This window comes from Zea mays, chromosome 7 (assembly GCF_902167145.1).
Source record: "Zea mays cultivar B73 chromosome 7, Zm-B73-REFERENCE-NAM-5.0, whole genome shotgun sequence".
NCBI classification, from domain to species: domain Eukaryota; kingdom Viridiplantae; phylum Streptophyta; class Magnoliopsida; order Poales; family Poaceae; genus Zea; species Zea mays.
Window position 1 is genome coordinate 158,173,705 of NC_050102.1, and position 144,179 is coordinate 158,317,883.

A 144,179-nucleotide genomic window follows, 5' to 3' on the forward strand; every position below is an offset into this window, starting at 1 on the left:
GTGTGGCCATTGATCGTCGACCAGACGCTCGTACACCTCACCCCACATAAGTTTCCTTGCCATAGATCACATTCTTGGATTTTGGTGGAGACCATTTCTTGGGCAAAAATCCGATCACATTCTTGGATTTATGGTGGAGACCATTTCTTGGTCAAAAATCCGTAGGTGCTAGACTTAAGTGTCACTGAATATGGTCGTTCATGGCAATTTTTGACAGAAATGGGGGTTGTGTGGCCATTGATCATCGACTAGAGGCTCGTACACCTCACCCCACATATGTTTCGTTGCCATAGATCACATTCTTGGATTTATGGCGGAGACCATTTCTTGGTCAAAAATTCGTAGGTGTTAGCCTTCAGTGTCATTGAAAATCGTCGTTCTTGGCTATTTTCGACAAAATGGGGGTTGTGTGGCCATTGATCATCAACCAGAGGCTCGTACACCTCACCCCACATATGTTTCCTTGCCAAAGATCACATTCTTGGATTTATGGTGGAGACCATTTCTTGGTCAAAGATCCGTAGGTGTTAGCCTTCAGTATTATTGAAAATGGTCGTTCATGGCTATTTTCGACAAAAATGGGGGTTGTGTTGCCATTGATCATCGACCAGAGGCTCGTACACCTCACCCCAAATATGTTTCCTTGTCATAGATCGTATTCTTAGATTTCTAGCGGAGACCATTTCTTGGTCAAAAATCCGTAGGTGTTAGCCTTCGCTATTATTGAAAATGGCCGTTCATGACTATTTTCGACAAAAATGGGGGTTGTGTTGCCATTGATCATCGACTAGAGGCTCGTACACCTCACCCCACATATGTTTCCTTGCCATAGATCGCATTTTGGGATTTCTAGTGGAGACCATTTCTTGGTCAAAAATTCGTAGGTGTTAGCCTTCGGTATTATTGGAAATTGTCGTTCATGGCAATTTTCGACAAAAATGGGGGTTGTGTGGCCATTGATCATCGACCAGAGGCTCGCACACCTCACCCCACATATAATTCCTTGCCATAGATCACATTCTTGGATTTCTGGTGGAGACCATTTCCTGGTCAAAAATCCGTAGGTGTTAGCCTTAAGTGTCATTGAATATGGTCGTTCATGGCAATTTTTGACAAAAATGGGGGTTGTGTGGCCATTGATCATCGACTAGAGGCTCGTACACCTCACCCCACATATGTTTCGTTGCCATAGATATTATTCTTGGATTTATGGCGGAGGCCATTTCTTGGTCAAAAATTCGTAGGTGTTAGCCTTCAGTGTCATTGAAAATCGTCGTTCTTGGCTATTTTCGACAAAAATGGGGGTTGTGTGGCCATTGATCATCAACCAGAGGCTCGTACACCTCACCCCACATATGTTTCCTTGCCAAAGATCACATTCTTGGATTTATGGTGGAGACCATTTCTTGGTCAAAGATCCGTAGGTGTTAGCCTTCGGTATTATTGAAAATGGTCGTTCATGGCTATTTTCGACAAAAATGGGGGTTGTGTTGCCATTGATCATCGACCAGAGGCTCGTACACCTCACCCCAAATATGTTTCCTTGCCATAGATCGTATTCTTAGATTTCTAGTGGAGACCATTTCTTGGTCAAAAATTTGTAGGTGTTAGCCATCGCAATTATTGAAAATGGCCGTTCATGGCTATTTTCGACAAAAATGGGGGTTGTGTTGCCATTGATCATCGACTAGAGGCTCGTACACCTCACCCCACATATGTTTCCTTGCCATAGATCGCATTTTGGGATTTCTAGTGGAGACCATTTCTTGGTAAAAAATCCGTAGGTGTTAGGCTTCGGTATTATTGGAAATTGTCGTACATGGCTATTTTCGACAAAAATGGGGGTTGTGTGGCCATTGATCATCGACCAGAGGCTCGTACACCTCACCCCACATATGTTTCCTTGCCATAGATCGCATTCTTGGATTTCTGGTGGAGACCATTTCTTGGTCAAAAATCGGTAGGTGTTAGCCCTCGGTATTATTGAAAATGGTCGTTCATGGCTATTTTCGACAAAAATGGGGGTTGTGTGGCCATTGATCATCGACTAGAGGCTCGTACACCTCATCCCACATATGTTTCCTTGCCATAGATCACATTCTTGGATTTCTTATGGAGACGATTTCTTGGTCAAAAATCCGTAGGTGTTAGCCTTCGGTATTATTGAAAATGGTCGTTCATGGCTATTTTCGACAAAAAATGGGGGTTGTGTGGCCATTGATTATCGACCAGAGGCTCGTACACCTCACCCCACATATGTTTCCTTGCCACACCTCACCACACATATGTTTCATTGCCACAGATCACATTCTTGGATTTCTGGTGGAGACGATTTCTTGGGCAAAAATCCGTACGTGTTAACCTTCGGTATTATTCAAAATGTTCATTCATGGCTATTTTTGACAAAAATCGGGGGTTGTGTGGCCATTGATCATCGACCAGAGGCTCATACACCTCACCCGACATATGTTTCGTTGCCATAGATCAGATTCTTGGATTTATGGTGGAGACCATTTATTGGTAAAAAATTCGTAGGTGTTAGCCTTCAGTGTCATTGAAAATGGTCGTTCATGGCTATTTTCGACAAAAATGGGGGTTGTGTGGCCATTGATCGTCGACCAGACGCTCGTACACCACACCCCACATTTGTTTCCTTGCCATAGATCACATTCTTAGATTTATGGTGGAGACCATTTCTTGGTCAAAAATCCATTGGTGTTAGCCTTCGGTATTTCTGAAATGGTCGTTCATGGCTATTTTCGACAAAAATGGGGGTTGTGTGGCCATTGATTATCAACCAGAGGCTCGTACACCTCACCCCACATATGTTTCCTTACCATAGATCACATTCTTGGATTTCTGGTGGAGACCATTTCTTGGGCAAAAATCCGATCACATTCTTGGATTTATGGTGGAGACCATTTCTTCGTCAAAAATCCGTAGGCGTTAGCCTTCAGTGTAATTGAATATTGTCGTTCATGGCTATTTTTGACAAAAATGGGGGTTGTGTGGCCATTGATCATAGACCAGAGGCTCGTACACCTCACCTCACATATGTTTCGTTGCCATAGATGACATTCTTGGATTTATGGTGGAGACCATTTCTTGGTGAAAAATTCATAAGTGTTAGCCTTCAGTGTCATTGAAAATGGTCGTTCTTGGCTATTTTCGACAAAAATGGGGGTTGTGAGGCCATTGATCATCGACCAGAGGCTCGTACACCTCACCCCACATATGTTTCCTTTGCCAAAGATCACATTCTTGGATTTATGGTGGAGACCATTTCTTGGTCAAAAATTCTTAGGTGTTAGCCTTCGGTATTATTGAAAATGGTCGTTCATGGCTATTATCGACAAAAATGGGGGTGGTGTGGCCTTTGATCATCGACCAGAAGCTCGTACACCTCACCCCACATATGTTTTCTTGCCATAGATCACATTCTTGGATTTATGGTGGAGACCATTTCTTGGTCAAAAATCCGTAGGTGTTAGCCTTCGGTATTATTGAAAATGGTCGTTCATGGCTATTTTCGACAAAAATGGGGGTTGTGTGGCCATTGATCATCGACCAGAAGCTCGTACACCTCACCCCACATATGTTTTCTTGCCATAGATCAAATTCTTGGATTTATGGTGGAGACCATTTCTTGGTCAAAAATCCGTAGGTGTTAGCCTTCGGTATTATTGAAAATGGTCATTCATGGCTATTTTCGACAAAAATGGGGGTTGTGTGGCCATTGATCATCGACCAGAGGCTCGTACACCTCACCCCACACATGTTTCCTTGCCATAGATCACATTCTTGGATTTTTGGTGGAGACCATTTCTTGGTCAAAAATCAGTAGGTGTTAGCCTTCTGTATTATTGAAAATGGTCGTTCATGGCTATTTTCGACAAAAAATGGGGGTTGTGTTGCCATTGATCATCGACCAGAGGCTCGTACACCTCACCCCACATATGTTTCCTTGCTATAGATCGTATTCTTGGATTTCTAGTGGAGACAATTTCTTGGTCAAATATCCGTAGGTGTTAGCCTTCGGTATTATTGAAAATTGACGTTCATGGATATTTTCGACAAAAATGGGGGTTGTGTTGCCATTGATCATCAACCAGAGGCTCGTACACCTAAACCCACATATGTTTCCTTGCCATATATCGCATTCTTTGATTTCTAGTAGAGACCATTTCTTTGTCAAAAATTAGTAGGCGTTAGCCTTCGGTATTATTGAAAATGGTCGTTCATGGCTATTTTCGACAAAAATGGGGGTTGTGTAGCCATTGATCATTGACCAAAGGCTCATACACCTCACCCCACATATGTTTCCTTGCCATAGATCATATTCTTGGATTTCTAGTGGAGACCATTTCTTGGTCAAAAATCCGTAGGTGTTAGCCTTCGGTATTATAGAAAATGGTCGTTCATGGCTATTTTCGACAAAAATGGGGATTGTGTGGCCATTGATTATCCACCAGAAGCTCGTACACCTCACCCCACATATGTTTCCTTGCCATAGATCACATTCTTGGATTTATGGTGGAGACCATTTCTGGGTCAAAAATCAGTAGGTGTTAGCCTTCGGTATTATTGAAAATGGTCGTTCATGGCTATTTTCGACAAAAATGGGGGTTGTGTGGCCATTGATCATCGACCAGAGGCTCGTACACCTCACCCCACATATGTTTCCTTTCCATATATCACATGTTTGGATTTTTGGTGGAGACCATTTCTTGGGCAAAATTCCGATCACATTCTTGGATTTATGGTGGAGACCATTTCTTGGTCAAAAATCCGTAGGTGTTACCCTTCAGTGTCATTGAATATGGTCGTTCATGGCTATTTTTGACAAAAATGGGGGTTGTGTGGCCATTGATCATCGACTAGAGCCTCGTACACCTCACCCCACATATGTTTCGTTGCCATAGATCACATTCTTGGATTTATGGTGGAGGCCATTTCTTGGTCAAAAATTCGTAGGTGTTAGCCTTCATTGTCATTGAAAATGGTCGTTCTTGGCTATTTTGACAAAAATGGGGGTTGTGTGGCCATTAATCATCGACTAGAGGCTCGTACACCTCACCCCACATATGTTTCCTTGCCAAAGATCACATTCTTGGATTTATGGTGGAGACCATTTCTTGGTCAAAAATCCGTAGGTGTTAGCCTTCGGTATTATTGAAAATGGTCGTTCATGGCTATTTTCGACAAAAATGGGGGTTGTGTGGCCATTGATCATCGACCAGAGGCTCGTACACCTCACCCCACATATGTTTCCTTGCCATAGATCACATTCTTGGATTTATGGTGGAGACCATTTCTTGGTCAAAAATCCATAGGTGTTAGCCTTCGTTATTATTGAAAATCGTCGTTCATGGCTATTTTCGACAAAAATGGGGGTTGTGTGGCCATTGATCATCGACCAGAGGCTCGTACACCTCACCCCACATATGTTTTCTTGCCATAGATCACATTCTTAGATTTCTGGTGGAGACCATTTCTTGGTCAAAAATCCGTAGGTGTTAGCCTTCGGTATTATTGAAAATGGTCGTTCATGGCTATTTTCGACAAAAATGGGGGTTGTGTGGCCATTGATCATTGACCAGAGGCTCGTACACCTCACCCCACATATGTTTCTTTGCCATAGATCACATTCTTATATTTCTGGTGGAGACCATTTTTGGTCAAAAATCTGTAGGTGTTAGCCTTCGGTATTATTGAAAATGGTCGTTCATGGCTATTTTTGACAAAAATGGGGGTTGTGTGGCCATTGATCATCGACCAGAGGCTCATACACCTCACCCCACATATGGTTCCTTGCCATAGATCACATTCTTGGATTTCTGGTGGAGACCATTTCTTGGTCAAAAATCCATAGGTGTTAGCCTTCGGTATTATTGAAAATGGTCGTTCATGGCTATTTTCATCAAAAATGGGGGTTGTGTTGCCATTGATCATCAACCAGAGGCTCGTACACCTCACCCAACATATGTTTCCTTGCCATAGATCACATTCTTGGATTTCTAGTGGAGACCATTTCTGGGTCAAAAATACGTAGGCGTTAGCCTTCGGTATTATTGAAAATGGTCGTTCATGTCTATTTTCGACAAAAATAGGGGTTGTGTGGCCATTGATCATCGACCAGAGGCTCATACACCTCACCCCACATATGTTTCCTTGCCATAGATCATATTCTTGGATTTCTAGTGGAGACCATTTCTTGGTCAAAAATCCGTAGGTGTTAGCCTTCGGTATTATTGAAAATGGTCGTTCATGGCTATTTTCAACAAAAATGGGGGTTGTGTGGCCATTGAGCATCGACCAGAGGCTCGTACACCTCACCCCACATATGTTTCCTTGCCATAGATCACATTCTTGGATTTATGATGGAGACCATTTCTTGGTTAAAAATCTGTAGGTGTTAGCCTTCGGTATTATTGAAAATGGTCGTTCATGGGTATTTTCGACAAAATTGGGGGTTGTGTGGCCATTGATCATCGACCAGAGGATCGTACACCTCACCCCACATATGTTTCCTTGCCATAGATCACATGCTTCGATTTTTGGTGAAGACCATTTCTTGGGCAAAAATCCGATCACATTCTTGGATTTATGGTGGAGACCATTTCTTGGTCAAAAATCTGTATGTGTTTGCCTTCAGTGTCATTGAATATGGTCGTTCATGGCTATTTTTGACAAAAATGGGGGTTGTGTGGCCATTGATCATCGACCAGAGGCTCGTATGCCTCACCCCACATATGTTTCGTTGCCATATAGATCACATTCACGGATTTATGGTGGAGACCATTTCTTGGTCAAAAAATCGTAGGTGTTAGCCTTCAGTGTCATTGAAAATGGTCATTCTTGGCTATTTTCGACAAAAATGGGGGTTGTGTGGCCATTAATCATCGACCAGAGGCTCATACACCTCACCCCACATATGTTTCCTTGCCAAAGATCACATTCTTGGATTTATGGTGGAGACCATTTATTGGTCAAAAATCCGTAGGTGTTAGCCTTCGGTATTATTGAAAATGATCGTTCATGGCTATTTTCGACAAAAATGGGGGTTGTGTGGCCATTGATCATCGACCAGAGGCTCGTACACCTCACCCAACATATGTTTCCTTGCCATAGATCACATTCTTGATTTATGTTGGAGACCATTTCTTGGTCAAAAATCCGTAGGTGTTAGCCTTCGGTATTATTGAAAATCGTCGTTCATGGCTATTTTTGACAAAAATGGGGGTTGTGTGGCCATTGATCATTGACCGGAGGCTCGTACACCTCACCCCACATATGTTTCCTTGCCATAGATCACATTCTTGGATTTCTGGTGGAGACCATTTATTGGTCAAAAATCCGTAGGTGTTAGCCTTCGGTATTATTGAAAATGGCCGTTTAAGGCTATTTTCGACAAAAATGGGGGTTGTGTTGCCATTGATCATCGACCAGAGGCTCGTACACCTCACCCCACATATGTTTCCTTGCCATAGATCGTATTCTTGGATTTCTAGTGGAGACAATTTCTTGGTCAAATATCCGTAGGTGTTAGCCTTCGGTATTATTGAAAATGGTCGTTCATGGCTATTTTCGACAAAAATGGGGGTTGTGTTGCCATTGATCATCAACCAGAGGCTCGTACACCTCACCCCACATATGTTTCCTTGCCATAGATTGCATTCTTGGATTTCTAGTGGAGACCATTTCTTGGTCAAAAATCCGTAGGCGTTAGCCTTCAGTATTATTGAAAATGGTCGTTCATGGCTATTTTCGACAAAAATGGGGTTTGTGTGGCCATTGATCATCGACCAGAGGCTCATACACCTCACCCCAAATATGTTTCCTTGCCATAGATCGTATTCTTGGATTTCTAGTAGAGACCATTTCTTGGTCAAAAATCCGTAGGTGTTAGCATTCGATATTATCGAAAATGGTCGTTCATGGCTATTTTCGACAAAAATGGGGGTTGTGTGGGCATTGATCATCGACCAGAGGCTCGTACACCTCACCCCACATATGTTTCCTTGCCATAGATCACATTCTTGGATTTATGGTGGAGACCATTTCTTGGTCAAAAATCCGTAGGTGTTAGCCTTCGGTATTATAGAAAATGGTCGTTCATGGCTATTTTCGACAAAAATGGGGGTTGTGTGGCCATTGATCATCGACCAGAAGCTCGTACACCTCACCCCACATATGTTTCCTTGCCATAGATCACATTCTTGGATTTATGGTGGAGACCATTTCTTGGTCAAAAATCCGTAGGTGTTAGCCTTTGGTATTATTGAAAATGGTCGTTCATGGCTATTTTCGACAAAAATGGGGGTTGTGTGGCCATTGATCATCGACTAAAGGCTCGTACACCTCACCCCACATATGTTTCCTTGCCATAGATCACATGTTTGGATTTTTGGTGGAGACCATTTCTTGGGCAAAATTCCGATCACATTCTTGGATTTATGGTGGAGACCATTTCTTGGTCAAAAATCCGTAGGTGTTACCCTTCAGTGTCATTGAATATTGTCGTTCATGGCTATTTTTGACAAAAATGGGGGTTGTGTGGCCATTGATCATCGACCAGAGCCTCGTACACCTCACCCCACATATGTTTCGTTGCCATAGATCACATCCTTGGATTTATGGTGGAGACCATTTCTTGGTCAAAAATTCGTAGGTGTTAGCCTTCACTGTCATTGAAAATGGTCGTTCTTGGCTATTTTGACAAAAATGGGGGTTGTGTGGCCATTAATCATCGACCAGAGGCTCGTACACCTCACCCCACATATGTTTCCTTGCCAAAGATCACATTCTTGGATTTATGGTGGAGGCCATTTCTTGGTCAAAAATCCGTAGGTGTTAGCCTTCGGTATTATTGAAAATGGTCATTCATGGCTATTTTCGACAAAAATGGGGGTTGTGTGGCCATTGATCATCAACCAGAGGCTCGTACACCTCACCCCACATATGTTTCCTTGCCATAGATCACATTCTTGTTATTTATGGTGGAGACCATTTCTTGGTCAAAAATCCATAGGTGTTAGCCTTCGTTATTATTGAAAATTGTCGTTCATGGCTATTTTCGACAAAAATGGGGGTTGTGTGGCCATTGATCATCGACCAGAGGCTCGTACACCTCACCCCACATATGTTTTCTTGCCATAGATCACATTCTTGGATTTCTGATGGAGACCATTTCTTGGTCAAAAATCCGTAGGTGTTAGCCTTCGGTATTATTGAAAATGGTCGTTCATGGCTATTTTCGACAAAAATGGGGGTGGTGTGGCCATTGATCATTGACCAGAGGCTCGTACACCTCACCCCACATATGTTTCCTTGCCATAGATCACATTCTTAGATTTCTGGTGGAGACCATTTTTGGTCAAAAATCTGTAGGTGTTAGCCTTCGGTATTATTGAAAATGGTCGTTCATGGCTATTTTTGACAAAAATGGGGGTTGTGTGGCCATTGATCATCGACCAAGGGCTAATACACCTCACCCCACATATGGTTCCTTGCCATAGATCACATTCTTGGATTTCTGGTGGAGACCATTTCTTGGTCAAAAATCCGTAGGTGTTAGCCTTCGGTATTATTGAAAATGGTCGTTCATGGCTATTTTCATCAAAAATGGGGGTTGTGTTGCCATTGATCATCAACCAGAGGCTCGTACACCTCACCCAACATATGTTTCCTTGCCATAGATCACATTCTTGGATTTCTAGTGGAGACCATTTCTGGGTCAAAAATACGTAGGCGTTAGCCTTCGGTATTATTGAAAATGGTCGTTCATGTCTATTTTCGACAAAAATAGGGGTTGTGTGGCCAGTGATCATCGACCAGAGGCTCATACACCTCACCCCACATATGTTTCCTTGCCATAGATCATATTCTTGGATTTCTAGTGGACACCATTTCTTCGTCAAAAATCCGTAGGTGTTAGCCTTCGGTATTATTGAAAATGGTCGTTCATGGCTATTTTCAACAAAAATGGGGGTTGTGTGGCCATTGATCATCGACCAGAGGCTCGTACACCTCACCCCACATATGTTTCCTTGCCATAGATCACATTCTTGGATTTATGGTGGAGACCATTTCTTGGTTAAAAATCTGTAGGTGTTAGCCTTCGGTATTATTGAAAATGGTCGTTCATGGGTATTTTCGACAAAATTGGTGGTTGTGTGGCCATTGATCATCGACCAGAGGATCGTACACCTCACCCCACATATGTTTCCTTGCCATAGATCACATGCTTCGAATTTTGGTGAAGTCCATTTCTTGGGCAAAAATCCGATCACATTCTTGGATTTATGGTGGAGACCATTTCTTGGTCAAAAATCCGTATGTGTTTGCCTTCAGTGTCATTGAATATGGTCGTTCATGGCTATTTTTGACAAAAATGGGGGTTGTGTGGCCATTGATCATCGACCAGAGGCTCGTATGCCTCACCCCACATAAGTTTCGTTGCCATAGATCACATTCACGGATTTATGGTGGAGACCATTTCTTGGTCAAAAATTCGTAGGTGTTAGCCTTCAGTGTCATTGAAAATGGTCGTTCTTGGCTATTTTCGACAAAAATGGGGGTTGTGTGGCCATTAATCATCGACCAGAGGCTCGTACACCTCACCCCACATATGTTTCCTTGCCAAAGATCACATTCTTGGATTTATGGTGGAGACCATTTATTGGTAAAAAATCTGTAGGTGTTAGCCTTCGGTATTATTGAAAATGGTCGTTCATGGCTATTTTCGACAAAAATGGGGGTTGTGTGGTCATTGATCATCGACCAGAGGCTCGTACACCTCACCCAACATATGTTTCCTTGCCATAGATCACATTCTTGATTTATGGTGGAGACCATTTCTTGGTCAAAAATCCGTAGGTGTTAGCCTTCGGTATTATTGAAAATCGTCGTTCATGGCTATTTTCGACAAAAATGGGGGTTGTGTGGCCATTGATCATTGACCAGAGGCTCGTACACCTCACCCCACATATGTTTCCTTGCCATAGATCACATTCTTGGATTTCTGGTGGAGACCATTTCTTGGTCAAAAATCCGTAGGTGTTAGCCTTCGGTATTATTGAAAATGGCCGTTCAAGGCTATTTTCGACAAAAATGGGGGTAGTGTTGCCATTGATCATCGACCAGAGGCTTGTACACCTCACCCCATATATGTTTCCTTGCCATAGATCGTATTCTTGGATTTCTAGTGGATACAATTTCTTGGTCAAATATCCGTAGGTGTTAGCCTTTGGTATTATTGAAAATGGCCGTTCATGGCTATTTTCGACAAAAATGGGGGTTGTGTTGCCATTGATCATCAACCAGAGGCTCGTACACTTCACCCCACATATGTTTCCTTGCCATAGATTGCATTCTTGGATTTCTAGTGGAGACCATTTCTTGGTCAAAAATCCGTAGGCGTTAGCCTTCGGTATTATTGAAAATGGTCGTTCATGGCTATTTTCGACAAAAATGGGGTTTGTGTGGCCATTGATCATCGACCAGTGGCTCGTACACCTCACCCCACATATGTTTCCTTGTCATAGATCACGTTCTTGGATTTATGGTGGAGACCATTTCTTGGTCAAAAATCCATAGGTGTTAGCCTTCGTTATTATTGAAAATCGTCGTTCATGGCTATTTTCGACAAAAATGGGGGTTGTGTGGCCATTGATCATCGACCAGAGGCTCGTACACATCACCCCACATATGTTTCCTTGCCATAGATCACATTCTTGGATTAATGGTGGAGACCATTTCTTGGTCAAAAATCCATAGGTGTTAGCCTTCGTTATTATTGAAAATGGTCGTTCATGGCTATTTTCATCAAAAATGGGGGTTGTGTTGCCATTGATCATCAACTAGAGGCTCGTACACCTCACCCAACATATGTTTCCTTGCCATAGATCACATTCTTGATTTATGGTGGAGACCATTTCTTGGTCAAAAATCCGTAGGTGTTAGCCTTCGGTATTATTGAAAATCGTCGTTCATGGCTGTTTTCGACAAAAATGGGGGTTGTGTGGCCATTGATCATTGACCAGAGGCTCGTACACCTCACCCCACATATGTTTCCTTGCCATAGATCACATTCTTGGATTTCTGGTGGAGACCATTTCTTGGTCAAAAATCCGTAGGTGTTAGCCTTCGGTATTATTGAAAATGGCCGTTCAAGGCTATTTTCGACAAAAATGGGGGTTGTGTTGCCATTGATCATCGACCAGAGGCTCGTACACATCACCCCATATATGTTTCCTTGCCATAGATCGTATTCTTGGATTTCTAGTGGATACAATTTCTTGGTCAAATATCCGTAGGTGTTAGCCTTTGGTATTATTGAAAATGGCCGTTCATGGCTATTTTCGACAAAAATGGGGGTTGTGTTGCCATTGATCATCAACCAGAGGCTCGTACACTTCACCCCACATATGTTTCCTTGCCATAGATTGCATTCTTGGATTTCTAGTGGAGACCATTTCTTGGTCAAAAATCCGTAGGCGTTAGCCTTCGGTATTATTGAAAATGGTCGTTCATGGCTATTTTCGACAAAAATGGGGTTTGTGTGGCCATTGATCATCGACCAGTGGCTCGTACACCTCACCCCACATATGTTTCCTTGCCATAGATCACATTCTTGGATTTATGGTGGAGACCATTTCTTGGTCAAAAATCCATAGGTGTTAGCCTTCGTTATTATTGAAAATCGTCGTTCATGGCTATTTTCGACAAAAATGGGGGTTGTGTGGCCATTGATCATCGACCAGAGGCTCGTACACATCACCCCACATATGTTTCCTTGCCATAGATCACATTCTTGGATTAATGGTGGAGACCATTTCTTGGTCAAAAATCCATAGGTGTTAGCCTTCGTTATTATTGAAAATCGTCGTTCATGGCTATTTTCGACAAAAATGGGGGTTGTGTGGCCATTGATCATCGACCAGAGGCTCGTACACCTCACCCCACATTTGTTTTCTTGCCATAGATCACATTCTTGGATTTCTGGTGGAGACCATTTCTTGGTCAAAAATCTGTAGGTGTTAGCCTTCGGTATTATTGAAAATGGTCGTTCATGGCTATTTTCGACAAAAATGGGGGTTGTGTGGCCATTGATCATTGACCAGAGGCTCGTACACCTCACCCCACATATGTTTCCTTGCCATAGATCACATTCTTAGATTTCTGGTGGAGACCATTTTTGGTCAAAAATCTGTAGGTGTTAGCCTTCGGTATTATTGAAAATGGTCGTTCATGGCTATTTTTGACAAAAATGGGGGTTGTGTGGCCATTGATCATCGACCAGAGGCTCGTACACCTCACCCCACATATGGTTCCTTGCCATAGATCACATTCTTGGATTTCTGGTGGAGACCATTTCTTGGTCAAAAATCCGTAGGCGTTAGCCTTCGGTATTATTGAAAATGGTCGTTCATGGCTATTTTCATCAAAAATGGGGGTTGTGTTGCCATTGATCATCAACTAGAGGCTCGTACACCTCACCCAACATATGTTTCCTTGCCATAGATCACATTCTTGGATTTCTAGTGGAGACCATTTCTGGGTCAAAAATACGTAGCCGTTAGCCTTCGGTATTATTGAAAATGGTCGTTCATGTCTATTTTCGACAAAAATAGGGGTTGTGTGGCCATTGATCATCGACCAGAGGCTCATACACCTCACCCCACATATGTTTCCTTGCCATAGATCACATTCTTGGATTTCTAGTGGAGACCATTTCTTGGTCAAAAATCCGTAGGTGTTAGCCTTCGGTATTATTGAAAATGGTCGTTCATGGCTATTTTCGACAAAAATAGGGGTTGTGTGGCCATTGATCATCGACCAGAGGCTCGTACACCTCACCCCACATATGTTTCCTTGCCATAGATCACATTCTTGGATTTATGGTGGGGACCATTTTTGGTTAAAAATCTGTAGGTGTTAGCCTTCGGTATTATTGAAAATGGTCGTTCATGGGTATTTTCGACAAAATTGGGGGTTGTGTGGCCATTGATCATCGACCAGAGGATCGTACACCTCACCCCACATATGTTTCCTTGCCATAGATCACATGCTTCGATTTTTGGTGAAGACCATTTCTTGGGCAAAAATCCGATCACATTCTTGGATTTATGGTGGAGACCATTTCTTGGTCAAAAATCCGTATGTGTTTGCCTTCAGTGTCATTGAATATGGTCGTTCATGGCTATTTTTGACAAAAATGGGGGTTGTGTGGCCATTGATCATCGACCAGAGGCTCGTATGCCTCACCCCACATATGTTTCGTTGCCATAGATCACATTCACGGATTTATGGTGGAGACCATTTCTTGGTCAAAAATTCGTAGGTGTTAGCCTTCAATGTCATTGAAAAGGGTCGTTCTTGGCTATTTTCGACAAAAATGGGGGTTGTGTGGCCATTAATCATCGACCAGAGGCTCGTACACCTCACCCCACATATGTTTCCTTGCCAAAGATCACATTCTTGGATTTATGGTGGAGACCATTTATTGGTAAAAAATCCGTAGGTGTTAGCCTTCGGTATTATTGAAAATGGTCGTTCATGGCTATTTTCGACAAAAATGGGGGTTGTGTGGCCATTGATCATCGACCAGAGGCTCGTACACCTCACCCAACATATGTTTCCTTGCCATAGATCACATTCTTGATTTATGGTGGAGACCATTTCTTGGTCAAAAATCCGTAGGTGTTAGCCTTCGGTATTATTGAAAATCGTCGTTCATGGCTATTTTCGACAAAAATGGGGGTTGTGTGGCCATTGATCATTGACCAGAGGCTCGTACACCTCACCCAACATATGTTTCCTTGCCATAGATCACATTCTTGGATTTCTGGTGGACACCATTTCTTGGTCAAAAATCCATAGGTGTTAGCCTTCGGTATTATTGAAAATGGCCGTTCAAGGCTATTTTCGACAAAATGGGGGTTGTGTTGCCATTGATCATCGACCAGAGGCTCGTACACCTCACCCCATATATGTTTCCTTGCCATAGATCGTATTCTTGGATTTCTAGTGGATACAATTTCTTGGTCAAATATCCGTAGGTGTTAGCCTTCGGTATTATTGAAAATGGCCGTTCATGGCTATTTTCGACAAAAATGGGGGTTGTGTTGCCATTGATCATCAACCAGAGGCTCGTACACTTCACCCCACATATGTTTCTTTGCCATAGATTGCATTCTTGGATTTCTAGTGGAGACCATTTCTTGGTCAAAAATCCGTAGGCGTTAGCCTTCGGTATTATTGAAAATGGTCGTTCATGGCTATTTTCGACAAAAATGGGGTTTGTGTGGCCATTGATCATCGACCAGTGGCACGTACACCTCACCCCACATATGTTTCCTTGCCATAGATCACATTCTTGGATTTATGGTGGAGACCATTTCTTGGTCAAAAATCCATAGGTGTTAGCCTTCGTTATTATTGAAAATCGTCGTTCATGGCTATTTTCGACAAAAATGGGGGTTGTGTGGCCATTGATCATCGACCAGAGGCTCGTACACATCACCCCACTTATGTTTCCTTGCCATAGATCACATTCTTGGATTTACGGTGGAGACCATTTCTTGGTCAAAAATCCATAGGTGTTAGCCTTCGTTATTATTGAAAATCGTCGTTCATGGCTATTTTCGACAAAAATGGGGGTTGTGTGGCCATTGATCATCGACTAGAGGCTCGTACACCTCACCCCACATATGTTTTCTTGCCATAGATCACATTCTTGGATTTCTGGTGGAGACCATTTCTTGGTCAAAAATCCGTAGGTGTTAGCCTTCGGTATTATTGAAAATGGTCGTTCATGGCTATTTTCGACAAAAATGGGGGTTGTGTGGCCTTTGATCATTGACCAGAGGCTCGTACACCTCACCCCACATATGTTTCCTTGCCATAGATCACATTCTTAGATTTCTGGTGGAGACCATTTTTGGTCAAAAATCTGTATGTTTTAGCCTTCGGTATTATTGAAAATGGTCGTTCATGGATATTTTTGACAAAAATGGGGGTTGTGTGGCCATTGATCATCGACCAGAGGCTCGTACACCTCACCCCACATATGGTTCCTTGCCATAGATCACATTCTTGGATTTCTGGTGGAGACCATTTCTTGGTCAAAAATCCGTAGGCGTTAGCCTTCGGTATTATTGAAAATGGTCGTTCATGGCTATTTTCATCAAAAATGGGGGTTGTGTTGCCATTGATCATCAACCAGAGGCTCGTACACCTCACCCAACATATGTTTCCTTGCCATAGATCACATTCTTGGATTTCTAGTGGAGACCATTTCTGGGTCAAAAATACGTAGCCGTTAGCCTTCGGTATTATTGAAAATGGTCGTTCATGTCTATTTTCGACAAAAAGAGGGGTTGTGTGGCCATTGATCATCGACCAGAGGCTCATACACCTCACCCCACATATGTTTCCTTGCCATAGATCACATTCTTGGATTTTTAGTGGAGACCATTTCTTGGTCAAAAATCCGTAGGTGTTAGCCTTCGGTATTATTGAAAATGGTCGTTCATGGCTATTTTCGACAAAAATGGGGGTTGTGTGGCCATTGATCATCGACCAGAGGCTCGTACACCTCACCCCACATATGTTTCCTTGCCATAGATCACATTCTTGGATTTATGGTGGGGACCATTTCTTGGTTAAAAATCTGTAGGTGTTAGCCTTCGGTATTATTGAAAATGGTCGTTCATGGGTATTTTCGACAAAATTGGGGGTTGTGTGGCCATTGATCATCGACCAGAGGATCGTACACCTCACCCCACATATGTTTCCTTGCCATAGATCACATGCTTCGATTTTTGGTGAAGACCATTTCTTGGGCAAAAATCCGATCACATTCTTGGATTTATGGTGGAGACCATTTCTTGGTCAAAAATCCGTATGTGTTTGCCTTCAGTGTCATTGAATATGGTCGTTCATGGCTATTTTTGACAAAAATGGGGGTTGTGTGGCCATTGATCATCGACCAGAGGCTCGTATGCCTCACCCCACATATGTTTCGTTGCCATAGATCACATTCACGGATTTATGGTGGAGACCATTTCTTGGTCAAAAAATCGTAGGTGTTAGCCTTCAATGTCATTGAAAATGGTCGTTCTTGGCTATTTTCGACAAAAATGGGGGTTGTGTGGCCATTAATCATCGACCAGAGGCTCGTACACCTCACCCCACATATGTTTCCTTGCCAAAGATCACATTCTTGGATTTATGGTGGAGACCATTTATTGGTAAAAAATCCGTAGGTGTTAGCCTTCGGTATTATTGAAAATGGTCGTTCATGGCTATTTTCGACAAAAATGGGGGTTGTGTGGCCATTGATCATCGACCAGAGGCTCGTACACCTCACCCAACATATGTTTCCTTGCCATAGATCACATTCTTGATTTATGGTGGAGACCATTTCTTGGTCAAAAATCCGTAGGTGTTAGCCTTCGGTATTATTGAAAATCGTCGTTCATGGCTATTTTCGACAAAAATGGGGGTTGTGTGGCCATTGATCATTGACCAGAGGCTCGTACACCTCACCCCACATATGTTTCCTTGCCATAGATCACATTCTTGGATTTCTGGTGGAGACCATTTCTTGGTCAAAAATCCGTAGGTGTTAGCCTTCGGTATTATTGAAAATGGCCGTTCAAGGCTATTTTCGACAAAAATGGGGGTTGTGTTGCCATTGATCATCGACCAGAGGCTCGTACACCTCACCCCATATATGTTTCCTTGCCATAGATCGTATTCTTGGATTTCTAGTGGATACAATTTCTTGGTCAAATATCCGTAGGTGTTAGCCTTCGGTATTATTGAAAATGGCCGTTCATGGCTATTTTCGACAAAAATGGGGGTTGTGTTGCCATTGATCATCAACCAGAGGCTCGTACACTTCACCCCACATATGTTTCCTTGCCATAGATTGCATTCTTGGATTTCTAGTGGAGACCATTTCTTGGTCAAAAATCCGTAGGCGTTAGCCTTCGGTATTATTGAAAATGGTCGTTCATGGCTATTTTCGACAAAAATGGGGTTTGTGTGGCCATTGATCATCGACCAGTGGCTCGTACACCTCACCCCACATATGTTTCCTTGCCATAGATCACATTCTTGGATTTATGGTGGAGACCATTTCTTGGTCAAAAATCCATAGGTGTTAGCCTTCGTTATTATTGAAAATCGTCGTTCATGGCTATTTTCGACAAAAATGGGGGTTGTGTGGCCATTGATCATCGACCAGAGGCTCGTACACATCACCCCACATATGTTTCCTTGCCATAGATCACATTCTTGGATTTATGGTGGAGACCATTTCTTGGTCAAAAATCCATAGGTGTTAGCCTTCGTTATTATTGAAAATCGTCGTTCATGGCTATTTTCGACAAAAATGGGGGTTGTGTGGCCATTGATCATCGACCAGAGGCTCGTACACCTCACCCCACATATGTTTTCTTGCCATAGATCACATTCTTGGATTTCTGGTGGAGACCATTTCTTGGTCAAAAATCCGTAGGTGTTAGCCTTCGGTATTATTGAAAATGGTCGTTCATGGCTATTTTCGACAAAAATGGGGGTTGTGTGGCCATTGATCATTGACCAGAGGCTCGTACACCTCACCCCACATATGTTTCCTTGCCATAGATCACATTCTTAGATTTCTGGTGGAGACCATTTTTGGTCAAAAATCTGTAGGTGTTAGCCTTCGGTATTATTGAAAATGGTCGTTCATGGCTATTTTTGACAAAAATGGGGGTTGTGTGGCCATTGATCATCGACCAGAGGCTCGTACACCTCACCCCACATATGGTTCCTTGCCATAGATCACATTCTTGGATTTCTGGTGGAGACCATTTCTTGGTCAAAAATCCGTAGGCGTTAGCCTTCGGTATTATTGAAAATGGTCGTTCATGGCTATTTTCATCAAAAATGGGGGTTGTGCTGCCATTGATCATCAACCAGAGGCTCGTACACCTCACCCAACATATGTGTCCTTGCCATAGATCACATTCTTGGATTTCTAGTGGAGACCATTTCTGGGTCAAAAATACGTAGCCGTTAGCCTTCGGTATTATTGAAAATGGTCGTTCATGTCTATTTTCGACAAAAATAGGGGTTGTGTGGCCATTGATCATCGACCAGAGGCTCATACACCTCACCCCACATATGTTTCCTTGCCATAGATCACATTCTTGGATTTCTAGTGGAGACCATTTCTTGGTCAAAAATCCGTAGGTGTTAGCCTTCGGTATTATTGAAAATGGTCGTTCATGGCTATTTTCGACAAAAATGGGGGTTGTGTGGCCATTGATCATCGACCAGAGGCTCGTACACCTCACCCCACATATGTTTCCTTGCCATAGATCACATTCTTGGATTTATGGTGGGGACCATTTCTTGGTTAAAAATCTGTAGGTGTTAGCCTTCGGTATTATTGAAAATGGTCGTTCATGGGTATTTTCGACAAAATTGGGGGTTGTGTGGCCATTGATCATCTACCAGAGGATCGTACACCTCACCCCACATATGTTTCCTTGCCATAGATCACATGCTTCGATTTTTGGTGAAGACCATTTCTTGGGCAAAAATCCGATCACATTCTTGGATTTATGGTGGAGACCATTTCTTGGTCAAAAATCTGTATGTGTTTGCCTTCAGTGTCATTGAATATGGTCGTTCATGGCTATTTTTGACAAAAATGGGGGTTGTGTGGCCATTGATCATCGACCAGAGGCTCGTATGCCTCACCCCACATATGTTTCGTTGCCATAGATCACATTCACGGATTTATGGTGGAGACCATTTCTTGGTCAAAAATTCGTAGGTGTTAGCCTTCAATGTCATTGAAAATGGTCGTTCTTGGCTATTTTCGACAAAAATGGGGGTTGTGTGGCCATTAATCATCGACCAGAGGCTCGTACACCTCACCCCACATATGTTTCCTTGCCAAAGATCACATTCTTGGATTTATGGTGGAGACCATTTATTGGTAAAAAATCCGTAGGTGTTAGCCTTCGGTATTATTGAAAATGGTCGTTCATGGCTATTTTCGACAAAAATGGGGGTTGTGTGGCCATTGATCATCGACCAGAGGCTCGTACACCTCACCCAACATATGTTTCCTTGCCATAGATCACATTCTTGATTTATGGTGGAGACCATTTCTTGGTCAAAAATCCGTAGGTGTTAGCCTTCGGTATTATTGAAAATCGTCGTTCATGGCTATTTTCGACAAAAATGGGGGTTGTGTGGCCATTGATCATTGACCAGAGGCTCGTACACCTCACCCAACATATGTTTCCTTGCCATAGATCACATTCTTGGATTTCTGGTGGAGACCATTTCTTGGTCAAAAATCCGTAGGTGTTAGCCTTCGGTATTATTGAAAATGGCCGTTCAAGGCTATTTTCAACAAAAATGGCTGTTGTGTTGCCATTGATCATCGACCAGAGGCTCGTACACCTCACCCCACATATGTTTCCTTGCCATAGATCGTATTCTTGGATTTCTAGTGGAGACAATTTCTTGGTCAAATATCCGTAGGTGTTAGCCTTCGGTATTATTGAAAATGGCCGTTCATGGCTATTTTCGACAAAAATGGGGGTTGTGTTGCCATTGATCATCAACCAGAGGCTCGTACACTTCACCCCACATATGTTTCCTTGCCATAGATTGCATTCTTGGATTTCTAGTGGAGACCATTTCTTGGTCAAAAATCCGTAGGCGTTAGCCTTCGGTATTATTGAAAATGGTCGTTCATGGCTATTTTCGACAAAAATGGGGTTTGTGTGGCCATTGATCATCGACCAGAGGCTCATACACCTCACCCCAAATATGTTTCCTTGCCATAGATCGTATTCTTGGATTTCTAGTAGAGACCATTTCTTGGTCAAAAATCCGTAGGCGTTAGCATTCGGTATTATCGAAAATGGTCGTTCATGGCTATTTTCTACAAAAATGGGGGTTGTGTGGGCATTGATCATCGACCAGAGGCTCGTACACCTCACCCCACATATGTTTTCTTGCCATAGATCACATTCTTAGATTTATGGTGCAGACCATTTCTTGGTCAAAAATTCGTAGGTGTTAGCCTTCGGTATTATTGAAAATGGTCGTTCATGGCTATTTTCGACAAAAAATCGGGGTTGTGTGGCCATTGATCATCGACCAGAGGCTCATACACCTCACCCCACATATGTTTCCTAGCCATAGATCACATTCTTGGATTTTAGGTGGAGACCATTTGTTGGTCAAAAATCCGTAGTTGTTAGCCTTGGGTATTATTGAAAATGGCCGTTCATGGCTATTTTCGACAAAAATGGGGGTTGTGTTGCCATTGATCATCGACCAGAGGCTCGTACACCTCACCCCACATATGTTTCCTTGCCATAGATCGTATTCTTGGATTTCTAGTGTAGACGAATTCTTGGTCAAATATCCGTAGGTGTTAGCCTTTGATATTATTGAAAATGGTCGTTCATGGCTATTTTCGACAAAAATGGGGGTTGTGTTGCCATTGATCATCAACCAGAGGCTCGTACACCTCACCCCACATATGTTTCCTTGCCATAGATCGCATTCTTGGATTTCTAGTGGGGACCATTTCTTGGTCAAAAATCCGTAGTTGTTAGCCTTCGGTATTATTGAAAATGGTCGTTCATGGCTATTTTCGAGAAAAATGGGGGTTGTGTGGCCATTGATCATCGACCAGAGGCTCGTACACCTCACCCCACATATGTTTCCTTGCCATAGATCACATTCTTGGATTTATGGTGGAGACCATTTCTTGGTCAAAAATCCGTAGGTGTTTGCCTTCGGTATTATTGAAAATGGTCGTTCATGGCTATTTTCGACAAAAATGGGGGTTGTGTGGGCATTGATCATCGACCAGAGGCTCGTACACCTCATCCCACATATGTTTTCTTGCCATAGATCACATTCTTAGATTTATGGTGCAGACCATTTCTTGGTCAAAAATCCGTAGTTGTTAGCCTTCGGTATTATTGAAAATGGTCGTTCATGGCTATTTTCGACAAAAATGGGGGTTGTGTGGCCGTTGATCATCGACCAGAGGCTCATACACCTCACCCCACATATGTTTCCTAGCCATAGATCACATTCTTGGATTTTTGGTGGAGACCATTTCTTGGTCAAAAATCCGTCGGTGTTAGCCTTGGGTATTATTGAAAATGGCCGTTCATGGCTATTTTCGACAAAAATGGGGGTTGTGTTGCCATTGATCATCAACCAATGGCTCGTACACCTCACCCCACATATGTTTCCTTGCCATAGATCGTATTCTTGGATTTCTAGTGTAGACGAATTCTTGGTCAAATATCCGTAGGTGTTAGCCTTTGGTATTATTGAAAATGGCCGTTCATGGCTATTTTCGACCAAAATGGGGGTTGTGTTGCCATTGATCATCAACCAGAGGCTCGTACACCTCACCCCACATATGTTTCCTTGCCATAGATCGCATTCTTGGATTTCTAGTGGAGACAATTCTTGGTCAAAAATCCGTAGGCGTTAGCCTTTGGTATTATTGAAAATGGTCGTTCATGGCTATTTTCGACAAAAATGGGGGTTGTGTGGCCATTGATCATCAACCAGAGGCTCATACACCTCACCCAACATATGTTTCCTCGCCATAGATCATATTCTTGGATTTCTAGTGGGGACCATTTCTTGGTCAAAAATCCGTAGTTGTTAGCCTTCGGTATTATTGAAAATGGTCGTTCATGGCTATTTTCGAGAAAAATGGGGGTTGTGTGGCCATTGATCATCGACCAGAGGCTCGTACACCTCACCCCACATATGTTTCCTTGCCATAGATCACATTCTTGGATTTATGGTGGAGACCATTTCTTGGTCAAAAATCCGTAGGTGTTTGCCTTCGATATTATTGAAAATGGTCGTTCATGGCTATTTTCGACAAAAATGGGGGTTGTGTGGGCATTGATCATCGACCAGAGGCTCGTACACCTCATCCCACATATGTTTTCTTGCCATAGATCACATTCTTAGATTTATGGTGCAGACCATTTCTTGGTCAAAAATCCGTAGTTGTTAGCCTTCGGTATTATTGAAAATGGTCGTTCATGGCTATTTTCGACAAAAATGGGGGTTGTGTGGCCATTGATCATCGACCAGAGGCTCATACACCTCACCCCACATATGTTTCCTAGCCATAGATCACATTCTTGGATTTTTGGTGGAGACCATTTCTTGGTCAAAAATCCGTCGGTGTTAGCCTTGGGTATTATTGAAAATGGCCGTTCATGGCTATTTTCGACAAAAATGGGGGTTGTGTTGCCATTGATCATCAACCAATGGCTCGTACACCTCACCCCACATATGTTTCCTTGCCATAGATCGTATTCTTGGATTTCTAGTGTAGACGATTTCTTGGTCAAATATCCATAGGTGTTAGCCTTCGGTATTATTGAAAATGGCCGTTCATGGCTATTTTCGACAAAAATGGGGGTTGTGTTGCCATTGATCATCAACCAGAGGCTCGCACACCTCACCCCACATATGTTTCCTTGCCATAGATCGCATTCTTGGATTTCTAGTGGAGACAATTTCTTGGTCAAAAATCCGTAGGCGTTAGCCTTCGGTATTATTGAATATGGTCGTTCATGGCTATTTTCGACAAAAATGGGGGTTGTGTGGCCATTGATCATCAACCAGAGACTCATACACCTCACCCAACATATGTTTCCTTGCCATAGATCATATTCTTGGATTTCTAGTGGAGACCTTTTCTAGGTCAAAAATCCGTAGGTGTTAGCCTTCGGTATTATTGAAAATGGTCGTTCATGGCTATTTTCGACAAAAATGGGGGTTGTGTGGCCATTGATCATCGACCAGAGGCTCGTACACCTCACCCCACATATGTTTCCTTGCCATAGATCACATTCTTGGATTTATGGTGGAGACCATTTCTTGGTCAAAAATCCGTAGGTGTTTGCCTTCGGTATTATTGAAAATGGTCGTTCATGGCTATTTTCGATAAAAATGGGGGTTATGTGGCCATTGATCATCGACTAGAGGCTCGTACACCTCACCCCACATATGTTTCCTTGCCATTAATCAAATTCTTGGATTTCTGGTGGAGACCATTTCTTGGTCAAAAATCCGTAGGTGTTAGCCTTCGGTATTATTGAAGATGGTCGTTCATGGCTATTTTCGACAAAATTGGAGGTTGTGTGGCCATTGATCATCGACAAGAGGATCGTACACCTCACCCCACATATGTTTCCTTTCCATAGATCACATGCTTCGATTTTTGGTGAAGACCATTTCTTGGGAAAAAATCCGATCACATTCTTGGATTTATGGTGGAGACCATTTCTTGGTCAAAAATCCGTATGTGTTTGCCTTCAGTGTCATTGAATATGGTCGCTCATGGCTATTTTTGACAAAAATGGGTGTTGTGTGGCCATTGATCATCGACCAAAGGCTCGTACACCTCACCTACGGATTTTTGCCCAAGAAATGGTCTCCACCGTAAATCAAGAATGTGATCTATGGCAACGAAACATATGTGGGGTGAGGTGTACGAGCCTCTGGTCGATGGCAAGAAAAGAATGTGATCGGATTTTTGACCAAGAAATGGTCTCCACTAGAAATCCAAGAATGAAATCTATGGTAAGGAAACATATGTGGGGTGAGGTGTACGAGCTTCTGGTTGATGATCAATGGCAATACAACCCCCATTTTTGTCGAAAATAGCCATGAACGGCCATTTTCAATAATACCGAAGGCTAACACCTACGGATATTTGACCAAGAAATTGTCTCCACTAGAAATCCAAGAATACGATCTATGGCAAGGAAACATATGTGGGGTGAGGTGTACGAGCCTCTGGTCGATGATCAATGGCAACACAACCCCCATTTTTGTCGAAAATAGCCTTGAATGGCCATTTTCAATAATACTGAAGGCTAACACCTACGGATTTTTGACCAAAAAATGGTCCCCACTAGAAATCCAAGAATGTGATCTATGGCAAGGAAACATATGTGGGGTGAGGTGTACGAGCCTCTGGTCAATGATGAATGGCCGCACAACCCCCATTTTTGTCGAAAATAGCCATGAACGACGATTTTCAATAATACCGAAGGCTAACACCTACGGATTTTTGACCAAGAAATGGTCTCCACCATATGTTGGGGACTTGTTCTCAAATGCTAAGAATTAAGAACAAGGCAACACAAAAAACGTTAAGTGTTAAGGTCCTTCGTCCTCCATAACGTTATATCCCTTCGGGATATAAAGCATCTCGGACGAAGGTTACGAAGGACATACCTTCGTAAGCATAACAACGAAGAATGAAGCATTCACATAAATCATAGAATATGAAATAAACATTTAAATATTGTCATAGAATTATCTCTACTTGTATTAATGAATATAAATGACTTTGAATTACAAATGTACCTTCGGTCTTGCAGAAGGCAAAAGTACAAGCGTGATGTGAAGGCAAATGACAGGTTCACGTGAACAGTGCAGAGGTACTGTTCATCTATTTATAGGCACAGGTCGCAGCCTGTGACAAATTACAATTATGCCCCTTGCGAAAGCTTACAGCATTGACTCAGACCTATATGTATAAAAAGGTCATTCTATCTCTATGTCGGTTTAAAACGCCGAAGCTCCATGAAAAGGGACCTTCGGCCATCTCTTGGAGACGACTTCAGCCGAAGCTGCTTCTTCGTGTGAGACCTTCGGCGCACCGAAGCACGACCCCAACAGTAGCCCCTTTCGCGGTGCTAGATCGTTCTTCGTAACGAGCTTGACCCGTGAAAAAAGCCTCTTCAGCTTCGGGAAGCCGAAGGTCCAAAAAACACCTTCCCTGAGCTCGTTGCGGAGAAACGATCCGACTTCCGAGCGCGTGTCGGTCCCACCTTGCAGAGTTACTGTTTGATCCTTGCGGTCCACTGCGCAGCGGGTACAAGTTACGGCGCGCCTGGTGTAACAATTCCGCCGCTTCGCCTTCTTACCTGCAGTACTATATAAACAAGCAGGTAGGTGTGAAGTTACCACAGCATTCATTGCTATTTGCACTGTTTTGCTGCCGAAATTTTCCATCATAGCCGAAGCTTAAATCCCAAAATCGAACGAAGGTCCGTCTCGACGCTTGCTTCGTCAGAAAGAAGAGCTTCGGGAAAAAAGAAAAAAGAAAAAGGTTTCTGACTTCCCCAAACTCAGAATCAAATGGCGAGAGTGCGATCTACTGCCAAAGTTGTTCGTGAGGGAGACGAAGCCGAAAGTTCAGGCACTGTGCCCATCTCCGAAGCGATGCAGCGCTCCGGTCTAGTGACTGTGGAAGAGAGGCCTGGTGCCGAAGCAAACCCGACAACAGCCGAAGAAGAAAACATTGATGGGACCGACTCCGAAGATGACTACCACATTGCTACACCCAGCAAGCCCAGTCACCTGGATTTTGGAAAATCAACTGTTTCAAAAGCTGACCTTGCGAAGATGGTGAAAGCAGGTTTTTTCAATGAAAATCAGAAGAAGCTACTTCGCTTCGGGGGAGAGGAGACTACCCCGAAGCCAGAGAAGGATGAGATTGTAATTTTCAAAAGCTTTTTAAAAGCTGGGCTGAGATTTCCTCTCCATGGAATTATTGGAGATGTGTTGCAAAAATTTGGCATTTATTTTCACCAATTGACTCCTAACGCCATCGTTAGACTCAATGTTTATATCTGGGCCCTCCGAAGCCAAGCTGTGGAACCGTTTGCCGACAGCTTCTGCCGAGCCCACGAATTACATTACCAAACAAAGGCCAGAACAGACGGACTACATGATAATTTCGGCTGTTACAATTTTGCCTACCGGAAGACAACAAAGTATCCTGTCATCAGCTACCGAAGCAAATGGCCAGCAGGCTGGAAGTCTGAGTGGTTCTACGTAAAAGTTGACGAAGACAGAGAAAAATTGGTACAAAGCCCTCTGGAATTAATCTTCGGAGAGACGAGGCCACGCTGCCACATCGGCGATTTAAAGGGTCCTACCTGGGCCGCTCTGGGTGAATTCGAAATTATTTCAGAACATATTGGCACCAGGGATCTAGTTCAGGAATTTTTGGCATTCAGAGTTTTCCCTACTTTAAAAGAGTGGGAGATGCCGAAGCTGGAGGGAGAGAAGAAGGAGGGGGAGCTTGTTCGTCTGCCTTATCACTTTAAATTCAAGAAGTACTTTAAGAAACCCTGCAAAGAGTGGTTAGACACAGTTGAGACAATGTGCAATGAAATCTTGGGGAATTACTCCAAAAAGGAGGATCAATTAATGACAGCAGCCTTCGGCACCCGACCGAAGCGAAGGCTGAACCGAGTATTCGATGCCCTGGGCTTCGAGTATCCAGACTATGAGCAGTTGAATAAGGGTGCCGAAGGCCACAAAAGAAAAAGAGTGGCTGAAATTCTGACCAAGGATGAAGAGCAACCAGCAGCAGAGAAGAAAATTCCGAAGAAAAGGAAAATATCAACTCCGAAACGGAAAATATCCGAAGAAGAGAGAACCCCCACACCGCCTTCTACTAGCGACATAGAAGAAATTTTAAAGGTAATGACTGAACCCATGCCTACGAAGCTAAGTCCACTAGGGCTCCAACTGACGAAGCTTTTTCGAAAGGTGGACGAGCCGGATCAAACGAAGACAAGCAAACCCAAGCGGCAAAGAATCATTGCGGTAACTGAAGTTATCGATAAGACGCCGCCAAGGGCGTCAATCCAAAAAACGGCAGCTGCCGAAGGTACAGCAATCGTTGAAGGCGTAGCTTCGGGGGTCGCGGCTACCGAAGCCGCTACAGCCGAAGATACAAACTTAAAATCCACGATTGAGAATATCAACAAGATTTTGGAAGACATGGCTGCGGAAGAAGCTGGTGCGACTACTGAAAAAACCATGGCCACAGTGCCTGAGAAAGGAAAAGAAATAGCCGAAGACCCTTCGGACGACGAAGCATACACTTTCCAGAACTTAGTTGGGCAACATCTGACGAAGGACGAAATAGAAGAACTTAAAGACTACGCCAAGTCTTGCGGGTACAAGTCAGGTGCCCTCCTATTTGGGGGTGTAGATGATGAACAACTGGGCTGCATCCGGGACTCAGCTGGGGCTAAGGTCATCGGTACTCTATCAAAGAGTATCGGTTTTCCGAAGCTGGAGTCAGACATCAGCCGCTACCGACGACAACATGTCGTTGGTAGTTTATTTTACTCCAACTTCAAGGTGAATGACTTGTTTCTTAGCCTTTATTGCTTGTAATAAAAACATGTCTGACGAAGGTTGTGTTTGTGTAGAGTATGTTATTGAGCAAAGCCTTGCAAATGCAGCAAGATCTTGAAGATAAAAAGCATGAAATTATAATCGGAAATTTGGAAAACAAAATAAAGGAGCAATCAGATGCTTTTGAGAAAAAGAACTTTGAGCTCCAGGCAGCCGAAGGCTTACTGGCGGAAGCTGAAGCAAAAATATCAGAACTAAACTCGAAGCTTCTCCGCCAGTCCGAGCAGTTCGAACGAGAAAAACAAGATCTCAATGAAAAACTTGAAGCCGAAGCTCAGCAGAATTCAGATTTGAGAAAACTACTGACAAATCTTCAAGAAAAATGCCTGGAATTTAGCAACAAGTGCATTCAACGATTAAGAAAGATTTTTTACTCGGTTGGAGCTAGCAGCGAAAAATTTACCCCCTCGGCTGAAGATCTACCAAAAACCTTTGAACACATTGAGGGGGAGATTGACGAGCTCGACGAAGTCATAGCTGGGCATGGTGACTTCTGTGCCTGGGTGGCTTCTCGAGGGACCACTGCTGCATTTCTGAAGGCCGGCTGCGAACACGGAAAAATTGTCAACAGGCCCAACTTCACCTTATCTCCATCAATCCTGGATGATATGCCTGACCTCGCCCGAAGCATCTCCAATAGGTTTATAAAAATGATATGGACAAAAGGCGGGCGGGAGAAAGCTGGAGACGAAGCACGAAGTCATCTTGAACCAGTAAGAAATGATACTTCGGAGTTACCTTTTCCTTTGGTCTTGATTTTTACTCATAATCTCTTAATTTATGTAGGATGACGAAGGTGAAGATGATGCCTAAATTATGTCGTCGAAGCTGGAACTTAATGAAGATCAGTAGAAGTGTACTGTAGAAAAACTCAGGATATTTTTGTAACAATTCTTGTAAACACAACTAGACTATCTTCAAGGAACTTTGTACATACCTTGTAATATATTCTTACCCTTTGCTTGAGGCGCTTTGATGTGGACGAAACCAGTATTTTGAGCCGAAGGCGAAAAAACACCTTCCCTTCTTTTCGTACACAACGAAGCCTAAAAGGTCGCTTCCTCTTTTTGCCGAAGCTTTGCTTTTTTGTACATGACAAAACATAAAAGACTACTTCTCCTTTCTGCCGAAGCTTTTCTTTACAAAACATAAAAAACCGCTTCTCTTTTCTGCCGAAGCTTTTCTTTACAAAACATAAAAAACCGCTTCTCTTTTCTGCCGACACTTTTCTTTGCATAACAAAACATAAAAGACTACTACTCTTTTACACAACGATTCATAAAAATCCAGTTCTCCCTTATACTGAAACTTTTCTTTGTGCCAAAGCAACGAAACTTTTCACTTTTGCACACAACATAGCGTATCAAGTCATAAAGAGGCACTTCTCCGAAGCTTTTTTGCCGAAGCAGCCACTTGGGAACACAAATGCTATGAATGAATGCTTATGTATGCAAATGTTATGATGTAATGTAATGCACGAATGAATGTCCGAAGCATATGTCCGAAGCCATATTGTCAGCCATTACTTGGAAACAACCACACATTAGCTCTGCATTCCCTTAGGAACGACTTTGGAGCTTCTTCGCCTCTTACTTAGGCAATGTCAGCGTTGACTTTTCGCTGTAAGCTCTGCATCCCCTTAGGGACGTCTTTGGAGCTTCCTCGTCTTTTACTTAGACGGTATAAGCTCTGCATTCCCTTGGGAACGACTTTGGAGCTTCTTCGCCTTTTACTTTCGGCGGAATCAGCGTTGACTTTTCGCTGTAAGCTCTGCATCCCCTTAGGGACGTCTTCGGAGCTTTTTCTCTTTTTTGGTTTCGGCACTCGATGGTGCGCTCTCAGCTTTTACATGTACATCTTTGGGGGATTTTGCTCTTATAAAACTAAAAAGAAAAATTACATGTGATGGCCCCATTAAAAACCTTTCTCCCCCTTTAGAAAGGAAAAGGGTGCCATGAAAAAGAAAAGAAAAGTCAAAATTACATCGAGTTATACATAAAACCGCCGAAGCTCATCCGCATTCCAAGATCTTGGAATTTCATTGCCATCCATGTCCTTCAGTCTGTACGAACCAGGCCTTGACGAAGATGCTACTAAGAAAGGCCCTTCCCATTTCAGTTGCAATTTGCCCACTGTATCTGGATTGGCCACTCTCCGAAGCACCAAGTGTCCTGGCTCAATATTTTTTAGCCGGACCTTTCTATCTCGCCATTTAACTGTTTCAGCCTGGTACTTATTGATATTCTCCACGGCCTGAAGCCTGATCCCTTCTAAGGCATCTTTTTCCACGAGACAAGTATCTTCGGGACCTGATTCTGCCGAAGCTACCACTCTTATTGATCCAGCTTTGGCTTCTTCCGGGGTTATTGCTTCGTCACCAAATAACAACTTAAATGGGGTGAAGCCTGTAGATCTTGATGTTGTTGTGTTATGGCTCCATACCACTTTGGTAAGCTGATCTGGCCACTTTCCCCTTGGTTGATTGAAGATTAGCTTCATTATTCCTGTCATTATGATGCCGTTGGCCCTTTCAACAAGCCCATTTGACTCCGGGTGCCTGACTGACGCAAAGTGGATCTTCGTGCCAATTTGATCACAAAAATTCCTGAATTCTTCGGAGTCAAATTGTGTTCCGTTATCTACGGTTATAGCCTTCGGCACTCCGAAGCGACAGACAATATTCTGCCAGAAAAATTTTTGGACAGTGGCCGAAGTTATTGTAGCTAATGGCTTCGCCTCAATCCACTTGGAAAAATATTCCACAGCAACTACAACATATTTCAGATTGCCTTGAGCCGGTGGTAACGGGCCCAGCAAATCGAGGCCCCACCTTTGCAATGGCCAGATGGGTTGTATTAGCTGTGTCAAAGACGAAGGTTGTTTTTGATCTTTTGCACATTTCTGACAACCTTCGCACTTTTGAACTAACTCAGCTGCATCCGAAGCTGCCTTCGGCCAATAAAATCCTTGACGGAATACTTTTCCAAGTAACGGCCTGGATCCGATGTGGGATCCACAAAGGCCTGCATGTATCTCCTTCATCAACTCTATACCTTCGGCTCTAGACAAGCACTTGAGCAGAGGGGCACAAACTCCATGTTTGTATAACTCCCCTTCTATAATGACATACGGACGAGCTCTTGCCTCTATTCTTTTATTATAAGCTTCGTCATCTGATAAGAAGTTGCCCTGAAGGTAAGAAATTATTTCAGTTCTCCAATCTTCACTGTACACAGGAGAAATAGTAAGAACTGCTCTTTCAAGTAACTCCACTGAAGGTGCCTTTATTGTTTCGAAGAATACATCCGAAGGTAGCGGCAGCCCCTGTGCTGCAGACCTGGCTAACAAATCAGCATGTTCATTTTGCCCTCGAGGGATATTCTTAACAGAAAATCCTTCGAAAGAAGCTTCGATCCTTCGGACTGTGTCTAGGTATTTTTCAAGCTTCGGGTCTTTAGCCTTGCAACTTTTGTCAATATGACCCGAAACAATCTGAGAATCAGTTTTAAGGATCGCCCTCCTGATCCCCATCGCCTTTAGTTTCCGAAGACCCAGGAGCAAGGCTTCGTACTCAGCAATATTATTTGTGCAGCTGAAGTCCAGTTTTGCTGCATAGCAAGTTTTAACCTTGGACGGTGAAACCAAAACAGCAGCTGCTCCTGCTCCGAAGGTTCCCCAGGAGCCATCACAAAACACTGTCCATGCTTCGGCATCTTTATTCACTTCTTCGCCTTGAGCCCCTGGCGTCCAGTCGGCAATAAAATCTGCCAATGCTTGAGATTGGATCGAGGATCTGTGCACATAATCAATGTAAAATTCATTAAGCTCCGCAGCCCATTTTCCAATTCGGCCAGTAGCTTCTTTATTTCTCATGATATCTTTCAACGGCTGCGAAGAAGGAACAATAATATTATATGCCTGAAAATAATGCCGAAGCTTCCTGGATGCCATTAGAACGGCATACAACACCTTCTCCAGTTCTGTATAATTTTTCTTTGAGACACTAAGGACTTCAGATACAAAATATACTGGGAACTGCTTCTTGATTTGTCCATCAAACTTCTCCTGCACAAGTGCCGCACTTACTGCTGAGTGCGAAGCTGCCACATACAACAACAGAGGAGCCCCTGGCATTGGTGGAGTTAATGTTGTTAGATCTATCAGGTATTGCTTGAGTTCTTCGAAAGCTTTTTGTTGAGCTGGGCCCCATTGAAAGACTTCAGCTGATTTTAGCACCTCGAAGAAGGGTAGATTTCTTTCCGCTGATCTGGATATAAATCTGTTAAGAGATGCCAGTCTTCCTGTCAATCTTTGGGCCCCCTTTCTTGTGGTTGGTGGCTCCATTCGAAGTATAGCTTCGATTTTATTTGGGTTAGCTTCAATTCCCTTTGTTGAAACCAAGCATCCAAGGAATTTACCCTTCTTTACTCCGAAGACACATTTTTCTGGATTCAGCTTCAGACCAGCTTGTCTGAAGCTGGCGAAGGTCTCCTGCAGATCAGCAATATGGTCTTCTTGCTTCGTGCTTTTTACAATAATGTCATCAACATAGGTCAACACATTTCTGCCTATCTGAGATTGGAGAACCTTCGCAGTCATCCTGCTGAAACTCCCTCCTGCATTCTTAAGCCCCTCAGGCATCCGAAGATAGCAATATGTACCACTTGGGGTTATGAAACTAGTCTTCGGCTCATCCTCCTTTTTCATCCAGATTTGATGATAGCCTGAGTAACAATCCAGGAGACTCATGAGTTCCGAAGAAGCTGCTGCATCAACTAAAGAGTCTATCCTTGGCAGCGGGAACTCATCCTTCGGACAAGCCTTGTTGAGATCTGTGAAATCAATACACATTCTCCACTTTCCATTGGCCTTCTTCACCATAACAGTGTTAGCTAGCCATTCTGGATACTTCACTTCTCTGATAACTCCTGCACTTAGGAGTCTTTTTACTTCGTTGCGAGCCCCTTCGGCCTTGTCATCAGACATTTTCCGAAGCCTCTGCTTGCGGGGTCTGAAGGATGGGTCAACATTGAGCGAATGTTCAATAACATCCCGATTCACTCCACAAAGATCATTGGCTGACCATGCAAAAACATCTTTATTGTTGAATAAAAACCTTATCAAGGTTTTCTCTTGATCTTCAGATAATTGCGAGCCCAATAGCACTTTCTGCTCTGCTATATCCTCACACAGCAGCATGGGCTTCGGCTGATCAGCCGAAGCTGCTTTTTCCCTCCTGAACTTGTACTGTTCACCAGTTTCAACTCCATCTATATTATGGATTGCCTTGGAATCAGTCCAGCTTCCTTCGGCCCTTCTGGCAGCTTCCTGACTCCCATGAATAGCAATAGGCCCTTGGTCCGAAGGTATCTTCATGCAGAGATAAGCTGGGTGAAGAATTGCTTCAAAAGCATTTAGGGTACCACGACCAATAATGGCGTTGTAGGGGTATTCCATGTCAACAATATCAAACACAATTTGCTCAGTCCTTGTGTTATTAACGAATCCGAAGGTTACCGGCATGGTAATCTTCCCGAGTGCCACAATCTGCCGCCCTCCGAAGCCACAAAGAGGGTGCGTAGCATCATGAATCTTGTCTTCAGGCTCTTGCATCTGTCTGAAGGCTTTGGCAAATATAATGTCAGCTGCACTGCCTGTGTCAACTAGGACATTGTGAACCAGAAACCCTTTGATCACACAAGAAATGACCATAGCATCATTGTGAGGATAGTCCTTGAGCTGAAGATCTTCCTGAGAGAAGGTAATTGGAATGTGAGACCATTTTGACTTAATGAAGGGTCCCTGCACTCCAACATGCTGCACCCTTCTCTGAGCCTCCTTCTTCTGCTTTTTGTTAGCTGGCTCTGAGCAAGAACCGCCTGTTATCGGGAGCACCAGCTTCGAAGCCGAAGCAGCTCCAGCTTGAGTGTTGAACGAAGCCATCAGCTCAGAAAGGTGGAAGTGAGTTGACCGGAGGTGGGCGCCAATGTTGGGGACTTGTTCTCAAATGCTAAGAATTAAGAACAAGGCAACACAAAAAACGTTAAGTGTTAAGGTCCTTCGTCCTCCATAACGTTATATCCCTTCGGGATATAAAGCATCTCGGACGAAGGTTACGAAGGACATACCTTCGTAAGCATAACAACGAAGAATGAAGCATTCACATAAATCATAGAATATGAAATAAACATTTAAATATTGTCATAGAATTATCTCTACTTGTATTAATGAATATAAATGACTTTGAATTACAAATGTACCTTCGGTCTTGCAGAAGGCAAAAGTACAAGCGTGATGTGAAGGCAAATGACAGGTTCACGTGAACAGTGCAGAGGTACTGTTCATCTATTTATAGGCACAGGTCGCAGCCTGTGACAAATTACAATTATGCCCCTTGCGAAAGCTTACAGCATTGACTCAGACCTATATGTATAAAAAGGTCATTCTATCTCTATGTCGGTTTAAAACGCCGAAGCTCCATGAAAAGGGACCTTCGGCCATCTCTTGGAGACGACTTCAGCCGAAGCTGCTTCTTCGTGTGAGACCTTCGGCGCACCGAAGCACGACCCCAACACCATATATCCAAGAATGTGATCTTTGGCAAGGAAACATATGTGGGGTGAGGTGTACGAGCCTCTGGTCGATGATCAATGGCCACACAACCCACATTTTTGTCGAAAATAGCCAAGAACGACCATTTTCAATGAAACTGAAGGCTAACACCTACGAATTTTTTACGAAGAAATGGTCTCCACCATAAATCCAAGAATGTGATCTATGGCAAGGAAACATATGTGGGGTGATGTGTACGAGCCTCTGGTCGATGATCAATGGCCACACTGAGAGCACCTAGAGGGGGGGGGTGAATAGGTGATCCTGTAAAAACTTAAACTTATAGCCACAAAACTTGATTAGGTGTTAGCACAGTTTATGCCAAGTGGCTAGAGAGGAGTCAAAACACAATAACCACAAGAATCCAATCACAGAGATGACACAGTGGTTATCCCGTGGTTCGGCCAAGTACAAAACTTGCCTACTCCACGTTGTGGCGTCCCAACGGACGAGAGTTGCACTCAACTCCTCTCAAGTGATCCAATGATCAACTTGAATACCACGGTGTTCTTGCTTTTCTTTTCTCAATCCGTTTGCGAGGAATCTCCACAACTTGGAGCCTCTCGCCCTTACAAAAGATGTTCACAGAGAATCACAGAGCAAGGGAGGGATTAGCAACTCACACACGACACAAAGATCACAGCGAATACGCACACATAAGACCCAGACTTGAGCTCAAAAGACTAGCACACTAGAACGGAGCTCAAATCACTAGAATGTCGAACAAGTGCGCGAGATTGATGTGTGAGTGATCAAGAGTGCTCAAGGAATGCTTGGTGTACTCCTCCATGCGCCAAGGGGTCCCTTTTATAGCCCCAAGGCAGCTAGGAGCCGTTGGGAACAAATCTGGAAGGCCATCTTTGCCTTCTGTCTCGTGGCGCACCGGACAGTCCGGTGCACACCGGACACTGTCCGGTGCCCGATTTGTTTCCATAAAAAGCGAAGCCGACCGTTGCCGACCGTTGCAGATCTGGCGCACCGGACAGTCCGGTGCACACCGGACAGTCCGGTGCTTCCTTCCGACCGTTGGCTCGGCCACGTGTCGCGCGCCGATCGCGCGGCCGACCGTTGGCCCGGCCGACCGTTGGCTCACCGGACAGTCCGGTGCACACCGGACAGTCCGGTGAATTTTAGCCGAAGTCGCCGGAGAAAAACCCGAGAGCGGCCTCTTCGGCCGAGGCAGCCTGGCGCACCGGACACTGTCCGGTGCACCACCGGACAGTCCGGTGCCCCAGACCGAAGCAGCCCCTTGGCTGTACACAGCCAAGTCTTCTCTTCTCTTCTTCTATCTGTTTCTAACACTTAGACAAATATATTAGTACACAAAACCAATGTACTAAGGCTTAGAAACATACCTTAACTTGTGATTTGCACTTTGTTCATCCTTGGGCATATTTTCACATTTAAGCACTTGTGTTTGCACTCAATCACCAAAATACTTAGAAATGGCCCAAGGGCACATTTCCCTTTCAATCTCCCCCTTTTTGGTGATTTATGCCAACACAACATAAAGCAACTAGAACAAGTGCAAAATCACTTCAAATAAAAACTCAAATTGGTTTTGATTCAATTTTGGCATATATGGATCATCCTTTGCCACCACTTGGTTTGTTTTTGCAAATCAAACTCAAATCTCTATTTCTAAGTCAAACACACATGTTGAGACATAAAGAGAGTCATTCCAAAAGAGATTGATCAAAGAGTTCAAAAACTCCCCCTATTTCCCATAATCAACACTTCTCCCCACAAGGCCAACTTTTGACAATAGAGACAATAAGAGACAATAAAAGCTTTTGACAAAACAAAAACTCTATTCTACTATTTTCAAAATCTCTCAAGTGGTAGCTGATCCATTTATCACTTTGGCCTTTATTTTCTCCCCCTTTGGCATCAAGCACCAAAACGGGATCAATCTTGGCCTTTTAACCTCATTGCGTCACCAAAGTCTTCAATTAAGAGCAAATGGCAATAAGATTTCATGAGATGAACTTGGAATTAGTTACCCTCTCATCGGAGTGCAGTGGAAGTCTTTCATGGTCCAAGTCCACCTTTTCCCTTTCAATCCTCCTTCGAGACTAAATTATCAAACTCAAGCACAAGGTTAGTCTCTAAGGGTCAAGTTGTAACACATCTCCCCCTAAACATGTGCATCACTTTGCAACGGACTTGTGAGGTCCAGGGAGTGTTTGTACAACTTGAGCACCATAATAAGCAACATAATGCAAAAAAAAAAGGAACATGATCAAAAGCATAACTACATGTATGCTACAATTCAATCCAGGTTCCGCGAATCTAAGACATTTAGCTCACTACGCAACCTGCAAAAGGTCTTCTCATCTAGAGGCTTAGTGAAGATATCGGCTAGCTGGTTCTCGGTGCTAACATGAAACACTTCGATATCTCCCTTTTGCTGGTGGTCTCTCAAAAAGTGATGCCGGATGTCTATGTGCTTTGTGCGGCTGTGCTCAACAGGATTCTCCGCCATGCGGATAGCACTCTCATTGTCACATAGGAGTGGGACTTTGCTCAGATTGTAGCCAAAGTCCCGGAGAGTTTGCCTCATCCAAAGTAGTTGCGCGCAACACTGACCTGCGGCAACGTACTCGGCCTCAGCGGTGGATAGGGCAACGGATGTTTGTTTCTTAGAGTTCCATGACACCAGGGACCTTCCTAAGAATTGGCACGTCCCCGATGTACTCTTCCTATCGACCTTACATCCAGCATAGTCGGAGTCTGAGTATCCAACTAAGTCAAAGGTAGACCCTTTTGGATACCAGAGCCCGAAGCAAGGCGTAGCAACCAAATATCTAAGAATTCGCTTCACCGCCACTAAGTGACACTCCTTAGGATCGGATTGAAATCTAGCACACATGCACACGCTAAGCATAATATCCGGTCTACTAGCACATAAGTAAAGCAAAGAACCTATCATTGACCGGTATGCTTTTTGATCAACGGACTTACCTCCTTTGTTGAGGTCGGTGTGTCCGTCGGTCCCCATCGGAGTCTTTGCGGGCTTGGCGTCCTTCATCCCAAACCGCTTTAGCAGATCTTGCGTGTACTTCGTTTGGGAGATGAAGGTGCCTTCCTTGAGTTGCTTCACTTGGAACCCAAGGAAGTAGTTCAACTCGCCCATCATCGACATCTCGAATTTCTGCGTCATCACCCTGCTAAACTCTTCACAAGACTTTTGGTTAGTAGAACCAAATATTATGTCATCGACATAAATTTGGCACACAAACAAATCACCATCACATGTCTTTGTAAAAAGAGTTGGATCGGCCTTCCCAACCTTGAAAGCATTAGCAAGTAAAAAGTCTCTAAGGCATTCATACCATGCTCTTGGGGCTTGCTTAAGTCCATAGAGCGCCTTAGAGAGCTTACACACGTGGTCGGGGTACTGTTCATCCTCGAAGCCAGGGGGTTGCTCCACGTACACCTCCTCCTTGATTGGCCCGTTGAGGAAAGCGCTCTTCACATCCATTTGGTACAACCTGAAAGAATGGTGAGCGGCATATGCTAGCAAAATACGAATGGACTCTAGCCTAGCCACAGGAGCAAAGGTCTCCTCAAAGTCCAAACCTGCGACTTGGGCATAACCTTTTGCCACAAGTCGAGCCTTGTTCCTCGTCACCACCCCGTGCTCGTCCTGTTTGTTGCGGAACACCCACTTGGTTCCCACAACATTTTGCTTCGGACGAGGCACCAGTGTCCAAACTTCATTGCGCTTGAAGTTGTTTAGCTCCTCTTGCATGGCCAACACCCAGTCCGGATCTAGCAAGGCCTCCTCTACCCTGAAAGGCTCAATAGAAGAGACAAAAGAGTAATGCTCACAAAAATTAACTAATCGAGATCGAGTAGTTACTCCCTTGCTAATGTCACCCAGAATTTGGTCGACGGGATGATCCCTTTGAATCATCGCTCGAACTTGGGTTGGAGGTGCCGGTTGCGCTTCTTCCTCCATTACGTTATCATCTTGTGCTCCCCCTTGATCACACGCCTCCTTATGATGAACCTGTTCATCGTCTTGAGTCGGGGGATGCACCATAATTGAGGAAGAGGGTTGATCTTGCTCATCTTGTTCCTGTGGCCGCACTTCTCCAATCGCCATGGTTCGTATAGCGGCTGTCGGAACATCTTCTTCATCTACATCATCACAATCAACAACTTGCTCTCTTGAAGAGCCATTAGTCTCATCAAATACAACGTCGCTAGAGACTTCAACCAAACCCGATGATTTGTTGAAGACTCTATACGCCTTTGTATTTGAGTCATAACCTAACAAAAACCCTTCTACAGCTTTGGGAGCAAACTTAGAATTTCTACCTTTCTTCACTAGAATGTAGCACTTGCTCCCAAATACACGAAAGTAAGATACATTGGGTTTGTTACCGGTTAGAAGCTCATACGACGTCTTCTTGAGGAGGCGATGAAGGTAGACCCTGTTGATGGCGTGGCAAGCAGTGTTCACGGCTTCCGTCCAAAAGCACTCGGGGGTCTTGAACTCTCCTAGCATCGTCCTCGCCATGTCAATGAGCGTCCTGTTCTTCCTCTCTACCACACCATTTTGCTGTGGTGTGTAGGGAGCGGAGAACTCGTGCTTGATCCCTTCCTCTTCAAGGAACTCCTCCACTTGAAGGTTCTTGAACTCGGACCCGTTGTCGCTCCTTATCTTTTTCACTTTGAGCTCAAACTCATTTTGAGCTCTCCTGAGGAAGCGCTTGAGGGTCCCTTGGGTTTCAGACTTATCCTGCAAAAAGAACACCCAAGTGAAGCGGGAAAAGTCATCAACAATAACTAGACCATACTTACTTCCCCCTATGCTTAGATAGGCGACGGGTCCGAAGAGATCCATATGCAGCAGCTCCAGGGGTCTTGAAGTGGTCATCACATTCTTGCTGTGATGCGCTCCTCCCACCTGTTTCCCTGCTTGACAAGCTGCACAAGGTCTATCTTTTTCGAAATGAACATTGGTTAGACCTATCACATGTTCTCCCTTTAGAAGCTTGTGGAGGTTCTTCATCCCCACATGTGCTAAGCGGCGATGCCACAGCCAGCCCATGCAAGTCTTAGCCATTAAGCATGCATCTAGACCGGCCTCTTCTTTTGCAAAATCAACTAAATAAAGTTTGCCGTCTAATACACCCTTAAAAGCTAGTGAACCATCACTTCTTCTAAAGACAGACACATCTATATTTGCGAACAGACAGTTATATCCCATATTACACAATTGACTAACAGATAGTAAATTATATCCTAGTGACTCTACTAAAAACACATTAGAGATAGAGTGCTCATTAGAAATTGCAATTTTACCTAACCCTTTTACCTTGCCTTGATTCCCATCACCGAATATGATTGAATCTTGGGAATCCTTATTCTTGACGTAGGAGGTGAACATCTTCTTCTCCCCCGTCATATGGTTTGTGCATCCGCTATCAATAATCCAGCTTGAACCCCCGGATGCATAAACCTGCAAGGCAAATTTAGGCTTGGGTCTTAGGTACCCAACTCATGTTGGGTCCTACAAGGTTAGTGCAAATATCCTTAGGGACCCAAATGCAAGTTTTGTCTCCCTTGCATTTTGCCCCTAACTTCCTAGCAACAATTTTCTTATCCTTTCTACAAATAGCAAAGGAAGCATTTAAAGCATAATAAATTGTGGAAGGTTCATTCACTACTTTCCTATGAACATTTGCAACATTTCTTTTAGAAACAACATTTCTCCTAGTAACATTTCTATTATACACATAAGAAGAACTAGGAGCACACATGGCATGAGAATCATAAACATATGAATCAAAAGCATCATAACTTCTATTTCTAGTTTGTCTTTTATCATGATACAAAAAGGCATGGTTCCTTTTAGCACTAGTAGCCATAGGGGCCTTCCCTTTCTCCTTGGCGGGAATGGGAGCCTTATGACTTGTTAAGTTCTTGGCTTCCCTCTTGAAGCCAAGTCCATCCTTAATTGAGGGGTGTCTACCAACCGTGTAGGCATCCCTAGCAAATTTTAGTTTTTCAAAATCACTTTTGCTAGTCTTAAGTCGAGCATTAAGACTAGCCAGTTCATCATTAAGCTTGGAAATTGAAACTAGGTGTTCACTACAAGCATCAATGTCAAAATCTTTACACCTAGTACAAATTTCAACATGTTCTACACAAGAATTGGATTTATTTGCTACTTCTAATTTAGCATTTAAATCATTGTTGACACCTTTCAAAGTAGAAATGGTTTCATGACAAGTAGATAGTTCAAAAGAAAGCATTTCATTTCTTTTAACTTCTAAAGTATAGGATTTTTGTGCCTCAACAAATTTATCATGCTCTTCATACAACAAATCCTCTTGCTTTTCTAAAAGTATATTCTTTTCATTCAAGGCATCAATTAATTCATTAATTTTGTCTATCTTAGATCTATCTAAGCCCTTGAACAAACATGAATAATCTACTTCATCCTCATCACTAGATTCGTCCTCACTTGAAGAAGCATAGGTAGAGTTGCGAGTACATACCTTCTTCTCCCTTGCCATAAGGCATGTGTGACGCTCGTTGGGGAAGAGGGTTGATTTGTTGAAGGCGGTGGCGGCGAGTCCTTCATTGTCGGAGTCGGATGAGGAGCAATCCGAGTCCCACTCCTTGCCTAGATGCGCCTCACCCTTTGCCTTCTTATAATGCTTCTTCTTTTCCCTCTTGTTTCCCTTTTCCTGGTCACTTTCATTATCAGGACAGTTAGCAATAAAATGACCAAGCTTACCGCATTTGAAGCATGATCGCTTCCCCTTGGTCTTAGTCTTGCTCGGCTGTCCATTGCGACCCTTTAGCACCGTCTTGAAGCGCTTAATGATGAGAGCCATTTCTTCATCATTAAGCCCGGCCGCCTCAATTTGCGCCACCTTGCTTGGTAGTGCCTCCTTGCTCCTCGATGCCTTGAGAGCAATGGGTTGAGGCTCGTGGATTGGACCGTTCAACGCGTCATCGACGTACCTTGCCTCCTTGATCATCATCCGCCCGCTCACGAATTTTCCAAGTACTTCTTCGGGCGTCATCATCGTGTACCTGGGGTTCTCACGAATATTGTTCACGAGATGAGGATCAAGAACGGTAAATGACCTGAGCATTAGGCGGACGACGTCGTGATCCGTCCAACGCGTGCTTCCGTAGCTCCTTATTTTGTTGACAAGGGTCTTGAGCCGGTTGTATGTTTGAGTTGGCTCCTCGCCCCTTATCATCGCGAACCGTCCAAGCTCGCCCTCCACCAACTCCATTTTGGTGAGCAAGGTAGCGTCATTTCCCTCATGAGAGATCTTGAGGGTATCCCAGATTTGCTTGGCGTTATCCAAGCCACTCACTTTATTATATTCATCCCTGCACAATGAGGCTAGAAGAACAGTAGTAGCTTGTGCATTCTTATGGATTTGCTCATTAATGAATATAGGACTATCCGAACTATTAAAGTGCATTCCACTATCTACAATCTCCCATATGCTAGGATGGAGAGAGAATAGGTGACTACGCATTTTGTGGCTCCAAAATCCGTAGTCCTCCCCATCAAAGTGTGGGGGCTTGCCGAGTGGAATGGAAAGCAAATGTGAATTTGAACTATGCGGAATACGAGAGTAGTCAAAAGAAAAGTTAGAATTAACCGGTTTCCTTTGTTTGTCGTAGTCGTCGTCCTTTTGGGAAGAAGAGGACTCATCGCTGTCGTAGTAGACGATCTCCTTGATGCGTCTTGTCTTCTTCTTCTTCCCATCTCTTCGCTTGTGGCCCGAGCCCGAGTCATTAGACTTGTCATCCCTTGGCTCGTTGACGAAGGACTCCTTCTCCTTGTCGTTGATCACAATTCCCTTCCCCTTAGGATCCATCTCTTCAGGCGGTTAGTCCCTTTCTTGAAGAGAACGGCTCTGATACCAATTGAGAGCACCTAGAGGGGGGGGGTGAATAGGTGATCCTGTAAAAACTTAAACTTATAGCCACAAAACTTGATTAGGTGTTAGCACAGTTTATGCCAAGTGGCTAGAGAGGAGTCAAAACACAATAACCACAAGAATCCAATCACAGAGATGACACAGTGGTTATCCCGTGGTTCGGCCAAGTACAAAACTTGCCTACTCCACGTTGTGGCGTCCCAACGGACGAGAGTTGCACTCAACTCCTCTCAAGTGATCCAATGATCAACTTGAATACCACGGTGTTCTTGCTTTTCTTTTCTCAATCCGTTTGCGAGGAATCTCCACAACTTGGAGCCTCTCGCCCTTACAAAAGATGTTCACAGAGAATCACAGAGCAAGGGAGGGATTAGCAACTCACACACGACACAAAGATCACAGCGAATACGCACACATAAGACCCAGACTTGAGCTCAAAAGACTAGCACACTAGAACGGAGCTCAAATCACTAGAATGTCGAACAAGTGCGCGAGATTGATGTGTGAGTGATCAAGAGTGCTCAAGGAATGCTTGGTGTACTCCTCCATGCGCCAAGGGGTCCCTTTTATAGCCCCAAGGCAGCTAGGAGCCGTTGGGAACAAATCTGGAAGGCCATCTTTGCCTTCTGTCTCGTGGCGCACCGGACAGTCCGGTGCACACCGGACACTGTCCGGTGCCCGATTTGTTTCCATAAAAAGCGAAGCCGACCGTTGCCGACCGTTGCAGATCTGGCGCACCGGACAGTCCGGTGCACACCGGACAGTCCGGTGCTTCCTTCCGACCGTTGGCTCGGCCACGTGTCGCGCGCCGATCGCGCGGCCGACCGTTGGCCCGGCCGACCGTTGGCTCACCGGACAGTCCGGTGCACACCGGACAGTCCGGTGAATTTTAGCCGAAGTCGCCGGAGAAAAACCCGAGAGCGGCCTCTTCGGCCGAGGCAGCCTGGCGCACCGGACACTGTCTGGTGCACCACCGGACACTGTCCGGTGCACCACCGGACAGTCCGGTGCCCCAGACCGAAGCAGCCCCTTGGCTGTACACAGCCAAGTCTTCTCTTCTCTTCTTCTATCTGTTTCTAACACTTAGACAAATATATTAGTACACAAAACCAATGTACTAAGGCTTAGAAACATACCTTAACTTGTGATTTGCACTTTGTTCATCCTTGGGCATATTTTCACATTTAAGCACTTGTGTTTGCACTCAATCACCAAAATACTTAGAAATGGCCCAAGGGCACATTTCCCTTTCACACACAACCCCCATTTTTGTCAAAAATAACCATGAACGACCATATTCAATGACACTGAAGGCAAACACATACGGATTTTTGACCAAGAAATGTTTCCACCATAAATCCAAGAATGTGATCGGATTTTTGCCCAAGAAATGGTCTTCACCAAAAATCGAAGCATGTGATCTATGGCAAGGAAACATAAGTGGGGTGAGGTGTACGATCCTCTGGTCGATGATCAATGGCCACACAACCCCCAATTTTGTCGAAAATAGCCATGAACGACCATTTTCAATAATACCTAAGGCTAACACCTACGGACTTTTGACCAAGAAATGGTCTCCACCATAAATCCAAGAATGTGATCTATGGCAAGGAAATATATGTGGGGTGAGGTGTACGAGCCTCTGGTCGATGATCAATGGCCACACAACCCCCATTTTTGTCGAAAATAGCCATGAACGACCATTTTCAATAATACCGAAGGCTAACACCTACGGATTTTTGACCAAGAAATGGTCTCCACTAGAAATCCAAGACTATGATCTATGGCAAGGAAACATATGTGGGGTGAGGTGTATGAGCCTCTGGTCGATGATCAATGGCCACACAACCCCCATTTTTGTCGAAAATAGACATGAACGACCATTTTCAATAATACCGATGGCTAACGCCTACGAATTTTTGACCCAGAAATGGTTTCCACTAGAAATCCAAGAATGCGATCTATGAGAAGGAAACATATGTTGGGTGAGGTGTACGAGCCTTTGGTTGATGATCAATGGCAACACAACCCCCATTTTTGATGAAAATAGCCATGAACGACCATTTTCAATAATACCGAAGGCTAACACCTACGGATTTTTGACCAAGAAATGGTCTCCACCAGAAATCCAAGAATGTGATCTATGGCAAGGAACCATATGTGGGGTGAGGTGTATGAGCCTCTGGTCGATGATCAATGGCCACACAACCCCCATTTTTGTCAAAAATAGTCATGAACGACCATTTTCAATAATACCGAAGGCTTTTGGACAAAAATGGGGGTTGTGCGGCCATTGATCATCGACCAGAGGCACGTACACTTCACCCAACGTATGTTTTCTTGCCATAGATCACATTCTTGGATTTTTGATGGAAACCATTTCTTGGTCAAAAATCCATAGGTGTTAGCCTTCGTTATTATTGAAAATGGTCGTTCATGCTATTTTCGACAAAAATGGGGGTTCTGTAGCCATTGATCATCGACCAGTTACTCGTTCACCTCACCCCACATATGTTTCCTTGCCATAGATCACATTCTTGGTTTTCTGGTGGAGACCATTTCTTGGTCAAAAATCCGTAGGTGCTAGCCTTCAGTATTATTGAAAATGGTCGTTCATGGCTATTTTCGACAAAAATGGGGGTTGTGTGGCCATTGATCATTGACCAAAGGCTCGTTCACCTCACCCCACATATGGTTCCTTGCCATATATCATATTCTTGGATTTCTGGTGGAGACCAGTTCTTGGTCAAAAATCCGTAGGTGTTTGCCTTCGGTATTATTGAAAATGGTCGTTCATGCTATTTTCAACAAAAATAGGTGTTGGGTGGCCAAGAAATCCAAGAAATGGCCTCCACCAAAAATCCAAGAATGTGACCTATCGCAAGGAAACTTATGTGGGGTGAGGTGTACGAGTCTCTGATCGATGATGAATGGCTACACAACTCCCATTTTTGTCGAAAATAGCATGAAGGACCATTTTCAATAATACCGAAGGCTAACACCAATGGATTTTTGGCCAAGAAATGGTCTCCAGCAGAAAACCAAGAATGTGATCTATGGCAAGGAAACCTATGTGGGGTGAGGTGTAGGAGCCTCTATTCGATGATCAAAGGCCACACAACCTTCATCTTTGCCGAAAATAGCCATTAAACGACCATTTTCAATAATACCAAAGGCTAACACCTACGGGTTTTTTACCAAGAAATGATCTCCACCAAAAATCCAAGAATTTGATCTATGGAAAGGAAACATATGTGGGGTCAGGTGTATGAGCCTCTGGTCGATGATCAATGGCTACACAACCCCCATTTTTGTCCAAAATAGCAAGAACGAGAATTTTCAATAAAACCGAAGGCTAACACCTACGGATTTTTGACCAACAAATGGACCCCACCAGAAGTCCAAGAATGTGACCTATGGCAAGGAAACATATATGGGGTCAGGTGTACAAGCCTCTGTTCGATGGTCAATGGCTACACATCCCCCATTTTTGTCGAAAATAGAATGAACGACCGTTTTCAATAATACCGTAGGCCAACACCTTCGGATTTTTGACTGAGAAATGGTCTCCACCAGAAATCTTAGAATGTGACCTATGACAAGGAAACATATGTGGGGTTAGGTGTACAAGCCTCTGGTCGATGATCAATGGCCCCACAACCCCCATTTTGTCGAAAATGGCCATGAAGAACCATTTTCAATAATACTGAAGGCTAACACCTAGGATTTTTACCAAGAAATGGTCTCCACCAGAAATCCAAGAATGTGATCCACGGAAAGGAAACATATGTGGGTGAGGTGTACGAGCCTCTGGTTGATGATCAAAGGCCACACAACCCTTATTTTTTTCAAAAATAGCATGAACGACCATTTTCAATAATATTGAAGGTTAACACCTACGGATTTTTGACCAAGAAATGGTCTCCACCAAAAATCCAAGAATGTGATCTATGGCAAGGAAACATATGTGGGGTGAGGTGAACGAGCCTCTGGTCAATGATCAATGGCCACACAACCCCCATTTTTGTCGAAAATAGCCATGAACGACCATTTTCAATAATACCGAAGGCTAACACCTTCAGATTTTTGACCAAGAAATGGTCTCCATAGAAATCGAAGAATGTGGACTATGGCAAGGAAACATAAGTGGGGTGAGGTATACGAGCCTCTAGTCGATGATGAATGGCCACACAACCCCATTTTTGTCAGAAATCGCTTTGAACGAGCATTTTTAATAATACCAAAGGCTAACACCTACCGATTTTTGACCAAGAAATGGTTTCTGCCAGAAATCCAAGAATGTGAACTATGACAAGGAAACATATGTGGGATGAGGTGTACGAGAAACTGGTCGATGATCAATGGCCACACAACCCTCATTTTTGTCGAAAATAGCATGCACAACCATTTTCAATAATACCTACAGATTTTTGGCCAAGAAATGGTCTCCACCCGAAAACCAAGAATGTGATCTATCACAAGGAAACATATGTGGGGTGAGGTGTATGAGCCTCTAATCGATGATCAATGGCAACACAACCTTCATTTTTGCCGAAAATAGCCATGAGCAACCATTTCAATAATACCGAAGGCTAACACCTACGGATTTTTGACCAAGAAATGGTCTCCACCAAAAATACAAGAATTTGATCTATGGCCAGGAAACATATGTGGGGTCAGGTTTATGGGATTCTGGTCGATGATCAATGATCACACAACCCCCATTTGTGTCCAAAATAGCATGAACGACCATTTTCAATAATACCGAAGGCTAACACCAACGGATTTTTGACCAAGTAATGGCCTTCACCAGAAATCCAAGAATGTGAACTTTGGCAAGGAAACATATGTGGGGTGAGGTGTACAAGCCTCTGGTCAATGATCAATGGACACACAACCCCGATTTTGGTCGAAAACAGCCATGAACAACCATTTTCATTAATACCGAAGGCTAATACCTACGGATTTTTGACCAAGAAATGGTCTCCACCAAAAATCGAAGAATTTTATTTATGGCAAGGAAACATATGTGGTGTTATATGTACGAGCCTTTGGTCGATGATAAGTGGCCTCACAATCCCCATTTTTCTCGAAAATAGCATGAACGACCATTTTCAATAATACCAAAGGATAACACCTACATATTTTTGACCAAGATATGGTCTCCACTAGAAATGCAAGAATGTGATCTATGGAAAGGAAACATATGTGGGGTGGGGTGTATGAGCGTCTTGTAACGCCCTGAATTTGGGGTCGAATTTTTTCTTCTTTTCTCTCACCAAATTCAGGCGTTACTCTTTTCTTTTCTCGTTCCCTCGCTAAACCTTGATCTTTTCCAAAGTTATAGCGGGGTTTGGCTTGGAATTCCCGTGTAAAGAAAAAAGCCTAAATTACTTTATGTTGTTTGATGCACCATGCCGAACTATGCATTCTTTGATTGCTTAGAGATGTAAGTGCATTCATCTAGGAAGATCGGATTTCGAAAAGGAGAAAAAAAACCTTTTCTTTCTTTTTCTTTTTCTTTCTCTCTCTCCTCCTTTTTCTCTCTCCCGTGCCGTGGGCCGCCCCAGCCGACCCAGCCGCCCCCCCCCCCCCCGCGCCCCCTTTGGGCCCAGTTGGCCCAGCCGCCCCTCCCTCTTCTCCCCCAAATCCCTCTCTCTCCCTCCCTTTCTCCCATTTTCTCTCTAGCCGCCGCCCCAAGCCCTAGCCGCCGCCCCCTGCAGCTCGGCCGCCCCCTGCGCGCCCAGCCACCGCTCGGCCGCCCCGTCCCCATCCCCGGTGAGCCCTCCTCTCTCCCTTCCCTCTCCCCTCCTCTCCCCCTCCCCGGCCCAACCGCCGCCCAGCTCGGCCGCCCCATGGCCAGCTCGGCCGCCGCCGCCCCTGCGCGCCCTGCCCCGCCCCTGGCCGGCTCGGCCGCCCCTGCGCGCCCAGCTCGGCCGCCCCCCTGCCGGCTCGGCCGCCCCTGCGCGCCCTGCCCTGCCCCATGGCCGGCTCGGCCGCCCCCTGCCCCGCGCCCCCGCCGGTTCGGCCGCCCCCCGCCAGCTCGGCCGCCCGCCGCCGGCTTGGCCGCCCCCGCCCCTGCCCCAGGCCGGTTCAACCTTTTCCCGTTTCTTTCTAACCATAATGAATGCGATATCGAATGTCATACTTGATGCATATTCACTTTATTTGTTCCCTTGTATGATGTACTGTTTGTTTCCCAATTTGAATGGATGAATGTATGTATGCTTGGAATCGCATAGAGAACGATCCGGTCGAAGAGCCCGAGGAACTCGCAGGAGAAGCCCCTGAGCAGCAGTGGGTTGGTGGAGGCAAGTGTCCCTTGATCTATCTCTGTCCTATTCACTCTTTAATTCACCTCCCGCATTACACATTTATGCCTAAGGATTGACTAGCTTCTGTTATCCATGTCCTTGTTTACCTATTTGGGTTGGATTATTATTGTCTAGCTTTATGCTATTGCTCAAACTCTAATCAATGAACATGATGAGATTATCTATGATACGCTGTTTTCCCTTCTCTTATTATGATGTTGTACTTGTGGTCTTCAAGGGGGCTCGAGCGGTTTCTCGAGTGCCTCTCCGTAAGGACCTGTTCTATGGATGACCGCCCGGGAAAACAGTGCAACCATGAGGGTGGAATGGGATGCCCTTAGCTGAGTAATTAGAGGATCCGGGGTGTAGCTCACTTAGCCGTCGTGCCGTCAATGGGGCTCGGTGTATGCGGCTCGCTCTGCCAAGTTAGGGTTCTCCCCTTGGGGAGGAGTGTGGTGCATTTAGGAAACCTAACGGGTGGCTACAGCCCCGGGGAATCTTTGTAAAGGCTACGTAGTGATGCCCTGCTGAGTCACCTTGGTAGTGATTAATGGAGAGTCATGATCTCCGAGCAGAATGGGAATCACGGCTTGTGGGTAAAGTGCACAACCTCTGCAGAGTGTTTGAAAACTGATATATCAGCCGTGCTCGCGGTTATGAGCGGCCAAGGGAGCTCCAGTGATTAGTGATACTTGATTAGAGACATTATGGTACCAGTGGCTATGAGATCGATGGTTTTGGTTATGACTATGGTGCTGGTAAGTGGTACTCTTTCCGTTTGGAAAGGAGTACGTTTGGGTTAATAACGTGGGTTAAATCTAAAACTTGGCTTTCTCTACTAGTAATAATAATCTGACCAACTAAAAGCAACTGCTTGGCTTATCCCCACATAAAGCTAGTCCACTACAGCCAAACAGGATACTTGCTGAGTATGTTGATGTGTACTCACCCTTGCTCTACACACCAAACCCCCCCCCCCATCCCCAGGTTGTCAGCATTGCAACCACTGCTCAGGCGAAGATGAAGCTGTGGAAGGAGACTTCCAGGAGTTCCAAGACTACGACGAGTTCTAGGTGTGGGTTAGCGGCAACCCCCAGTCAGCTGCCTGTGAAGGCCGCGGTTATCTACGTTTCTTTTCCGCACTTTGATTTATTGTAAGGACTATATGGACGTCTCAGACGTATGATGTAATCGACTATTTCCCTTCTTAATACTATTTTGAGCACTGTGTGATGATGTCCATATTATGTAACTGCTGTGTACGTGAATAACTGATCCTGGCACGTACATGGTTCGCATTCGGTTTGCCTTCTAAAACCGGGTGTGACATAAGTGGTATCAAAGCCGTGCTGACTGTAGGACCGCTAGCCTAGAATAGAATGGTCGTTCTAAGGACTATAGACCTCTGTCCCTGCCTTGACTTTGATATCCCTTCAAAAGTTGGTCATACCGACCAAACCTATGTTCTACTATATAATATACCTTGCTGAAAATTATGTTTTATTCTAATCCTTCATTTACTTATGATTCATCATTTGCTGGTCATATTAATTCTGTCCTCACCCTTTTGCTTGCGATGTCTTTTGTAGATGGCTCGACTTAGACACACTGCACGAAAGTCTGTCATCCCCTTCTTACCCTCCCGCCTTGCTGAGCGTCCGCTTCGCCGTCCCGTGGCCGGACAGTCCAGCCACTTGGAGAGACTGCACCACCGCTTGCATGAGGAGCAGGAACGTCGACGACAGGAGCAGCAGGGCTCTTCTTTCTCGCTCCACCAGGAGATAGAGTCTGTGAGGAGCTGCTCCCCTGTGCTTCCTCTGGAGGCGCCCCCTACACCACCACTGGGCGCCCCAGCTTCTGGAGTAGCTGCTGGAGGAGACCCAGACGACGGAGGTGGCGACGACAGCTCGAGCCACGACACCGACTTCTCTGCTAACCATGAGCCGGAAGGATGGGTTGCTCGACCCATCACTCGCGACGCTGCTCGCGGGTGTCACTTTAACGATGCGCTCGACACCCTGCTACGTCGGGCATTTAACCGGCATACGTGGTCCATCGAGTATCGCTGTGTGGTCTACCAGCACAGTCGCGGGGTCTACCCGGACCGCTGGGAGGCAACCTGCTTGGTGCGCTGTCCGGAGAACAGTCTCCAGGGTGCGGAGGCCTGCTCAGAGCACTATTCTATCTCTGAGCGGGACTCAGCCGAGGCAGCCATGCAAGATGCTGCACGGCGTGCGCTTTTGCACTACTGCTCGGTTTTCGGTGGGGCAGCTGACGGTCTTGACCTGAAGTATTACCCCCGCCGTCCATCTGGCAGCACAGGAGGCGTGATTGTCTCGCCTGTCGGTGAGGGCAATCCTAGGTTGAGCAGCACAGTCAACCTAGCCGCCGTGCTAAACACGGAGCTGGACCATGCATTAGACGAGCTGAGTAGGGCTCGTGCTGAGATCGCCCTGCTGCGAGCTGAGCGCGCGGAACGTCATCACCTGGATGGTGGTTCCCCCGCTCCCGTCGGGACTCAGCACCCGTACCGCTCACCTCAGCGTGGACACCAGTCTTATGGCAATCCCGACTGCAAGACCAAGATAACTCTAGAACCATAGATCGTTAGAGTTGGATCTTGTAATTAATACGAAATATATATGTAGAAGCTTCAGTCTTAGTGTTAGTCTCGGTCTTAGTTAGTCTTAGTTAGACAGGGTAGTTTGCTATATCCTGTGCATCTATGTTTGTCATGATGAACTATGTTTGGTTTGGATCTTTGTAATGACTGTCACCAGAGTGTGGGTATCCCCTGCATTTTGGTTTACCTATTATGTTAATGGAGTTAGCTATATAGTTGGGAAACCTTTTATTCCACTTTCCTCTTTATCTGAGAAGCTGTGTGGTCTGTGTTGGAGATCAGTGAAGATGCTCATCTGTTCAGTGCTGTTGAAGAATTCTATTCTCTTTTCTTATGCTGCAAGATTTGCCAGATCAGTTCTGATGTGTGGTTGCATTCTGTAGATGTCAGAGAACAGGTGCAGAGGAGGAAGGCGTGCTCAGCAGGAGCGAGCCGCTCAACAGGATGAGGTGCCCCAGCAGCAGCACCTGCCGCCCTCGCCCCCGATGTCGATCGAGCAGATGTTTCTGATGCAGACTCAGGCAGTTCAAGCCATCGGTCAGACTTTGGCCGCCATTCAGCAGCAGCAGCAACAGCAGCAGGCCCCACCTTAGCCTCAGATGCCTCAGATGCCCAGAGACAAGCGTGCTGAATTCATGAGAGGTCATCCACCAACGTTCGCTCACTCTTCTGACCCCATGGACGCTGAAGACTGGCTACGCACTGTGGAGCGGGAGTTGCATACCGCTCAGTGCGATGACAGGGAGAAAGTCCTGTATGGTCCCCGTCTGTTGAGAGGAGCAGCCCAGTCATGGTGGGAGTCTTACCTCGCCACCCATGCCCACCCTGACGCCATCACTTGGGAAGAGTTCAGAGGTAGCTTTCGTCAGTACCATGTTCCTGCAGGTCTGATGACAGTGAAGAAGGAGGAGTTCCTGGCCCTCAAGCAAGGGCCATTGTCTGTCAGTGAGTACCGGGACAGGTTTCTGCAGTTGTCTCGCTATGCTCCTGAAGATGTCAACACCGACGCCAAGCGGCAGTACCGTTTCCTGAGAGGCCTGGTTGACCCTCTGCAGTACCAACTGATGAATCACACCTTCCCGACATTCCAGCACCTGATTGACAGAGCAATCATGACAGAGAGGAAGCGTAAGGAGATGGAAGATCGTAAGCGCAAGATCAGTGGACCCCAGCCTGGAAGCAGCAACCGTCCTCGTTTCTCAGGCAATCAACCCCAGCAGTTCAGGCAGAACCAGCGTCCACCTCAGCAGCATCAGCAGTTTCAAAGGCAGTATCCTCAGCACCAGTACCAGAACCGTCAGAGCAATCAGTCAGGAGGTCAGTTTCAGAGGCAGAATCAGCAAGCACCTCGTCTTCCTGCCCCAGCAAGCCAGCAGAACAGTCAGGCAGCACCAGCTCAGGTTGGAAACAGAGCATGTTTCCACTGTGGAGAGCAAGGCCACTGGGTGATGCAATGTCCGAAGAAGGCAGCCCAGCAGCAGTCAGGCCCCAGTGCCCCAGCAAAGCAGAATGTGCCTCAGCCTGGAGCAGGCAATCGCTCTCAGCCGCGCTATAATCATGGAAGACTGAACCACTTGGAGGCTGAAGCAGTTCAGGAGACCCCCGGCATGATAGTAGGTATGTTCCCAGTCGACTCCCATATTGCAGAAGTGTTATTTGATACTGGAGCAACACATTCTTTCATTACTGCATCATGGGTAGAAGCACATAATCTTCCAATTACTACCATGTCAACCCCCATTCAAATTGACTCAGCCGGTGGTAGAATTCGAGCCGATAGCATTTGTTTGAATATAAGTGTGGAAATAAGGGGGATAGCGTTTCCCGCCAACCTTATAGTAATGGGTACTCAGGGAATAGATGTCATCCTAGGGATGAATTGGCTAGATAAGTACCAGGCAATTATCAGTTGTGATAAAAGGACCATCAAGTTGGTGTCCCCACTAGGAGAGGAAGTGGTGACCGAGTTAGTCCCGCCTGAGCCAAAGAAAGGAAGTTGTTATCAGATAGCTGTTGATAGCAGTGAAGCAGACCCAATTGAGAGGATCAAGGTTGTGTCCGAGTTCCCAGATGTGTTCCAAAGGACTTACCGGGTATGCCACCAGAGCGGAAAGTTGAGTTTGCCATAGAGCTTCTTCCTGGAACCGCCCCTATCTTTAAGAGAGCTTACAGAATATCTGGACCAGAGTTGGTTGAGCTTAAGGAGCAGATTGATGAGCTGTCAGAGAAAGGTTACATTCGGCCAAGCACCTCGCCTTGGGCCGCCCCTGTCCTATTTGTGGAGAAGAAAGATGGCACCAAGAGGATGTGCATCGATTACCGAGCTCTGAATGAAGTCATGATCAAGAACAAGTATCCCTTGCCCAGAATAGAAGATCTGTTCGACCAGTTGAGAGGAGCCAGTGTGTTCTCCAAGATTGATCTGAGGTCAGGTTATCATCAGCTCAGGATCCGACCTTCGGACATTCCGAAGACGGCATTCATTACCAAGTATGGTTTGTATGAGTTCACAGTGATGTCTTTTGGTTTGACCAATGCGCCAGCGTTCTTCACGAACTTGATGAACAGTGTATTCATGGATTACCTTGATAAGTTTGTGGTGGTATTCATTGATGACATTCTGATTTATTCTCAAAGCGAAGAAGAGCACGCAGATCATTTGAAGATGGTATTGCAGAGATTGCGAGAGCACCAGCTATATGCAAAGTTGAGCAAGTGTGAGTTCTGGATCAGTGAAGTCCTGTTCTTGGGTCACATAATCAACAAAGAAGGATTGGCTGTAGATCCGAAGAAAGTGGCAGACATTCTGAACTGGAAAGCGCCAACAGATGCTCGAGGAATCAAGAGTTTCATTGGAATGGCCGGATATTATCGGCGATTCATTGAAGGGTTTTCGAAGATTGCGAAACCAATGACAGCGTTGCTAGGCAACAAAGTTGAGTTCAAGTGGACCCAGAAATGTCAAGAGGCCTTTGAAGCGCTGAAAGAGAAGTTGACTACAGCGCCTGTCCTAGTCTTGCCTGATGTGCACAAGCCCTTCTCGGTGTATTGCGATGCTTGTTACACAGGTTTGGGATGTGTCTTGATGCAAGAGGGAAGAGTTGTGGCTTACTCGTCCCGACAGTTGAAGGTTCATGAGAAGAACTACCCAATCCATGATCTGGAGTTGGTAGCAGTGGTTCACGCACTGAAGACATGGAGGCACTATCTGTATGGACAGAAATGCGATGTTTACACAGATCACAAGAGTCTGAAGTACATATTCACCCAGTCAGAGTTGAACATGAGGCAACGAAGATGGTTAGAGTTGATTAAAGATTATGAGTTGGAGATTCATTACCATCCAGGCAAAGCAAACATAGTGGCAGATGCTTTGAGCAGAAAGAGTCAAGTCAATCTAATGGTCGCTAGTCCGATGCCTTATGAGTTGGCCAAGGAGTTCGACAGGTTGAGTCTCGGATTTCTGAACAATTCGCGAGGAGTCACAGTTGAGTTGGAAACTACCTTAGAGCGCGAAATCAAAGAAGCGCAGAAAAATGATGAGAAGATCAGTGAGATCTGGCGACTGATTCTAGATGGCAGAGGCAAAGATTTTCGAGAAGATGCAGAAGGCGTGGTATGGTTCAAAGACCGCTTGTGTGTTCCCAATGTCCAGTCCATTCAGGAGTTGATTCTCAAGGAAGCTCATGAGACAGCCTATTCGATTCACCCTGGCAGTGAGAAGATGTATCAGGATCTGAAGAAGAAATTCTGGTGGTACGGAATGAAGAGGGAAATCGCAGAGCATGTGGCTATGTGCGATAGTTGCCGAAGAATTAAGGCAGAGCACCAGAGACCTGCTGGATTGTTGCAACCGTTGCAGATCCCTCAGTGGAAATGGGATGAAATCGGTATGGATTTCATAGTCGGATTGATTCGCACTCGAGCCGGCTACGATTCCATTTGGGTAGTGGTGGACCGCTTGACCAAGTCAGCCCACTTCATACCTGTCAAGACCAACTAAAGCAGTGCAGTATTGGCAGAATTGTATATGTCTCGGATCGTTTGTCTTCATGGCGTGCCAAAGAAGATAGTGTCAGACAGAGGAACGCAGTTCACCTCTCATTTCTGGCAGCAGTTGCATGAAGCCTTGGGCACACATCTGAATTTCAGTTCAGCTTATCATCCGCAGACAGATGGCCAGACCGAAAGGACCAACCAAATTCTTGAAGACATGTTGAGAGCCTGTGCGTTGCAAGATCAGTCCGGATGGGACAAGCGATTGCCTTATGCAGAGTTTTCCTATAACAACAGTTACCAGGCCAGTTTGAAGATGTCACCATTTCAGGCGCTATATGGAAGGAGTTGTAGAACTCTGTTGCAATGGGATCAGCCTGGAGAAAAGCAAGTGTTTGAGCCGGACATTTTGCTTGAAGCCGAAGAGAACATCAAGATGGTCCGAGAGAATCTGAAGATAGCGCAATCGAGGTAGCAAAGCTATGCAGACACAAGAATAATAGAGCTGAGTTTCGAAGTCGGAGACTTTGTCTATCTGAAAGTGTCACCGATCAGAGGAGTCAAGAGGTTCGGAGTCAAAGGCAAGCTAGCACCCCGCTACATCGGTCCGTATCAGATTCTTGCAAGACGTGGGGAAGTGGCCTATCAGCTCAGTTTGCTAGAGAATTTGTCTGCTGTGCATGATGTCTTTCATGTGTCTCAGTTGAAGAAGTGCTTGCGTGTGCCAGAAGAGCAGTTGCTAGTGGAAGGTCTTGAGGTCCACGAGGACTTGACCTACGTTGAGAAGCCAGTGCAGATCCTTGAGGTTGCAGACAGAGTCACCCGAAGGAAGACCATCAGAATGTGCAAAGTCCAATGGAATCACCACTCTGAGGAAGAAGCAACCTGGGAGCGTGAAGACGATCTGATGGCTAAATACCCTGAGCTCTTTGCTAGCCAACCCTGAATCTCGGGGGCGAGATTCTTTTCAGGGGGATAGGTTTGTAACGCCCTGAATTTGGGGTAGAATTTTTTCTTCTTTTCTCTCACCAAATTCAGGCGTTACTCTTTTCTTTTCTCGTTCCCTCGCTAAACCTTGATCTTTTCCAAAGTTATAGCGGGGTTTGGCTTGGAATTCCCGTGTAAAGAAAAAACCCTAAATTACTTTATGTTGTTTGATGCACCATGCCGAACTATGCATTCTTTGATTGCTTAGAGATGTAAGTGCATTCATCTAGGAAGATCGGATTTCGAAAAGGAGAAAAAAAACCTTTTCTTTCTTTTTCTTTTTCTTTCTCTCTCTCCTCCTTTTTCTCTCTCCCGTGCCGTGGGCCGCCCCGGCCGACCCAGCCGCCCCCCCCCCCGCGCGCCCCCTTTGGGCCTAGCTGGCCCAGCCGCCCCTCCCTCTTCTCCACCAAATCCCTCTCTCTCCCTCCCTTTCTCCCATTTTCTCTCTAGCCGCCGCCCCCTGCCCTAGCCGCCGCCCCCTGCAGCTCGGCCGCCCCCTGCGCGCCCAGCCGCCGCTCGGCCGCCCCGTCCCCGTCCCCGGTGAGCCCTCCTCTCTCCCTTCCCTCTCCCCTCCTCTCCCCCTCCCCGGCCCAACCGCCGCCCAGCTCGGCCGCCCCATGGCCGGCTCGGCCGCCGCCGCCCCTGCGCGCCCTGCCCCGCCCCTGGCCGGCTCGGCCGCCCCTGCGCGCCCAGCTCGGCCGCCCCCTGGCCGGCTCGGCCGCCCCTGCGTGCCCAGCTCGGCTGCCCCCTGGCCGGCTCGGCCGCCCCTGCGCGTCCTGCCCTGCCCCATGGCCGGCTCGGCCGCCCCCTGCCCTGCGCCCCCGCTGGTTCGGCCGCCCCCCGCCAGCTCGGCCGCCCGCCGCCGGCTTGGCCGCCCCCGCCTCTGCCCCAGGCCTGTTCAACCGCCCCCTTTTTTTTATTTATTTTTTTATTTTATTTTCTTTCATTACTGTTATTTATTTTATTTTAGGCAGGATAATCATTGTTCATGTTATTGAAATAGGAAACTTAATTTAGAATTCTATTACGCTAGTTAATTCATATAATCAATTGTTTATCCAGTTCAATGTTGGTCAACTAAAAATGACTAGGTTTCCATTAGTGCATATAACTAAATTCTTTTGTTAGAACCAATTGTAACTAATCATTAGTGCATAAGCTTTAACCCCCCCCCCCCCCCCCCCGCGAGACCTTTTCCCGTTTCTTTCTAACCATAATGAATGCGATATCGAATGTCATACTTGATGCATATTCACTTTATTTGTTCCCTTGTATGATGTACTGTTTGTTTCCCAATTTGAATGGATGAATGTATGTATGCTTGCAATCGCATAGAGAACGATCCGGTCGAAGAGCCCGAGGAACTCGCAGGAGAAGCCCCTGAGCAGCAGTCGGTTGGTGGAGGCAAGTGTCCCTTGACCTATCTCTGTCCTATTCACTCTTTAATTCACCTCCCGCATTACACATTTATGCCTAAGGATTGACTAGCTTCTGTTATCCATGTCCTTGTTTACCTATTTGGGTTGGATTATTATTGTCTAGCTTTATGCTATTGCTCAAACTCTAATCAATGAACATGATGAGATTATCTATGATACGCTGTTTTCCCTTCTCTTATTATGATGTTGTACTTGTGGTCTTCAAGGGGGCTCGAGCGGTTTCTCGAGTGCCTCTCCGTAAGGACCTGTTCTATGGATGACCGCCCGGGAAAACAGTGCAACCATGAGGGTGGAATGGGATGCCCTTAGCTGAGTAATTAGAGGATCCGGGGTGTAGCTCACTTAGCCGTCGTGCCGTCAATGGGGCTCGGTGTATGCGGCTCGCTCTGCCAAGTTTGGGTTCGCCCCTTGGGGAGGAGTGCGGTGCATTTAGGAAACCTAACGGGTGGCTACAACCCCGGGGAATCTTTGTAAAGGCTACGTAGTGATGCCCTGCTGAGTCACCTTGGTAGTGATCAATGGAGAGTCATGATCTCCGAGCAGAATGGGAATCACGGCTTGTGGGTAAAGTGCACAACCTCTGCAGAGTGTTTGAAAACTGATATATCAGCCGTGCTCGCGGTTATGAGCGGCCAAGGGAGCTCTAGTGATTAGTGATACTTGATCAGAGACATTATGGTACCAATGGCTATGAGATCGATGGTTTTGGTTATGACTATGGTGCTGGTAAGTGGTACTCTTTCCGTTTGGAAAGGAATACGTTTGGGTTAATAACGTGGGTTAAATCTAAAACTTGGCTTTCTCTACTAGTAATAATAATCTGACCAACTAAAAGCAACTGCTTGGCTTATCCCCACATAAAGCTAGTCCACTACAGCCAAACAGGATACTTGCTGAGTATGTTGATGTGTACTCACCCTTGCTCTACACACCAAAACCCCCCCCCATCCCCAGGTTGTCAGCATTGCAACCACTGCTCAGGCGAAGATGAAGCTGTGGAAGGAGACTTCCAAGAGTTCCAAGACTACGACGAGTTCTAGGTGTGGGTTAGCGGCAACCCCCAGTCGGCTGCCTGTGAAGGCCGCGGTTATCTACGTTTCTTTTCCGCACTTTGATTTATTGTAAGGACTATATGGACGTCTCAGACGTATGATGTAATCGACTATTTCCCTTCTTAATACTATTTTGAGCACTGTGTGATGATGTCCATATTATGTAACTGCTGTGTACGTGAATAACTGATCCTGGCACGTACATGGTTCGCATTCGGTTTGCCTTCTAAAACCGGGTGTGACACGTCTGGTCAACGATCAATGGCCACACAACCCCATTTTTGTCGAAAATAGCATTAACGAACAATTTCAATAATACCGAAGGCTAACACCTACAAACTTTTGACCAAGAAATGGTATCCACCAGAAATCCAAGAATGTGATCTATGGCAAGAAAACATATGTGGGGTGAGGTGTACGAGCCTCTGGTTGATGATCAATGGCCACACATCTCCCATTTTTGTCGAAAATAGCATGAAGGCCATTTTCAATAATACCGAAGACTAACACCAACGAATTTTTGGCCAAGAAATGGTCTCCACCCGAAAACCAAGAATGTGATCTATCACAAGGAAACATATGTGGGGTGAGGTGTACGAGCCTCTAATCGATGATCAATGGCCACACAACCTTCATTTTTTGCCGAAAATAGCCATGAGCAACCATTTCAATAATACCGAAGGCAAACACCTACGGATTTTTGACCAAGAAATGGTCTCCACCAAAAATACAAGAATGTGATCTATGGCCAGGAAACATATGTGGGGTCAGATTTATGGGCCTCTAATCGATGATCAATGATCACACAACCCCCATTTGTGTCCAAAATAGCATGAACGACCATTTTCAATAATACCGAAAGCTAACACCAAAGGATTTTTGACCAAGTAATGGCCTCCACCAGAAATCCAAGAATGTGAACTTTGGCAAGGAAACATATATGGGGTGAGGTGTACAAGCCTCTGGTCAATGATCAATGGCCACACAACCCCCATTTTGGTCGAAAACAGCCATGAACAACCATTTTAAATAATACCGAAGGCTAATACCTACGGATTTTAGACCAAGAAATGGTCTCCACCAAAAATCGAAGAATTTTATTTATGGCAAGGAAACATATGTGGTGTTAGATGTACGAGCCTTTGGTCGATGATAAGTGGCCTCACAATCCCCATTTTTCTCGAAAATAGCATGAACGACCATTTTCAATAATTCCAAAGGATAACACCTACATATTTTTGACCAAGATATGGTCTCCACTAGAAATGCAAGAATGTGATCTATGGAAAGGAAACATATGTGGGGTGGGTTGTATGAGCGTCTGGTCAATGATTAATGGCGACACAACCCCCATTATTGTCGAAAATAGCATTAACGAACAATTTCAATAATACCGAAGGCTAACACCTACAAACTTTTGACCAAGAAATGGTATCCACCAGAAATCCAAGAATGTGATCTATGGCAGGAAAACATATGTGGGGTGAGGTGTACGAGCCTCTGGTTGATGATCAATGGCCATACATCTCCCATTTTTGTCGAAAATAGCATGAAGGCCATTTTCAATAGTACCGAAGACTAACACCAACGGATTTTCGGCCAAGAAATGGTCTCCACAAGAAACCAATAATATGACATATGGCATGGAAACATATGTGGGTTGAGGTGTAGGAGCCTGTAGTCAATGATCAATTGCCACACAACCTTCATTTTTGCCGAAAATAGCCATGAACGATCATTTCAATAATACCGAAGGCTAACACCTACGGATTTTTGACCAAGAAATGGTCTCCACCAAAAATCCAAGAATATGATCTATGGCAAGGAAACATTTGTGGGGTCAGGTTTATGAGCCTCTGGTCAATGATCAATGGCCACACAACCCCCATTTTTGTCCAAAATAGCAAGAACGAGCATTTTCAATAATACCAAAGGCTAACACCTACGGATTTTTGACCAAGAAATGGTCTCCACCAAAAATCCAAGAATTTTATCTATAGCAAGGAAACATATGTGGGGTGAGATGTACGAGCCTCTGGTCGATGATAAGTGGACCCACAATACCCATTTTTCTCGAAATTAGCATGAATGACCATTTTCAATAATAACAAAGGCTAACACCTATAGATTATTGACCAAGATATGGTCACCACCAGAAATGCAAGAATGCGATATCTAGAAAGGAAACATATGTGGGGTGTGGTGTATGAGCCTCTGGTCGTTGGTCAATGGCCACACAACCCCCATTCTTGTTAAAAATAGCATGAACGACCATTTTCAATAATCCTGAAGGGTAACACCTACGGATTTTTGACAAAGAAATTGTCTCCACCAGATATATAAGAATGTGATCTATGGGAAGGAAACTTATGTGGGGTGAGGTCTACGAGCCTCTGGTCGATGATCAATGGCCACACAACCCTTATTTTTGCCGAAAATTGCATCAACGACCATTTTCAATAATGCTAAAGACTAACAGTACGAATTTTTGACCAATAAATTGTCTCCACCAAAAATCCAAAAATGTGATCTATGTCATAGAAACATATGTGGGGTGAGGTGTACGAGCCTCTTGTCGATGATCAATGGCCACACAACCACTATTTTTGTCGAAAATAGCATGAACGACCATTTTCAATAATACCGAAGGCTAACACCTATGGATTTTTTACCAAGAAATGGTCTCCACTAGAAATCCAATATTGTGATCTATGGCTAATGAAACATATGTGGGGCCAGGTGTATGAGCAACTGGTCGATGATCAATGGCCACACAACCACCATTTTTGTCGAAAATTGCATGAACAAATATTTTTAATAATACCGAAGGCTAACACCTACTGATTTTTGACCAAGAAATGGTGCCCACCTGAAAACCAAGAATGTGATCTATGGCAAGGAAACATACATGGGGTGAGATGTACAAGGCTTTGGTCGATGATCAATGGCCACACAACTCCCATTTTTGTTGAAAATAGCATGAAGGACCATTTTCAATAATACTGAAGGCTAACACCAACAGATTTTTGGCCAAAAATGGTCTCCACCAGAAAACCAAGAATGTGATCTATGGCAAGGAAACATATGTGGGATGATGTGTAGGAGCATGTAATTGATGATCTATGGCCACACAACCTTCATTTTTGCCGAAAATAGCCATGAACGACCATTTTCAACAATACAGAAGGCTAACACCTACGGATTTTAACCATGAAACGGTCTCCACCAAAAATCCAAGAATCTGATCTATGGCAAGGAAGCATTTGTGGGGTGAGGTGTACGAGCCTCTGGTCGATGATCAATGGCCACACAACACACATAAACTTAAACTCATTTTGATGTGTTTATGTCCACTCAAGTAAAACATCGCACATCATTATGCCACATCGTTTCTCAAAATAAAATAAAGACCATGGAAAATTTAGCCAAATTGCACGAGAGAACTGTCCAAACATAGGTTAAGGTTGTAAGGAATCTTCTTTCCACCAAACAGTTGCTAATAAGTAGGAATATAAAGAATTCAAAACAATAGGTCATCTTTTAAACTAAAAATGACGTTTCCCTGATGTCAAGGGCATTGTATTCGCACGAGAGGATATTAGAGTACAACTAGTGGATGAAGACGTTATAGGGCTAGGTAATGACCTTTTGTGATACTAGGTTTCCTATAATCCCCTCTATTTAAGGCATACCTAGATGGTGTTTATGTCCACACAAGAAAAACACATCAATATGCCACATCGTTTCTCAAAATAAAATAATGACCATGGAAAATTTATCCAAATTGAGTGAGAGAACTGTCCAAACATAGGTTAAGGTTGTAAGGCACATTTTTTCCACCATACCATTGCTAAAAAGTTGGAATATAGAGAATTCAAACAATAGATCACCTTTTAAACCGCAAATGACGTTTTTATGATTTTGAGGGCACTATATTCGCATGAGAGGGTATTAGAGTGCAACTAGTGGATGAAGACGTTATTGGGCTAGCTAATGACTTTTGTGATACCAGGTTTCCAATAATCCTCTCTATTCAAGGCATACCTAAAAATTGTGTTTATGTCCACTCAAGTATAACACCATACATCATTATGCCACACCATTCTCAAAATAAAAAAAAGACCATGGGAAATTTAGCCAAATTGCGTGAGAGAACTGTCGAAATGTAGGTTAATGTTGTAAGGCACCTTTTTTCCACCGTACAATTGCTAAAAAGTTGGAATATAAAGAATTCAAAACAATAGATCACCTTTTATACCACGAATGATGTTTCCCTGATGTCAAGGGCATTGTAATTGCACGTGAGGGTATTAGAGTACAACTAGTGGATGAAGACATCATTGGGCTAGCAAATGACATTTTGTGATTCCCGGTTTCCTATAATCCCCTCTATTCAAGGCATACCTAGACGGTGTTTATGTCCACTCAAGAAAAACAAAACACATCAATATGCCACATTTTTTCTCAAAATAAAATAATGACCTTGGAAAATTTAGCCAAATTACGTGAGTGAACTATACAAACAAAGGTTAAGGTTGTAAGGCACCTTTTTTCCACCATACAATTGCGAAAAAGTTGGAATATAAAGAATTCAAAACAATAGATCACCTTTTAAACCTCAAATGACGTTTCTATGATATTGAGGGCATTGTATTCACATGAGACGGTATTAGAGTACAACTAGTGGATGAAGACGTTATTGGGCTAGCTAATGACCTTTTGTGATACCAGGTTTCCTATAGTCCCCTCTATTCAAGGCATACCTAGATGGTGTTTATGTCCACTCAAGTAAAACACCGCACATCATTTTGCCACATCGTTTCTCAATAAAATAAAGACCATGGGAAATTTATCCAAATTGCGTGTGAGATCTGTCCAAACATAAGTTACGGTTGTAAGGCACCTTTTTTCCACCATACAGATGCTAAAAGGTTGGAATATAAAGAATTCAAAATAATATATCACCTTTTAAACCTCAAATGTCGTTTCTATGATATTGACGGAATTGTATTCACACGAGAGGGTATTAAAGAACAACCAGTCGATGAAGACATTATTGGGCTAGCTAATGACCTTTTGTGATACCAGGTTTCCTATAATCCCCTCTATTCAAGGCATACCTAGTCGTGTTTATGTCCACTCAAGAAAAACAAAAGACATCAATATGTCACATCGTTTCTCAAAATAAAATAATGACCATGGAAAATTTAGCCAAATTACGTGAGTGAACTGTCCAAACATAGGTTAAGGTTGTAAGACACCTTTTTTCCACCATACAGTTGCGAAAAAGTTGGAATATAAAGAATTCAAAACAATAGATCACCTTTTAAACCTCAAATGACGTTTCTATAATATTGAGGGCATTGTATTCACACGAGACGGTATTAGAGTATAACTAGTGGATGAAGACGTTATTGGGCTAGCAAATGACCTTTTGTGATCTCCTCTATTTAATGCATACCTAGATGGTATTTGTGTCCACTCAAGTAAAACACCGCACATCAATATGCCACATCGCTTCTCAAAATAAAATAAAAACAGTGGGAAATTTAGCCATTGTGTGTGAGAACTTTCCAAACATATGTTAAGGTTGTAAGGCACTTTTTTCCACTATACGGTTGCTAAAAAGCAGGAATATAAAGAATTCAAAACAATAGATCACCTTTTAAACTAAAAATGATGTTTCCCAGATGTCAAGGGCATTGTATTCGCACGAGAGGGTATTAGAGTACAACTAGTGGATAAAGATGTTATTGGGCTAGCTAATGACCTTTTGTGATACTAGGTTTCCTATAATCCCCTCTATTCAAGGCATACCTAGACGGTGTTTATGTCTACTCAAATAAAACACAACATATTAATATGCCACATTGTTTCTCAATAAAATAAAGACCATGGAAAATTTAGCCAAATTGAGTGAGAGAACTATCCAAACATAGGTTAAAGTTGTAAGAAATGGGGTTAGGTGTACGAGACTCTGGTCGATGATCAATGGCCACACAACCCCCATTTCTATCGAAAATAGCCATGAACAACCATTTTCAATAATACTGAAGGCAAACACCTACGAATTTTTGACCAAAAAATGGTCTCTACCAGAAAACCAACAATGTGATCTATGGCAAGGAAACATATGTGTGGGGAATTGTACGAGCCTCTGGTCGATGATCAATGGCCACACAACCCCTATTTTTTGTCGAAAATAGCATGAAGGACCATTTTCAATAATACCGAAGGCTAACACCTACAGATTTTTGACCAATAAATGGTCTCCACCAGAAATCCAAGAATGTGATCTATGGCAAGTAAACATATGTGGGGTGAAGTGTACGAGCCTCTAGTCGATGATCAATGGCCACACAACCCACATTTTTCTCGAAAATTGCATGGACGACCATTTTAATAATATCAAAGGATAATACCTATGGATTTTTGACCAAGAAATGGACTCCACCAAAAATCCAAGAATGCAATCTATGGCAAGCAAAAATATGTGGGGTGAGGTGTACGAGCCTCTAGTCGATGATTAATGGCCACACAACACCCATTTTTTTCGAAAATAGCATGTACGACCATTTTCAATAATACCGAAGGCTCACACCTACGGATTTTTGACCAAAATTTGATCTCCTCTAGGAATCCAAGGAAGTCGAAAATAGCATGAACGACCATTTTCAATAATACCGAAGGCTGACACCTACAGATTTTTGACCAAGAAATGGTCTCCAACAGATATCCAAAATTGTGATCTATTGTAAGGAAACACATGTGGGGTCAGGCGTACGATCCTATGGTCGATGATCAATGGCTACACAACCCCCATTTTGTCGAAAATAGCATGAACGACCATTTTCAATGATACCGAAGTCTATCACCTACGGATTGTTGACGAAGAAATGGTCTCCACCAGAAATCCAAGAATGTGATCTATGTCAAAGAAACATATGTGGGGTGTGGTGTACGAGCCTCTAGTAGATGACTAAAGGCCACACAACCCCCATTTTTGTTGAAAATAGCATGAACGACCATTTTCAACAATACCGAAGGCTAACACATACAAATTTTTAACCAAGAAATGGTCACAACCAAAAATCCAAGAATGTGATCTTTGGCAAGGAAACATATGTGTGGACAGGTGTATGAGAATCTAGTCGATGATCAATGGCCACACCACCCTCATTTTTGTAGAAAATAGCCAAGAACGCCCATTTTCAATAATAAAGAAGGCTAACACCTACGGATTTTTCACCAACAAATGGTCTCCACCAGAAATCCAAGAATCTGATCTCTGGCAAAGAAACATATGTGGGGTGAGGTGTACGAGCCTCTGGTCGATGATCAATGGCCACACAACCCCCATTTCTGTCGCAAATAGCCATGAACGACCATTTTCAATAAAATTGAAGGCTAACACCTACAGATTTTTTACCATGAAATGGTCTCTACCAGAAATCCAAGATTGTGATTTATGGCAAGGAATCACATGTGGGGTCAGGTGTACGAGCCTCTGGTCGATGATCAATGGCCACACAACCCCCATTTTTGTCGAAAATAGCACGAACTACCATATTCAATAATACAGAAGGCTGACACCTACATATTTCTCACCAAGAAACGACCTCCACTAGAAATCCAAGAATGTGATCTATGGCAAAGAAAAATATGTGGGGTCAGGTGTACGAACCCCTGGTCGATGATCAAAGGCCACACAACCCATATTTTTTCGAAAATAGCATGAACGACCATTTTCAATAATACCGAAGGCTAACACCTACAGATATTTTACCAATAAATAGAGTCAAACAAAATGTGATGTATGGCAAGGAAACATATGTGGGGTGAGGTGTACGAGCCTCTGTTCAATGACCAATGGCCACACAACCCCCATTTTTGTCGAAAATAGCATGAACGACCATTTTCAATAATACCAAAGGCTAACACCTACGCATTTTTACTAAGATTTGGTCTCCACCAGAAATCCAAACATTTTATCTATGGCAATAAAACATATGTGGGATGAGGTGTACGAGCCTTTGGTCGATAATTAATGGCCACACAACCCCTATTTTTTTGAAAATAGCATGAACGACCATTTTCAATAATACCGAAGGATAACACCTACAATTTTTGGCCAAGAAATAGTATCCAATAGAAATCCAAGAATGTGATATATGGCAAGTAAACATATGTGGGGTTAGGTGTACGAGCCTCTCGTCATTGATCAATGGCCACACAACCCCTATTTTTTTGAAAATAACATGAACAACCATTTTCAATAATACCGAAGGGTAACACCTATGAATTTTTGACCAAGAAATGGTCTCCTCCAGAAATCCAAGATTGTGATCTATGGGAAGGAAACATTTGTGGGGTGAGTTGTACGAGCCTTTGGTCGATGATAAATTGCCACACAACCCACATTTTTGTCGAAAATTGAATGGACGACTATTTCAATAATACCGAAGGCTAACACCTACGGATTTTTGATCAACAAATGGTCTCCACTAGAAATCTAAGAATGTGATCTATGGCAAGGAAACATATGTGGGGTGAGGTGTACGAGCCTCTGGTCGATGATCAATGGCCACACAACCCCATTATTGTCAAAAATAGCCATTAATGACCATTTTCAATAATACAGAAGGCTAACACCTACGATTTATGACCCCACATATGTTTCCTTGCCATAGATCACATTCTTGGAATTTTGGTGGAGGCCATTTCATGGCAAAAAATCCGTTGGTGTTAGCTTCGGTATTATTGAAAATGGGGGGTTTTTAGTCGATGATCAATGGCCACACAACCCCATTTTTGTCGAAAATAGCATGAACGGCCATTTTCAATAATACCAAAGGCTAACACCTACGGATTTTTGACCTAGAAATGGTCTCCACTAGAAATCCAAGAATGTGACCTTTGGCAAGGAAACATATGTGGGGTGAGGTGTATGAACCTCTAGTCGATGATCAATGGACACACAACCCCTATTTTTGTTGAAAATAACATGAATGACCATTTTCAATAATAGTGAAGGCTAACACCTATGGATATTTGATCAAGAAATGGTCTCTGCCAGAAATGCATGAATGTGATCTATGGCAAGGAAACATATGTGGTGTGTGGTTTCTGAGCCTCTGGTCGTTGATCAATGGCCACACAACCCCCATTTTTGACGAAAATAGCATTAACGACCATTTTCAATAATACCGAGGGCTAACACCTACGGATTTTTGACCAAGAAATGGCCTCCACCAGAATTCTAAGAATGTGATCTATGGCAAGGAAACATATGTGGATTGAGGTGTACGAGCCTCTAGTCCATGACTTCTAGCCACACAACGCATATTTTTGCCGAAAATTGCATCAACGACCATTTTCAAGAATACCGAAGGCTAACACCTACAGATTTTTGACCAATAAATGGTCTCCACCAAAAATACAAAAATGTGATCTATGGCATAGAAACATATGTGGGATGAGGTGTACGAGTCTCTAGTCGACGATCAATGGCCACACAACCCCCATTTTTGTCAAAATAGCATAAACGACCATTTTCAATAATACCAAAGGCTAACACCTATGGATTTTTGACCAAGAAATGGTCTCCACTAGAAATCCAAGAATGTGATTTATGGCAAGGAAATATATGTGGGGTCAGGTGTACGAGCCTCTGTTCGATGGTCAATGGCTACACAACCCCCATTTTTGTCAAAAAATAGAATGAACGACCATTTTCAATAATACTGAAGGATAACACCTATGGATTTTTGACTAAGAAATGGTCTCCACCAGAAATCTAAGAATGTGATCTATGGCAAGGAAAATATGTGGGGTATGGTGTACGAGCCTCTGGTCGATGATCAATGGCCACACAACCCCCATTTTGTCGAAAATTGCCAAGAACGGCCATTTTCAATAATACCGAAGGCTAACGCCTACGAATTTTCGACCAAGAAATGGTCTCCACCAGAAATACAAGAATGTAATCTATGGCAAGGAAACATATGTTGGGTGAGGTGTACGAGCCTTTGGTCAATGATAAATGGCCACACAAGCCCCATTTTGGTCGAAAATAGCATGAACGACCATTTTCAATAATACTGAAGGCTAATACCAACGGATTTTTCACTAAGAAATGGTCTCCACCAGAAATCCCAGAATGTGATCTATGGTAAGGAAACATATGTGGGGAGAGGTGTACGAGCCTCTGGTTGACGATCAAAGGCCACCCAACACCTATTTTTGTTGAAAATAGCATGAACGACCATTTTCAATAATACCGAAGGCAAACACCTACGGATTTTTGACCAAGAACTGGTCTCCACCAGAAATCCAAGAATGTGATCTATGGCAAGGAACCATATGTGGGGTGAGGTGAACGAGCCTCTGGTCAATGATCAATGGCCACACAACCCCCATTTTTGTCGAAAGTAGCCATGAATGACCATTTTCAATAGTACCGAAGGCTAACACCTACAGATTTTTGACCAAGAAATGGTCTCCACCAGAAATCCAAGAATGTGATCTATGGCAAGGAAACATATGTGGGGTGAGGTGAACGAGCCTCTTGTCAATGATGAATGGCCACACGACCCCCATTTTTGTTGAAAATAGCCATGAACGACCATTTTCAATAATACCAAAGGCTACAGATTTTTGACCAAGAAATGGTCTCCACCAGAAATCCAAGAATGTGACCTATGGCAAGGAAACATATGTGGGGTGTTGTGTACGAGTAACTGGTCGATGATCAATGGCCACACAACTCCCATTTTGTCGAAAATAGCATGAACGACCATTTTCAATAATAACGAAGGCTAACACCTATGGATTTTTGACCAAGAAATGGTTTCCATCAGATATCCAAGAATGTGATCTATGGCAAGAAAACATACGTGGGGTGAAGTGTACGTGCCTCTGATCAGTAGTGCGGCCATTGATCATCGACCAGAGGCACGTACACTTCACCCCACGTATGTTTTCTTGCCATAGATCACATTCTTGGATTTTTGATGGAAACCATTTCTTGGTCAAAAATCCATAGGTGTTATCCTACATTATTATTGAAAATGATCGTTCATGCTATTTTCGACAAAAATGGGGGTTGTGTGGCCATTGATCATCGACCAGTTACTCATACACCTCACCCCACATATGTTTCCTTGCCATATGTCACATTCTTGGATTTCTGGTGGAGACTATTTCTTGGTCAAAAATCTATAGCCTTTGGAATTATTGAAAATGGTTGTTCATGGCTATTTTCGACAAAAATGGGGGTCGTGTGGCAATTGATCATTGACCAGAGGCACGTTCACCTCACCCCACTTATGTTTCCTTGCCATAGATCACATTCTTGGATTTCTGGTGGAGATCATTTCTTGGTCAAAAATCCGTAGGTGTTAGCCTTCTGTATTATTGAAAATGGTCGTTCATTACTATTTTCGACAAAAATGGGGGTTGTGTGGCCATTGATCATTGACCAGAGGCTCGTTCACCTCACCCCACATATGGTTCCTTGCGATAAACCACATTCTTGGATTTCTGGTGGAGACTAGTTCTTGGTCAAAAATCCGTAGGTGTTTGCCTTCAGTATTATTGAAAATGGTCGTTCATGCTATTTTCAACAAAAATAGGTGTTGGGTGGCCTTGGATCGTCAACCAGAGGCTCGTACACCTCTCCCCACATATGTTTCCTTGCCATCGATCACATTCTTGGATTTCTGGTGGACACCATTTCTTAGTGAAAAATTCGTTGGTGTTAGCCTTCAGTATTATTGAAAATGGTCATTCATGCTATTTTTGACCAAAATGGGGCTTGTGTGGCCATTTATCATTGACCAAAGGCTCGTACACCTCACCCCACATATGTTTCCTTGCCATAGATTACATTCTTGTATTTTGGTGGAGACCATTTCTTGGTCGAAAATCCGTAGGCGTTAGCCTTCGGTATTATTGAAAATGGTCGTTCTTGGCTATTTTCGACAAAATGGGGGTTGTGTGGCCATTGATCATCGACAAGAGGCTCGTACACCATACCCCACATATTTTCCTTTCCATAGATCACATTGTTAGATTTCTGGTGGAGACGATTTCTTAGTCAAAAATCCATAGGTGTTATCCTTCGGTATTATTGAAAATGGTCGTTCATGCTATTTTTGACAAAAATGGGGGGTTGTGTGGCCATTGATCATCGACTAGAGACTCGTACACCTCATCCCACATATGTTTCTATGCTATAGATCACATTTTTGGATTTTTGGTGGAGACCATTTATTGGTCAAAAATTTGTAGGTGTTAGCCTTCGGTATTATTGTAAATGGTCGTTGATGCAATTTTCGGCAAAAATATGCGTTGTGTGGCCAATAATCATGGACCAGAGGCTCGTACACCTCAATCCACATATGTTTCCTTGCCATAGATCACATTCTTAGATTTCTGGTGGAGGCCATTTCTTGGTCAAAAATCCATAGGTGTTAGCCCTCGTTATTATTGAAAATGGTCGTTCATGCTATTTTCGTCAAAATGGGGGTTGTGTGGCCATTTACCAATGACCAGAGGCTCAGAAACCACAACCCACATATGTGTCGTTGCCATAGATCACATTCTTGCATTTCTGGCAGAGACCATTTCTTGATAAAAAATCCATAGGTGTTAGCCTTCACTATTATTGAAAATGGTCATTCATGCAATTTTCAACAAAAAAATATGGGTTGTGTGTCCATTGATCATCGACTAGAGGTTCATACACCTCACCCGATATATGTTTCCTTTCCATAGGTCACATTCTTGGATTTCTGGTGGAGACCATTTCTAGGTCAAAAATCCGTAGGTGTTAGCCTTCGGTATTATTGAAAATGGCCGTTCATGCTTTTTTCGACAAAAATGGGGTTGTGTGGCCATTGATCATTGACTAAAAAACCCCCATTTTCAATACTACTGAGGCTAACACCAACGGATTTTTGGCCAAGAAATGGCCTCCACCAAAAATCCAAGAATGTGATCTATGGCAAGGAAACATATGTGGGGTCAAGTGTATGGGCCTCTGGTTGATAATCAATTGCCACACAGCCCCCATTTTTGTCCAAAATTGCAAGAACGACCATTTTCAATAATATCGAAGGCTAACACATACGGATCTCGACCAAGAAGTGGTCCCCACTAGAAATCAAAGAATGTGACCTATGGCAAGGAAACATATGTGGGGTAAGGTGTACGAGCCTTTATTCGATGATCAATGGCTACACAACCCCATTTTTTGTCGAAAATTGCATCAACAACCATTTTCAATAATATCGAAGGCAAACACCTATGGATGTGTTAGCCTTCGGTATTATTGAAAATGGTCATTCATGGCTATTTTTGACAAAAATGGGGTTTGCGTGGCCATTGATCTTCGACCAGAGGCTCTTACACCTCACTACACATATGTTTCCTTGCCATTGATCACATTCTTGGATTTATGGTGGAGACCATTTCTTGGTAAAAAATCCATAGGTATTAGCCTTCAGTGTCATTGAAAATGGTCGTTCATGGCTATTTTCGACAAAAATGGGGGTTGTGTGGCCATTAATCATCGACCAGAGGCTCGTACACTTCACCCCACATATGTTTTTTTGCCATAGATCACATTCTTGGATTTCTGGTGGAGACCATTTCTTGGTCAAAAATCTGTTGGTGTTAGCCTTCGGTATTATTGTAAATGGTCGTTCATGGCTATTTTCGACTAAAATGGGGGTTGTGTGGCCATTTATCATCGACCAGAGGCTCGTACACCTCACCCCACATATGTTTCCTTGCCATAGATCGCATTCTTGGATTTCTGGTGGACACCATTTCTTGGTCAAAAATCCGTACGTGTTAGCCTTCGGTATTATTGAAAATGGTCATTCATGGCTATTTTCGACAAAAATGGGGGTTGTGTGGCCATTGGTCATCGACCAGAGGCTCGTAAACCTCTCCCTGACCATTTCTTGGTCAAAAATCCGAATGTGTTAGCCTTCAGTACTATTGAAAATGGTCGTTCATGGCTATTTTCGACCAAAATGGGTGTTGTGTGGCCATTTATCATCGACCAGAGGCTCGTACACCTCACCCCACATATGTTTCCTTGCAATAGATCACATTCTTGGATTTCTAGTGGAGACCATTTCCTTGTCAAAAATTCGTTGGAGTTAGCCTTCGGTATTATTGAAAATGGTCGTTCATGGCTATTTTCGACTAAAATGGGGGTTATGTGGCCATTTATCATCGACCAGAGGCTTGTACACCTCACCCCACAAATGTTTCCTTGCCATAGATCGCATTCTTGGATTTCTGGTGGAGACCATTTCTTGGTCAAAAATCCGTATGTGTTAGCCTTCGCTATTATTGAAAATGGTCATTCATGGCTATTTTCGACAAAACTGTGGATTATGTGGCCATTGATCATCGACCAGAGGCTCGTAAACCTCACCCCACATATGTTTCCTTGCCATAGATCACATTCTTTGATTTCTGGTGGAGACCATTTCTTGGTCAAAAATCCGAATGTGTTAGCCTTCGGTACTATTGAAAATGGTCGTTCATGGCTATTTTCTACAAAAATGGGGGTTATGTGGCCAGTGATATTCGACTATAGGCTCATACACCTCACTACACATATGTTTCCTTGCCATAGATCACATTCTTGGATTTATGGTGGTGACCATTTCTTGGTCAAAAATCCGTAGGTGTTAGCCTTCGGTGTCATTGAAAATGGTCGTTCATGGCTATTTTCGACAAAAATGGGGGTTGTGTGGCCATTGATCATCGACCTGAGGCTCGTACACCTCACCCCACATATGTTTCCTTGCCATAGATCACATTCTTGGATTTCTGGTGGAGACCATTTCTTGGTCAAAAATCCGTAGGTGTTAGCCTTCGGTATTATTGAAAATGGTCGTTCATGGTTATTTTCGACAAAAATGGGGGTTGTGTGGCCATTGATCATCAACGAGATGCTCATACACCTCACCCCATATATGTTTCCTTGCCATAGATCACATTCTTGGATTTCTGGTGGAGACCATTTCTTGGTCAAAAATCCGTAGGTCTTATCCTTCGGTATTATTGAAAATGATCGTTCATGTCTATTTCCATCAAAAATGGGGGTTGTGTGGCCATGTATCATCGACCAGAGGCTCGAACACCTCACCCCACATATGTTTCCTTGTCATAGATCACATTCTTGGATTTTTGGTGGAGACCATGTCTTGGTAAAAAATTCGTACGTGTTAGCCTTCAGTATTATTGAAAATGGTCGTTCATGGCTATTTTCGACATAATGGGGGTTGCGTGGCCATTGATCATCAACCAGAGGCTCGTACACCTCACCCCACATATGTTTCCTTGCCATAGATCACATTCTTGGATTTCTGGTGGAGACCATTTCTTGGGCAAAAATCGGAATGTGTTAGCCTTCGGTATTATTGAAAATGGTCATTCATGGCTATTTTCGAGAAAAATGGGGGTTGTGTGGCCATTGATCTTAGACTAGAGGCTCATACACCCAACTACACATATGTTTCCTTGCCATAGATCACATTCCTGGATTTATGGCGGAGACCATTTCTTGGTCAAAAATCCGTAGGTGTTAGCCTTCAGTGTCATTGAAAATGGTCGTTCATTGCTATTTTCGACAAAAATGGGGGTTGTGTGGCCATTGATCATCGACCAGAGGCTCGTACACTTCAACCCACATATGTTTTCTTGCCATAGATCACATTCTTGGATTTCTGGTGGAGACCATTTCTTGGTCAAAAATCCGTTGGTGTTAGCCTTCGGTATTATTGAAAATGGTCGTTCATGGCTATTTTCGACTAAAATGGGGGTTGTGTGGCCATTTGTCATCGACCAAAGGCTCGTACACCTCACCCCACATATGTTTCCTTGCCATAGATCACATTCTTGGATTTCTGGTGGAGACCATTTCTTGGTCAAAAATCAGTACGTGTTAGCCTTTGGTATTATTGAAAATGGTCATTCATGGTATTTTCGACAAAAATGGGGGTTGTGTGGCCATTGATCATTGACCAAAGGAACGTAAACCTCACCCCATATATGTTTCCTTGCCATAGATCACATTCTTGGATTTCTGGTGGAGACCATTTCTTGGTCAAAAATCCATACGTGTTAGCCTTCGGTATTATTGAAAATGGTCATTCATGGTATTTTCGACAAAAATGGGGGTTGTGTGGACATTGATCATCTACCAGAGGATTGTAAACCTCACCCCACATATGTTTCTTTGCCATAGATCACATTCTTTGATTTCTGGTGGAGACCATTTCTTGGTCAAAAATCCGAATGTGTTAGCCTTCGGTACTATTGAAAATGGTCGTTCATGGCTATTTTCGACAAAAAATGGGGGTTGTGTGGCCATTGATCATCGACCAGAGGCTCGTAAACCTCACCTCACATATGTTTCCTTGTCATAGATCACATTCTTTGATTTCTGGTGGAGACCATTTCTTGGTAAAAAATCCAAATTTGTTAGCCTTTGGTACTATTGAAAATGGTCGTTCATGGCTATTTTCGACAAAAATGGGGGTTGTGTGGCCATTGATATTCGACTAGAGGCTCATACACCTCACTACACATATGTTTCCTAGCCATAGATCACATTCTTGTATTTATGGTGGAGACCATTTCTTGGTCAAAATTCCATAGGTGTTAGCCTTCTGTGTCATTGAAAATGGTCGTTCATGGCTATTTTCGACAAAAATGGGGGTTGTGTGGCCATTGATCATCGACCAGAGGCTCATACACCTCACCCCACATATGTTTCCTTGCCATAGATCATATTCTTGGATTTCTGGTGGAGACCATTTCTTGGTCAAAAATCCGTAGGTGTTAGCCTTCGGTATTATTGAAAATGGTTGTTCATGGCTATTTTCGACAAAAACGGGGGTTGTGTGGCCATTGATCATCGACCAGAGGCTCATACACCTCACCCGACATATGTTTCCTTACCATAGATCACGTTCCTGGATTACTGGTGGAGACCATTTCTTGGTCAAAAATCCGTAGGCTTTAGACTTCGGTATTATTGAAAATAGTCGTTCATGGCTATTTTCATCAAAAATGGGGGTTGTGTGGCCATTTATCATCGTCCAGAGGCTCGTACACCTCACCCTACATATGTTTCCTTGCCATAGAACACATTCTTGGATTTCTGGTGGAGACCATTTCTTGGTCAAAAATTCGTACGTGTTAGCCTTCGGTATTATTGAAAATGGTCGTTCATGGCTATTTTCGACAAAATGGGGGATGTGTGGCAATTGATCATTGACCAGAGGCTCATACACCTCACCCCACATATGTTTCCTTGCCATAGATCACATTCTTGGATTTCTGGTGGATACCATTTCTAGGGCAAAAATCCGAATGTGTTAGCCTTCGGTATTATTGAAAATGGTCATTCATCGCTATTTTCGACAAAAATGGGGGTTGTGTGGCCATTGATCATCGACCAGAGGCTCGTACACCTCACCCCAAATATGTTTCCTTGCCATAGATCATATTCTTGGATTTCTGGGGGAGACCATTTCTTGGTCAAAAATCCGTAGGTGTTAGCCTTCGGTATTATTGAAAATGGTTGTTCATGGCTATTTTCGACAAAAACGGGGGTTGTGTGGCCATTGATCATCGACCAGAGGCTCATACACCTCACCCCACATATGTTTCCTTGCCATAGATCACATTCTTGGATTACTGGTGGAGACCATTTCTTGGTCAAAAATCCGTAGGCGTTAGCCTTCGGTATTATTGAAAATGGTCGTTCATGGCTATTTTCATCAAAAATGGGAGTTATGTGGCCATTTATCATCGACCAGAGGCTCGTACACCTCACCCTACATATGTTTCCTTGCCACAGAACACATTCTTGGATTTCTGGTGGAGACCATTTCTTGGTCAAAAATTCGTACGTGTTAGCCTTCGGTATTATTGAAAATGGTAGTTCATGGCTATTTTCGACAAAATGGGGGATGTGTGGCAATTGATCATCGACCAGAGGCTCGTACACCTCACCCCACATATGTTTCCTTGCCATAGATCACATTCTTGGATTTCTGGTGGAGACCATTTCTAGGGCAAAAATCCGAATGTGTTAGCCTTCGGTATTATTGAAAATGGTCATTCATCGCTATTTTCGACAAAAATGGGGGTTGTGTGGCCATTGATCTTCGACCAAAGGATCATACACCCCACTACACATATGTTTCCTTCCCATAGATCACATTCTTGGATTTATGGTGGAGACCATTTCTTGGTCAAAAATTCGTAGGTGTTAGCCTTCAGTGTCATTGAAAATAGTCGTTCATGGCTATTTTCGACAAAAAATAGGGTTTTGTGGCCATTGATCATCGAGCAGAGGCTCGTACACCTCACCCCACATATGTTTCATTGCCATAGATCACATTCTTGGGTTTTTGGTGGAGACCATTTCTAGGTCAAAAATCCGTAGGTGTTAGCCTTCAGTATTATTGAAAATGGTCGTTCATGGCTATTTTCGACTAAAATGGGGGTTGTGTGGCCATTGATCATCGACCAGAGGCTCATACACCTCACCCCACATATGTTTCCTTGCCATAGATCACATTCTTGGATTTCTGGTGGAGACCATTTCTTGGTCAAAAATCCGTAGGTCTTAGCCTCTAGTATTATTGAAAATGGTCGCTCATACCTATTTTCATAAAAAAATGGGGGTTGTGTGGCCATTTATCATCGACTAGAGGCTCATAAACCTCACCCCACATATGTTTCCTTCCATAGATCACATTCTTGGATTTCTGGTGGAGGCCATTTCTTGGTCAAAAACTCGTACGTGTTAGCCTTCGGTATTATTGAAAATGGTCGTTCATGGCTATTTTCGGCAAAATGGGGGTTGTGTGGCCATTGATCATCGACCAGAGGCTCGTACACCTCACCCCACATATGTTTCCTTGCCATAGATCACATTCTTGGATTTCTGGTGGAGACCATTTCTTAGGCAAAAATCCGAATGTGTTAGCCTTTGGTATTTTTGAAAATGGTCATTCATGGCTATTTTCGACGAAAATGGGGGTTGTGTGGCCATTGATCTTCGACCAGAGGCTCATACACCTCACTACACATATGTTTCCTTGCCATAGATCACATTCTTGGATTTATGGTGGAGACCATTTCTTGGTCAAAAATCCGTAGGTGTTAGCCTTCAATGTCATTGAAAATGGTCGTTCATGGCTATTTTTGACAATAATTAGGGTTGTGTGGCCATTGATCGTCGACCAGAGGCTCATACACCTCACCCCACATATGTTTCCTTGCCGTAGATCACATTATTGGATTTCTGGGGGAGACCATTTCTTGGTCAAAAATCCGTAGGTGTTAGCCTTCGGTATTATTGAAAATGGTCGTTCATGGCTATTTTCGACAAAAATGGGGGTTGTGTGGCCATTGATCATCGACCAGAGGCTCATACACCTCACCCCACATATGTTTCCTTGCCATAGATCACATTCTTGGATTTCTGGTGGAGACCATTTCTTGGACAAAAATCCGTAGGTGTTAGCCTCTAGTATTATTGAAAATGGTCGCTCGTGGCTATTTTCATAAAAAATGGGGGTTGTGTGGCCATTTATCATCGACTAGAGGCTCATAAACCTCACCCCACATATGTTTCCTTGCCATAGATCACATTCTTGGATTTCTGGTGGAGACCATTTCTTGGTCAAAAACTCGTACGGGTTAGCCTTCGGTATTATTGAAAATGGTCGTTCATGGCTATTTTCGGCAAAATGGGGGTTGTGTGGCCATTGATCATCGACTAGAGAATCGTACACCTCACCCCACATATGTTTCCTTGCCATAGATCACATTCTTGGATTTCTGGTGGAGACCATTTCTTGGGCAAAAATCCGAATGTGTTAGCCTTTGATATTTTTAAAAATGGTCATTCATGGCTATTTTCGACAAAAATGGGGGTTGTGTGGTCATTGATCTTCGACCAGAGGCTCATACACCTCACTACACATATGTTTCCTTGCCATAGATCACATTTTGGATTTATGGTGGAGACCATTTCTTGGTCAGAAATCCATAGATGTTAGCCTTTAGTGTGATTGAAAATGGTCGTTCATGGCTATTTTCGACAAAAACGAGGGTTGTGTGGCCATTGATCATCGACCAGAGGCTCGTACACTTCACCCCACATATGTTTTCTTTCCATAGATCACATTCTTGGATTTCTGGAGGAGACCATTCCTTGGTCAAAAATATGTTGGTGTTAGCCTTCAGTATTATTGAAAATGGTCGTTCATGGCTATTTTCGACTAAAATGGGGGGTTGTGTGGCCATTTATCATCTACCAGAGGCTCGTGCAATTCACCTCACATATGTTTCCTTGCCATAGATCACATTCTTGGATTTCTGGTGGAGACCATTTCTTGGTCAAAAATCCGTACGTGTTAGCCTTCGGTATTATTGAATATGGTCATTCATGGCTATTTTCGACAAAAATGGGGGTTTTGTGGCCAATGATCATCGACCAAAGGCTCGTACACCTCACCCCACATATGTTTCCTTGCCATAGATCACATTCTTGGATTTCCGGTGGAGACCATTTCTTGGTCAAAAATCTGTACGTGTTAGCCTTCAGTATTATTGAAAATGGTCATTTATGGCTATTTTCGACAAAACTGGGGGTTGTGTGGCCATTGATCATCGACCAGAGGCTCGTAAACCTCACCCCACATATGTTTCCTTGCCATAGATCACATTCTTTGATTTCTGGTGGAGACCATTTCTTGGTCAAAAATCTGAATGTTTTAGCCTTCGGTACTATTGAAAATGGTCGTTCATGGCTATTTTCCACAAAAATGGGGGTTGTGTGGCCATTGATATTCGACCAAATGCTCATACACCTCACTACACATATGTTTCCTTGCCATAGATCACATTCTTGGATTTATTGTGGAGACCATTTCTTGGTCAAAAATCTATAGGTGTTAGCCTTAAGTGTCATTGAAAATGGTCGTTCATGGCTATTTTCGAAAAAAATGGGGTTTGTGTGGCTATTGATCATCGACCAGAGGCTCGTACACTTCACCCCACATATGTTTTCTTGCCAAAGATCACATTCTAGGATTTTTGGTGGAGACCATTTCTTGGTCAAAAATCCGTTGGTGTTAGCCTTCGGTATTATTGAAAATGGTCGTTCATGGCTATTTTCGACTAAAATGGGGGTTGTGTGGCCATTTATCATTGACTAGAGGCTCATACACCTCACCCCACATATGTTTCCTTGCCATAGATCACATTCTTGGATTTGTGGTGGAGACCATTTCTTTTTCAAAAATCTGTACGTGTTAGCCTTCGGTATTATTGAAAATGGTCATTCATGGCTATTTTCGACAAAAATGGGGGTTGTGTGGCCAATGATCATCAACTAGAGGCTCGTAAACCTCACCCCACATATGTTTCCTTGACATAGATCACATTCTTTGATTTCTGGTGGAGACCATTTTTTGGTAAAAAATCCGAATGTGTTCATGGCTATTTTCGACAAAAATGGGGGTTGTGTGGCCATTGATATTCAACCAGAGGCTCATAGACCTCACTACACATATGTTTCCTTGCCATAGATCACATTCTTGGATTTATGGTGGAGACCATTTCTTGGTCAAAATTCCGTAGGTGTTAGCCTTAAGTGTCATTGAAAATGGTTGTTCATGGTTATTTTCGACAAAAATAGGGGTTGTGTGGCCATTGATCATCGACCAGAGGCTCGTACACCTCACCCCACATATGTTTCCTTGCCATATATCATATTCTTGGATTTCTAATTTAGAACATTTCTTGGTCAAAAATCCGTAGGTGTTAGCCTTCGGTATTATTGAAAATGGTCGTTCATGGCTATTTACGATAAAAATGGGGGTTGTGTGGCCATTGATCATCAACCAGAGGCTCATACACCTCACCCCACATATGTTTCCTTGCCATAGATCACATTCTTGGATTTCTGGTGGAGACCATTTCTTGGTAAAAAATCCGTAGGTGTTAGCCTCTAGTATTATTGAAAATGGTCGTTCATGGCTATTTTCATCAAAAATGGGGGTTGTGTGGCCATTTATCATCGCCCAGAGGCTCGTACACCTCACCCCACATAAGTTTCCTTGCCATAGATCACATTCTTGGATTTCTGGTGGAGACCATTTCTTGGTCAAAAATTCGTACGTGTTAGCCTTCGGTATTATTGAAAATGGTCGTTCATGGCTATTTTCGACAAAATGGGGGTTGTGTGGCCATTGATCATCGACCAGAGCCTCGTACACCTCACCCCACATATGTTTCCTTGTCATAGATCACATTCTTGGATTTCTGGTGGAGACCATTTCTTGGGCAAAAATCCGAATGTGTTAGCCTTCGGTATTCTTGAAAATGGTCATTCATGGCTATTTTCGACAAAAATGGGGGTTGTGTGGCCATTGATCTTCGACCAGAGGCTCATAGACCTCACTACACATATGTTTCCTTGCCATAGATCAAATTCTTGGATTTATGGTGGAGACCATTTCTTGGTCAAAAATCCATAGGTGTTAGCCTTTAGTGTCATTGAAAATGGTCGTTCATGGCTATTTTCGACAAAAATGGGGGTTGTGTGGCCATTGATCATCAACCAGAGGCTCGTACACTTCACCCCACATATGTTTTCTTGCCATAGATCACATTCTTGGATTTCTGGTGGAGACCATTTCTTGGTCAAAAATTTGTTGGTGTTAGCCTTCGGTATTATTGAAAATGGTCGTTCATGGCTATTTTCGACTAAAATGGGGGTTGTGTGGCCATTTATCATCGACCAGAGGCTCATACACTTCACCCCACATATGTTTCCTTGCGATAGATCACATTCTTGGATATCTGGTGGAGACCATTTCTTGGTCAAAAATCCGTACGTGTTAGCCTTCGGTATTATTGAAAATGGTCATTCATGGCTATTTTCGACAAAAATGGGGGTCATGTGGCCATTGATCATCGACCAAAGGCTCGTACACCTCACCCCACATTCTTTGATTTTTGGTGGAGACCATTTCTTGGTCAAAAAACCGTAGGTGTTAGCCTTCAGTGTCATTGAAAATGGTCGTTCATGGCTATTTTCGACAAAAATTAGGGTTGTGTGGCCATTGATCATCGACCAGAGGCTCGTACACCCACTACAGGAATTCACTTAATTCCCGTCGGCCAGAAACCGACGGGAATAAGCCCTAAACCGACGGGAATAAGTAATTCCCGTCGGTTTAGGGCTTATTCCCGTCGGTTTCTGGCCAACAGGCGTCCCTTGTCGGGGATAAGGTTATTCCCGTCGGCCGCCGACGGGAATAATTAATTCCCGTCGGCTAGATAGTGGCCGACGGGAATTAAGGCTAATTCTCGTCGGTTTGAGTGGCCGACGGGAATTCAGGCTAATTCCCGTCGGTTCCCTAGGCCGACGAAAGTTATTAATTAATTCCCGTCGGCCCCACTTGGCCGACGGGAATTAACTGGGCCGACGGGAGTTAGTTGTTAATTCCCGTCGGTTCGACCATAGCCGACGGGAATTAACTGGGCCGACGGGAATTACTGTATACTGCTACAAAAACAGCACTAAATTATGTCACTATTTCTGCACACATAACATATATCAAACATAATATAAATTTAGACATAGTACATAACATATATCAAACATATAACAGCCACATTACAAACACATGTAGAGATACAACATCCACAAACACATGCATTTAGACATAGTGCATTTATAATTAAAACATCCACCAACGTGTACGACATAGTATTCAAACATAACATCCACCAACATCAAACAACGAGTACGACATAGTATTGAACCTAACATCCATCAACGAATACGACATTTCAAACATAAGTTTAAGTGTTTAGAGATAACCACCACTTGGGTGGTTAGAGCTTTGACCGCTGCCGCCTTCACCACCAGGAGGAGGGAACGCGAAGAGCGAGTCAACAAATCCAGTCCCTACTGCTGGATCAGACCCACTGCCACCCGCTTCAGGCGTAACCTATGCAAGTTAGCAAATATCAACACGTTAAATGCAAATATCAAAAAGTATACAAGTGTATAAATTAATGGAGAGTTATCAAACGTACCCTATCTCCAGGTGCAGGTATATGTGTCGGAGGGGTGGTGAACTGTGGTGGTGGAACTGGTGTGTTTGCAAATTGGCTCCATTGTGGTGGCGGTGGAAAATTTGATGTAATGCCCTGTTGCTGCATTAACTGTTAAACACATATGTGTTACTACTGAAGATGTTGTATTGAAATATAATAATTTAGAGTTCGGATTATTTGTACTCACTTGATACATCGCTTGATTATGAGCATTGCAAGCCTCCATAAATTCGCGTTGTTGTCTCATCTCTTCACGCATCCTCATAATCTCCAACTCCTGCTCGTTCGGTCGACGAGAGCATGAGCTACGGGAAGATGAACCCGTCCTCTGAGATCTCACCGACGACGAGTCAATGAATCCGTCGAAGAGTGCGTATCTATAAGTGATTCAAAAAATGTTATTACTGCATAATCAATTTAGTGTCAACCATATAATTTCATAAGTTAGAGCTTACCGTCCATGCGCTTTGCCACCACCACTTGCGTACACCACCGAGGGATCCACCGGTTCATGGCGCCAGTCGTAGTCAGGGCCATGGCGACGAACCATCTCATCCCCATATGCCGCCTATACATCATTCACAACCTTACAAATGCAGGAATATATATACTTTGAACGTTTGAACTTTTGAGCCAAAACTCACCAAGCGATCCGTGGCTGTCTGGCTGCAGAGCTGGTCAGGGTTGTTCGGGTCTGGTCCTTTGTGGCCCTCCTGGTACACCTCAATGTCACTAGGCTTTTGGCCACTCGTAGCTTCCTATATAAACAAAAAACATTCATAAGCAACCGTATTCTTTGTTGATCGACATAGAAAGATCAAACTTACCATTCTTTTAGCTTTTCGTATCATGTCGTCACCGCCAAACTTGTGGTTAGGATTGGTTCCTCGACATTGTCTGTGATGCGCTGACGCTTTCTGGAAGCCTTCGGAAGCCCAATATCGACACCAAGCATAGTACGCATCAGGCACGGGCGCCATCCATGGAACCATCACCTGCACACACACAATGTTACATATTATATCAATCACAACAATAAATATAAAGGGTAAAACAAATTGAATACTAACCTCACGATATTGATCCTCAGTCAAATATATCTTTGAGGACCCTTCCTTTTTATTCAAGGGGCCTGCTTCTTCTGGATGCTTTTGAAAATACAGGTTTGTAGCCTGAATTCTCGCATAGTATATGGCATCCTTCACCAGCTTCTTTGCATTGTTTTGCAAGACACGTTCAGCGTGCCCCATGTAATCCTCTCCGTCAGGCAACCGATATCGAAGCTACAACATAAAGAATACAAATACAATGGTATAAGTCATAGATTTACCATATTAAGAAACATAACAAAAATAATAAAGAATTCATACCCAAAAGTCATTACGCACAAGTCCCTGTCTGTCGGTGTGGTTTCGTTCCTTTTTAAACTTGTACTCATCCCAGGTACTGACGAGCACCTCATCCTCGGTATCACCGTTTGACACCTTCACTATACCAGGGTAGTGAAGGCGGCAAAGAGAACCCAACGTAAGGTTAACCTGAGTGTGGTGTCCCTTGCCGTCGAAGGACAGGTCCTCCCAATTCCTGCATTACACAAAAACATTAATAATACACATAATAGTTATATAAGATAAGTTAATATATTACACTCACCGATCTCCATGTGGCATGATTAAAGTCCTATCAGCCTCTCGCTCTATCGCGTGACGAGGCTTTACTGAGTGGCTTTTTCTTGAGCGACGTGTGCGTGTCGCTGAAGAGCCTCCTGAGCCATCATCCATCGGGTTGTCAGCCGGTTCGCCCTGTTGGCCCCACTGGTCCCACGCCTGTTGCTGCTCTCTCTGGTGGTCCCACTGGTCCCATGGCTGGTGATGCTGTGCGGCCTGGTCCCATGTCCCGTGCTCCACCTCCTCATTGTGCTCCACCTCCTCATTGTGCTGCTCAGCCTCATTGTGCTGCTCGTCCTCAATGTGCTGCTCCTCAGTGTGCTGCTCATCCTGGTACATACAACTCAAGATTTATTTGTAAATATGTAAATAAATTTATTTGTACAAGATATGTTACCTCATCTCCATGTACCGCGCTCAACAGCTCTCGACGTCTGCTGCTGCTCGAAGAACTGCCCTGAAAAAGGCCCAGGCCCTTGAACAACCCTTTCACTGACTTCTTTGATTTTGGCGGCATCCTGCATAAAAAATAAGAAATTATTCATTAGTGCATCAAAAATGACATAATACTTAAAATATAAACAAATGAAATAACAAAACAACTTTACTTGTTAAATATCATCAAAATCAGGATCTATTTGTTCTCTTCTATGCAGAGGTCGCCATGTAACTTTTCTCCTAACAGGTTGTCTTCTCCGCCTCTCGGGAAAAGTTAAGTCGTTAACGTCTGCGACTAGTGAATCTAATGCCGGTGCAGGATCAATATGAAAACTAGTTGGCAAGTCTTCTTCTTCAAACACCTCATCAACCTGCTCAAGGTGACCAATTTGATATTCGTCCTCACCAGGAGTGTATAGGCGTTCGCGGGGATTTACATTGTACACAACCCTCCATTTAGACAACTTTTTGCATGGATATGTCGAGAAATAAACTTGGTCTGCTTGATGGGCAAGGATATAAGTGTCGTGTCCTTGAAGCAATTTCTCAGGTTGGATCTGTGTCATCCCAAATTCGGTCCTATAATACTTCGGGTCATACCATTTACACTCAAAGAAAACTAGCGCTAAAGGCTTATTTCCAGCAAATGTAATCTCGATTATATTTTTGATTTTCCCGTAATAGCAGGCTTCGTGTCCTTCCATGTCGGTTGCCCTAGTAACGACTCCACTATTTTGAGTGGCGGCCATAGGATGACTTGATTCGAAAATGCTTGAACGAAAGCGATATCCATTGACGTCGTAACGTCCATAGCTTTTGGCAGTTACGCTTCCAATAGATAACTGACGTAAGTCATCATTCAAATTCATTTCCTCCCCAAACTGTCAATCATGCCACAAAGCATTAGCAAATTCTGTAATATTAGTTAAATGAAATTAGCTCTCGGAGCCACATAATTAAGACTTACACGGTCCCGAAGCCACATAATGAAATTAGGTCGCCCATGCATACCATCGCGTCGCAATTTGTCTATGTCTCTCGCTGTTGGCCTACCGAGACACCTCATGTTTTGTTCATCAAACTCGCTGTCAAATATTATTGTATGACATGAGATATTTGATAACATAAACTAATTCACATATGAACAGTTTAAGAAAACAAGTCTTACACAAAGTATTTCTCCACCTCAGGCATATTTGTGAACATGTACAGTAAAGCAGACTTTCGTTCTTCCATACTGAGGTGATATGCCTTGGGTGGACCAACGGCTTTGCCGTTTGTCTGAAAAATCGAAAGATCACTACACGGAGGCATCTCTCGTTCATCATCATGGTACCTTTTCTTTCGAGCAAATACATTATGTTCTTCTGCAAAGTAACAACTTGTGAAGTGTGCTACCTCCTTTAGTTTAAATTGTTCCGCAATACATCCTTCAACTCTTGCCTTATTGCCCACCATTGCTCTAAGCTTCTTTAATGCTCTTTCTATATGAAACATCCACCTATATTGAACAGGACCACCGACCTTAGCCTCATATGGAAGATGTATAAAGAGATGCTGCATAGGATTGAAGAAACCCGGTGGAAATATTTTTTCCAATTTGCACAAAAGCACCGGTGCCTCTTTCTCCAGCTGTTCCATCACATCTCTTCTGATTTCTTTAGCACACAACTGTCTGTAGAAATAGCTAACTTCAGCTAACGTTTTCCACACAGCTTCGGAAATGTACCCACGAAACATTACAGGCATGAGCCTCTCCATAATTATGTGGAAGTCATGGCTCTTCAGTCCATTCATCTTCATTGTCTTCAAGTTCACAGATCTTCTAAAACCAGCGGCATAACAATCGGGGAATTTAATATCCTTCATCCACTTCATCACTTCTTTCCGTTGCTTAGATTTCAGACAATAGTCAGCTTTTGGTTTGCCTCCGTTTTCTCTAAGCACTTGGGTTGGATGATCACATATCACTGCTAAGTCCATGCGTGCCTTGTCATTGTCTTTCGTTTTATCAGGGAAATCCATGCATGTATTTATGAGGGCTTGGCAAAAGTTACTCTCTTGATGCATGACGTCGATGTTGTGCATCAAAATCAATGACTTAGCATAAGGAAGCTCCCACAAGCCACATATGTGAGTCCAGTTATGCTCCTCACCAAAACCTTGATACCTTTTCCCACTCTCGTCTAGGACAAGTTTCATATGCTCTTCTGTAATTTCTATCCCACTACGTCGCTTGGGCGGTCCCTTTGTTACAATGTTGCCCTTCCTAAATTCCTTTCTCTGCCTTCTGAAGGGGTGATTGAAGGGTAGAAAACATCTATGGCAATCAAAGTAACATATCTTGCCACCAGCACTAAGACGAAAACAATCTGTATCTTTAGCACAATAAGGACACGTCAATCTACCATGCACGCTCCATCCAGAGAAAATACCATACGCCATAAAATCATGAACCGAGAACTGATATGCAACACGAAGATTGAATTTCTGCTTCTTGAAGCAGTCATAGGCTTCCACACCTTGCCATAGCTTCTTTAACTCTTCAATCAGTGGTTGAAGCATCACATTGAGGCGTACGCCAGGATGCTCAGGCCCAGGTATAACAAGACATAGGAACATAAACTCATATTTCATGCAAAGAGCAGGTGGAAGGTTGTACGGTATGGCAATGACAGGCCAACATGAATACGACGCAGCGGTCATATTGAACGGCGTGAAACCATCAGTTGCCAAGCCGATACGAACATTTCTTGCATCGCTGGCAAAATCTGGATCAAATTTGTCAAGAGCCTTCCATGCATCACCATCTGACGGGTGCACCATTAACCCATCTTGTCTGTCCGTACAATCTTTATGCCACCTCATGTGCATAGCGGTCTTCCTCGAGAGAAACAAACGTTTCACTCTAGGAGTGAGAGGCATGTACCGAAGCTGTTTATGTGCAACCTTGGTTACCACCTTCTCCCCATCTTCATTTACAAGCTCCACGTACCTCGACTTCCCACATTTTAAGCATTTCTGTTCTCTGCCATGTTCCTTCCAAAAAAGCATACAGTTGTCTTGGCAAACATCAATCTTCTCATACTCCATACCAAGACCTTCAAGCAATTTTTTGGACTGGTACATGTCTTTGGGCATCTTGTGACCCGTAGGAAGAACCTCGCTAATCAAATCCACAAGCTCCTTGTAACAATTAATTGAAAATGCAAACTTGGACTTGATTGACATCAGTCGGGTCACGAATTCGAGCACGGTCACGTTAGTGTGCCCGTGAAGAGGCTCTTCTGACGCTTTAAGTAGGTTGAAGAACTTCTGAACCTCCGGTGTAGGTGAATCATGATGATCTGGTGCCAGTTCAGGCTGCAGATCCTCAAGCATCTGGTCCATCCTATCAACATCATCTTCACCGTCATCAACTTCTACTTCTGCTGCTCGTTCAGCATCTTCACCATGGAGATACCAGACCTTATAGCCTGGCACGAAACCATGCGAGCACAGGTGTAGTGTGACCTGCCTCTTGGTGTGGCTCGTCATATTTCTACATTTATTGCATGGACACCTAATATTATCTATTTGTGACAAAGCAGCTGCATGGTCCAGAAACATCTGCGTCTTGGCAAACCATTCACTTGTGTGACACCCACCCTTCTTGAAACCTTCATACATCCAATCACGTCTATCACCCATTATTGCGGCTGTGTGTACGAGTAAAGAGTGTGTGAGACAATATCACGTTTCTAAACGTAACACATACATCTATAGGTAAGTAGTAAAACTATATATATATACATAAATAACTATATATATACATAAAAACTATATATATATATATATATATATATATATACATAAATATATAGTTATATACATAAATAACATTAAATTTATTCAATAAATAACATCAAATTCAACAATTTAAACCTTAATACAACCTAATATGATAAGTTAAATCTATTCAATAAATAACATCAAATTCAACAATTTAATAGAATAAGTTAAATTTATTATAATAATAGAATTAATACTTATACGTAACATCAAGGCACACATGTGATATTAAACTAACTCTATGCACACTCTAATCACATGTTATATTAAACTAACTCTAATTACACTCTAATCACACCCTAAACTAACTCTAATCACATGAAAGTTAACTCCTGTCGGCCATAAAAAACCGACGAAAATAAACATTTATACACACATTTAACAATATCACTCGCATTTATATTAATTAATTCAAACAATAATATACCTTAACGGTCCGGGGCGGCTGCGGCACTCCGCGGCGGCGGCGTTGGTGGCGGCGAGCAGCGGGCGATGCTTCGGGGGCGGGCGGCGCAACGGGGACGGGCTACAGACGGCGCTCCGGGGCCGGCGGCGCGGCGGACAGCGCTCCGGAGGCGGGGCGGGCGACGGTCGTTGCTCCGGGAGCGGGCGGCGCTCCGGGGGCGTGGGCGGGCGGCGGGCGGCGCTACGGGGGCGGAAGCGACGCGGCGGGCGGCGCTCCGGGGCGGTGGCGGTTGCGGGCGGCGCTCCCGTGGCGGTGGCGGCCGCCGGGCGCGCTCCTAGGCGGTGGCAGGCGCGCGGCCGGGTCGGTGGTGGGCGGCGGGCGGCGCCGGGGGCAGTGGTGGGCGGCGGGCGCGAGCGCCGGGGCAGTGGTGGGCGGCGGCCGGCGGCGGGGGCGGCGTTTCTACGGCGGCGGCGAACGAGCAAGGCTTGGAGAAGAGAGAAAATGAGTCGCGCGGGTGACCGCCCGGCACATAAAGCATTAACTCCCGTCGGCTGGCGTCAGGGCCGACGGGAGTTAACTAATTCCCGTCGGCTGGCGGCTGAGCCGACGGGGGTTAAACTGAAGCCCGTCGGCCGGCGGCTGGGCCGACGGGAGTAACACTAAAGCCCGTGGGCTGGCTTTTAGCCGACGGGAGTTACTTAATTCCCGTCGGCCCGCGCAAAGGCCGACGGGAATCTTCTTGATTCCTGTAGTGACCTAAACCCACATATGTTTCCTTGCTGTAGATCACATTCTTGGATTTATGGTGGATACCATTTTTTGATCAAAAATCCGTAGTTGTTAGCCTTCAGTGTCATTGAAAATGGTCGTTCATGGCTATTTTCGACAAAAATTAGGGTTGTGTGGCCATTGATCATCGACCAGAGGCTCGTACACCTCACCCCATATATGTTTCCTTGTCGTAGATCACATTCTTGGATTTCTGGTGGAGACCATTTCTTGGTCAAAAATCCGTAGGTGTTAGCCTTCGGTATTATTGAAAATGGTCGTTCATGGCTATTTTCGACAAAAATGGGGGTTGTGTGGCCATTGTTCATCGACTGAGGCTCATACACCTCACCCCACATATGTTTCCTTGCCATAGATCACATTCTTGGATTTCTGGTGGAGACCATTTCTTAGTCAAAAATCCGTAGGTGTTAGCCTCTAGTATTATTGAAAATGGTCGCTCATGGCTATTTTCATCAAAAATGGGGGTTGTGTGGCCATCTATCATCGACTAGAAGCTCGTAAACCTCACCCCACATATGTTTCCTTGCCATAGATCACATTCTTGGATTTCTGGTGGAGACCATTTCTTGGTCAAAAATTCGTACGTGTTAGCCTTCGGTATTATTGAAAATGGTCGTTGATGGCTATTTTCGGCAAAATGGGGGTTGTGTGGCCATTGATCATCGACCAGAGGCTCGTACACCTCACCCCACATATGTTTCCTTGCAATAGATCACATTTTTGGATTTCTGGTGGAGACCATTTCTTGGGAAAAAATCCGAATGTGTTAGCCTTTGGTATTTTTGAAAATGGTCATTCATGGCTATTTTCGACAAAAATGGGGGTTGTGTGGCCATTGATCTTCGACCAGAGGCTCATACACCTCACTACACATATGTTTCCTTGCTATAGATCACATTCTTGGATTTATGGTGGAGACCATTTCTTGGTCAGAAATCCATAGGTGTTAGCCTTTAGTGTCATTGAAAATGGTCGTTCATGGTTATTTTCGACAAAAATGGGGGTTGTGTGGCCATTGATCATCGACTAGAGCCTCGTACACTTCACCCCATATATGTTTTCTAGCCATATATCACATTCTTGGATTTCTGGAGGAGACCATTTCTTGATCAAAAATCTGTTGGTGTTAGCCTTCGGTATTGTTGAAAATGGTCGTTCATGGCTATTTTCGACAAAAATGGGGGTTGTGTGGCCATTGATCATCGACCAGAGGCTCGTACACTTCACCCCACATATGTTTTCTTGCCATAGACCAGAATCTTGGATTTCTCGTGGAGACCATTTGTTGGTCAAAAATTCGTAGGTGTTAGCCTTCAGTGTCATTGAAAATGGTCATTCATGGCTATTTTCGACAAAAATGGGGGTTGTGTCGCCATTGATCATCGACCAGAGGATCGTACACCTCACCCCACATAAGTTTCCTTTCCATATATCACATTCTTGGATTTCTGGTGGAGACCATTTCTTGGTCAAAAATCCGTAGGTGTTAGCCTTCGGTATTATTGAAAATGGTCGTTCATGGCTACTTTCGACAAAAATGGGGGTTGTGTGGCAATTGATCATCGACCAAAGGCTCATACACCTCACCCACATGTGTTTCCTTGCCATAGACCACATTCTTGGATTTCTGGTGGTGCCATTTCTTGGTCAAAAATCCGTAGGTGTTAGCCTTCGGTATTATTGAAAATGGTCGTTCATGGCTATTTTCGACAAAAATGGGGGTCGTGCGGCCATTGATCATCGACCAAAGGCTCATACACCTCACCCCACATATGTTTCCTTGCCATAGACCACATTCTTGGATTTCTGGTGGAGACCATTTGTTGGTCAGAAATCCGTAGGTGTTAGCTTTCGGTATTATTGAAAATGGTCGTTCATGGCTATTTTCATCAAAAATGGGGGTTGTGTGGCCATTTATCATCGACCAGAGGCTCGTACACCTCACCCCACATATGTTTCCTTGCGATAGAGCACACTCTTGGATTTCTGGTGGAGACCATTTCTTGGTCAAAAATTCGTACGTGTTAGCCTTCGGTATTATTGAAAATGGTCGTTCATGGCTATTTTCGACAAAATGGGGGTTGTGTGGCCATTGATCATCGACCAGAGGCTCGTACACCTCACCCGCATATGTTTCCTTGCCGTAGATCACATTCTTGGATTTCTGGTGGAGACCATTTCTTGGTCAAAAATCCGTACGTGTTAGCCTTCGGTATTATTGAAAATGGTCGTTCATGGCTATTTTTGACAAAATAGAGTTTCTGTGGCCATTGATCATCGACAAGAGGCTCATACACCTCACATCACATATGTTTCCTTGACATAGATCACATTTTTGGTTTTCTGGTGGAGACCATTTCTTGGGCCAAAATCTGAATGTGTTAGCCTTCAGTATTATTGAAAATGGTCATTCATGGCTATTTTCGACAAAAATGGGGGTTGTGTGGCCATTTATCTTCAACCAGAGGCTCATACACCTCACTACACATATGTTTTCTTGCCATAGATCACATTCTTGGATCTATGGTGGAGACCAGTTCTTAGTCAAAAATTCGTAGGTGTTAGCCTTCAGTGTCATTGAAAATAGTCGTTCATGGCAATTTTCGACAAAAATGAGGGTTGTGTGGCCATTGATAATCGACCAGGGGCTCGTACACCTCACCCCACATATGTTTCCTTGCCATAGATCACATTCTTGGATTTCTGGTGGAGACCATTTCTTGGTCAAAAATCCGTAGGTGTTAGCCTTCGGTATTATTGAAAATGGTCGTTCATGGCTATTTTCGACAAAAATGGGGGTTGTGTGGCCATTTATCATCGACCAGAGGCTCGTACACTTCACCCCACATATGTTTTCTTGCCACAGATCACAATCTTGGATTTCTCGTGGAGACCATTTGTTGGTCAAAATTTCGTAGGTGTTAGCCTTCAGTGTCATTGAAAATGGTCATTCATGGCTATTTTCGACAAAAATGGGGGTTGTGTCGCCATTGATCATCGACCAGAGGCTCATACACCTCACCCCACATAAGATTCCTTGCCATAGATCACATTCTTGGATTTCTGGTGGAGACCATTTCTTGGTCAAAAATCCGTAGGTGTTAGCCTTCGGTATTATTGAAAATGATCGTTCATGGCTATTTTCGACAAAAATGGTGGTTGTGTGGCAATTGATCATCGACCAAAGGCTCATACACCTCACCCCACATATGTTTCTTTGCCATAGACCACATTCTTGGAGTTCTGGTGGAGACAATTTCTTGTTCAGAAATCCATAGGTGTTAGCCTTCAGTGTCATTGAAAATGGTCGTTCATGGCTATATTCGACAAAAATGGGGGTTGTGTGGCCATTGATCATCGACCAGAGGCTCGTACACTTCACCCCACATTTGTTTTCGTCCTATAGATCACATTCTTGGATTTCTGGTGGAGACCATTTCTTGGTCAAAAATCTGTTGGTGTTAGCCTTCGGTATTATTGAAAATGGTCGTTCATGGCTATTTTCGACTAAAATGGGGGTTGTGTGGCCATTTATCATCGACCAGAGGCTCGTACACCTCACCCCACATATGTTTACTTGCCATAGATCACATTCTTGGATTTTTGGTGTAGACCATTTTTTGGTTAAAAATCCGTACGTGTTAGCCTTCGGTATTATTGAAAATGGTCATTTATGGCTATTTTCGACAAAAATGGGGGTTGTGTGGCCATTGATTATCGACCAGAGGCTCGTACACCTCACCCCACATATGTTTCCTTGCCATAGATCACATTCTTGGATTTCTGGTGGTGACCATTTCTTGGTCAACAATCCGTAGGTGTTAGCCTTCGGTATTATTGAAAATGGTCGTTCATAGCTATTTTCGACAAAAATGGGGGTTTTGTGGCCATTGATCATCGACCAAAGGCTCATACACCTCACCCCACATATGTTTCCTTGCCATAGACCACATTCTTGGATTTCTAGTGGAGACCATTTGTTGGTCAAAAATCCGTAGGTGTTAGCCTTCGGTATTATTGAAAATGGTCGTTCATGGCTATTTTCATCAAAAATGGGGGTTGTGTGACCATTTATCATCAACCAGAGGCTCGTACACCTCACCCCACATATGTTTCCTTGCCATAGATCACATTCTTGGATTTCTAGTGGAGAGCATTTCTTGGTAAAAAATTCGTACGTGTTAGCCTTCGGTATTATTGAAAATGGTCGTGGTCGTTCATGGCTATTTTCGACAAAATGGGGGTTGTGTGGCCATTGATCATCGACCAGAGGCTCATACACCTCACCCACATATGTTTCCTTGCCGTAGATCACATTCTTGGATTTCTGGTGGAGACCATTTCTTGGTCAAAAATCCGTACGTGTTAGCCTTCGGTATTATTGAAAATGGTCGTTCATGGCTATTTTCGACAAAATAGAGGTTCTGTGGCCATTGATCATCGACCAGAGGCTCATACACCTCACCCACATATGTTTCCTTGCCGTAGATCACATTCTTGGATTTCTGGTGGAGACCATTTCTTGGGCAAAAATCTGAATGTGTTAGCCTTCGGTATTATTGAAAATGGTTATTCATGGCTATTTTCGACAAAAATGGGGGTTGTGTGGCCATTTATCTTCAACTAGAGGCTCATACACCTCACTACACATATGTTTTCTTGCCATAGATCACATTCTTGGATCTATGGTGGAGACCAGTTCTTGGTCAAAAATCCATAGGTGTTAGCCTTCAGTGTCATTGAAAATAGTCGATCATGGCTATTTTTCGACAATAATGGGGGTTGTGTGGCCATTGATAATCGACTAGAGGCTCATACACCTCACCCCACATATGTTTCCTTGCCATAGATCACATTCTTGGATTTCTGGTGGAGACCATTTCTTGGTCAAAAATCTGTAGGTGTTAGCCTTCGGCATTATTGAAAATGGTCGTCATGGCTATTTTCGACAAAAATGGGGGTTGTGTGGCCATTGATCATCGACCAGAGGCTCGTACACCTCACCCCACATATAATTCCTTGCCATAGATCATATTCTTGGATTTCTGGTGGAGACGATTTCATGGTCAAAAATCCGTAGGTATTAGCCTTCGGTATTATTGAAAATGGTCGTTCATGGCTATTTTCGACAAAAATGGGGGTTGTGTGGCCAATGATCATCGACCAGAGGCTCGTACACCTCACCCCACATATGTTTCCTTGCCATAGATCAAATTCTTGGATTTCTGGTGGAGACCATTTCTTGGTCAAAAATCTGTAGGTGTTAGCCTTCGATATTATTGTAAATGGTCGTTCATGGCTATTTTCGACAAAAATGGGGGTTGTGTGGCCATTGATCATCGACAAGAGGCTCATACACCTCATCCCACATATGTTTCCTTGCCATAGATCACATTCTTGGATTTCTGGTGGAGACCATTTCTTGGTCAAAAATCTGTAGGTGTTAGCCTCTGGTATTATTGAAAATGGTCGTTCATGGCTATTTTGATAAAAAATGGGGGTTGTGTGGCCATTTATCATCGACCAGGGGCTCGTACACCTCACCCCACATATGTTTCTTGCCATAGATCACATTCTTGGATTTCTGGAGGAGACCATTTCTTGGTAAAAAATTCGTACGTGTTAGCCTTCGGTATTATTGAAAATGGTCGTTCATGGCTATTTTCGACAAAATGGGGGTTGTGTGGCCATTGATCATCGACCAGAGGCTCGTACACCTCACCCCACATATGTTTCCTTGCCATAGATCACATTCTTGGATTTCTGGTGGAGACCATTTCTTGGGCAAACATCCGAATGTGTTAGCCTTCGGTATTTTTGAAAATGGTCATTCATGGCTATTTTCGATAAAAATGGGGGTTGTTTCGCCATTGATCTTTGACCAGAGGCTCATACACCTCACTACACATATGTTTCCTTGCCCTATATCACATTCTTGGATTTATGGTGGAGACCATTTCTTGGTCAAAAATCCATAGTTGTTAGCCTTCAGTGTCATTGAAAATGGTCGTTCATGGCTATTTTCGACAAAATAGAGGTTCTGTGGCCATTGATCATCGACCAGAGGCTCATACACCTCACCCCACATATGATTCCTTGCCATAGATCACATTCTTGGATTTCTGGTGGAGACCATTTCTTGGTCAAAAATCCGTAGGTGTTAGCCTTTTTTATTATTGAAAATGGTCATTCATGGTTATTTTCAACAAAAATGGGGGTTGTGTGGCCATTTATCTTCAACCAGAGGCTCATACACCTCACTACACATATGTTTTCTTGCCATATATCACATTCTTGGATCTATGGTGGAGACCAGTTCTTGGTCAAAAATCCGTAGGAGTTAGCCTAAAGTGTCATTGAAAATAGTCGTGCATGGCTATTTTCGACAAAAATGGGGGTTGTGTGGCCATTGATAATCGACCAGAGGCTCATACACCTCACCCCACAAATGTTTCCTTGCCATAGATGACATTCTTGGATTTCTGGTGGAGACCATTTCTTGGTCAAAAATGAACGACCATTCTCAATAATACCATAGGCTAACACCTACGGATTTTTGACAAAGAAATGGTCTCCACCAGAAATCCAAGAATGTGATCTATGGCAAGGAAACATATGTGGGGTGAAGTGTGTGAGCCTCTGGTCGATGATCAATGGCCACACAACCCCCATTTTTGTCGAAAATAGCCATGAACGACCATTTTCAATAATACCGAAGGCTAACACATTCGTATGTTCGCCCAAGAAATGGTCTCCACCAGAAATCCAAGAATGTGATCTATGGCAAGGAAACATATGTGGGGTGAGGTGTACGAGCCTCTGGTCGATGATCAATGGCCACACAACCCCCATTTTTGTCGAATATAGCCATGAACGACCATTTTCAATAATACAGAAGGCTAACACCTACGGATTTTTGACCAAGAAATCGTCTCCACTAGAAATCCAAGAATATTATCTATGGCAAGGAAACATATGTGGGGTGAGGTGTACGAGCCTCTGGTCGATGATCAATGGCCACACAACCCCCATTTTTGTCGAAACTAGCCATGAACGACCATTTTCAATAATACAGAAGGCAAACATGTACGGATTTTAGACCAAGAAATGGTCTCCACGAGAAATCCAAGATTGTGATCTATGGCAATGAAACATATGTGGGGTGAGGTGTACGAGCCTCTGGTCGAAGATAAATGGCCACACAACCCCCATTTTTGTCGAAAATAGCCATGAACGACCATTTTCAATAATACCGAAGGCTAACATATACGGATTTTTGACCAAGAAATGGTCTCCACCAGAAATCCAAGAATGTGATCTATGGCAAGGAAACATTTGTGGGGTGAGGTGTACGAGCCTCTAGTCGATTATCAATGGCCACACAACCCCCATTTTTGTCGAAAATAGCCATGAACGACTATTTTCAATGACACTGAAGGCTAACACCTACGGATTTTTGACCAAGAACTGGTCTCCACCATAGATCCAAGAATGTGATATATGGCAAGAAAACATATGTGTAGTGAGGTGTATGAGCCTCTGGTTGAAGATAAATGGCCACACAACCACCATTTTTGTTGAAAATAGCCATGAATGACCATTTTCAATAATACCGAAGGCTAACACCTACAGATTTTTGACCAAGAAATGGTCTCCACCAGAAATCCAAGAATGTGATCTTTGTCAAGGAAACATATGTGGGGTGAGGTGTATGAGCCTCTGGTCGATGATCAATGGCCACAGAACCTCTATTTTGTCGAAAATAGCCATGAACGACCATTTTCAATGACACTGAAGGCTAACACCTATGGATTTTTGACCATGAAATGGTCTCCACCATAAATCCAGGAATGTGATATATGGCAAGGAAACATATGTGTAGTGAGGTGTATGAGCCTCTGGTCGAAGATCAATGGCGAAACAACCCCCATTTTTATCGAAAATAGCCATGAATGACCATTTTCAAAAATACCGAAGGCTAACACATTCGGATTTTTACCCAAGAAATGGTCTCCACCAGAAATTCAAGAATGTGATCTATGGCAAGGAAACATATGTGGGGTGAGGTGTACGAGCCTCTAGTCGATGATCAATGGCCACACAATCCCCATTTTGTCGAAAATAGCCATGAACGACCATTTTCAATAATACCGAAGGCTAACACGTTCGAATTTTTGACCAAGAAATGGTCTCCACCAGAAATCCAAGAATGTGATCTATGGCAAGAAACATATGTGGGGTGAGGTGTACGAGCCTCTGGTCGATGATAAATGGCCATACAAACCCCATTTTTTTATCAAAATAGCCATGAACGACCATTTTCAATAATACTAGAGGCTAACACCTACAGATTTTTGACCAAGAAATGGTCTCCACCAGAAATCCAAGAATGTGATCTATGGCAAGGAAACATATGTGGGGTGAGGTGTATGAGCCTCTTGTCGATGATCCATGGCCACACAACCCCCATTTTTGTCGAAAATAGCCATGAACGACCATTTACAATAATATCGAAGGCTAACACCTACGGATTTTTGACAAAGAAATGGTCTCCACCAGAAATCCAAGAATTTGATCTATGGCAAGGAAACATATGTGGGGTGAGGTGTACGAGCCTCTGGTCGATGATCAATGGCCACACAACCCCCATTTTTGTCAAAATAGCCATGAACGACCATTTTCAATAATACCGAAGGCTAACACGTATGGATTTTTGACCAAGAAATCGTCTCCACCAAAAATCCAAGAATATGATCTATGGCAAGGAATTATATGTCGGGTGAGGTGTACGAGCCTCTAGTCGATGATCAATGGCCACACAACCACCATTTTTGTCGAAAATAGCCATGAACGACCATTTTCAATAATACCGAAGGCTAACACGTACGGATTTTTGACCAAGAAACGGTCTCCACGAGAAATCCAAGATTTTGATCTATGGCAATAAAACATATGTGGGGTGAGGTGTACGAGCCTCTGGTCGATGATCAATGGCCACACAACCCCCATTTTTGTCGAAAATAGCCATGAACGACCATTTTCAAAAATACCGAAGGCTAACACATTCAAATTTTTGCCTAAGAAATGGTCTCCACCAGAAATCCAAGAATGTGATCTATGGCAAGGAAACATATGTGGGGCGAAGTGTGTGAGCCTCTGGTCGATGATCAATGGCCACACAACCCCCATTTTTGTCGAAAATAGCCATGAACGACCATTTTCAATAATACCGAAGGCTAACACTTACAGATTTTTTACCAAGAAATGGTCTCCACCAGAAATCCAAGAATGTGATCTATGGCAAGGAAACATATGTGGGGTGAGGTGTACGAGCCTCTGGTCGATGATCAATGGCCACACAACCCCCATTTTTGTCGAATATAGCCATGAACGACCATTTTCAATAATACAGAAGGTTAACACCTACGGATTTTTGACCAAGAAATCGTCTCCACCAGAAATCCAAGAATATTATCTATGGCAAGGAAACATATGTGGGGTGAGGTGTACGAGCCTCTGGTCGATGATCAATGGCCACACAACCCCCATTTTTGTCGAAACTAGCCATGAATGACCATTTTCAATAATACAGAAGGCTAACATGTACGGATTTTAGACCAAGAAATGGTCTCCACGAGAAATCCAAGATTGTGATCTATGGCAATGAAACATATGTGGGGTGAGGTGTACGAGCCTCTGGTCGAAGATAAATGGCCACACAACCCCCATTTTTATCGAAAATAGCCATGAACGACCATTTTCAATAATACCGAAGGCTAACATATACGGATTTTTTACCAAGAAATGGTCTCCACCAGAAATCCAAGAATGTGATCTATGGCAAGGAAACATTTGTGGGGTGAGGTGTACGAGCCTCTGGTCGATTATCAATGGCCACACAACCCCCATTTTTGTCGAAAATAGCCATGAACGACTATTTTCAATGACACTGAAGGCTAACACCTACGGATTTTTGACCAAGAACTGGTCTCCACCATAGATCCAAGAATGTGATATATGGCAAGAAAACATATGTGTAGTGAGGTGTATGAGCCTCTGGTTGAAGATAAATGGCCACACAACCCCAATTTTTGTCGAAAATAGCCATGAATGACCATTTTCAATAATACCGAAGGCTAACACCTACAGATTTTTGACCAAGAAATGGTCTCCACCAGAAATCCAAGAATGTGATCTTTGTCAAGGAAACATATGTGGGGTGAGGTGTATGAGCCTCTGGTCGATGATCAATGGCCACAGAACCTCTATTTTGTCGAAAATAGCCATGAACGACCATTTTCAATGACACTGAAGGCTAACACCTATGGATTTTTACCATGAAATGGTCTCCACCATAAATCCAAGAATGTGATATATGGCAAGGAAACATATGTGTAGTGAGGTGTATGAGCCTCTGGTCGAAGATCAATGGCGAAACAACCCCCATTTTTATCGAAAATAGCCATGAATGACCATTTTCAAAAATACCGAAGGCTAACACATTCGGATTTTTACCCAAGAAATGGTCTCCACCAGAAATTCAAGAATGTGATTTATGGCAAGGAAACATATGTGGGGTGAGGTGTACGAGCCTCTAGTCGATGATCAATGGCCACACAACCCCCATTTTGTCAAAAATAGCCATGAACGACCATTTTCAATAATACCGAAGGCTAACACGTACGAATTTTTGACCAAGAAATGGTCTCCACCAGAAATCCAAGAATGTGATCTATGGCAAGAAACATATGTGGGGTGAGGTGTACGAGCCTCTGGTCGATGATAAATGGCCATACAAACCCCATTTTTTATCAAAATAGCCATGAACGACCATTTTCAATAATACTAGAGGCTAACACCTACAGATTTTTGACCAAGAAATGGTCTCCACCAGAAATCCAAGAATGTGATCTATGGCAAGGAAACATATGTGGGGTGAGGTGTATGAGCCTCTTGTCGATGATCCATGGCCACACAACCCCCATTTTTGTCGAAAATAGCCATGAATGACCATTTACAATAATATCGAAGGCTAACACCTACGGATTTTTGACCAAGAAATGGTCTCCACCAGAAATCCAAGAATTTGATCTATGGCAAGGAAACATATGTGGGGTGAGGTGTACGAGCCTCTGGTCGATGATCAATGGCCACACAACCCCCATTTTTGTCAAAATAGCCATGAACGACCATTTTCAATAATACCGAAGGCTAACACGTACGGATTTTTGACCAAGAAATCGTCTCCACCAAAAATCCAAGAATATGATCTATGGCAAGGAATTATATGTCGGGTGAGGTGTACGAGCCTCTGGTCGATGATCAATGGCCACACAACCACCATTTTTGTCGAAAATAGCCATGAACGACCATTTTCAATAATACCGAAGGCTAACACGTACGGATTTTTGACCAAGAAATAGTCTCCACGAGAAATCCAAGATTTTGATCTCTGGCAATAAAACATATATGGGGTGAGGTGTACGAGCCTCTGGTCGATGATCAATGGCCACACAACCCCCATTTTTGTCGAAAATAGCCATGAACGACCATTTTCAAAAATACCGAAGGCTAACACATTCAAATTTTTGCCTAAGAAATGGTCTCCACCAGAAATCCAAGAATGTGATCTATGGCAAGGAAACATATGTGGGGCGAGGTGTACGAGCCTCTGGTCGATTATCAATGGCCACACAACCCCCATTATTGTCGAAAATAGCCATGAACGACTATTTTCAATGACACTGAACGCTAACACCTATGGATTTTTGACCAAGAACTGGTCTCCACCATAGATCCAATAATGTGATCTATGGCAAGAAAACTTATGTGTAGTGAGGTGTATGAGCCTCTGGTTGAAGATAAATGGCCACACAACCCCCATTTTTGTCGAAAATAGCCATGAATAACCATTTTCAATAATACCGAAGGCTAACTCATTCGGATTTTTGCCCAAGAAATGGTCTCCACCAGAAATCCAAGAATGTGATATACGGCAAGGAAACATATGTGGGTGAGGTGTATGAGCCCCTGGTCGATGATCAATGGCCACAGAACCTCTATTTTGTCGAAAATAGCCATGAACGACCATTTTCAATAATATCGAAGGCTAACACGTACGGATTTTTGACCAAGAAATGGTCTCCACCAGAAAACCAAGAATGTGATCTACGGCAAGGAAACATATGTGGGTGAGGCGTACGAGCCTCTGGTCGATGATCAATGGCCACACAACCCCCATTTTGTCAAAAATAGCCATGAACGACCACGACCATTTTCAATAATACCGAAGGCTAACACGTACGAATTTTTGACCAAGAAATGGTCTCCACTAGAAATCCAAGAATGTGATCTATGGCAAGGAAACATATGTGGGGTGAGGTGTACGAGCCTCTGGTTGATGATAAATGGCCACACAACCCCCATTTTTGATGAAAATAGCCATGAACGACCATTTTGAATAATACTGAAGGCTAACACCTACGGATTTTTGACCAACAAATGGTCTACACTAGAAATCCAAGAATGTGGTCTATGGCAAGGAAACATATGTGGGGTGAGGTGTATGAGCCTTTGGTTGATGATAATTGGCCACACAACCCCCATTTTGTCGAAAATAGCCATGAACGACCATTTTCAATAATACCGAAGGCTAACACGTACGAATTTTTGACCAAGAAATGGTCACCACCAGAAATCCAAGAATGTGATCTATGGCAAGAAACATATGTGGGGTGAGGTGTACGAGCCTCTGGTCGATGATAAATGGCCATACAAACCCCATTTTTTTTATCAAAATAGCCATGAACGACCATTTTCAATAATACTAGAGGCTAACACCTACAGATTTTTGACCAAGAAATGGTCTCCACCAGAAATCGAAGAATGTGATCTATGGCAAGCAAACATATGTGGGGTGAGGTGTATGAGCCTCTTGTCGATGATCCATGGCCACACAACCCCCATTTTTGTCGAAAATAGCCATGAACGACCATTTACAATAATATCGAAGGCTAACACCTACGGATTTTTGACCAAGAAATGGTCTCCACCAGAAATCCAAGAATTTGATCTATGGCAAGGAAACATATGTGGGGTGAGGTGTACGAACCTCTGGTCGATGATCAATGGCCACACAACCCCCATTTTTGTCAAAAATAGCCATGAACGACCATTTTCAATAATACCGAAGGCTAACACCTACGGATTTTTGACTAAGAAATCGTCTCCACCAGAAATCAAAGAATATGATCTATGGCAAGGAATTTTATGTCGGGTGAGGTGTACGAGCCTCTGGTCGATGATCAATGGCCACACAACCCCCATTTTTGTCGAAAATAGCCAGGAACGACCATTTTCAATAATACCGAAGGCTAACACGTACGGATTTTTGACCAAGAAATGGTCTCCACGAGAAATCCAAGATTTTGATCTATGGCAATAAAACATATGTGGGGTGAGGTGTACGAGCCTCTGGTCGATGATCAATGGCCACACAACCCCCATTTTTGTCGAAAATAGCCATGAACGACCATTTTCAAAAATACCGAAGGCTAACACATTCAAATTTTTGCCTAAGAAATGGTCTCCACCAGAAATCCAAGAATGTGATCTATGGCAATGAAACATATGTGGGGTGAGGTGTACGAGCCTCTGGTCGATTATCAATGGCCACACAACCCCCATTATTGTCGAAAATAGCCATGAACGACAATTTTCAATGACACTGAACGCTAACACATTCGGATTTTTGACCAAGAAATGGTCTCCACCATAGATCTAATAATGTGATATATGGCAAGAAAACATATGTGTAGTGAGGTGTATGAGCCCCTGGTCGATGATAAATGGCCACAGAACCTCTATTTTGTCGAAAATAGCCATGAACGACCATTTTCAATAATACCGAAGGCTAACACGTACGGATTTTTGACCAAGAAATGGTCTCCACCAGAAATCCAAGAATGTGATCTACGGCAAGGAAACATATGTGGGTGAGGCGTACGAGCCTCTGGTCGATGATCAATGGCCACACAACCCCCATTTTGTCGAAAATAGCCATGAACGACCACGACCATTTTCAATAATACCGAAGGCTAACACGTACGAATTTTTGACCAAGAAATGGTCTCCACTAGAAATCCAAGAATGTGATCTATGGCAAGGAAACATATGTGGGGTGAGGTGTACGAGCCTCTGGTTGATGATAAATGGCCACACAACCCCCATTTTTGATGAAAATAGCCATGAACGACCATTTTCAATAATACCGAAGGCTAACACCTACGGATTTTTGACCAACAAATGGTCTCCACTAGAAATCCAAGAATGTGGTCTATGGCAAGGAAACATATGTGGGGTGAGGTGTATGAGCCTTTGGTTGATGATCAATGGCCACACAACCCCCATTTTTGTCAAAAATAGCTATGAACGACCATTTTCAATAATACCGAAGGCTAACACCTACGGATTTTTGACCAAGAAATGGTCACCACCAGAAATCCAAGAATGTGATCTATGGCAAGGAAACATATGTGGGGTTAGGTGTACGAGCCTCTGGTCGATAATCAATGGCCACACAACCCCCATTTTTGTCGAAAATAGCCATGAACGACCATTTTCAATGACACTGAAGGCTAACACCTATGGATTTTTGACCAAGAAATGATCTCCACCAGAAATCCAAGAATGTGGTCTATTGGAAGGAAACATATGTGGGGTGAGGTGTATGAGCCTTTGGTCGATGATCAATTGCCGCACAACCCCCATTTTTGTCGAAAATAGCCATGAACTACCATTTTCAATAATACCGAAGGCTAACACCTACGGATTTTTGACCAAGAAATGGTCTCCACCAAAAATCCAAGAATGTGATCTATGGCAAGGAAACTTATGTGGGGTGAGGTGTACGAGCCTCTGGTCGATGATCAATGGCGACACAACCCCCATTTTTGTCAAAAATAGCCATGAATGACCATTTTCAATGACACTGAAGGCTAACACCTACTAATTTTTGACCAACAAATGGTCTCCACGAGAAATCCAAGATTGTGATCTATGGCACGAAAACATATGTGGGGTGAAGTGTACGAGCCTCTGGTCGATGATCAATGGCCACACAACCCCCATTTTTGTCGAAAATAGCCATGAACGACCATTTTCAATGACACTGAAGGCTAACACCTATGGATTTTTGACCAAGAAATGATCTCCACCAGAAATCCAAGAATGTGGTCTATGGCAAGGAAACATATGTGGGGTGAGGTGTGTGAGCCTTTGGTCGATGATCAATTGCCACACAACCCCCATTTTTGTTGAAAATAGCCATGAACGACCATTTTCAATAATACCGAAGGCTAACACCTACGGATTTTTGACCAAGAAATGGTCTCCACCAAAAATCCAAGAATGTGATCTATGGCAAGGAAACGTATGTGGGGTGAGGTGTACGAGCCTCTAGTTGATGATCAATGGCGACACAACCCCCATTTTTGTCAAAAATAGCCTTGAATGACCATTTTCAATGACACTGAAGGCTAACACCTACGAATTTTTGACCAACAAATGGTCTCCACGAGAAATGCAAGATTGTGATCTATGGCAAGAAAACATATGTGGGGTGAAGTGTACGAGCCTATGGTTGATGATCAATGGCCACACAACCCCCATTTTTGACGAAAATAGCCATGAACGACCATTTTCAATGACACTGAAGGTTAACACCTATGGATTGTTTACCAAGAAATGGTCTCCACCATAAATCCAATAATGTGATCTATGGCAAGGAAACATATGTGTAGTGAGGTGTATGAGCCTCTGGTCAAAGATCAATGGCCACACAACCCCCATTTGTGTCAAAAATAGCCATGAATGACCATTTTCAATAATACCGAAGGCTAACACGTACGAATTTTTCACCAAGAAATGGTCTCCACCAGAAATCAAAGAATGTGATATATGGCAAGGAAACATATGTGGGGTGAGGTGTATGAGCCCTTGGTCGATGATCAATGGCCACACAACCCCCATTTTTGTCGAAAATAGCCATGAACGACCATTTACAATAATACCGAAGGCTAACACCTACGGATTTTTGACCAAGAAATGGTCTCCACCAGAAATCCAAGAATGTGATCTATGGCAAGGAAACAAATGTGGGGTGAGGTGTACGAGCCTCTGATCGATGATAAATGGCCACACAACCCCCATTTTTGTCGAAAATAGCCATGAACGACCATTTTCAATAATTCTGAAGGCTAACACCTACGGAATTTTGACCAAGAAATCGTCTCCACCAGAAATCCAAGAATGTGATCTATGGCAAGGAAACATATGTGGGGTGAGGTGTACGAGCCTCTGGTCGATGATCAATGGCCACACAACCCCTATTTTTGTCGAAAATAGCCATGAACAACCATTTTCAATGACACTTAAGGCTAACACCTACGAATTTTTGACCAAGAAATGGTCTCCACCTTAAATCCAAGAATGTGATCTATGGCTAGGAAACATATGTGTAGTGACGTCTATGAGCCTCTGGTCGAATATCAATGGCCACACAACCCCCATTTTTGTCGAAAATAGCCATGAACGACCATTTTCAATAGTACCGAAGGCTAACACCAACAGATTTTTTACCAAGGAATGGTCTCCTCTAGAAATCCAAGAATATGATCTATGGAAAGAAAACATATGTGGGGTCAAGTGTACGAGCCTCTAGTTGATGATCAATGGCCACACAACCCCCATTTTTGTCAAAAATAGCCATGAACGACCATTTTCAATGACACTAAAGGCTAACACCTATGGATTTCTGACCAAGAAATGGTCTCCACCATAAATCCAAGAATGTGATCTATGGCAAGGAAACATATGTGTAGTGAGGTGTATGAGCCTCTGGTCGAAGATCAATGGCCACACAACCCCCATTTTTGTCGAAAATAGCCATGAATGACCATTTTCAAAAATACCAAAGGCTAACACATTCGGATTTTTGCCCAAGAAATGGTCTCCACCAGAAATCCAAGAATGTGATCTATGTCAAGGAAACATATGTGGGGTGAGGTGTACGAGCCTCTGGTCGATGATCAATGGCCACACAACCCCCATTTTGCCGAAAATAGCCATGAACGACCATTTTCAATAATACCGAAGGCTAACACCTACGGATTTTTGACCAAGAAATGGTCTCCACCAGAAATCCAAGAATGTGATCTACGGCAAGGAAACAAATGTGGGGTGAGGTGTATGAGCCTCTGGTCGACGATCAATGGCCACACAACCCAAAATTTTTGTCGAAAATAGCCATGAACGACCATTTTCAATGACACTGAAGGCTAACACCTACAGATTTTTGACCAAGAAATGGTCTCCACCATAAATCCAAGAATGTGATCTATGGCAAGGAAACATATGTGTAGTGAGGTGTATGAGCCTCTGATCGAAGATCAATGGCCACACAACCCCCATTTTTGTCGAAAATAGCCATGAATGACCATTTTCAAAAATACCAAAGGCTAACACATTCGGATTTTTGCCCAAGAAATGGTCTCCACCAGAAATCTAAGAATGTGATCTATGGCAAGGAAACATATGTGGGGTGAGGTGTACGAGCCTCTGGTCGATGATCAATGGCCACACAACCCCCATTTTGCCGAAAATAGCCATGAACGACCATTTTCAATAATACCGAAGGCTAACACGTACGAGTTTTTGACCAAGAAATGGTCACCACCAGAAATCCAAGAATGTGATCTATGGCAAGGAAACATATGTGGGGTGAGGTTTATGAGCCTCTAGTCGATGATAAATGGCCACACAACCCCCATTTTTATGAAAATAGCCATGAGCGACCATTTTCAATAATACTAGAGGCTAACACCTATGGATTTTTGACCAAGAAATGGTCTCCACCAGAAATCCAAGAATGTGATCTATGGCAAGGAAACATATGTGGGGTGAGGTGTATGAGCCTCTGGTCGATGATCAATGGCCACACAACCCCCATTTTTGTCGAAAATAGCCATGAACGACCATTTTCATTAATACCGAAGGCTAACACCTACGGATTTTTGACCAAGAAATGGTCTCCACCAGAAATCCAAGAATGTGATCTATGGCAAGAAAACATATGTGGGGTGAGGTGTATGAGCCTCTGGTCGACGATCAATGGCCACACAACCCTAATTTTTGTCAAAAATAGCCATGAACGACCATTTTCAATGACACTGAAGGCTAACACCTACGGATTTTTGACCAAGAAATGGTCTCCACCATAAATCCAAGAATGTGATCTATGGCAAGGAAACGTATGTGTAGTGAGGTGTATGAGCCTCTGGTCCAATATCAATGGCCACACAACCCCCATTTTTGTCGAAAATAGCCATGAACGACCATTTTCAATAGTTCTGAAGGCTAACACATTCGGATTTTTGACCAAGAAATGGTCTCCACCAAAAATCAAAGAATGTGATCTATGGCAAGGAAACATATGTGGGGTGAGGTGTACGAGCCTTTGGTCAATGATCAATGGCCACACAACCCCCATTTTTGTCGAAAATAGCCATGAATGACCATTTTCAATAATACTGAAGGCTAACACGTACGGATTTTTGACCAAGAAATGGTCTCCACCAGATATCCAAGAATGTTTTCTATGGCAAGGAAACATATGTGGGGTGAGGTGTATGAGCCTCTGGTCGATGATAAATGGCCACACAACCCCCATTTCAGTCGAAAATAGCCATGAACGACCATTTTCAATAATATCGAAGGCTAACACCAACAGATTTTTGACCAAGAAATGGTCTCCACCAGAAATCCAAGAATGTGATCTATGGCGAGAAAACATATGTGGGATGAAGTGTACGAGCCTCTTGTCGATGATCAATGGCCACACAACCCCCATTTTTGTCGAAAATAGCCATGAACGACCATTTTCAATGACACTGAAGGCTAACACCTATGGATTTTTGACCAAGAAATGGTCTCCACCATAAATCCAAGAATTTGATATATGGCAAGGAAACATATGTGTAGTGAGGTGTATGAGCCACTGGTCGAAGATCAATGGCCACACAACCCCCATTTTTGTCGAAAATAGCCATGAATGACCATTTTTCAAAAATACCGAAGGCTAACACATTCAAATTTTTGCCTAAGAAATGGTCCTCACCAGAAATCCAAGAATGTGATCTATGGCAAGGAAACATATGTGGGGTGAGGTGTACGAGCCTCTGGTCGATGATAAATGGCCACACAACCCCCATTTTGATGAAAATAGCCATGAACGACCATTTTCAATAATACCAGAGGCTAACACCAACGGATTTTTTACCAAGAAATGGTCACCACCAGAAATCCAAGGATGTGATCTATGGCAAGGAAACATATGTGGGGTGAGGTGTATGAGCATCTGGTCGATGATAAATGGCCACACAACCCCAATTTTTGTCGAAAATAGCCATGAACGACCATTTTCAATAATACCGAAGGCTAACACCAACGGATTTTTGACCATGAAATGGTCCCCACCAGAAATCCAAGAATGTGATCTATGGCAAGAAAACATATGTGGGGTGAAGTGTATGAGCCTCTGGTCGATGATCAATGGCCACACAAACCCCATTTTTGTCGAAAATAGCCATGAACGACCATTTTCAATGACACTGAACGCTAACACCTACGGATTTATGACCAAGAAATGGTCTCCACCATAAATCCAAGAATGTGATCTATGGAAAGGAAACATGTGTAGTGAGGTGTATGGGCCTTTGGTCGAATATCAATGGCCACACAACCCCCATTTTTGTTGAAAATAGCCATGAACGACCATTTTCAATAGTACCGAAGGCTAAAACATTCATATTTTTGACCAAGAAATGGTCTCCACCAGAAATCAAAGAATGTGATCTATGGCAAGGAAACATATGTGGGGTCAGGTTTACGAGCCTCTGGTCGATGATCAATGGCCACACAACCCCCATTTTTGTCGAAAATAGCCATGAATGACCATTTTCAATAATACTAAAGGCTAACACGTACAGATTTTTGACCAATAAATGGTCTCCACCAGAAATCCAAGAAAATGATCTATGGCAAGGAAACATATGTGGGGTGAGGTGTACGAGCCTCTGGTCGATGATAAATGACCACACAACCCCCATTTTAGTCGAAAATTGCCATGAACGATCATTTTCAATAATATTGAAGGCTAACACCAACTGATTTTTGACTAAGAAATGGTCTCCACCAGAAATCCAAGAATGTGATCTATGGCAAGAAAACCTATGTGGGGTGAAGTGTACGAGCCTCTGGTCGATGATCAATGGCCACACAACCCCCATTTTTGTCGAAAATAGCCATGAACGACCATTTTCAATGACATTGAAGGCTAACACCTACGGATTTATGACCAAGAAATGGTCTCCACCATAAATCCAAGAATGTGATCTATGTCAAGGAAACATATGTGTAGTGAGGTGTATGAGCCTCTGGTCAAAGATCAATGGCCACACAACCCCCATTTTTGTCGAAAACAGCCATGAATGACAATTTTCAATAATACCAAAGGCTAACACATTCGGATTTTTGAACAAAAAATGGTCTCCACTAGAAATCCAAAAATGTGATCTATGGTAAGGAAACATATGTGGGGTGAGGTGTACGAGCCTCTGGTCGATGATCAATGGCCACACAACCCCCATTTTGTCGAAAATAGCCATGAACGATCATTTTCAATAATACTGAAGGCTAACACGTACGAATTTTTTACCAAGAAATGGTCACCACCAGAAATCCAAGAATGTGATCTATAGCAAGGAAACATATGTGGGGTGAGGTGTACGAGCCTCTGGTCGATGATAAATGGCCACACAACCCCAATTTTTGATGAAAATAGCCATGAACGACCATTTTCAATAATACCGAAGGCTAACACCTACGGATTTTTGACCAAGAAATGGTCTCCACCAGAAATCCAAGAATGTGATCTATGGAAAGGAAACATATGTGGGGTGAGGTGTATGAGCCTCTGGTCGGAATTATTGAAAATGGTCGTTCATGGCTATTTTCGACAAAAATGGGGGTTGTGTGGCCATTGATCATCGACCAGAGGCTCCTACACCTCACCCCACATATGTTTTCTTGCCATATATCACATTCTTGGATTTCCAGTGGAGACCGTTTCTTGGTAAAAAATCCTTAGGTGTTAGACTTCGGTATTATTGAAAATGGTCGTTCATGGCTATTTTCGACAAAAATGGGGGTTGTGTGGGCGTTGATCATCGACCAGAGGCTCATACACCTCACCCCACATATGTTTCATTGCCATAGATCACATTCTTGGATTTCTGGTGGAGACCATTTCTTGGGCAAAAATTTGAATGTGTTAGCCTTCGATATTATTGAAAATGGTCATTCATGGCGATTTTCGACAAAAATGGGTGTTGTGTGGCCATTGATCTTCGACCAGAGGCTCATACACCTCACTACACATATATTTCCTTGCCATAGATCACATTCTTGGATTTATGGTGGAGACCATTTCTTCGTCAAAATTCCGTAGGTGTTAGCCTTCAGTGTCATTGAAAATGGTCGTTCATGGCTATTTTCGAGAAAAATGGGGGTTGTGTGGCCATTGATCATCGACCAGAGGCTCGTACACCTCACCCCACAAATGTTTCCTTGCCATATATCACATTCTCGGATTTCTGGTAGAGACCATTTCTTGGTCAAAAATCCATACGTGTTAGCCTTCTGTATTATTGAAAATGGTCGTTGATCGCTATTTTCGACAAAAAATGGGCGTTGTGTGGCCATTGATCAACGACCTGAGGCCCATACACCTCACCCCACATATGTTTCCTTGCCATAGATCACATTCTTGGACTTATGGTGGAGACCATTTCTTGGTCAAAAATCCATAGGTGTTACCCTTCAGTGTCATTGAAAATGGTCGTTCATGGCTATTTTCGACAAAAATGGAGGTTATGTGGCCATTGATCATCGACCAAAGGCTCGTACACCTCACCCCACATATGTTTCCTTGCCATAGATCACATTTTGGATTTCTGGTGGAGACCATTTCTTGGTCAAAAATCCGTAGGTGTTAGCCTTCGGTATTATTGAAAATGGTCGTTCATGGCTATTTTTGACAAAAATGGGGGTTCTTTGGCCATTTATCATCGACCAGAGGCTCATACACCTTACCCCACATATGTTTCCTTTCCATAGATCACATTCTTGGATTTCTGGTGGAGACCATTTCTTGGTCAAAAATTCGTACGTGTTAGCCTTCAGTATTATTGAAAATTATTGTTCATGGCTATTTTCGACAAAATGGGGGTTGTGTGGCCGTTGATCATCGACCAGAGGCTCGTACACCTCACCCCACATATGTTTCCTTGCCATAGATCACATTCTTGGATTTCTAGTGGAGACCATTTCTTGGGCAAAAATCCGAATGTGTTAGCCTTCGGTATTATTGAAAATTGTCATTCATGGCTATTTTCGACAAAAATGGGGGTTGTGTGGCCATTGATCTTTGTCCAGAGGCTCATACACCTCACTACACATATGTTTCCTTGCCATAGATCACATTCTTGGATTTATGGTGGAGACCATTTCTTGGTCAAAAATCCATAGGTGTTACCCTTCAGTGTCATTGAAAATGGTCGTTCATGGCTATTTTCGACAAAAATGGAGGTTATGTGGCCATTGATCATCGACCAAAGGCTCGTACACCTCACTACACATGTTTCCTTTCCATAGATCACATTCTTGGATTTATGGTGGAGACCATTTCTTAGTCAAAAATCCGTAGGTGTTAGCGTTCAGTGTCATTGAAAATGGTCGTTCATGGCTATTTTCGACAAAAAATGGGGTTTGTGTGGCCATTGATCATCGACAGAGTCTTGTACACTTCACCCCACATATGTTTTCTTGCCATAGATCACATTCTTGGATTTCTGGTGGGGACCATTTCTTGGTCAAAAATCCGTTGGTGTTAGCCTTCGGTATTATTGCAAATGGTCGTTCATGGCTATTTTCGACAAAAATAGGGGTTGTGTGGCCATTTATCATCGACCAGAGGTGCATACACCTCAACCCACATATGTTTCCTTGCCATAGATCACATTCTTGGATTTCTAGTGGAGACCATTTCTTGGTAAAAAAATCCGTATGTGTTAGCCTCTGGTATTATTGAAAATGGTCGTTCATGGCTATTTTCATCAAAAATGGGGGTTGTGTGGCCATTTATCATCGACCAGAGGCTCGTATACCTCCCCTAACATATGTTTCCTTGCCATAGATCACATTCTTGGATTTCAGGTGGAGACCATTTCTTGGTTAAAAATTCGTACGTGTTAGCCTTTGGTATTATTGAAAATGGTCGTTCATGGCTATTTTCGACAAAATGGGGGTTGTGTGGCCATTGATCATCGACCAGAGGCTCGTACACCTCACCCCACATATTTTTCCTTGCCATAGATCACATTCTTGGATTTCTGGTGGAGACCATTTCTTGGGCAAAAATCCGAATTAATTAGCATTCGGTATTTTTGAAAATGGCCATTCATGGCTATTTTCGACAAAAATGGGGGTTGTGTGGCCATTGATCTTGGACCAGAGGCTCATACACCTCACTACACATATGTTTCCTTGCCATAGATCAAATTCTTGGATTTATAGTGGATACCATTTCTTGGTCAAAAATCCATAGGTGTTAGCCTTCAGTGTCATTGAAAATGGTCGTTCATGGCAATTTTCGACAAAAATGGGGGTTGTGTGGCCATTGATCATCGACCAGATGCTCGCACACTTCACCCCACATATGTTTTCTTGCCATAGATCACATTCTTGGATTTCTGGTGGAGACCATTTCTTGGTCAAAAATCTGTTGGTGTTAGCCTTCGGTATTATTGAAAATGGTCGTTCATGGCTATTTTCGACTGAAATGGGGGTTGTGTGGCCATTTATCATCGACAAGAGGCTCATACACCTCACCCCACATATGTTTCCTTGCCATAGATCACATTCTTGGATATCTGGTGGAGACCATTTCTTGGTCAAAAATCCGTACGTGTTAGCCTTCGGTATTATTGAAAATGGTCATTCATGGCTATTTTCGACAAAAATGGGGGTTGTGTGGCCATTGATCATCGACCAAAGGCTCGTACACCTCACCCCACATATGTTTCCTTGCCATAGATCACATTCTTTGATTTCTGGTGGAGACGATTTCTTGGTCAAAAATTCGAATGTGTTAGCCTTCGGAACTATTGAAAATGGTCGTTCATGGCTATTTTCGACAAAAATGGGGGTTGTGTGGCCTTTGATATTGGACCAGAGGCTCATACACCTCACTACACATATGTTTCCTTGCCATAGATCACATTCGTGGATTTATGGTGGAGACCATTTCTTGGTCAAAAATCCGTAGGTGTTAGCCTTCAGTGTCATTGAAAATGGTCGTTCATGGCTATTTTCGACCAAAATTAGGGTTGTGTGGCCATTGATAGTCGACCAGAGGCTCATACACCTCACCCCACATATGTTTCCTTGCCGTAGATCACATTCTTGGATTTCTGGTGGAGACCATTTCTTGGTAAAAAATCCGTAGGTGTTAGACTTCGATATTATTGAAAATGGTCGTTCATGGCTATTTTCCACAAAAATGTGGGTTGTGTGGCCATTGATCATCAACCAGAGGCTCATACACCTCACCCCACATATGTTTCCTTGCCATAGATCATATTCTTGGATTTCTGGTGGAGACCATTTCTTGGTCAAAAATCCGTAGGTGTTAGCCTCTAGTATTATTGAAAATGGTCGCTCATGGCTATTTTCATAAAAAATGGGGGTTGTGTGGCCATTTATCATTGACTAGAGGCTCATAAACCTCACCCCACATATGTTTCCTTGCCATAGATCACATTCTTGGATTTTTGGTGGAGACCATTTCTTGGTCAAAAACTCGTACGTGTTAGCCTTCGGTATTATTGAAAATGGTCGTTCATGGCTATTTTCGGCAAAATGGGGTTTGTGTGGCCATTGATCATCGACCAGAGGCTCGTACACCTCACCCCACATATGTTTCCTTGCCATAGATCACATTCTTGGATTTCTGGTGGAGACCATTTCTTGGTCAAAAATCCGAATGTGTTAGCCTTTGGTATTTTTGAAAATGGTCATTTCATGGCTATTTTTGACAAAAATGGGGGTTGTGTGGCCATTGATCTTCGACCAGAGGCTCATACACCTCACTACACATATGTTTCCTTGCCATAGATCACATTCTTGGATTTATGGTGGAGACCATTTCTTGGTCAAAAATCCGTAGGTGTTAGCCTTCAGTGTCATTGAAAATGGTCGTTCTTGGCTATTTTCGACAAAAATTAGGGTTGTGTGGCCATTGATCGTCGCCCAGAGGCTCATACACCTCACCCCACATATGTTTCCTTTCCGTAGAACACATTCTTGGATTTCTGGTGGAGACCATTTCTGGGTCAAAAATCCGTAGCTGTTAGCCTTCGGTATTATTGAAAATGGTCGTTCATGGCTATTTTCGACAAAAATGGGGGTTGTGTGGCCATTGATCATCGACCAGAGGCTCATACACCTCACCCCACATATGTTTCCTTGCCATATATCACATTCTTGGATTTATGGTGGAGACCATTTCTTGGTCAAAAATCCGTAGGTGTTAGCCTCTAGTATTATTGAAAATGGTCGCTCATGGCTATTTTCGTAAAAAATGGGGGTTGTGTGGCCATTTATCATCGACTACAGACTCATAAACCTCACCCCACATATGTTTCCTTGCCATAGATCACATTCATCGACTACAGACTCAAAAACTCGTACGTGTTAGCCTTCGGTATTATTGAAAATGGTCGTTCATGGCTATTTTCAGCAAAATGGGGGTTGTGTGGCCATTGATCATCGACCAGAGGCTCGTACACCTCACCCCACATATGTTTCCTTGCCATAGATCACATTCTTGGATTTCTGGTGGAGACCATTTCTTGGGCAAAAATCCGAATGTGTTAGCCTTTGGTATTTTTGAAAATGGTCATTCATGGCTATTTTCGACAAAAATGGGGGTTGTGTGGCCATTGATCTTTGACCAGAGGCTCATACACCTCACTACACATATGTTTCCTTGCCATAGATCACATTGTTGGATTTATGGTGGAGACCATTTCTTGGTCAAAAATCCGTAGGTGTTAGCCTTCAGTGTCATTGAAAATGGTTGTTCATGGCTATTTTCGACAAAATTTAAGGTTGTGTGGCCATTGATCATCGACCAGAGGCTCATACACCTAACCCCACATATGTTTCCTTGCCGTAGATCACATTCTTGGATTTCTGGTGGAGACCATTTCTTGGTCAAAAATCCGTAGGTGTTAGCCTTCGGTATTATTGAAAATGGTCGTTCATGGCTATTTTCGACAAAAATGGGGGTTGTGTGGCCATTGATCATCGACCAGAGGCTCATACACCTCACCCCACATATGTTTCCTTGCCATAGATCACATTCATGGATTTCTAGTGGAGACCATTTCTTGGTCAAAAATCCGTAGGTATTAGCCTCTAGTATTATTGAAAATGGTCGCTCATGGCTATTTTCATAAAAAATGGGGGTTGTGTGGCCATTTATCATCGACTAGAGGCTCATAAACCTCACCCCACATATGTTTCCTTGCCATAGATCACATTCTTGGATTTCTGGTGGATACCATTTCTTGGTCAAAAACTCATACGTGTTAGCCTTCGGTATTATTGAAAATGGTCGTTCATGGCTATTTTCGGCAAAATGGGGGTTGTGTGGCCATTGATCATCGACCAGAGGCTCATACACCTCACCCCACATATGTTTCCTTGCCATAGATCAAATTCTTGGATTTCTGGTGGAGACCATTTCTTGCGCAAAAATCCGAATGTGTTAGCCTTTGGTATTTTTGAAAATGGTCATTCATGGCTATTTTCGACAAAAATGGGGGTTGTGTGGCCATTGATCTTCGACCAGAGGCTCATACACCTCACTACACATATGTTTCCTTGCCATAGATCACATTCTTGGATTTATGGTGGAGACCATTTCTTGGTCAAAAATCCGTAGGTGTTAGCCTTCAGTGTCATTGAAAATGGTCGTTCATGGCTATTTTCGACAAAAATTAGGGTTGTGTGGCCATTGATCGTCGACCAGAGGCTCATACACCTCACCCCACATATGTTTCCTTGCTGTAGATCACATTCTTGGATTTCTGGTGGAGACCATTTCTTGGTCAAAAATTCGTAGGTGTTAGCCTTCGATATTATTGAAAATGGTCGTTCATGGCTATTTTCGACAAAAATAAGGGTTGTGTGGCCATTGATCATCGACCAGAGGCTCATACACCTCACCCCACATATGTTTCCTTGCCATAGATCACATTCTTGGATTTCTGGTGGAGACCATTTCTTGGTCAAAAATCCGTAGGTGTTAGCCTCTAGTATTATTGAAAATGGTCGCTCATGGCTATATTCATAAAAAATGGGGGTTGTGTGGCCATTTATCACCGACTACAGGCTCATAAACCTCACCCCACATATGTTTCCTTGCCATAGATCACATTCTTGGACTTCTGGTGGAGACCATTTCTTGGTCAAAAACTCGTACGTGTTAGCCTTCGGTATTATTGAAAATGGTCGTTCATGGCTATTTTCAGCAAAATGGGGGTTGTGTGGCCATTTATCATCGACCAGAGGCTCGTACACCTCACCCCACATATGTTTCCTTGCCATAGATCACATTCTTGGATTTCTGGTGGAGACCATTTCTTGGGCAAAAATCCGAATGTGTTAGCCTTTGGTATTTTTGAAAATGGTCATTCATGGCTATTTTCGACAAAAATGGGGGTTGTCTGGCCATTGATCTTTGACCAGAGGCTCATACACCTCACTACACATATGTGTCCTTGCCATAGATCACATTGTTGGATTTATGGTGGAGACCATTTCTTGGTCAAAAATCCGTAGGTGTTAGCCTTCAGTGTCATTGAAAATGGTTATTCATGGCTATTTTCGACAAAAATTAAGGTTGTGTGGCCATTGATCATCGACCAGAGGCTCATACACCTAACCCCACATATGTTTCCTTGCCGTAGATCACATTCTTGGATTTCTGGTGGAGACCATTTCTTGGTCAAAAATCCGTAGGTGTTAGCCTTCGGTATTATTGAAAATGGTCGTTCATGGCTATTTTCGACAAAAATGGGGGTTGTGTGGCCATTGATCATCGACCAGAGGCTCATACACCTCACCCCACATATGTTTCCTTGCCATAGATCACATTCTTGGATTTCTAGTGGAGACCATTTCTTGGTCAAAAATCCGTAGGTATTAGCCTCTAGTATTATTGAAAATGGTCGCTCATGGCTATTTTCATAAAAAATGGGGGTTGTGTGGCCATTTATCATCGACTAGAGGCTCATAAACCTCACCCCACATATGTTTCCTTTCCATAGATCACATTCTTGGATTTCTGGTGGATACCATTTCTTGGTCAAAAACTCGTACTTGTTAGCCTTCGGTATTATTGAAAATGGTCGTTCATGGCTATTTTTGGCAAAATGGGGGTTGTGTGGCCACTGATCATCGACCAGAGGCTCGTACACCTCACCCCACATATGTTTCCTTACCATAGATCACATTCTTGAATTTCTGGTGGAGACCATTTCTTGGGCAAAAATCCGAATGTGTTAGCCTTTGGTATTTTTGAAAATGGTCATTCATGGCTATTTTCAACAAAAATGGGGGTTGTTTGGCCATTGATCTTCGACCAGAGGCTCATACACCTCACTACACATATGTTTCCTTGCCATAGATCACATTCTTGGATTTATGGTGGAGACCATTTCTTAGTCAGAAATCCATAGGTGTTAGCGTTTAGTGTCATTGAAAATGGTCGTTCATGGCTATTTTCGACAAAAATGGGGGTTGTGTGGCCATTGATCATCGACCAGAGGCTCGTACACTTCACCCCACATATGTTTTCTTTCCATAGATCATATTCTTGGATTTCTGGAGGAGACCATTCCTTGGTCAAAAATCTGTTGGTGTTAGCCTTCAGTATTATTGAAAATGGTCGTTCATGGCTATTTTCGACTAAAATGGGGGTTGTGTGGCCATTTATCATCGACCAGAGGCTCGTGCAATTCACCCCACATATGTTTCCTTGCCATAGATCACATTCTTGGATTTCCGGTGGAGACCATTTCTTGGTCAAAAATCTGTACGTGTTAGCCTTCGGTATTATTGAATATGGTCATTCATGGCTATTTTCGACAAAAATGGGGGTTGTGTGGCCAATGATCATCGACCAGAGGCTCGTACACCTCACCCCACATATGTTTCCTTGCCTTAGATCACATTCTTGGATTTCCGGTGGAGACCATTTATTGGTCAAAAATCTGTATGTGTTAGTCTTCAGTATTATTGAAAATGGTCATTCATGGCTATTTTCGACAAAAATGGGGGTTGTGTGGCCATTGATCATCGACCAGAGGCTCGTAAACCTCACCCCACATATGTTTCCTAGCCATAGATCTCATTATTTGATTTCTGGTGGTGACCATTTCTTGGTCAAAAATCTGAATGTTTTAGCCTTCGGTACTATTGAAAATGGTCGTTCATGGCTATTTTCGACAAAAACGGGGGTTGTGTGGCCATTGATATTCGACCAAAGGCTCATACACCTCACTACACATATGTTTCCTTGCCATATATCACATTCTTGGATTTATTGTGGAGACCATTTCTTGGTCAAAAATCCGTAGGTGTTAGCCTTCAGTGTCATTGAAAATGGTCGTTCATGGCTAGTTTCGACAAAAATGTGGTTTGTGTGGCCATTGATCATCGACCAAAGGCTCGTACACTTCACCCCACATATGTTTTCTTGCCAGAGATCACATTCTAGGATTTCTGGTGGAGACCATTTCTTGGTCAAAAATCCGTTGGTGTTAGCCTTCGGTGTTATTGAAAATGGTCGTTCATGGCTATTTTCGACTAAAATGGGGGTTGTGTGGCCATTTATCATCGACCAGAGGCTCATACACCACACCCCACATATGTTTCCTTGCCATAGATCACATTCTTGGATTTTTGGTGGAGACCATTTCTTGGTCAAAAATCCGTACGTGTTAGCCTTCGGTATTATTGAAAATGGTCATTCAAGGCTATTTTCGACAAAAATGGGGGTTGTGTGTCCAATGATCATCAACCAGAGGCTCGTAAACCTCACCCCACATGTTTCCTTGCCATAGATCACATTCTTTGATTTCTGGTGGAGACCATATTTTGGTCAAAAATCCGAATGTGTTAGCCTTCAGTGTCATTGAAAATGGTCGTTCATGGCTATTTTCAACAAAAATTAGGGTTGTGTGGCCATTGATCATCGACCAGAGGCTCGTACACCTCAACCCACATATGTTTCCTTGCCATAGATCACATTCTTGGATTTATGGTGGAGACCATTTTTTGGTCAAAAATCCGTAGTTCTTAGCCTTCAGTGTCATTGAAAATGGTTGTTCATGGCTATTTTCGACAAAAATAGGGGTTGTGTGGACATTGATCATCGACTAGAGGCTCGTACACCTCACCCCACATATGTTTCCTTGCCGTAGATCACATTCTTGGATTTCTGGTGGAGACCATTTCTTGGTCAAAAATCTGTAGGTGTTAGCCTTCGGTATTATTGAAAATGGTCGTTCATGGCTATTTTCGACAAAAATGGGGGTTGTGTGGCCATTGATCATCGACCAGAGGCTCATACACCTCACCCCACATATGTTTCCTTGCCATAGATCACATTCTTGGATTTCTGGTGGAGACCATTTCTTAGTCAAAAATCTGTAGGTGTTAGCCTCTAGTATTATTGAAAATGGTCGCTCATGGCTATTTTCATCAAAAATGGGGGTTGTGTGGCCATCTATCATCGACTAGAGGCTCGTAAACCTCACCGACATATGTTTCCTTGCCATAGATCACATTCTTGGATTTCTGGTGGAGACCATTTCTTGGTCAAGAATTCGTACGTGTTAGCCTTCGGTATTATTGAAAATGGTCGTTCATGGCTATTTTCGACAAAATGGGGGTTGTGTGGCCATTGATCAGCGACCAGAGGCTCGTACACCTCACCCCACATATGTTTCCTTGCCATAGATCACATTCTTGGAATTCTGGTGGAGACCATTTCTTGGGAAAAAATCCGAATGTGTTAGCCTTCGGTATTTTTGAAAATGGTCATTCATGGCTATTTTCGACAAAAATGGGGGTTGTGTGGCCATTGATCTTCGACCAGAGGCTCATACACCTCACTACACATATGTTTCCTTGCCATAGATCACATTCTTGGGTTTATGGTGGAGACCATTTCTTGGTCAGAAATCCATAGGTGTTAGCCTTTAGTGTCATTGAAAATGGTCGTTCATGGCTATTTTCGACAAAAATGGGGGTTGTGTGGCCATTGATCATCAACCAGAGGCTCGTACACTTCACCCCACATATGTTTTCTTGCCATAGATCACATTCTTGGATTTCTGGAGGAGACCATTTCTTGGTCAAAAATCTGTTGGTGTTAGCCTTCGGTATTATTGAAAATTGTCGTTCATGGCTATTTTCGACTAAAATGGGGGTTGTGTGGCCATTTATCATCGACCAGAGGCTCGTACAATTCACTCCACATATGTTTCCTTGCCATAGATCACATTCCTGGATTTCTGGTGGAGACCATTTCTTGGTCAAAAATCCGTACGTGTTAGCCTTCGGTATTATTGAAAATGGTCATTCATGGCTATTTTCGACAAAAATGGGGGTTGGGTGGCCATTGATCTTCGACCAGAGGCTCATACACCTCACTACACTTATGTTTCCTTGCCATAGATCACATTCTTGGATTTATGGTGGAGACCATTTCTTGGTCAAAAATCCATAGGTGTTAGCCTTCAGTGTCATTGAAAATGGTCGTTCATGGCTATTTTCAACAAAAATGGGGGTTGTGTGGCCATTGATCATCGACCAGAGGCTCGTACACTTCACCCCACATATGTTTTCTTGCCAAAGATCACATTCTTGGATTTTTAGAGGAGACCATTTCTTGGTCAAAAATCTGTTGATGTTACCCTTTGGTATTATTGAAAATGGTCGTTCATGGCTATTTTTGACTAAAATGGGGGTTGTGTTGCCATTTATCGTCGACCGGAGGCTCGTACAATTCACCCCACATATGTTTCCTTTCCATAGATCACATTCTTGGATTTCTGGTGGAGACCATTTCTTGGTCAAAAATCTTTACGTGTTAGCATTCGGTATTATTGAAAATGTCATTCATGGCTATTTTCGACACAAATGGGGGTTGTGTGGCCATTGATCTTCGACCAGAGGCTCATACACCACACTACACATATGTTTCCTTGCCATAGATCACATTCTTGGATTTATGGTGGAGACCATTTCTTGGTCAAAAATCCATAGGTGTTAGCCTTCAGTGTCATTGAAAATGGTCGTTCATGGCTATTTTCGACAAAAATGGGGGTTGTGTGGCCATTGATCATCGACCAGAGGATCGTACACCTCACCCCACATAAGTTTCCTTGCCATATATCACATTCTTGGATTTCTGGTGGAGACCATTTCTTGGTCAAAAATCCGTAGGTGTTAGCCTTCGGTATTATTGAAAATGGTCGTTCATGGCTATTTTCGACAAATATGGGGGTTGTGTGGCAATTGATCGTCGACCAAAGGCTCATACACCTCACCTCACATGTGTTTCCTTGCCATAGACCACATTCTTGGATTTCTGGTGGTGACCATTTCTTGGTCAAAAATCCGTAGGTGTTAGCCTTCGGTATTATTGAAAATGGTCGTTCATGGCTATTTTCGACAAAAATGGGGGTTGTGTAGTCATTGATCATCGACCAAAGGCTCATACACCTCACCCCACATATGTTTCCTTGCCATAGACCACATTCTTGGATTTCTGGTGGAGACCATTTGTTGGTCAAAAATTCGTAGGTGTTAGCTTTCGGTATTATGGAAAATGGTCGTACATGGCTATTTTCATCAAAAATGGGGGTTGTGTGGCCATTTATCATCGACCAGAGGCTCGTACACCTCACCCCACATATGTTTCCTTGCCATAGAGCGCACTCTTGGATTTCTGGTGGAGACCATTTCTTGGTCAAAAATTCGTACGTGTTAGCCTTCGGTATTATTGAAAATGGTCGTTCATGGCTATTTTCGACAAAATGGGGGTTGTGTGGCCATTGATCATCGACCAGAGGCTCGTACACCTCACCCACATACGTTTCCTTGCCGTAGATCATATTCTTGGATTTCTGGTGGAGACCATTTCTTGGTCAAAAATCCGTAGGTGTTAGCCTTCGGTATTATTGAAAATGGTCGTTCATGGCTATTTTCGACAAATATGGGGGTTGTGTGGCAATTGATCGTCGACCAAAGGCTCATACACCTCACCTCACATGTGTTTCCTTGCCATAGACCACATTCTTGGATTTCTGGTGGTGACCATTTCTTGGCCAAAAATCCGTAGGTGTTAGCCTTCGGTATTATTGAAAATGGTCGTTCATGGCTATTTTCGACAAAAATGGGGGTTGTGTAGTCATTGATCATCGACCAAAGGCTCATACACCTCACCCCACATATGTTTCCTTGCCATAGACCACATTCTTGGATTTCTGGTGGAGACCATTTGTTGGTCAAAAATTCGTAGGTGTTAGCTTTCGGTATTATGGAAAATGGTCGTTCATGGCTATTTTCATCAAAAATGGGGGTTGTGTGGCCATTTATCATCGACCAGAGGCTCGTACACCTCACCCCACATATGTTTCCTTGCCATAGAGCGCACTCTTGGATTTCTGGTGGAGACCATTTCTTGGTCAAAAATTCGTACGTGTTAGCCTTCGGTATTATTGAAAATGGTCGTTCATGGCTATTTTCGACAAAATGGGGGTTGTGTGGCCATTGATCATCGACCAGAGGCTCGTACACCTCACCCACATACGTTTCCTTGCCGTAGATCATATTCTTGGATTTCTGGTGGAGACCATTTCTTGGTCAAAAATCCATACGTGTTAGCCTTCGGTATTATTGAAAATGGCCGTTCATGGCTATTTTTGACAAAATAGAGGTTCTGTGGCCATTGATCATCGACCAGAGGCTCATACACCTCACCCCACATATTTTTCCTTGACATAGATCACATTTTTGGATTTCTGGTGGAGACCATTTCTTGGGCAAAAATCCGAATGTGTTAGCCTTCGGTATTATTGAAAATGGTCATTCATGGCTATTTTCGACAAAAATGGGGGTTGTGTGGCCATTTATCTTCAACCAGATGCTCATACACCTCACTACACAAATGTTTTCTTGCCATAGATCACATTCTTGGATCTATGGTGGAGACCAGTTCTTGGTCAAAAATCCATAGGTGTTAGCCTTCAGTGTCATTGAAAATAGTCGTTTATGGCAATTTTCGACAAAAATGGGGGTTGTGTGGCCATTGATAATCCACCAGTTGCTCGTACACCTCACCCCACATATGTTTCCTTGCCATAGACCACATTCTTGGATTTCTGGTGGAGACCATTTCTTGGTCAAAAATCCGTAGGTGTTAGCCTTCGGTATTATTGAAAATGGTCGTTCATGGCTATTTTCGACAAAAAATGGGGTTGTGTGGCCATTTATCATCGACCAGAGGCTCGTACACCTCACCCCACATATGTTATATTGCCATAGATCACAATCTTGGATTTCTCGTGGAGACCATTTCTTGGTCAAAAATCTGTACGTGTTAGCCTTCGGTTTTATTGAAAATGGTCGTTCATGGCTGTTTTCGGCAAAAATGGGGGTTGTGTGGCCATTGATCATCGACCAGAGGCTCGTACACCTCACCCAAAATATGTTTCCTTGCCATAGATCATATTCTTGGATTTCTGGTGGAGACGATTTCTTGGTCAAAAATCCGTAGGTGTTAGCCTTCGGAATTATTGAAAATGGTCGTTCATGGCTATTTTCGACAAAAATGGGGGTTGTGTGGACATTGATCATCGATCAGAGGCTCGTACACCTCACCTCACATATGTTTCCTTGCCATAGATCACATTCTTGGATTTCTGGTGGAGACCATTTCTTGGTCAAAAATCTGTAGGTGTTAGCCTTCGGTATTATTGTAAATGGTCGTTCATGGCTATTTTCAACAAAAATGGGGGTTGTGTGGCCATTGATCATCGACCAGAGGCTCATACACCTCACGCCACATATGTTTCCTTGCCATAGATCACATTCTTGGATTTCTGGTGGAGACCATTTCTTGGTAAAAAATCCGTACGTGTTAGCCTTCGGTATTATTGAAAATGGTCATTCATGGCTATTTTCGACACAAATGGGGGTTGTGTGGCCATTGATCTTCGACCAGAGGCTCATACACCTCACTACACATATGTTTCCTTGCCATAGATCACATTCTTGGATTTATGGTGGAGACCATTTCTTGGTCAAAAATCCATAGGTGTTAGCCTTCAGTGTCATTGAAAATGGTCGTTCATGGCTATTTTCGACAAAAATGGGGGTTGTGTGGCCATTGATCATCGACCAGAGGCTCGTACATGTGGCGGAACTGCCCGAATTATTCCAACTTAAGTGCCTAAGCCCCGCCTTAGAGGCTAGACCACACTTAAATGGGAATAACCCGTCAATCCCTCGGATCTAGTCCGACACGGCCACTGACAGGATCAAGTACCACAATCTCACTCGAAGGTGAGTCACAGAGCAAATACAATAAAGCATAAAACCATACATGCCAGAGTATTAAATTATTACATCACCATCATCACCATCGGAGTTTTTGCAAAAGTAATCATCATTGTTCGAAGTTCAGCGGAAATGAACTAACGGTAAATAAATGGAGAGATGGGGAAGCCTGTCCCATCACTCCTCATGCTCCTCCTCAGCCGAGGCAGGGTCCCACTCGACAGTCCCACCCGGTGGTAAGGTGGACGGCCAAGTTATTCCAGCAACCATTTCCTCCAGAGAACCTGTAAAAATTATGCCACAAGCAAGGCTGAGTATACTAATACTCAGCTAGACTTACCCGGTGTGAGGAGTCTACTCCTCTACCTCTAGACATGCAGCTGTTTGGCTGTGGGGTTTGGTTGCCAAAAGCACTAGCTGAGTTTCTAAATCAAGATTTTAACTTGGTCAAAATTAAGTGTGACTCTCTTAAGGCTAAAAGTGAACTATCTATTCATACATGGTAGCAAGCATTATTAGCAATCAACATCTTATATCAACTCATCATATTTCCACTTGTTACTCAATGCAGTACAATGGATCAAACAGTCTCATTAGCTGCGAGAAGCAGACGATTCGAATCGAGTTTTTATCCTTGCAAGGTAAACCTAAACACACGACATGCAGGGGCACTCCGTCCCCACACACATCAACCGTCCCCATCGATTCCCCGTCAGCAGATCAGGGCTCACCGCCTTGGCGTACAATGCCTCACTGACCCCGACTGGCCGTCGTGCAGTGACCGCACTTGTACCCACCATAACCGGAATGGGAGACCTCGTCTCAAGTCGCGTGAGGGGTAAAGTCCACTGCCAGGTTCAATCAGGTACTAGGCTTACCGATTTACCATATTTCTCGGCATGTGCTTAGTACGTTCGAACGCTTGACACAGGTATCCGCACGTTAATCCTTATTCCATTTTCCATCTCGTAAACAACCAATCCACATGGATTGTTGTCCACCAACTAGTATCATGACAGTGTGAAAGTGGGTACAATCAATTTCCTGATCTCGCGCGAGTGCTAGAAAAATCACTCGTCTTCTACCGAGATCCTAATTAAATAAAGCAACTACTCGACCTGTCATACTAGTATTCATTTCAAAAGGATTCCTGAGATCATGCAACTAGGGTTTCAAACAATTCCTACACCTAAGTGCACAATCAATCCTACAATCATTAAGTGAAGTAAAATAGCATAAATAACAGGTTATGCATAAAACCGGGGCTTGCCTTCCAAAGCAGTGGCAGATAGGTCCTCGGGTGTAGGTTCGGGTGCTGGATCTGGGGCTACCTCCTGAGCAGCTCCTTGCTCCGGCACGAGGATGTATTCTCCGTCAGCAAGATTACAGTCTATCAAAATGCAATGAACATGTATGTCATGATTATGCAGGATTCAATAATATTATGCTAAAGAGAACTAGGTTAAGGAGTAACTTAGGGTTTCTTAGTCATGCGGGGCTTCTAGTGGTATATATATACATAGACTTATTACCTTTTAAGCTTAGGTTTTCTTTTAGGATAACATAGTGGATTTTTATTGTCTTTATAGATTTTAGTGGACAATTTTATAAAGGTTTTAGGACGACATTAATTTCCATTATTATTTTCCTTTCTTTAATTTCTATTTAGGGTTTCTAGTGTAGGTTTGAACTATGACAGTGTTTTAATAATTTCCAAAAACTCTGTAAAAATTACAATGGGTTGTCATTTGCTATTCTAGCTTGTTTTAAGAATTTGAGGCTTAAAGTACAAAGGCTAGGCTTTAAACAAAAATAACAATAGTTAGGCAAAATGGGCCACTTTACACTACACCTCTTAGTTAGGGGTAGGTTCTGTCCTAAAGGTTATTTTTGCTGGCATCCCATAGTAATAATAGGCCTCTGTGCTAAAAATCACAGAAAACTAAGGGGTGGTTATTTAGTTATGATTTTCTTAAGTTTAATGTCAAAAAGGCTCTTTCTACTACATTATTATTTGAAAAATGTAAAACAGCAGATTTCATATTTTTCCCAAATTCTCCTTAATCAAACATTAGTTATCCCAAGGGTGGGGGTGTTTTTACCTTGGGGTTATTTTTGTAGAGTTTTTCTAAGTTTCACTTGTTTTATTAAAACAAAAGGGATCCTACTTATTTTATACTAAAATAGGGTATGATATATTTTTCCAGTGAACTATATTGAATAAGTATCCTAACAAAAATAGAGGTACTCTCTGGTTCATTAATTAAATTACATTTTCTATTTTCCTTATCCTTAAGCATATTATAGAATAAGGGGTAAAAACTAACTTAATGGAGTGGACAGAGAGGTTTAGCATTTTTATTTGGTTTAGTAGGTAGATACAAACTTCTCAAAATTTTTCTAACCCCAGTCAAATAGTGCAACTAATTTTGGCCCTATTATTAAGCTTTTGGTCAAAACTATAATTAAATCAGAGCTTTAAAGTTTTCTATAGTACATAGGGGGTTTTATATTTTTCTTAAGTAGGTTACATTATTTAGAGTCTGGCAAAATTGGTTTGACCAAATTTGGATGATTTAAACAGAAGTTATGCATTTTCAAAGTTTCTGTCCAATTTAAAAACAGATTTAATAAAGGTTTTCTGGAAAAACAGTTTACACCGAGGTCCCTGGGTTTAAACTAAATCCACCTTCGCAAATCTACCCCCACGCCACTATTCCCCTGTGTCTCTGACATTTCACAAAACCCCCTGACCTTTTCTCTCTCTCACCCGCAGTCCTTCCCCTTATGCAAACAGTAACCGCGGGAAAGAAAAGGGTGGCGCGGCTTACCGGCGGCAAGGGAGGTCCGGCGAAGGGTGGGGTTGGCTCGGGGAGACTCTGGCGGTCACGTCGAGGTACGGCTTGACGTCGGGGATGGCCGGAATCGCCCGGTCCACACGGGCAGGCGGGTGTCCTCGTCGGCGGCGAGTATACCGGCCAAACCACGGCGAACTGGTTCAATCCGAGGGCATGGTGAGCTTCACGGGGTAACGTAGCGACCGTGTGCACAAGGAATCGAAGGATGGTGGAGTGGTTTACCCGGTCCACGTACTCCGGCGGGGTTGAGAGCTCCGGCGAGCGTGGACTGGCCTCTCCGGCGAAGCAAACTCCGATTCCTCGCTCGGGGAGCCTCACAGAGGTGTGCACAGTCTTCTCCGAGGGCTGGACGGAGTTGGGAATGGCTCCACTGGCCGGTCTACGGTGGCAGAGGGATTGGGCGGCCGCGGACTCGCTGCGCACGGGCAAACGGCGACGAGCTAGACTCCGGTGAGGTTTGAGGGTGCGCGGAAGGGTACAATCTAAGTCTGGGAGGGTTTTATAAGCTCGGGCGCGGGCCATGGCGTTGGCTTGGCTCGGGCGCGGCGCTGGGCATGCGGGGCGCGCGTGAGCGTGCTCTGGCGCGGGCATAAGGCGTCGAACACGTGGAGGTGTGTTTCTTCCATTGTTCAAACGTCTCCAGAGATCGCAAACGTGCGAATCTTGCCATGAATCCGGCGCAGACCTCTTCCTGGCACCTAGGGCTATCTCACATGTGTGAGTTCCAATGGAGGATACGCCCTAGATCAGGAGATAGACGGGCGCCAAATCTGGCTTGTCTCACTGCCCACATTGCGACAAAACTGATGTCAAGAGCTGTCAAACGTCCGAGTCTCGGCTTCCACTTTTTCCAGGGGGTGCCTCAAGTGGTATACCACATTTTTGGTATAGAACCCAAGTGGTTTTGGCGCCATCTTCGAAGTGAACACGGTTGAACTTTAACTTAGGGTTAGAATTTGACTTAGAGGGAAATAGAGAGCTCTAGCTCTCTCTCCACTTGGAGATTTGAATTGGGGTTTCTCCAGGGGTCTTTTTGCACTATTTCCCTCCCCTAATTGATGGTTACTAGGTTAGTTAAGGTTTGGGTAAAATTTACTCATGCTTTGCACACTTGTTCACTCTCTTTCCCTTCTTACCTAGGGTTTTGGGAGATAGGGTTTAGGAGAGGTCTAGGGTTCTTCTCCCCTCTTATCCAAGGTAGTAAGTGTGCAAGGATTAGAGTAATGCTTCTTATGTCATTGGCAACTTTATTAGCACTTGATCTCCAAGTTCTTATGTGTTGCCCTAAGCCTTTACCCCTTGTGATCACAGCTTCTAGTGCCAAGGTGGGCTCTAGCCAAGGTAACACCTGGGGTGTTACAATACACTTCACCCCACAAATGTTTTCTTGCCATAGATCACAATATTGGATTTCTCGTGGAGACCATTTGTTGGTCAAAAATTCGTAGGTGTTAGCCTTCAGTGTCATTGAAAATGGTCATTCATGGCTATTTTTGACAAAAATGGGGGTTGTGTCGCCATTGATCATCGACCAGAGGCTCGTACACCTCACCCCACATAAGTTTCCTTGCCATAGATCACATTCTTGGATTTCTGGTGGAGACCATTTCTTGGTCAAAAATCCGGGTGTTAGCCTTCGGTATTATTGAAAATGGTCGTTCATGGCTATTTTCGACAAAAAATGGGGTTGTGTGGCCATTGATCATCGACCAAAGGCTCATACACCTCACCCCACATATGTTTCCTTGCCATAGACCACATTCTTGGATTTCTGGTGGAGACCATTTGTTGGTCAAAAATCCGTAGGTGTTAGCTTTCGGTATTATTGAAAATGGTCGTTCATGGCTATTTTCATCAAAAATGGGGGTTGTGTGGCCATTTATCATCGACCAAGGGCTCGTACACCTCACCCCACATATGTTTCCTTGCCATAGAGCGCACTCTTGGATTTCTGGTGGAGACCATTTCTTGGTCAAAAATTCATACGTGTTAGCCTTCGGTATTATTGAAAATGGTCGTTCATGGCTATTTTCGACAAAATGGGGGTTGTGTGGCCATTGATCATCGACCAGAGGCTCGTACACCTCACCCACATATGTTTCCTTGCCGTAGATCATATTCTTGGATTTCTGGTGGAGACCATTTCTTGGTCAAAAATCCGTACGTGTTAGCCTTCGGTATTATTGAAAATGGTCGTTCATGGCTATTTTTCACAAAATAGAGGTTCTGTGGCCATTGATCATCGACCAGAGGCTCATACACCTAACCCCACATATTTTTCCTTGACATAGATCACATTTTTGGATTTCTGGTGGAGACCATTTCTTGGGCAAAAATCCGAATGTGTTAGCCTTCGGTATTACTGAAAATGGTCATTCATGGCTATTTTCGACAAAAATGGGGGTTGTGTGGCCATTTATCTTCAACCAGAGGCTCATACACCTCACTACACATATGTTTTCTTGCCATAGATCACATTCTTGGATCTATGGTGGAGACCAGTTCTTGGTCAAAAATCCCTAGGTGTTAGCCTTCAGTGTCATTGAAAATAGTCGTTCATGGCAATTTTCGACAAAAATGGGGGTTGTGTGGCCATTGATAATCGACCTGTTGCTCGTACACCTCACCCCACATATGTTTCCTTGCCATAGATCACATTCTTGGATTTCTGGTGGAGACCATTTCTTGGTCAAAAATCCGTAGGTGTTAGCCTTCGGTATTATTGAAAATGGTCGTTCATGGCTATTTTCGACAAAAATTGGGGTTGTGTGGCCATTTATCATCGACCAGAGGCTCGTACACCTCACCCCACATATGTTTAATTGCCATAGATCACAATCTTGGATTTCTCGTGGAGACCATTTCTTGGTCAAAAATCCATACGTGTTAGCCTTCGGTTTTATTGAAAATGGTCGTTCATGGCTGTTTTCGATAAAAATGGGGGTTGTGTGGCCATTGATCATCGACCAGAGGCTCGTACACCTCACCCCAAATATGTTTCCTTGCCATAGATCATATTCTTGGATTTCTGGTGGAGACGATTTCTTGGTCAAAAATCCGTAGGTGTTAGCCTTCGGAATTATTGAAAATGGTCGTTCATGGCTATTTTCGACAAAAATGGGGGTTGTGTGGACATTGATCATCGATCAGAGGCTCGTACACCTCACCTCACATATGTTTCCTTGCCATAGATCATATTCTTGGATTTCTGGTGGAGACCATTTCTTGGTCAAAAATCTGTAGGTGTTAGCCTTCGGTATTATTGTAAATGGTCGTTCATGGCTATTTTCAACAAAAATGGGGGTTGTGTGGCCATTGATCATCGACCAGAGGCTCATAGACCTCACCCCACATATGTTTCCTTGCCATAGATCACATTCTTGGATTTCTGGTGGAGACCATTTCTTGGTAAAAAATTCGTACGTGTTAGCCTTCGGTATTCTTGAAAATGGTCATTCATGGCTATTTTCGACACAAATGGGGGTTGTGTGGCCATTGATCTTCGACCAGAGGCTCATACACCTCACTACACATATGTTTCCTTGCCATAGATCACATTCTTGGATTTATGGTGGAGACCATTTCTTGGTCAAAAATCCATAGGTGTTAGCCTTCAGTGTCATTGAAAATGGTCGTTCATGGCTATTTTCGACAAAAATGGCGGTTGTGTGGCCATTGATCATCGACCAGAGGCTCGTACACTTCACCCCACATATGTTTTATTGCTATAGATCACATTCTTGGATTTCTGATGGAGACCATTTCTTGGTCAAAAATCTGTTGGTGTTAGCCTTCGATATTATTGAAAATGGTCGTTCACGGCTATTTTCGACAAAAATGGGGGTTGTGTGGCCATTTATCTTCAACTAGAGGCTCATACACCTCACTACACATATGTTTTCTTGCCATAGATCACATTCTTGGATCTATGGTGGAGACCAGTTCTTGGTCAAAAATCCATAGGTGTTAGCCTTCAGTGTCTTTGAAAATAGTCGTTCATGGCAATTTTCAACAAAAATGGGGGTTGTGTGGCCATTGATAATCGACCAGTTGCTCGTACACCTCACCCCACATATGTTTCCTTGCCACAGATCACATTCTTGGATTTCTGGTGGAGACCATTTCTTGGTCAAAAATCCGTCGGTGTTAGCCTTCGGTATTATTGAAAATGGTCGTTCATGGCTATTTTCGACAAAAATTGGGGTTGTGTGGCCATTTATCATCGACCAGAGGCTCGTACACCTCACCCCACATATGTTTAATTGCCATAGATCACAATCTTGGATTTCTCATGGAGACCATTTCTTGGTCAAAAATCCGTACGTGTTAGCCTTCGGTTTTATTGAAAATGGTCGTTCATGGCTGTTTTCGACAAAAATGGGGGTTGTGTGGCCATTGATCATCAACCAGAGGCTCGTACACCTCAGCCCAAATATGTTTCCTTGCCATAGATCATATTCTTGGATTTCTGGTGGAGACGATTTCTTGGTCAAAAATCCGTAGGTGTTAGCCATCGGAATTATTGAAAATCGTCGTTCATGGCTATTTTCGACAAAAATGGGGGTTGTGTGGACATTGATCATCGATCAGAGGCTCGTACACCTCACCTCTCATATGTTTCCTTGCCATAGATCACATTCTTGGATTTCTGGTGGAGACCATTTCTTGATAAAAAATCTGTAGGTGTTAGCCTTCGGTATTATTGTAAATGGTCGTTCATGGCTATTTTCAACAAAAATGGGGGTTGTGTGGCCATTGATCATCGACCAGAGGCTCATACACCTCACCCCACATATGTTTCCTTGCCATAGATCACATTCTTGGATTTCTGGTGGAGACCATTTCTTGGTAAAAAATTCGTACATGTTAGCCTTCGGTATTATTGAAAATGGTCATTCATGGCTATTTTCGACACAAATGGGGGTTGTGTGGCCATTGATCTTCGACCAGAGGCTCATACACCTCACTACACATATGTTTCCTTGCCATAGATCACATTCTTGGATTTATGGTGGAGACCATTTCTTGGTCAAAAATCCGTAGGTGTTAGCCTTCAGTGTCATTGAAAATGGTCGTTCATGGCTATTTTCGACAAAAATGGGGGTTGTGTGGCCATTGATCATCGACCAGAGGCTCATACACTTCACCCCACAAATGTTTTCTTGCCATAGATCACAATATTGGATTTCTCGTGGAGACCATTTGTTGGTGAAAAATTCATAGGTGTTAGCCTTCAGTGTCATTGAAAATGGTCATTCATGGCTATTTTCGACAAAAATGGGGGTTGTGTCGCCATTGATCATCGACTAGAGGCTCGTACACCTCACCCCACATAAGTTTCCTTGCCATAGATCACATTCTTGATTTCTGGTGGAGACCATTTCTTGGTCAAAAATCCGGGTGTTAGCCTTCGGTATAATTGAAAATGGTCGTTCATGGCTATTTTCGACAAAAATGGGGGTTGTGTGGCAATTGATCATCGACCAAAGGCTCATACACCTCACCCCACATATGTTTCCTTGCCATAGACCACATTCTTGGATTTCTGGTGGAGATCATTTCTTGGTCAAAAATCCATAGGTGTTAGCCTTCAGTGTCATTGAAAATGGTCGTTCATGGCTATTTTCGACAAAAATGGGGGTTGTGTGGCCATTGATCATCGACCAGAGGCTCGTACACTTCACCTCACATATATTTTCTTGGTATAGATCACATTCTTGGATTTCTGGTGGAGACCATTTCTTGGTCAAAAATCTGTTGGTGTTAGCCTTCGATATTATTGAAAATGGTCGTTCATGGCTATTTTCGACTAAAATGGGGGTTGTGTGGCCATTTATCATCGACCAGAGGCTCGTACACCTCAACCCACATATGTTTACTTGCCATAGATCACATTCTTGGATTTCTGGTGGAGACCATTTCTTGGTTAAAAATACGTACGTGTTAGCCTTCGGTATTATTGAAAATGGTCATTTATGGCTATTTTTGACAAAAATGGGGTTGTGTGGCCATTGATTATCGACCAGAGGCTCGTACACCTCACCCCACATATGTTTCCTTGCCATAGATCACATTCTTGGATTTCTGGTGGTGACCATTTCCTGGTCAAAAATCCGTAGGTGTTAGCCTTCGGTATTATTGAAAATGGTCGTTCATAGCTATTTTCGACAAAAATGGGGGTTGTGTGGCCATTGATCATCGACCAAAGGCTCATACACCTCACCCCACATATGTTTCCTTGCCATAGACCACATTCTTGGATTTCTGGTGGAGACCATTTGTTGGTCAAAAATCCGTAGGTGTTAGCCTTCGGTATTATTGAAAATGGTCGTTCATGGCTATTTTCATCAAAAATGGGGGTTGTGTGGCCATTTATTATCAACCAGAGGCTCGTACACCTCACCGCACATATGTTTCCTTGCAATAGATCACATTCTTGGATTTCTAGTGGAGACCATTTCTTGGTCAAAAATTCGTACGTGTTAGCCTTCGGTATTATTGAAAATGGTCGTGGTCGTTCATGGCTATTTTCGACAAAATGGGGGTTGTGTGGCCATTGATCATCGACCAGAGGCTCGTACACCTCACCCACATATGTTTCCTTGCCATAGATCACATTCTTGGATTTATGGTGGAGACCATTTCTTGGTCAAAAATCTGTACGTGTTAACCTTCGGTATTATTGAAAATGGTCGTTCATGGCTATTTTCGACAAAATAGAGGTTCTGTAGCCATTGATCATCGACTAGAGGCGCATACACCTCACCCACATATGTTTCCTTGCCGTAGATCACATTCTTGGATTTCAGGCGGAGACCATTTCTTGGGCAAAAATCCGAATGTGTTAGCCTTCGGTATTATTGAAAATGGTTATTCATGGCTATTTTCGACAAAAATGGGGGTTGTGTGGCCATTTATCTTCAACCAGAGGCTCATACACCTCACTACACATATGTTTTCTTACCATAGATCACATTCTTGGATCTATGGTGGAGACCAGTTCTTGGTCAGAAATCCATAGGAGTTAGCCTTCAGTGTCATTGAAAATAGTCTTTCATGGCTATTTTCGACAATAATGGGGGTTGTGTGGCCATTGATAATCGACCAGAGGCTCGTACACCTCACCCCACATATGTTTCCTTGCCATAGATCACATTCTTGGATTTCTGGTGGAGACCATTTCTTGGTCAAAAATCCGTAGGTGTATGAGCCTCTGGTCGACGATCAATGGCCACACAACCCTAATTTTTGTCGAAAATAGCCATGAACGACCATTTTCAATGACACTGAAGGCTAACACCTATGAATTTTTGACCAAGAAATGGTCTCCACCATAAATCCAAGAATGTGATCTATGGTAAGGAAACATATGTGTAGTGAGGTGTATGAGCCTCTGGTCGAAGATCAATGGCCACACAACCCCCATTTGTGTCGAAAATAGCCATGAATGACCATTTTCAATAATACCGAAGGCTAACACGTACGGATTTTTGACCAAGAAATGGTCTCCACCAGAAATTCAAGAATGTTATCTATGGCAAGGAAACATATGTGGGGTGAGGTGTATGAGCCTCTGGTCGATGATCAATGGCCACACAACCCCCATTTTTGTCGAAAATAGCCATGAACGACCATTTACAATAATACCGAAGGCTAACACCTACAGATTTTTGACCAAGAAATGGTCTCCACTAGAAATCCAAGAATGTGATCTATGGCAAGGAAACATATGTGGGGTGAGGTGTACGAGCCTCTGATCGATGATCAATGGCCACACAACCCCCATTTTTGTTGAAAATAGCCACGAACGACCATTTTCAATAATTCTGAAGGCTAACACCTACGGATTTTTGACCAAGAAATCGTCTCCACCAGAAATCCAAGAATGTGATCTATGGCAAGGAAACATATTTGTGGTGAGGTGTACGAGCCTCTGGTCGATGATCAATGGCCACACAACCCCCATTTTTGTCGAAAAAAGCCATGAACGACCATTTTCAATAATACCGAAGGCTAACACGTACGGATTTTTGACCAAGAAATGGTCTCCACGAGAAATCCAAGATTGTGATCTATGGCAATTAAACATATGTGGGGTGAGGTGTACGAGCCTCTGGTCGATGATAAATGGCCACACAACCCCCATTTTTGTCAAAAATAGCCATGAACGACCATTTTCAATAATACCGAAGGCTAACACCTACGGATTTTTGACCAAGAAATGGTCTCCACCAGAAATCCAAGAAAGTGATCTATGGCAAGGAAACATATGTGGGGTGAGGTGTACGAGCCCCCGGTCGATTATCAATGGCCACACAACCCCCATTTTTGTCGAAAATTGCCATGAACGACTATTTTCAATGACACTGAAGACTAACACCTATGGATTTTTGACCAAGAACTGGTCTCCACCATAGATCCAAGAATGTGATCTATGGCAAGAAAACATATGTGTAGTGAGGTGTATGAGCCTCTGGTTGAAGATAAATAGCCACACAACCCCCATTTTTGTCGAAAATAGCCATGAATGACCATTTTCAATAATACCGAAGGCTAACACATTCGGATTTTTGCCCAAGAAATGGTCTCCACCAGAAATCCAAAAATGTGATCTATGTCAAGGAAACATATGTGGGGTGATGTGTATGAGCCTCTGGTCGATGATCAATGGCCACATAACCTCTATTTTGTCAAAAATAGCCATGAACGACCATTTTCAATAATACTGAAGGCTAACACGTACGGATTTTTGACCAAGAAATGGTCTCCACCAGAAATCCAAGAATGTGATCTATAGCAAGAAAACATATGTAAGGTGAAGTGTACGAGCCTCTGGTTGATGATCAATGGCCACACAACCCCCATTTTTGTCGAAAATAGCCATGAACGACCATTTTCAATGACACTGAAGGCTAACACCTATGGATTTTTGACCAAGAAATGGTCTCCACTAGAAATCCAAGAATGTGGTCTATGGCAAGGAAACATATGTGGGGTGAGGTGTATGAGCCTTTGGTCGATGATCAATTGCTACACAACCCCCATTTTTGTCGAAAATAGCCATGAACGACCATTTTCAATAATACCGAAGGCTAACACCTACGGATTTTTGACCAAGAAATGGTCTCCACCAGAAATCCAAGAATGTGATCTATGGCAAGGAAACTTATGTGGGGTGAGGTGTATGAGCCTCTGGTCGATGATCAATGGCCACACAACCCCCATTTTGTCGAAAATAGCCATGAATGACCATTTTCAATGACACTGAAGGCTAACACCTACGAATTTTTGACCAACAAATGGTCTCCACGAGAAATCCAAGATTATGATCTATGGAAAGAAAACATATGTGGGGTGAAGTGTACGAGCCTCTGGTTGATGATCAATGGGCACACAACCCCCATTTTTGTCGAAAATAGCCATGAACGACCATTTTCAATGACAATGAAGGCTAACACCTACGGATTTTTGACCAAGAAATGGTCTCCACCATAAGTCCAAGAATGTGATCTATGGTAAGGAAACATATGTGTAGTGAGGTGTATGAGCCTCTCGTCGAAGATCAGTGGCCACACAACCCCCATTTGTGTCGAAAATAGCCATGAATGACCATTTTCAATAATACCGAAGGCTAACACGTACGGATTTTTGACCAAGAAATGGTCTCCACCAGAAATTCAAGAATGTTATCTATGGCAAGGAAACATATGTGGGGTGAGGTGTATGAGCCTCTGGTCGATGATCAATGGCCACACAACCCCCATTTTTGTCGAAAATAGCCATGAACGAACATTTACAATAATACCGAAGGCTAACACCTACGGATTTTTGACCAAGAAATGGTCTCCATCAGAAATCCAAGAATGTGATCTATGGCAAGGAAACATATGTGGGGTGAGGTGTACGAGCCTCTGATCGATGATCAATGGCCACACAACCCCCATTTTTGTTGAAAATAGCCACGAACGACCATTTTCAATAATTCTGAAGGCTAACACCTACGGATTTTTGACCAAGAAATCGTCTCCACCAGAAATCCAAGAATATGATCTATGGCAAGGAAACATATTTGTGGTGAGGAGTACAAGCCTCTGGTCGATGATCAATGGCCACACAACCCCATTTTTGTCGAAAACAGCCATGAACGACCGTTTTCAATAATACCGAAGGCTAACACGTCCGGATTTTTGACCAAGAAATGGTCTCCACGAGAAATCCAAGATTGTGATCTATGGCAATTAAACATATGTGGGGTGAGGTGTACGAGCCTCTGGTCGATGATAAATGGCCACACAACCCCCATTTTTGTCAAAAATAGCCATGAACGACCATTTTCAATAATACCGAAGGCTAACACCTACGGATTTTTGACCAAGAAATGGTCTCCACCAGAAATCCAAGAATGTGATCTATGGCAAGGAAACATATATGGGGTGAGGTGTAGGAGCCCCTGGTCGATTATCAATGGCCACACAACCCCCATTTTTGTCGAAAATTGCCATGAACGACTATTTTCAATGACACTGAAGGCTAACACCTATGGATTTTTGACCAAGAACTGGTCTCCACCATAGATCCAAGAATGTGATCTATGGCAAGAAAACATATGTGTAGTGAGGTGTATGAGCCTCTGGTTGAAGATAAATAGCCACACAACCCCCATTTTTGTCGAAAATAGCCATGAATGACCATTTTCAATAATACCGAAGGCTAACACATTCGGATTTTTGCCCAAGAAATGGTCTCCACCAGAAATCCAAAAATGTGATCTATGTCAAGGAAACATATGTGGGGTGAGGTGTATGAGCCTCTGGTCGATGATCAATGGCCACATAACCTCTATTTTGTCAAAAATAGCCATGAACGACCATTTTCAATAATATCGAAGGCTAACACGTACGGATTTTTGACCAAGAAATGGTCTCCACCAGAAATCCAAGAATGTGATCTATAGCAAGAAAACATATGTGGGGTGAAGTGTATGAGCCTCTGGTTGATGATCAATGGCCACACAACCCCCATTTTTGTCGAAAATAGCCATGAACGACCATTTTCAATGACACTGAAGGCTAACACCTATGGATTTTTGACCAAGAAATGGTCTCCACCAGAAATCCAAGAATGTGGTCTATGGCAAGGAAACATATGTGGGGTGAGGTGTATGAGCCTTTGGTCGATGATCAATTGCCACACAACCCCCATTTTTGTCGAAAATAGCCATGAACGACCATTTTCAATAATACCGAAGGCTAACACCTACGGATTTTTGACCAAGAAATGGTCTCCACCAGAAATCCAAGAATGTGATCTATGGCAAGGAAACTTATGTGGGGTGAGGTGTACGAGCCTCTGGTCGATGATCAATGGCCACACAACCCCCATTTTGTCGAAAATAGCCATGAATGACCATTTTCAATGACACTGAAGGCTAACACCTACGAATTTTTGACCAACAAATGGTCTCCACGAGAAATCCAAGATTGTGATCTATGGCAAGAAAACATATGTGGGGTGAAGTGTACGAGCCTCTGGTCGATGATCAATGGCCAGACAACCCCCATTTTTGTCGAAAATAGCCATGAACGACCATTTTCAATGACACTGAAGGCTAACACCTATGGATTTTTGACCAAGAAATGGTCTCCACCATAAATCCAAGAATGTGATCTATGGCAAGGAAACATATGTGTAGTGAGGTGTATGAGCCTCTGGTTGATGATCAATGGCCACACAACCCCCATTTGTGTCGAAAATAGCCATGAATGACCATTTTCAATAATACCGAAGGCTAACACGTACGGATTTTTTTACCAAGAAATGGTCTCCACCAGAAATTCAAGAATGTTATCTATGGCAAGGAAACATATGTGGGGTGAGGTGTATGAGCCTCTGGTCGATGATCAATGGCCACACAACCCCCATTTTTGTCGAAAATAGCCATGAACGACCATTTACAATAATACCGAAGGCTAACACCTACGGATTTTTGACCAAGAAATGGTCTCCACCAGAAATCCAAGAATGTGATCTATGGCAAGGAAACATATGTGGGGTGAGGTGTACGACCCTCTGATCGATGATCAATGGCCACACAACCCCCATTTTTGTTGAAAATAGCCACGAACGACCATTTTCAATAATTCTGAAGGCTAACACCTACGGATTTTTGACCAAGAAATTGTCTCCACCAGAAATCCAAGAATATGATCTATGGCAAGGAAACATATTTGTGGTGAGGAGTACAAGCCTCTGGTCGATGATCAATGGCCACACAACCCCATTTTTGTCGAAAACAGCCATGAACGACCGTTTTCAATAATACCGAAGGCTAACACGTACGGATTTTTGACCAAGAAATGGTCTCCACGAGAAATCCAAGATTGTGATCTATGGCAATTAAACATATGTGGGGTGAGGTGTACGAGCCTCTGGTCGATGATAAATGGCCACACAACCCCCATTTTTGTCAAAAATAGCCATGAACGACCATTTTCAATAATACCGAAGGCTAACACCTACGGATTTTTGACCAAGAAATGGTCTCCACCAGAAATCCAAGAATGTGATCTATGGCAAGGAAACATATGTGGGGTGAGGTGTACGAGCCCCTGGTCGATTATCAATGGCCACACAACCCCCATTTTTGTCGAAAATTGCCATGAATGACTATTTTCAATGACACTGAAGGCTAACACCTATGGATTTTTGACCAAGAACTGGTCTCCACCATAGATCCAAGAATGTGATCTATGGCAAGAAAACATATGTGTAGTGAGGTGTATGAGCCTCTGGTTGAAGATAAATAGCCACACAACCCCCATTTTTGTCGAAAATAGCCATGAATGACCATTTTCAATAATACCGAAGGCTAACACATTCGGATTTTTGCCCAAGAAATGGTCTCCACCAGAAATCCAAAAATGTGATCTATGTCAAGGAAACATATGTGGGGTGAGGTGTATGAGCCTCTGGTCGATGATCAATGGCCACATAACCTCTATTTTGTCAAAAATAGCCATGAACGACCATTTTCAATAATACCGAAGGCTAACACGTACGGATTTTTGACCAAGAAATGGTCTCCACCAGAAATCCAAGAATGTGATCTATAGCAAGAAAACATATGTGGGGTGAAGTGTTGATGATCAATGGTCACACAACCCCCATTTTTGTCGAAAATAGCCATGAACGACCATTTTCAATGACACTGAAGGCTAACACCTATGGATTTTTGACCAAGAAATGGTCTCCACCAGAAATCCAAGAATGTGGTCTATGGCAAGGAAACATATGTGGGGTGAGGTGTATGAGCCTTTGGTCGATGATCAATTGCCACACAACCCCCATTTTTGTCGAAAATAGCCATGAACGACCATTTTCAATAATACCGAAGGCTAACACCTACGAATTTTTGACCAAGAAATGGTCTCCACCAGAAATCCAAGAATGTGATCTATGGCAAGGAAACTTATGTGGGGTGAGGTGTACGAGCCTCTGGTCGATGATCAATGGCCACACAACCCCCATTTTGTCGAAAATAGCCATGAATGACCATTTTCAATGACACTGAAGGCTAACACCTACGAATTTTTGACCAACAAATGGTCTCCACGAGAAATCCAAGATTGTGATCTATAGCAAGAAAACATATGTGGGGTGAAGTGTACGAGCCTCTGGTCGATGATCAATGGCCAGACAACCCCCATTTTTGTCGAAAATAGCCATGAACGACCATTTTCAATGACACTGAAGGCTAACACCTATGGATTTTTGACCAAGAAATGGTCTCCACCATAAATCCAAGAATGTGATCTATGGCAAGGAAACATATGTGTAGTGAGGTGTATGAGCCTCTGGTTGCTGATCAATGGCCACACAACCCCCATTTGTGTCGAAAATAGCCATGAATGACCATTTTCAATAATACCGAAGGCTAACACGTACGGATTTTTGACCAAGAAATGGTCTCCACCAGAAATTCAAGAATGTTATCTATGGCAAGGAAACATATGTGGGTGAGGTGTATGAGCCTCTGGTCGATGATCAATGGCCACACAACCCCCATTTTTGTCGAAAATAGCCATGAACGACCATTTACAATAATACCGAAGGCTAACACCTACGGATTTTTGACCAAGATATGGTCTCCACCAGAAATCCAAGAATGTGATCTATGGCAAGGAAACATATGTGGGGTGAGGTGTACGAGCCTCTGATCGATGATCAATGGCCACACAACCCCCATTTTTGTTGAAAATAGCCACGAACGACCATTTTTAATAATTCTGAAGGCTAACACCTACGGATTTTTGACCAAGAAATTGTCTCCACCAGAAATCCAAGAATATGATCTATGGCAAGGAAACATATTTGTGGTGAGGAGTACAAGCCTCTGGTCGATGATCAATGGCCACACAACCCCATTTTTGTCGAAAACAGCCATGAACGACCGTTTTCAATAATACCGAAGGCTAACACGTACGGATTTTTGACCAAGAAATGGTCTCCACGAGAAATCCAAGATTGTGATCTATGGCAATTAAACATATGTGGGGTGAGGTGTACGAGCCTCTGGTCGATGATAAATGGCCACACAACCCCCATTTTTGTCAAAAATAGCCATGAACGACCATTTTCAATAATACCGAAGGCTAACACCTACGGATTTTTGACCAAGAAATGGTCTCCACTAGAAATCCAAGAATGTGATCTATGGCAAGGAAACATATGTGGGGTGAGGTGTACGAGCTCCTGGTCAATTATCAATGGCCACACAACCCCCATTTTTGTCGAAAATTGCCATGAATGACTATTTTCAATGACACTGAAGGCTAACACCTATGGATTTTTGACCAATAACTGGTCTCCACCATAGATCCAAGAATGTGATCTATGGCAAGAAAACATATGTGTAGTGAGGTGTATGAG